At 33.9% G+C, this 144179-nt stretch overlaps 1 protein-coding gene across 1 annotated transcript; it reads right to left on the bottom strand.

Annotated features, from left to right (window-relative positions):
• Positions 1-57334: 57334 nt before the first annotated feature.
• LOC111044439 (beta-1-syntrophin) lies at positions 57335-137814 on the bottom strand. Its single transcript, XM_039429445.1, has 8 exons — positions 137739-137814; positions 121226-121567; positions 99752-99966; positions 93947-94104; positions 91724-91902; positions 62683-62882; positions 59901-59979; positions 57335-57923 (listed from the first exon to the last, which is right to left on the bottom strand). The coding sequence occupies exons 1-8, from the start codon at positions 137812-137814 to the stop codon at positions 57862-57864; spliced, it is 1311 nt and encodes a 436-aa protein (XP_039285379.1). The 3' UTR covers positions 57335-57861.
• Positions 137815-144179: the final 6365 nt, after the last annotated feature.

The following is a 144179-nucleotide window of genomic DNA, read 5'->3' as shown; positions in this document are numbered from 1 at the left end:
TAAATAACTGAATTAGGAATGATTGAATCTGAGAAGTAATTTAATTGATTTGGAAACAATTGAAACTAGAAAAGATAACCTTAAATTATTCAATCAAAATATCTAAAACTGCTTTGACTTAATGAAGTAAGTTATTGAAGCTTATTAAGCTTAAGTATCACCAAAGGATGTTACAAAATGAGTCAAATACAAGTTATGTATTAATATACAAATGCCAGTGAAAATAAGTAGTCTAAATAATAAAAATCATTTAAAATGACTGGCAAAAATCTCTAGGCCAGCTATTAGAATAGTTCAAATGCAATGTAATAAATTTGTAGTAGGTCTGAGCAGGTAATTTCAAAATGGCTGGCAAATCTCCAGGCCAGCTATGAGAATAACTATTATTCAAATTGGTAATAGAATTGTAGTAAATATAATTAGGTAAATAAGTTGATAAAAGGTACAGATACCACCTTTCAAGTGTGCTGCCGTCCAATCTCAATGTCCAGAGAAATTTGAATATCAGGAACCAGAGTTGAATAAGGAGATTCAATGAGACTTGAAATTCAGGAACCAGGGTTTCAGCAAAGATGATGTACCATGGAGAGAATAATGTAGTTTTTAAAGATGAATAATTGTTCAAAGTTGGAATGTCTCAAAATTTGTAGGCACTGATTACATGAAAAATCGTGATGCACAATGTATGTCAATGCAGGCTAGGCTAGTCTTGCAAAAATTGAGTCCTAGTATTGTAAGTCCTGATGAAGTGAACCAAATCAATAATTTGTATGTCTTGTTGAATAAAGATATGTAAAGCTCTCAAAATAATTGATAGTAAATATTGCTAGTTCGAATTTCAACGTGTTTGAAATCTGTAATAGGTCAGAGTTCTGAATAAGAATACTTTACCAAACGATGTTGTAGAAATTGGCAAGTAATTGTTGGAAATCACTGAGAAATAAGACGCCGCTCATGAATTTCAGCTTGAATACGTAGGTAATTGTTCAAAAAGATTAGATGAATTAGTATCAGTTTTGCAGTCACTGAAGTTCTGAATGAGAATGTGTCACCAAATGATGTTGTAGAAATTGAGAAGTAATTGTTGGAAATCACTGAGAAATGAGATGCCGCTCATGAATTTCGACTTGAATACATAGGTAATTGTTCGAAAAGATTAGATGAATTATTATCAGTTTTGCAGTCACTGAAAAAGATGTATCAGGAACAACCAGGAAAAGGTTCTGTAGAGCGTAGAACAACTGTGTTAGAACAAACAAGGAGCCATTGCGAAAAAGCGGCAAGAAAGACACTGCCATACAAATCTGAATTCAAATTCAGAATTAAAATTACAATCAACAAATCAATGCCAAATGGAGAGAAACTAAAATACTCAATAATACAAAATCAGACAAGAAATTCAACTACAGAATACAATAATGACAAAATCGAGAATATTTGATGACAATGGCTGTTGGGTTGACAACAGACGGAGTGGGAAGGCGCTAAATTCAAAATTACTGAAGAATTTGCTGTGAGTTTCAACACATACATTTGGTAAAGATTCCAATATTCTCGTACTATCATTTTGCATTGAATCATATTTTTTCAAAGCAATATGGAAAAGTAATAGCATATTCACACAACATATCTTCATTGCACAACTTCTCCCTTCAAGTGTTGTAAGCATACTGATAAAAATAGTATTAGAATGTCCTATTCCACCCTCTAGGTTTCCTAATAATTGCAAAGTATTGCTACGACGCAGACTAGCTACAGCTGGGTATGGGTCGGGGTCGGTGCCCGTACTGACTGGTGGGGATACCGGACCTACACTTCTCCCCCTATCCTGATTCTTCACCCTCTGTCTTTGGCGGGAGGTATTTAACTTGAAGGGAAGAGTGTGTGCCCGTGCCGTTGTTGGCTGATTCGGCCTTCGGCTCTTGGAATTCAGGTTGGGTGTTAGGGAGAATTGAGGTAACCTTAACCAAGGATACGGATCCGGATATCAGATCCCCACAAATAATTATATTTGTAAAGGTAGTATGCAATCTGAACCAACTGCGAGTTGATGGCGAGCAAAGCTGTACCTGCAAGCCCGGAATAAAGGTTGTAGGTGGAGGAATTCGGGATGGAGTCCAACAAGCAATGATATAGAATTTTGTTATTGTTTTCACAATTTGTGACTGTGGGCTGTCGGTGTGCAGACTGAACCTGTGCACCCGGTATTAGATTGATATAATCGGAGAGGCGTAAGTGGTATAAGGTACAGGATATGTTATACCAAGTTTGAGGTATAGGGAATATTTTATCGGGCCTGGGGAATGGAGATTCGTTAATAGGATTGTTCCTTCCTGTAACTAATGGGGTTTAGTTCAATAACTCGCAATCTGTGAATCGCGATATAGTTCTCAGCAAGCTGAACCTGCTAGCTAAAGATAGTATATCTATTTGAATTTTATGATCATTAAAATTCAGAGGATGAGGTTTTGGGTGTCGGATTTCTGAATTGCAAGCCTGCAGCTGCGAAAGGATTTTCAGCAATTCTGAAACTGCTGAACAGGATTTCCGCGCTAATCTGATGACTGCGCGCCGGTTATTAAGGGCCAATCTGTGATGCCCTGAAGGGTATGGGAATCACTCTCAATTGTCCGAAACTCTTTTAAATTAGTAGTCAGTATGTTGACTATTGTGAGAGGATGGGGAAAGGTTTACAAGGATTCTCCTAAGCTTCTCACTGGTCTGAGGACCGCGACTGGGTCGATCTCTAATCTGTGACTGAGATCCTGCTCTGCACAAGGTTTCCTACACCTCTCGCTGGTCTGAGGACCGCGACAGGGATGATCTCTAGTCTGGAACTGGGATCTCGCGCTAAACAGGGTGGGAAAAATTAGGAGGAAGAAAGAGAGAGGATGCCACAGTCAAGGAACTTTGGCAAGGGAGTCCTCAAGCTGTACCTGAGAGCTAGAAGGATTATAGAATAGAGAAAGTTAAGAGAGAGACAGAGAAAGGATGCCGCAGTCTGGGGACTTTGACAAGGACGTTCTCAAGCTGTACCTGAGAGCAGGAAGCATTGCAGTCTGTGACTTCAACAAGGACATTCTCAAGCTGTACCTGAGAGCAGGAAGCATTGCAGTCTGTGACTTCAACAAGGACGTTCTCAAGCTGTACCTGAGAGCAGGAAGCATCGCAGTCTGGGAACTTCGACAAGGACGTTCTCAAGTTGTACCTAAGAGCAGGAAGCGTTGCAGTCTGTGACTCCAACAAGGACGTTCTCAAGCTGTACCTGAGAGCAGGAAGCATTGCAGTCTGTGACTTCAACAAGGACGTTCTCAAGCTGTACCTGAGAGCAGGAAGCGTTGCAGTCTGTGACTTCAACAAGGACGTTCTCAAGCTGTACCTGAGAGCAGGAAGCGTTGCAGTCTGTGACTTCAACAAGGACGTTCTCAAGCTGTACCTGAGAGCAGGAAGCGTCATAGTCTAGGAACTTCGACAAGGACATTCTCAAGCTGTACCTGAGAGCAGGAAGTGTTGCAGTCTGTGACTTCAACAAGGACGTTCTCAAGCTGTACCTGAGAGCTAGAAGGATTATAGAATAGGGAAAGTTAAGAGAGAGAAAGAGAAAGGATGCCGCAGTCTAGAAACTTTGGCAAGGAAGTCCTCAAGCTGTACCTGAGAGCTAAAAGGATTATAGAATAGGGAAAGTTAAGGGAGAGAAAGAGAAAGGATGTTGCAGTCTAGAAACTTCGACAAGGACAAGCTCAAGCTGCACCTAAGTTCTCTAGGAAAAGGATTGGGCTTTTCCTACTTGGAATTACAGCAAGTCTGAATTTGCTAAATAAGTTAAAATACAGGGCCACCTAATGATTTGATAATTAAATAAGGAAAATACACCCCTTATAACTGAAATTACCTTATTACAGAAGAGGAAATGCACACATGTGACCAGTCCCAACATAAAGTTACCTGAATCACTGCAGAACCAAATATGGAGAATAGCGAACAAATTCCCTCACTAAACTTAAACATCATGAAGCAACAGAATCGAGACTTAAGAATTAAGCCCTCAAAAATAATCTGCTATAAGAGCCTAGCTAAATTTCCCACTCAACTATTTGTAGCACAAACTTGAGATCCCTTACAGGTTTCAAATCAAGGATAACACGTTCACCCCCAGTGATATGAATTTAGGAAAAATAGCTGACAAGAAAGAAAAACCCACAAGGGGGTTCTAACTCCAAGTTGTCCGGAACTCGTCCTACAATATTCTATGTTAACACAAAATAGAATAATAATTAGTATCAAGAACGTCATAAGGAGAGGAGATTCGCGACCCGATCTCACGCTCAACCACCGAACAACTGCCTCTCTCCCAGGTCTTCTTGAAGCATCACCGGGTCGCTGAAAGTTAGGAGGCCAGGGGAAAAGAGAATGCCGACCAATGGGAGTCTGAAAAGACGATCACTGGTCATGTGACAGGGTTTGACTCAGCTACTCCTGATGTTAAGGGTGCAGCTAATGATGACAATGACTCCAATTACTACACTAAATTAGGCCGGTAAACAATCTTTCTATTCCAGAAGTTTCATGAAGAATGATACCAACCCGACTCGGTAGCCGCTTATCGTTTTGATGATACGGGTGCTGCTAATGTAATACAAGATACGAGAACACTCAGAGTGGCAAACAAGATCTGGAAATTTCTGGTTATGATGAATCTGTTGCTGATGATTTATAGGGGTCGATGGCGATGGTGATAATGCATATACACAACTACAAATCTAACAAAATATATCCAGCAGTCAATCCTATTCCTATTCTAAAATAGAATAATTTCGCTAATTTTACGCTGGACGACGGCTCTCCATCTGTCACAAAAATTCACTTTGTGACAATAGATTGCAATATCTAAAGTGAGTGTATAGCACTAACAGATGAGAGAGAATGCCGCAACAAGGTTGAGACCAACATGTGGTGCATGCACGTGCGCACAGCAGCAACTATAGAATAGCTTCTCTTGTGACTGTACACTCATTGACTGCATAGTTACAAGAGCATCTATTCTTTCATGAACAGTGTACTATTCTACATCTTCTACATTCATTGGGTGCTCAGTTAGAAGAGGATCTATTCTTGCATGAACAGTGTACTATTCTACATCTTCTTCTTCTTTGACACAACATACAGGTGACATTGAAGGAGGTTGCTCCTACCATATTGGAGATTGCTAGGTTGAAGCGTGAAATCAAAAGGAGGCAGAAGGAAATCATGCTGGGTAGACGGATTGCAGAAGAGAAACATGTGGAACACTTCAAACCTCTAGCTGAGCCACAAGTCAACCTAGTCTAAACTCTCCAACAGATGCCAGTTCAACAACCACAACTACCTCCATCAAGAGCATCCAAGAAGCGTCCCAGGTATCTGAAGCCTAGAATAAAAATGCGCTCCAGGCATGTGAAGGGTAGGCAGAGACAATCCAAGCCAGAGTTGTTATCATCAGAACACTGTCCTTTCTCAGCAGCATCAACACACCACATATATCCTACTCCACCAACAATACCATTTGTTAAACATGCCACATATACAAGGTGTGGACTTACTGGTGCAAGTAAAGCAAAACATAAGCTCCAACTCTCCAGCATTGATAAAGAGTCACCAACATTTGAATCATATGGAACTGGAGAAGTTTCAAGTCCAATGGCAGGCACCTCAGGAGTTGGACGGCAACTATGGAAAGCAGGCATTTGAAGGGGATGAGGGTGAAGAGTATAATATGAGTAGAGGATATGATGATAGCAGTGATGAGGAGCTGTCTGGAGATGGACAGGATGATGATAAGAATGTTGAACAATTATTGAATGGAAGTCATGGTACAACAGTTCAGAATATCCTTGATCAAACTGATCTAGCTGGAAAACAGGTAGCTGATTACATTAGAGGATCATTGAGCAAGGACAATGACAATTTTGATGACACTTTTGGGCCAAGAGTAAGAGACAATGCTTACTACCTGGGCAATAAGTATTTAACTTTTGGAGAGAATGGTGATGAAATTGTGCTGACTGACCCTGTAGATCAGGAAGAAAAGACCTTCACAGCTACATTGGGACTTTGTGAGTTGATTTTCAAGAAGAATCCAAATCGTGCATTAGTTGAATCCGCTGACAGACAGGCCTATGGAGAAATATTGAACTGGACCAGTGTGCACAGACAGAACAATGATCCAAGAGGTGAGATTGTTAACTACAACAAAGCCAAGTATAAGAATACAATCAAACGCCTTTTGGATGATAGCAGAGATGGTGGTCAAAGACATTCTGAGAGACAAGTGACTGGGAGAGGATCTATTGCTCCAAGGCATGATTTTAGTAAGGAGAAAAGTCAGAAGATCTATAGAGGAAGAGGTGTTCTGTCAGCTATCAAGGGAGCTGCTGGTACAATAGTTAATAAGGCAATCGACATTCTACCAGTTGAACTTCATATCCCTGGCTATCAATACTGTGGAACAGGAACAAAACTTCAGAAGCGATTAGCGCAAGGTGATCCAGGAATCAACAAACTTGATCAGGCTTGCAAGGAGCATGATATTGCCTATTCCAAGAGTGGTGATACAGCAAGCAGAGCAGTAGCAGACAGCATCTTGGCAGAGAGAGCCTGGGACAGAGTGAGATCTGAAGATGCAGGGGTGTTAGAAAAAGCTGCAGCACTAGCAGTCACCAACATCATGAAGGCTAAGGCAAAATTTGGGGGAGGTATGAAAAGATCACTGAAGGAAGTCAGCAGGGTGGCTGAGAAGGGGAAGAAACAAAAGATTCAACCATCAAAGAAAAAATCAGTGAAAGGAGGTCGAGGTCTTTACTTGAGACATCAGAAACCAAACGTTGGTACAGGTCTTTACTTGAGACAGCAGAGATCAAAGGTCGGTGAAGGTCTTTACTTGAGAAAGCAGAGAACAGCAACACCTTAGACACTAGGTAATATATTGAGGTACAATCAAAATCATAATGCTGTACAAATATGGCTATATATTGGATACATAGCAGATTAGATTCATTGTGCTGGAATCATCTGTGGAGAACAGACATTTTGTGGATCTGCTTGCTGTGCTCTGCTTGCTGTGTATCTGGAACAATAGAGAAGATGGAACTCCTATTCTTGAAGTGGGGTGACTATGGTGAGACAAATTCACTATCAATCTCCCCATTTGATCTGATGAAGGATGAGGATCATATAGAAGATGAGGAAGAGGAAACTGATATGGAGGAGAACAATGAGGTAGAGGTGGAAGAGGAAGAGGATGAGGAGGAGAAAGAGGAAGAGGAGGAGGAAGAGAAAGAGGAGGAGGAGGATGATGTAGTGGTGAGAAATACTACTACACCTATACTTTTGACTCAAAGGAGCATCAATTACCTGAAGGGAAGAGGTTGTGAGGTGATTCAACAACAATGACAGGGTATTGTCTCTATCTGAAACAGTGTTCTAGAGGTATCACTGAATATCATCCGAAGACTATCAGACATCAACATAGAGGACTTGCCAAGGACTAGTGCTGGAAAAGGAGTCTCAGTTAAAGAACATTTCGCTCACTTGAATATAATGACAGTTTACAGTCTTTACATCTTTGAGACAATAATGAGTGTGAAAGAAAATCTTGGAAATATTTTGAAGTTAGGACATAATCATAGGTACAGCACTAGAAACAGAGATAAACTTTTACATTTGCAAAGCCATAGACTTGAGTTCTACAAGAAGAAGCCCACATACATAGGAGCCAAGTTCTATAACAAGCTTCTGACGCGAATCCAACAAGAGCTGAATTCCAATAAATTCAAATTGGAATTAAAGAGATATTTAACTGGGAGAGCTCTTTATAATATAAATGAATATTTGAATGAATGAGATCAGCTCCTATGAGTTGAATCGTATTGTATGTTTGTATGTTTGTATTGTTGTTTTCTGTAGATGTTTTATTTGTTATGCATTTTATTTTTAATTGTATCTAATCAAAGATATATATTTATGACACTATTCATTGTATACACTGTACAAATTTATGAATAAAGAAATTATGATATGATGATATGATACTACCTGGGACATCACCTGCTTGACATGGACCAAGGAGAAACATCATGGATACATCACTCTTCTGCACACTCAATATGATAAACAACTTGGATTTTGGAACAGAGATATACCTGCTTGTAGTAAACTTTTCAATTAAATGGATGTTGAATTGATCAATAAAGAGCTAATTGTATTCCAAACTGTTTACTTATTACCTACCATCTCCTTAGATATAGTTTAGCTATAAGTACATTCTGAGTGCCACTGACTGAACAGTGACTGAAAAGTTAAACAGTGACTGAACAGTGACTGATCAGTAAATGAACAGTGAATGAACAGTGACTGAACAGTGACTGATCAGTAATTGAACAGTGACTGAACAGTAATTGAACAGTGACTGAACAGTGACTGAAAAGTGACTGATCAGTAATTGAACTGACTGACTGATCAGTAATTGAACTGACTGACAGACCACTGAGTGGATGACCCCGCTGTCCCACCACAGACATGCTGAACACTGGTGAGCATGGTCTGTGTGACAGGAGGAGCTAGGGTCATTGAGAATGCCCATGCTAAATGTCCTAACATGGAGGAGGCGAAGTGGGAGTCGCTGAAAATATCCATCTTCAATGCCACCCTGATCCAGAGCAGCATGGCCATGCTGATCCAGAGCCTCCCATGGACATCCCGATCCAGCATGTCCACCATGGACACATTAATCTGGTGTGATAGAGGTCTCCATGACCATGCAGAGTGACAGGTCCTGCATGACCATCCCGAGCCATACTCCCCTATATATGAAGGGCCACTGCCAAATTGAAGCCATCTTGGCCTCAGCCGGTGGGACAATTGCCAGCCGCAGCGGGTCGACTGTTGGTGGCGGGATGGCAGCCGTTGGTGCGGCGACCGGTGGTGGTGGGGCGACTGGCAGTGGTGGCCGGATGACTGGCGGCGGTGGGGCGACCGGCGGCGGCTGGACGACCGGCGGCGGGGTGACTGGCAGTGGTGGGGCGACCAGAGGGCTGTTCAGGAGACCCTGCTCTACTAATATCTATCTACAGTGCTGCTTTTCGGGATACTGTACAAACTGATGGAGTATGCAGCATTTCAGAATGAGAGGAAAGGTCAGCAGAGGTCTATCAGGAGACCACAAAATATAGAAGAGGATTTTCAATGACTAATATATATATTCTGTTTTATAATGGAAAATAAATGTATATGGGAAGAATAGAAATATGGTTTTCTTTTCTCTACCCACTACATACAAAAAAATATATCCTCTGGCTCTGTTGATACTGACCTTTAATACTCACCTTTACCGCCTTGGATTCGAACCTAGAACCTCCAACTTGGGAAGCTGACTTGCTAACCACTAAACCATAGAGGATCTATGTTTGAGGACTTAAATTATATAGAATATGATACTTCTTCATACTAATGATAACGAAGAATTGAGAAGTGAGTCATGATGGGGTGGCATTGTCATAGACCTGTTGACAAGTAAGGTTATCCCCACCACCACCACCACTTTTCTCTGTTTGGTATAAGACGGCTTGTCAGCACTGAGAGGTATTCCATCTATGGCGACATGTTGTCAAACAGTGAGCTATGTCTACGGGATGCAGTGATTGAGCTTGAGGAGGAGGAACTACATAATCATGGTATTATCTCGTTGACAGACATTTTCAACGATGCAGGACATTTGAGTTCAGAGTTTGGGGTCCAGAGTCCAGAAGTCCAGAGTTCAGAGCCCCAAGTCCAGAGTCCAGAAGTCCAGAGTTCAGAGCCTGAGTCCAGAGTCCAGAGTTCAGAGCCCCGAGTTCAGAGCCCCAAGTTCAGAGTTCAGAGCCCCGAGTTCAGAGTTCAGAGCCCCGAGTTCAGAGTTCAGAGCCCCGAGTTCAGAGTTCAGAGCCCCAAGTTCAGAGTTCAGAGCCCCGAGTTCAGAGTTCAGAGCCCCAAGTTCAGAGTTCAGAGTTCATTTTATTTTTATTTTTTTTTATTTTTTTAAATTTTTTGATTTATTTTCCATTTATTCCTGATTTTATGTGTGTTTTTTTTTTTTTTTTTTTTTTTTTTTTTTTTTTTTTTTTGACTTGGATGACCTTGAGGTTAGGTTTGATTGACTTGGGTGACCTTGAAGTTAGGTTTGGTCAACTTGGGTGACCTTGAGGTTAGGTTTGGTTGACTTGGGTGACCTTGAGGTTAGGTTTGGTAGACCTGGGTGACCTTGAGGTTAGGTTTGGTAGACCTGGGTGACCTTGAGGAAAAGGCGGGTTCTGGGACACTTGTGTCCCAGAACCCGCCTTTTTATACTACTATAGATTATCAACACATTCTCTACAGAATCTCAAAGTGTGTAATAACTGATATTGAAATGATTTAAATAAATAATATTTCATGCTTCATATTGCAGAATCCAATAGTGATGCATCAAATGCATACATCAAATTAATAAGCAAGCTCTTCAATGTACATTGCAACAAAAAACTATCAACTGAATCAGTAATTTTCTTAACACATCACTTCAATTATATTCTACTATTTTATAGCAAAAATAGTATGCATGCATGATTAGTACAAATAATTTCATAGCATAATTCAAATAATATGTATGATCAGTGCAATGTAAGCATCATAATAATGATTGTGGAATCAAAATATTCATCTTATTCAATTTTTGACTGAAGTCTAATCAATTCAACTAGTATGCTTGATCAGTTCAATTTCAAAAAGTAATCATTATAATATTCATGAATTCAAAATATACACATCTTATTCAATTCTTAACTGAACTCTAATCATTTAATATCACATTGTGAATGCATGTAATATGAAGAGATCTATTGGAAATTAGTTTTTCTCAGTAAAGTGAGAAATTTATTAGATAGTAGCATGCATTCAACCTAATCACTTCAAATAATTATATTTCTTGATTTCATAAAACAACATAGAAGTTGCTCAATTGAAATGAACATATCAATTTCAATGTAATCATCATATTCATGAACTCAAATATACATCTTATTAAATTTTTAACTGAACTCTAAAGTTAAATAGTTTCATTTCCTATATTACAATTTGTTATCAAGAAATAATTCTTGTTTGAAATTGTCTTTCGAATCTAATCAGATTCATCAATTTCTCACAATAAATTGAACTCTAATCATTTAATATCACAATGTGAATGCATGTAATGTGAACAGATCTATTGGAAATTAGTTTTTCTCAGTAAAGTAAGAAATTTATCAGATAGTAGCAAGCTTTCAACAAATTAATGACAACATATAATAGTTTTATAAAGATTTAAAATTATCTGTTCACATTACAAATCAATAATATCTCGATTCTGATTAGGAATTACTTCTACAACAGAGTGCATATTGTACAATATCCAGCTTGTTTTCCCACAACTTTTTCTTCAACATTTGTCTTTTCTTTTCCATTATAGCTCATCTTTTTATAAATACAAAACGGAACATGTATCACTTTTTCATAAGGATTTTCAATAATATATTTGCAATATACACATTGCAGATATGATTTCTCGTGTAAAAAATACCCATTTATTGCAAAATAGTCTGCTCTATTTATAAATACTGAGAGCTTGAATGGTTCTGGATGATAAAGTTAAAACTTGTTCTTCATATTGTCGTAGAATATTATTATCAAAATTCTCCTCTTCGCATGAAATATTATCTTGTTTGCACCATCCACAATTTGGACTGCATCGCTCATGTTCCTTACTAGGATCGTTTGTTGACAACCAATTTTCTAAATATACTGAAAAAAACACACATTGAACAACGTCAGGTGCTTGCACAAATTTAAAACCCTGTTTAGCCATATTTTGAGGTGACAACAGACTCGATTCTAATTTCCAACGATTATCAAATATTAATAACCTCAATCATTCATACATGAAAATCTGATCCTGAGATAACATTTTTGCACTGTACTTGCAGCTTGTCAAATCACAACTGATTTTTAGATCAATGTTTACTTGTTTTTATATCTAATTCTATGTCATTGTAATATATTCTTTGTTTGTTTTCAGCACCCCGCTAGTAGCAGAGATGGAGCATACCAGAGAACACAGGGTCAGAGGTGTGAGTTCGCGCGCAATTCGCCATCGCATTTCCTTCGAAAACGTAGCACCTGACATTGAAAATGTACTTGAAAACTCAAAAGCTCGTGTTCTTGAGATAATAAGAGAACATGCTGCACGTTTCAAGGGAAATGTGAAATGGTTCTTAGTATTAAATGTATTATTGTATAAGATGGTAGTTTTAGAATCAGAGGAATCCGAAGCTGTTTCATCCATTGTGAATCTGCATAGCTACTCGGCCATAGGCTTGAACATCTTGGAGAGCTATGAGGAATTGAACAAACATTTTATGTTAGCGGTTAGGAAAATTTTAAGTTTGTTCGATAACTTTGTTCGATTTGGTAGTGGGTGGGTGTTGAAGAAGATTGACTCGCTTGATGTAAATGTGATTAGATATAATCCAATATATACAAGCAGTTATATTCAAACAACCCAGTTCTTCAAAGCTAAGAAATGTGTTATCAATGTCAAAAATCTTTCTGATAAAAAGTGTTTTCTGTGGAGTGTTCTAACCTATTTTCACCAGAAACCAACAAATAACACAAGCTTAACCATGAAATATTTGAGCAAATTTGCTCACAGGCTGAACACTTGCAGAGTTAATTTCCCAACCACCGATTGCGACATGAAGAAATTTGAAATTCTTAATACAGACATCGCAATTCATGTTATCGCATATGACAACAAAAAGTTTTTCCCCTATCAAACAAGCATATTCCATACACGTAAATACCAAATTAATCTTTTAATTAGGGATGGGATCGAGACATCGATGTTTATAAACATCGATGTTTCAGCATCAAACATCGATGTTTCAGCATCAAACATCGATGTTTTTAACATCGATGTTTACTGTTCGATGTTTTTCACTTATCGATGGTTTTACCTAGACATCGGTCATCCAATGTTTTTCCCAACTAAAAAGTAAAAACAATTCTATTTTTTTAATTTGATACGAGTTTTTTTTTTTTTTTTTTGTTTGAAGAGGATTATCTTGAGAGCAATAAGCAATAGTAACAGAATTACAATCATTAACTCTATCATATTTAGTGTAGTATTCTGTTTAGTGTTTTTTGTGAATATAGATTACTCTTGTGAAAGATCTGGCATAAGTGTTGATTTCCTGAAGATTGCCATTTTTATTTCCTGAAATATCTATCAGGTATTGAATGAATACGATATGAGTATCCATGATTGCTAAAATTAGCTTAGGGTGAAATTTCAAGACCAAATCCTCAAGGATATCCCGAGAGGTTTCAGACCAAACCATGAAGATGACAAATCTTGTGAACTAGAGTTGATGTATCTTTCTAGTCACAACCTGACTTCAATTATTCGAAAGACTGTTACTTGAATACCACAAGTCCAGAATTGCTGTGTTTCCAGTTAGTAACTGTTGAAATATTGGAACAATAGCTCCAGATAAAATTGTAGTCACTTTAGAAGCTCTTTTTGTGCTCTACAATCTGAGATCAGGTATAGCGATCTATCTCATATTCCAGGTACACCTGACAACAATGCTCCTTGTATTGTGAAAAACACCCAACTTTCAGCTTCAAGCATCATCACCAACTACATTGTCCTCACATTGATATTTCGCACAACAACATAAGTTCTTGAGATTATGTTCTATGAGAATCACCCGTAAGATACACTTCATTTCAGTATTTCCTAGTGTAGAGGCGGGCTTAAGGACACCTCAAGGATCAAAATTTCAAACACATAACTTTTGACACAATGCTCAGATTTCATCGTACTACACTTCATCCTTCTCAGTTCATCACAGCGGTTCAAAATCATGCATAATAAGTCAAATTTGGTCGAAAAATGGAAAATTTATTGTTGAGTGTACTTAAGCCCATATTCCAATACACAGAAAATGACCAATTTCTATATTTAAAGTTGCATGTATTGTGAAATACTTCTGATAAAATTTCCAAATCTAGTGAGAATGTGAAAATTGTCCCCCTCCACCCACTACAATAAATAATACTTTCGATTCCAAAATAATTTGGAAGTTAAGATTTTAATAATGGCGATTTCAGTTTTTACATTTTTTTCGTAATTTTACTGTTGATCAAGAGTTTCTAAAACGAGTCTGATACATCATAGAAACTCACGATTGATCACAAATTGTAGATAAATTCATCCTCTTCGAGCTCAGTTGCCTAAAATCCATCTTGAATCACTTTTCGCTATCATAGAACTGCCAAAACCGTTAATATGAGAAAAATATCTACAATTTCCGGATTTTTTTCAACAATCAAATCTCACTTTACAAACATATTTTTTCATGAATTGTTTCACCAGATGAAATAGAAAATTCTATTGTACATTTCAAGATCATGTAATAATTTTTATAATAAGGGGTTACCGAGATACATAGCTTTGAATATAGAAATTGGCCATTTCTTATATATTGAATATGAATAAGTAGTACCTACACTCAACAATAAATTTTCTATTATTTGACCGAATTTGACTGTTGATGCATGATTTTGAACCGCCTTGGCAAGCCGAGAAAAATGAAGTGTAGTACGATGAAATCTTAGCATTGTGTCAAAAGTAAATTATAAGTGTTTGAAATTTTGATCTTTGAGGTGTCCTTAAGCGTGCCTCTACTAGAAAATACTGAAATTGAGTGCATCTAATGGGTGATTCTTACCCATGAACTTATGTCATTGTGCAAAATATCAATGTGAGGACAAAGTAGATGGTGATGATGGTTGAAGCTGAAATTCAGGTGTTTTCCACAATACAAGGAGCATTGTTGTCAGGTGTACCTGGAAATCTATATGACATAGAGCGCTCTACCTGATCTCAGATTGTATAGCACAAAAATACGCCTAGAGGGATTTTGGAATATACATCTAAATTGTAACAACTGGAAGATATTGTTGATTAAAAACTAAAATTCATCAAAATTGATTCTTTCTTCAAATTTTACTCATTTTTGGTAAATTATAACAAAGTACTCTTTGGAGATAGAGAGCTCCAAGTGACCTCATTTTTTTCAGAATTATATAATCTGGGAGAGATTTGGCAGAAATAGCTGAAAACTGGAAAAAGAGCCGAAAATATGAGGTTTTTGGGCTATCTTGTATCTAGCACAAGGAAATCTTGCATGAAGAAATTGGTACTGGACTTCTCTTATGTACCCAAATAATATATTAAAAAATCAGAACTACAATATAAATTGCAAGCACACCCCCTTTTTACTTTCCTTGCCCTACTACCATAGGTAAGGAAAGTATTGCTTTCCAAAAAAAATTAAGGTACCCCAATTTCAAGTTTTCTATACGTTTCAAGGTCCCCTGAGTCCAAAAACATGATTTTTGGGTATTGGTATGTGTGTGTGTATGTGTGTATGTGTGTGTGTGTGTGTGTGTGTGTGTGTATGTGTGTGTGTGTGTGTGTATGTGTGTGTGTGTGTGTATGTCTGTGAACACAATAACTCCATTCCTAATTAACCAATCGACTTGAAATTTTAAACTTAAGGTCCCTATACCATGAGGACCCGACAACAAGAAATTCAATAAAATTCAATTCAAGATGGCAGAAAAAATGGCGGATAATTACTAAAAAACCATGTTTTTCACGTTTTTCTCGAAAATGGCTCTAACGATTTTCTTCAAATTCATATCATGGATAGCTATTTATGAGCCCTATCAACTAGCATAAGTCTCATTTCTGGGAAAATTTCAGGAGCTCAGTAATATTCTTGAGAAAAATGGTGGAAAATGACTAAAAAACCATGTTTTTCACGGTTTTTTCGAAAACGGCTCCAACAATTTTCTTCAAATTTATACCATGGATAGCTATTTTTAAGCCCTATCAACTGGCATAAGTTTTATTTCTGGGAAAATTTCAGGAGCTCCGTAATATTCTTGAGAAAAATGGCGGATAATGACTAAAAATCCATGTTTTTCAGCGTTTTCTCGAAAACTGCTCTAACGATTTACTTCAAATTCATACCATTGATAGATATTCATAAGCACTATCAACTGGCATGAGTCTCATTTCTGGGAAAATTCCATGAGCTCCGTAATATTCTTGAGAAAAATGGCGGATAATGACCAAAAACCAGGTTTTTCATGGTTTTCTCGAAAACGGCTCTAATGATTCCCTTCAAATTCAAGCCATGGGTAGCTATTCATAAGTCCTATCAAATGACATGAGTTTTTTCCTTGGAGAATTGCAGGAGCTTCGTAATATTCTTGAGAAAAATGGCGGATAATTACTAAAAAACCATGTTTTTCACGATTTTTTCAAAATAACTTGACCGATTTTTTTCAAATTCATACTCTGTAGAGTTATTTATCAGCTCTATTAACTGGCATGAGTCTCCTTTCTGGGAAACTAATGGGGGGTCAACCCCATCCTTGAGAAATGGACTTTGTAACCTCCTTCTCGTGCATGAGGTAGGTAGGTAGAGCAGTTCATAAAAAGAACACATAGTCGAGATATTTCATCTGTAGAACAGCTGTTTTGACGACTTTAAAAAAATGATGACTAAAAAAATCATTGAATTTCACAATTTACACAAAGGAAAAAGTACTCTGAAAACAATTATATATACACATATACAAAAGTCTGATCGTAGTTTCGAATATGAGCAAGGAAAGTTGTGTGAGTGTACCACACCAGATTTTTTTATGTCTATATTGACTGGAGTAATAGTATCATCCATAAAAACATAGGGCAATAAACGATGTTTACTGTTCGATGTTTTTCACTTATCGATGTTAGGATGAAAAAAACATTGATGTTCAAAACATTGATGTTTTGTCTTTCAATATCCATCCCTACTTTTAATGTTGAAAGGCGATGCAGGAAAAACACATTTTTGTTCAATTAACACCACAAATGGTAAAAACGGATTGTCACCTCTTCTTTCTCACCTTTCGAAAAATGCTCATCAAGTAGATGTTTGTAATTTCTGTTTTCACAGATTTACAACAAACAAATCTAAAAATTGTGATGGGAAAGCAAATTTTATGAGACATCTAGAGCTTTGTTCAAAGTTCCAGTCTCAGAGAACTTCGTACCCAAAATGAGGTGAGTCAATCAAATTTAAAAAACTCAGTTCGACTTTGAAGAAGAAGTATACAATCTATGTGGATTTGGAAACATTTGTTGTGAATTTGCATGGTAATGAATCTGATTGTGATGATGTACCTATCACCAAAAGTTACACCAAGAAAACAGTGCATCATATTTCATGTGGGTATTGTTTCATCATAATTGATGTGAATGGAGATATCGCGTACATCCCAGTACTCTATAGATCAAGTAATATCAATGAAAAGATCATGGAGAAATTTCTCAAGGAAATAATCAAACTGGGTGATTTATTGAGTGCGGATATAAAATGCGAAATTCCAATGAAGCATTTAAGTGAGCATCAGCAACGCGAATTTCAAAATGCTGATAAGTGCGGCCTTTGTGATGAAGTTTTTACTGAAACAGACACAAAGGTACACCATCATGCACATGAAAATGGAATGTTTTTGTGTGCTGCACATGTGTCGTGTAATTTGAATACTCAAACTGATGATACGATTAGCTGTTACTTCCATAATTTTAGCAGATTTGACAGCAATTTTATTCTAAAAGCTCTTGGAAAATGTAAAAAAGAAATTTCCTGTATTGCCAATACATCAGAAAGATTTTTGACATTGACAGTGGGAAAAATTAAGTTTTTAGATTCATATAAATTAATGAATGATTCCTTGGAAGTATTAGTGCGCAACTTGGTAGATAGTACAGATATGGAATCGAAGTTCAAATGCCTGCTTCCAGTATTTAATGACCCCGATCTCGAACATAGGCAACTCTTGTTAAAAAAAGGAGTATATCCCTATTTGTACATATCTTGCCCTGAAAAATTCGCAGAGACATCTCTCCCTCTGATAGAATGTTTTTATAACGATCTTAACGATAGACCCCTCTCCAGCAAAGAATATGAGCATGTACAAAGAGTGTTCTCAACATTCAAGTTGAAATCTCTCGGCAAGTATCATGAAAAAACATCGTGAACGCATTTTAGAATCACTAAACTCTGCATTTAATAGACGATTCAAATTAAAAGTGTTGAAACCAAAATATTAGCTAGGTGATATTGTGAGAATTTCTAAAAAGAAACAGATATTTGATAAAAAATATCTAATGAATTGGTCACCCGAATATTTCTGAATTGAATTAAATACATTGCTATCCACGTTTAGCGAAACTTATGTATTGAAAAATGATCTGAGTAGTGAAATGCAAGCATTTATTAAGAAAGATAAATAAATTACAAGCTACAGTCAAATCAATTTGTGAGGGAATAGCATCTTCAATTAAAAATACTGAGAATGATGAAGTGACAAGATTACAATGTTCACCTGCATTCATCAATTATCTCACTTTATTTGTACATAGAATAGCCTACCAAATAGTTCGGAACTACGTGAAGGTTAGTTTTCATATGAATTGGATTGAGGCAAAACAGCATAATTTGACAGAAGATCAAGTAGGTGAATTGATCACCGATAAAATGGGTCTTAGTATCTACGGGAATGTTCAAAAACCCTCAAGTTAGAATCACATCAATCTTTAACTGATTTCACTATGCAAATTGCTTGGGAGAAATTGCATGAGGAATAGATAGCTACATTCTATTTCAACGTGAGAGAGTGTTCTCTACTCCACAACCATTTTTTTGAAGGTGAAACAAGATTATGCACAAAACGTGCTAATGGTTGAATTTGAGATGAATCAGAGCAGAGATGCATTCGTCCTTGTAAGCTCTGTGAAGTAGAATTGCAAACGTGCTAATGGTCGAGTATTGAATTAGGCAGGAACCACATTCATCCTTGTAAGGTCTCTGAACTGAAATTTTGAAATGTGTTAATGTTCAAGCTAGAGGAGAATTGGTGTGTAATGATAACGTCCAAGGTTGTCTCACAGGAAGCTTGTATATGATTGTAATTAGTATATCCTTATCTATGAACGTTGCTACATTGTGCTGTGAGATGAGTGACAACTGCAACAAAGAAATGACACACTTTGATATGTCAATTTTCAATGAACTTTCATTGGAGATATATCCCATTAAAGCATTACATAATGTTTTTCAGTTTGATTGGTTCTATGTTAAGAATGTAAGATTTGGTGAGAATGATTTAATTTATATCAATATAGATTCAGAAGACAACTTTGAATTCACTATTATTCTTCCAAAAGAATATTCAACTGTGCTGAATACACACAACATAAAGGGGCGATTGCTGAGATCGGGATTATCTCTTGCGCTCGGCTAAAAACCGGTTTTTGCGCCACAGATCAAAAATCGGTTTGCTGAGTTCGGGATTAACCACGCTCGAGCGCAAAAGTTGGCCAACCAGCAATTATCGCAGGGAAAAACCTGCGGTCTAAAAATTGGTTTGCTGAGTTCCAGTCTAGGCTAAAAATTAATCTCGGTGGATTGCTGAGTTCAAGCGTAGATCAACTCGGGTTTAAAAGATAATCTCGGTGGATTGCTGAGATCGGGATCAGGCTAAAATGTGATAATCTCGGGAGCAAAAATGATGATTTTAGACTCCAACTTAGACCTGCTAGGAGGCAGGTTTAAGTTCGGGATTAAGCTATTAACTTGCTATTGTTTCGATTTTATCAAAAACCAGTGTCAAATTGGGGTTTGTCTTTGAATTCTGAACAATTTCATTACCCATAAAGTCATATATTTGAAATGTTTTTCTACTGATTTTTAAAATATTATAACATAAGAGAGTGAAAATGAAAATACCTTCAAACAACAAGAAAATTCTTTACCTCTCACGAGAAGGGGGTCCGAGGGGCCTCCCCCGGAAAATTTTAGAAAAATACCCTCAATTTAGTATGATTTCAAGCAATTTCTACTAGAAAATCTACATCCTAATAATGAAGTTCCTTTATGTTCAGTGGGCTTATTATTATTCAATTTTTCATAGAAAATAATATATCATAGGCCTATGATATTTCAGTTCATATAACAACTGACATGAAACATCCATTTTTTGTTTTGATTTTTTTAATATTTAAAATTTCATATTCTTTATTAATTTCTAACTCTTTTATTTTTTTAGTTATCTTAATTTTTCCATAATTATTGAATTGTTTTATTAATGAAGACATTTTTATATTTCTATTTATATGGAAAAAATTTTAAGATATTTTATATTTTTATAAATCATTATATTGATACTTGAATCTATTATAATATTCATTATTTATTGAAGATATATGTTTGAAAAGTTCAGTCCATCTATCTGTATCAAGAATAATTTTATCATTTCCATTTTGTAAAACTATTTCAGTTTTTTCTCTAACTCCTTTTATAAATACTTGAAATGATTCTGTTAAATTGAATGTTTTAATTTGTTCCATTTATTAAAAAATTATTTAATAAAAAACATACATCCATCATCTTAAAAATTATAAAGTAATTTTTCAAGATGATGGATGTATTTTTCTTATTAAATAAATGGATGAGCTTATTCATTGTCATAAATGTAAAAAGAAAACTAAAAATAAGAATTCAGAAATAGTTCAAACTAGTAATGGATTATATAGAATAGCAGCTAAATGTTTAGTATGTAAAACTAATAAAAGTAAATTCATAAAATCACCAGTAACAAAAGAAATTATTGAAAATAATTTAACTAAGGAAGAAGAAAAAATTGAAGCTATTGAAATACATAAACCAATTATAAAAAAATTTAAAAGAAGAAAAATTTTAACATTAGGGATTGATGATTTATGGGCTATAGATCTTATGATATTTGATAAGTATCATGAACAAAATGATGGATATAAATAAAATATTCTAAATGTTATTGATACATTTTCAAAATTTGTATGGGTTCAACCATTAAAAAAGAAGAATGGATTTGAAGTAACTAAAGCATTTGAAAAAATTCTCAAAAATACCAAAAAAGTCAATCATAAGTCTCCAAATCTTATACATTCTGATAAAGGTCTTGAATTTAGAAATAAAGAATTTAATCAATTATTAAAAAAATATAAAATAAAATTATATCATACTGAAAATGAAGAAAAAAGTGCAATAATTGAAAGATTTAATAGAACATTAAATAATAAATTGAAAATTATTTTTGAAATAAATAAAAATTTTAGATGGATTGATGAATTACAAAACATTATTGAAAAATATAATAATACTAAACATAGTACTATAAAAATTAATCCCATGGATGTAGATGAGAATATATTATTGAATACTGTTTATAATTTCAAAACTTCAAATAATATTATTAAACCAAAATTTGAAATAGATGATAGAGTTAGAATTCCATCATTTAAAAAATCATTTGAGAATGAATATAAAAATAATTGGACTAGAGAAATTTTTATTATTACTAAAATTATCTATACAGATCCTATAACATATAAATTGAAAGATTTAAATAATGAAGATATAATTGGTAGTTTTTATGAAGATGAATTGAAGAAAACATTATTATAAAATATATAATTTTTTTATATATAAATGGAAAATAAAAATCATATATGTTCAAGATGTAAAATAAATAATGAATACATGAAAACATGTTCAAAATGTGCAATAGATAAAACTCATGATAATTTTTATAAAAGTAAAACTTGTAAAAATAATATATTAAGTTGGTGTAAAGAATGTGATATTAAAAAAGTTAGAAATTACTATTATAAAAAAAAGATAAAATTTTAGAAAAAGTTAGATGTGATGTATGTGATAAATTCATTACTAAAACATATATGAAAAAACATCAAGAAATGGAAAGTCATATTTCAAATCTAAAAAAATAATTTAAGTTTTATTTAAAAGTGAATTTATATGTTCAATTTTATATTCAAAATCTTTTAATTTATCATTTATTTCATTTTTAAGATTATTATATGTATCCTGATTTCTATCTATACTACTTTTATCAAGTTTTTCAAATAAGATATGAATAGCTTTATTAAGTTTTCCATCTAAATTTTTCATAAAATTTTTAAAATAATCCATTGTTATAAACTCTTCATTAAGTTTTTCATCTATATTTTTTATAGAATTTTTAAAATAATCCAATGTTATAGACTCTTTCATTATATTATCAATTTTATGTTTACATTCTTTTATAATATTTTGTAATACATCAATTTCAAATTTTTGTTCTGATTTTATATCATCACCAAATTGATTAAATATCAATGAATGATAAGAAACCATATTTATTATTAAAAATTTTTGTGAAATTATTTTTAAATTACATCCTTCTGAAAATAATTTCAAAGCATATAAACAAAGATGTCCACATATTGGTGGATCATAATCGTTTTGTATTTCATCTGTTGAAATAAAAATTTTATTATTCAATAAATATTTTTGTAATTCTAATGGTGGATTAGCATTTCCATAACTATCAAAATAAAGTACATTATTATTTTTTTTCATATAACAAGTCCAATGTGTTCCTGTAGAAAACATACTATCTAAATTAATAATTCCACATTCAATATCATATGGTTCATTCATAGGAATATTATCACGCATGAAAATTCCTTTAAAATATTTTAATTTTCTTGAATAATTTTCCAAATCACTAATAGATAATGGAGTTATTTTTTGTTTTTTTTTAAGTAAATTAGAATAAATTGAATCAATTTTTTTATTTATAAAAGATTTAAGTCCTTTACCTGTTTGATCATTTTTTATAATATCATCAAGTTCTTTATCAATTAAATTATGTAACCAAGGAACAAGTTTTTCTTTAATTAGAGGAGCCAAATCATTTCTTAAATAAGGTGTTACAGTTTTAACTAGAGGTATATTATTTTCAGCTTTTGTTATTAAATCATTTAATAGACCATTACCAATTTGATTATATAATAAGGATAATCTTATACCTTTTTTATTTTTTAAAGCTTTATTTAAATTTTTATATTGTACATTAGTTAATAAAATTTCATTTTCACCTGATGATAATTGATCATATTTTAATCCTATTGTTATAGTTTTATGTTTCTTTTGTGCTATTCTGAAATTATTTTTTTGTCTTTCTGATAAATTAACTTTATGTTTTATAAAATCCATTTATTACTAAAAAATTTTAATAAAACAATTTAAATCAAATTAATACTATTTCTATTAATATCATATAAGCTAGGAAGTGCATTTCAGAAAAAACAATAACATATGCAATTGTACCATTATTAGCATTTGGAGCTGTTACAGGATTTGAAAAATCAAGTTCTATTAATATATCACTTTTTATTTGTCCTAAATTTGTAGGGTGTAAATGTGTATCAGTTACAACAATAGGATATTTGTTTATAAAATCATCATAATTTAAATATACTTCATCATCTCTAAACATTACTCTTCTAAAGTTCTGATACATATCATATAAAATAGCTGTTTTTTTATTAGTAAAATCAAAATTTTCTAATTCATAAGGATATCTTTCACCATTAATTTTTACAATAGCATTTTTTAATTGAACATTATCAAAAGTTGAAGGATCTTTCTTTTGATCATTTAATTTATCAGTTTGTAAACATATAACTATGAATTTTGGATTATAGATATTTCTAAATGAAGTTGTAATATCAAAACTAAATGTTGATCCAAATACACCTTTTTTATCTATACACTGCCATTGGAAGTAATCATATTTCAATTTTTATCATCACTTATTGATTTTAATTTATTTATCATTTGAATTTTAGCTATATTAGTGAATTCTACTATTGGTACTCTTAAATTAAATGTTTCAATTATAATCTTTCCTTCTTGTGGTTCAATTGCTCCTTGTGTTGTATCTTTCCATCTAAAGATAGCATCATTATCTTCAGATCTGGTAAATATTATTTCAAATCCTCCTTTGAACATTGGATATCTAAGATGATCAAAAAATCCTAAACCTAATTGACTTAATGTACATAATATTTCAAATTTTCCACTAGTAAATTTAGAAACAAATCCTGTATTACTAATTGTTTGTTTTTGAGAATTATGATAACTTACTAATCCTTTAACAGTACTTGTAATTCCTGGAAAATCAACAAAATCAATTAATGTATTATGTTTTTTCAATTCAATTCTTGAAAATAGATATGGTAAAAAATTATCAATCAATTTAATTGTTGAATTATCTTCATAATCACCTCCTCCAACTTTTTTAATTAATTTACCAGTTACATGAATTTGAAATTTAGAATTATAAAATGAGTCTCCATGATCTATTTTAAAAATTGTATAATTATTTGGTGAATTAAAATTTAATTCACTAACAGGATTTATAGTCCTGTATTCACTTTTAATTATATCACCAAAAAACTCATCAAATATCTTATTCATTTATTATAAAAAAATTTTATATATTTTATTTTTTAAGACCTAAATAAATAATATTATTTACATCAGGATTTACTATTAAATTATTATTTTGATCAGTAATTGAAATTACTATTTCTTGAATTTTATGTAAATTTTTTTCAATGGAACAAATATTTTATGATTTGGTTGAATTGAAATTTTAGATCCACGAATTGTATTATGAAAAAATTGATATAGTAACTCTTTCTCATTATGTTTATGTGAATGATTTTCATGATTACTAAGACTCTTTTCTACTAAATTACAATGTATTTCAATTACATCAACTGATTTTAAATTTTGAATTTTTTCATTATAGAATGTATCACAATAAATTATATCATTTTTTGTTAATCCTAATAAATTTTTCATTGATTCTGAAAATCCAAATAGATAATGAGATGTAATAAATTGAATTTTATTATCATCTCTACTAATAATAACATTATAATCTTCATTTTCCATATGAATATTTATGAGTGTTTGTATTCTTTCTAAAGTATAGTAATTTTTTGGAAAATTAATAGTTTATAATTTTTTTCTTTCTTTTCTTTATAATATATTTGACCATCTTCTCTTAAATTATAAATATTGTTATCAGAATAAAATCCTAATAATGTTAATTTATAATTATCTTCTTCATTGATATATATTGGATGCTCCAGATGCAATCTCAATTTAGAATTTGATCCACTTAGTTTTAATAATTTCATTTATAATAAAATAATTTTGAAATAAATAATGGATATAACAAATTTTTATGAAGAAAAAATTAATAATTCATTATTACCACATCCATTGAGAGCTATTATTATTGGTAGTTCTGGTAGTGGAAAAACTAATTTATTATTAAATTTAATTTATAAAAAAGAAAGTGGCTTAAAATTTATATATCTTTATGTTTTTAGTAAATCATTAGAACAAAGATCATATACAGATTTACAAAAACATTATCAAAAAATTGAAAATAAAATTAATAATAAAATAGCTTTTTTCTATAATTCTTGTGATGATTTAATTTCAATAGATGAATGTTATGAAAATTCATCAATTGTATTTGATGATTGTTTAATGGAAGAACAAACAAAAATTAAAGAATATTTTATAAGAGGAAGACATAAAAATATTTCATGTATCTATCTAAGTCAAAGTTATTGTCATCTGGATTTAAGAGTAATTAGAAATAATGTAAATTTATTATTTATTTTTAGACAAAATAAATATTATACTAAACGAATTTATGATGATCATGTAGGATCAGAAATGATTTTTAATGAATTTCAAATTTTATGTAAAAAATGTTGGGATGAGCCTAATGGTTTTATCACAATAGATATGACTAGAAAATCAAATGATGGAAAATATAAACTAATGTTGAAAAATGATATATTAAATAAAAAACGTACATTTAACGTTATAAAAAATTAACGTTCAAAAACATACATTTAACGTTATAAAAAATTAACGTTCAAAAACATACATTTAACGTTTAAAAAATTAACGTTCAAAAACATACATTTAACGTTATAAAAAATTAACATTCAAAAACATACATTTAACGTTATAAAAAATTAACGTTCAAAAACATACATTTAAAGTTATAAAAAATTAACGTTCAAAAACATACATTTAACGTTATAAAAAATTAACGTTCAAAAACATACATTTAACATTATAAAAAATTAACGTTTAAAAAAGTTTAAAAACGTTTATTTAACTTTTTTTTAAATAATAATAAATTTTTTATTTATAAATGAAGGATCTAAAAAATGAAGATTTGAAAAAGTTAAATCAAATTGAAAAAGATTTATTACAAAGATTCAAAGAAGGTGAAAAAGAACAAATAAAAGAAAGAGATAAAATTGAACAAAAGAGTAAACTTATTAAAAAAGATCCATATAATGGACCAGAATTTGATGAATTATTATTAAATCCAAAAAATGATGAAATATCATTATCTAAAGCTAAATATGTTTATGATTTAGAAAAAAAACTTAAAGATGAGTTTAAATCTAATCATATTCGTGAAGGACTAGAATTAAAAGAAAGAGAAAAGAAATATGAACCTATTATTAATGCTTTAAAAGAAAATAGAATTAATGATGATGATAGAAAAGTTGAAAATTCAAAAGATATTCAAATTTTTAATCCAAACATAGTTAGTACTCCATTTCGAAAATTCAATTTGAAGATGAAGATGAAAATGATTTTCATTATAATGAATCTACATCTACAATTGAAGATCCAATAACACCTGAAAAAGAAACTTTTAAAACTAATAAATCTTTGAAAAAAATTATGGAATCATCTATTATTAATATTGGATCAATTGCTTCAAAATTTTTACCAAGAGCACATGATAAACAATTTGGTATTTGGTATGATGAAGATATTGAAGAATGGAAAATTGGTAATTATCCTATGACTGTTGATATAGATGATATTATAATAAAATATAATGAAAATGAAGAAAAATATAAAGGTACAGAAGGTTTATGGAGACTTTTAACTAGAAATGATTATTTAGCACGTGAAATGTTTACAAATGATGATTGGAATAAAAACTTTTTCTCTATCTCAAAATAATGATCCAAAAAGTAGAAAACCAAAATCAAGTAAAGGTAGAAAATGGAAATTAGTTAAAACTATTTGGGAAGAACTTATTAATCAGAAAGGATCTGGAGTATTAGAATTTAATCATCAACCAATTGAATATAGATATGTAAATAATTTAAATGAATTAGTTAAAAGACTTAATTATATTTCAGCTCAAGAAAATGCTGGAAATGATAGTTTTCATAATGAAAAAATGTCTTTAGTTAAATTTATGAATGATAGACTTACAGAAATAATAGATACACCAAATAGTACTAAATATTTAATTAGATGTATGTCTTTATTACCTGAAAATGTTATAGGATCTGGTTAAGTTAATGATATTATAAATAATTTACCTTTAGAGTTCCATTATCCAGGTGCAAATTTCTGTGGTCCAAGAACAAAACTTAAAGAAAAATTAGAAAGAGGTGATAAAGGAATTAATCCAACTGATGAATTTTGTAAGGAACATGATATATTTTATTCAAATAATAGAACTCCAGAACAAAGATGGATAGCTGATAAAAAAATTAGAAGGTCAAGCTTTAAATCGTTTATTTTCAAAAGATGCTATTTTAAATGAAAGAGCTATGGATTTAGTTATTGCTTCTACAATGTGGGCTAAAAGAAAATTAGGATTTGGTTTAAATAGCTCTTCATTAATATATTCCGATGAATGAAATATTAAATTTTTTGAAAAAAATCATTTTATTAAAAAAATATTTTTTAGAAATTTATTCCTCCAAATTTTTTTAAAAATTATTTATTATTTTATATTTTTATGACACCATGGTAAAGTATTCATTTTATCTTTTAATATGTATCTTTTTTCATCTTTTGAACTTAAAGCTAATTTATTCAAACTTATTGTGTATAATTCATGTTTATAACTTCTGATACAATTCATTTCTCTATACTCTTCTTTATCTTCAAATAAACATTTCTTAAAATTTTCCATTTTTATGTATCTATTTTTAGTATTTTCATCTAATTCATCTAATTTTATATTTTTGTTCATTAATAAACATTTTTTAATACCTTTACATTTTACTTCATTTTTATTATTTGAAAACATATAACTATAGCATTTAGATCTTAATCCACAAAACTCTTCTAAAGTTATACCATTCAATTCATCTTTAAATTTTCCAATTACTTTCTTATTTTTATCATTATAACATTCATGATTCTTATCATAATCACTTGTATCAAATTCTTTTTGGTTATTTTTTATTATTTCATAAGGATCTTTACTTATTTCTAAAAAGAAACTATCTGTATCCATGTATAATAAATTAGCATCTGGATCATATTTTTTAATTTTATCATAATAAAATTGATACATTAATAATTTAGATAAATCTAAAACTGAAAATCCAATATAAATTGGTTTATCAAATTTAACCTTTTGTTTATGAAATTGTGTAGCAATACAATCATCATCAAATATTTTGAATCCTTTAAAATTAGATTTTTTAGAAAATTTGTATGACGATTCTTCATCACCTAATTTTATTTCTAATCTATTTCTTACATTCTCCATTGTCTTTCCAAATACACTGTTACACATAAGTTTATAAAAGTCCTTTTCAAAATAACTTTTACTTTTAGCTCTCATATTTGTATTAAAATTTATATATTCTTCCATAAAATTACTTTGTTTAAATTCTATAACTCTATTAATATTTTCTAAAATCATACCTTTCTCTAAATAATATTTTAAATTTCTAATGTGAACAACATAATTATTTTTATCATAAAGAGTTGTACATAATCTTTTATTATAATGTTCAGGAGCTAAAGGTAAATCTTTATGATTATCATGCAATTCTTCTAGATATTTTAAATCTACTTCAAAAATATATCCAACATCATCATTTTCATCATAATTTTTAATTATATCTTCCCATTCATCCAAATTTCTAATATCTGAATTTATAAATTGTAAATCTTTATATGGTAATTTTTGTGATAAGGCCCAACCATATAAATTGTTCGCATCGATATAAAATAAATAATTTTGTTTTTTATTTGGATTATAATTTTTTATATATTTATTATTTGCTTTAGAATATCTAGTTATACATTGTGAAATACCACCTCTAATTCCTTTTTCAATCATTAAATACATGTTATAATCATGTATTAAATCTAGTTCTATTTTTGTAAGTTTTAACATTGCATCCCATGCTAATGATGGAGCTGTTAGATAATGAGCAGGATCTAATTTATAATTATTTATACAACAATCTCTAAATTTTCAAATATATCAGCTAATAATAATACATCTTGTATATTATATAAATCAGGATAATTTCCTAAATTTTTATTTTTTAATTTATTCCATACCATTTTATAATGTAAATAATCTTTTGTATTTATACCTTCATGATTTAAACAGCTATAAAACTTATCTTGTTCTAAAATGTTATTATATTCTAATTTTTCAAAATCATCAATAAACTCATATGGAAATATTCCTTTACCACTTAACATATTAAAAATTTGATCTTCATCATTATCTTCTCTTTTAATAATCTCATTTAAAACTTTTCCATTTTTTATAAAATTATTTATATGCTTACAATCTTCTTTTTTTTGATTTTTCTTTTTTCAATTGATAAATCTTTTTTTTTTTTGATTTTTCTTTTTTCAATTGATAAATCTGAATGTATCAACAAATGAAAATTTTATATTTTTTCTTGGTTTATTATTAATAATTATTAATAATTTAGGGGAATAACCTAATGATGATTGACGGCAACATATTTGCAACTACGATCAGACTACTGTATATGTGTATATACAATTGTTTTCAGAGTACTTTTTCCTTTATGTAAATTGTGAAATTCGATGATTTTTTTTTTAAATTCGTCAAAACAGCTGTTCTACAGATGAAATATCTTGACTATGACTGTGTTCTTTTTATAAACTGCTCTACCTACCCACGGTATATGGAAGAAGAAAAAGTAAAAACTGTGTACCAACCTACCTCATGCACGAGAAGGAGGTTACAAAGTCCATTTTTCAAGGATTGGGTGGACCCCTCATTAGTACCCCAGGAAAAAGACTCATGTCAGTTGATAGAGCTAATAAACAACTATACAGGGTATGGATTTCAAAAAATTCGTCAGAGCCGTTTTTGAGAAAATCGTGAAAAAATTGGTTTTTTAGTAACTGTCATTTTTCTCAAGAATATTACGGAGCTCCTGCAATTTTCTCATAAATAAGACTCATGTCAGTTGATAGGGCTTATAAATCCATGGTATAAATTTGGAAAAAATCATTGGAGCCGTTTTCGAGAAAACCATGAAAAACATGGCTTTTTAGTCATTATCCGCCATTTTTCTCAAGGATATTACGGAACTCCTGAAATTTTCCCAGAAATGAGACTCATGCCAGTTGATAAGGCTTATGAATAGCTATCCATGGTATAAATTTGAAGAAAATCGTTGTAGCCGTTTTCGAGAAAAACGTGAAAAACATGGCTTTTTAGTCATTATCCGCCATTTTTCTCAAGGATATTACGGAACTCCTGAAATTTTCCCAGAAATGAGACTCATGCCAGTTGATAGGGCTTATGAATAGCTATCCATGGTATAAATTTGAAGAAAATCGTTGGAGCCGTTTTCGAGAAAAACGTGAAAAACATGGCTTTTTAGTCATTATCCGCCATTTTTCTCAAGAATATTACGGAGCTCCTGAAATTTTCCCTGAAATGAGACTTATGCCAGTTGATAGGGCTTATAAATAGCTATCCATGGTATAAATTTGAAGAAAATCGTTAGAGCCATTTTCGAGAAAAACGTGAAAAACATGGTTTTTTAGTAATTATCCGCCATTTTTTCCGCCATCTTGAATTGAATTTTATTGAATTTCTTATTGTTGGGTCCTCAGGGTATAAGGACCTTAAGTTTAAAATTTCAAGTCAATCGGTTTATTAGGAATGGAGTTATCGTGTTCACAGACATACACACACACACACATACACACACACACACACACACATACACACACACACAGACCAATACCCAAAAATCATGTTTTTGGACTCAGGGGACCTTGAAACGTATAGAAAACTTGAAATTGGGGTACCTTAATTTTTTTTGGAAAGCAATACTTTCCTTACCTATGGTAGTAGGGCAAGGAAAGTAAAAAATGACCAAATTGAAAAGCTTAGAATAGATTTTCCCTATAGAGAGGCGGTAGGTAGTTTGCTATACTTAACTAACAAAACAAGACCTGACATGTCTTTTGCAGTCAACTATGAAAGCCGGTACTTAGATAACCCTAGTGCTAAAGATGTACAAAATGTTAAGAGAAACCCTAAGTAATATCTAAATGGATCAAAAGATGTTGGTTTATTTTTTCCCAGTTATAAGTCAAATGTATTGAAAGTTGAAGCATATTGTGATTCAGATTATGCTGGTGATCTAAATGATAGAAAAAGCACAAGTGGGTATGTTATATTGTTGGGAGGAGCACCAATTATTTGGAGCTCTAGAAAGCAACCAATTATTGCCTCATCCACAGCAGAAGCTGAGTATATTTCTGCTGCAGAGTGTTGTAAAGAATTAAAATATTTGAAGACTATTCTTTCAGAATTGACTAACAAAACTATAAATACAGTACTTAATGTGGACAATCAAAGTGCTATCAAGCTAATTAAATCAGGTCAAATGAACAGGAAAAGTAAACACATTGGTGTCAGGTACCATTTTGTAAGCAAACAATTTCATAATGGCATGTTTGAAATAAAATATTGTTGTTCAGAAAAACAGCTAGCTGACATATTTACTAAACCATTATTGAGTAACAAATTTTCGAAGTTTAAATATATGTTGGTGACTATGTAAAACAAGTAATACAAGTGATGACTTTCTAACAAGTAATTCTGATTAAAATCTTTATTATCATTTAAGAAATAACAATTTAGATGTAAACTGATTTTTTGTTAAAACATTTTGACATTAAGGAGGAGTGTTGGAATATAATAATTCATGTAAAACTATATTTTGTATTATTTCTATTGCAATGTCAAAATTATTTATGTGTTTGAACAACTATGGTGGCAGCACTGTCATGGTGATTAAAATGCAGTCGGTATGTAAAATTGTTTTCTTTGTGGGTTTCCTTCGTCAACTCTTTATTCTTTAAAAGTAAAACTAAAACTTTATCAGGCATCACACAGGATTCCTAATCAGAACATTGTGCCAGGGAATACCCTTTCATCATGTGATTCACTGTCATCATCTTGTAAGTAAGCAACTTAAAACAACCTTTGGTGACTTTGTGCTTTGATTTTTTCAAAATCATTTTTTTGTTCATTGGTTCATTTGTTTCAACAAAGCCATTTTGCTCACAAAAGTCAGTCAAGTTTACTTGAGATTGCATTGCATATACCTTTTTAATTTTCAATTGAAAGTTGAAGTCATCAATTTGACTCAAAGCAGCATTCATTTTGTTTACATTGTTCCTAACCTCTACAGAAACCTGTCTCATGTAAACATTCACTTTGTTTACTGTTTTCCTAACCTTCAATTTGGCAATACTACTTTCTTTACTGTTCACTTTCAATGAAGACAACTCCCTACCTACTACTTTACTCAATTCTACTATCTCACTAGGATTGACTTTTTCAACAATAGTAACTAGGCCTACATTATCTGAAACTTTAATGAATTGATCTTGTATCTCAACACTACTATTATCATGCTTCAATTTGCTTTCATCTTTATGATTTTTAATCAATGTTTCATGTGTATCTTTTAATAAAAATTTATACTAACCTGCTCTTGTCTTATGTTAGCAAATTCTTGCTTCATATCATCAAACCTAACATTTTGATCTTGTTTCAGATTGTCAATCTTAGCATTTTGTTCATCAAACCTGGCATCTTGTCTGTCAAACTTAGCATTTAGCTCCACAAACTTTTGTGTTAAAAACGCTATAAGATTCAGATAATTTTTAATGTTTGCCATTTTGTTAATATGCACAAATATCCATTCATTAGGATTTGATTGCTCTTGAACTGACCCCACACTCAGTCTGCATTTCACCATTCATGACACATCAAGATATCAGCCTACACATAATTTCTATAACCAGGGATTTCATGGTGTACTATTTGGGACATATTTATCTTTTTTTTCGGTCCTTGGAACAAATGTGGTGATTCAGTCCCACCAGGGGTACTTGGGATACAAATTTATCCAATTGGTTTGATAGCTTTCACCCATCACCCAAGGAAAGTTATCGGTTCCAAATATGCTAATATCTTGATAAATCATGAATGGATCTAATGCCTATAAATAAGAAATTCTTTTTAGAGCAAATTAAATTATAATTTTCAAAAATGATTCACAAATTTCAGTTTACACCAGAGCAAATAATCATACATAGATCGAACATAGATTGAACATGATTGAGGTTACAAATATGTTTGATATGTTCATCAAAATGGATTCAAAAGCTTTCACAAAAACTCAGAAATTATTGTTTCAAGTCAAGATCAAAATACACAACTTATAAATTAACTTTACTTATCCTTAGTTTACAGGTTTCAAGGCAGGCTAAAGGCTTTCAACATTAAACGAAAAATTCAACACAAAATGAAAAGAAAAATTGAAATCTACATTTCACATATGTTCAATAACATCAATAAGCTTTATAAAAACATTTAGATTACAAATAAAACATCTTAAATTTCAATTATTTAGAAAAAATTTCAACAGCAGACAAACACTCCTAACATTATAGCCAGCCTTTAACCATTTTGATAGAAACGCCTGAGCGAAGTACCTGAAGTAAATGCCTAGAGCTTCAAAGCAAGACATGTCATCGATTGCCAACTAATAAAGAATACAAGTTTACAAACATTATATCTATTGTTTTCAATAAAACTTTATTTTTAAAGTTATTTTAAATTTATTCAACCTTTATGTTGTTTAGAATTATCTGTTAATTCAGAAATAGAACTTTGTCAAAGTGAGTTGTTCAACATTTCAGTAGCTGATCAATTTCCGGTGAAAAGTTAAGTCCACATATCAATTACACCGATATTTGCTATCAAGTTTTTTTAATATTTTGAATATCGAATTGAAGATTCCATTTTAATCGAGAAAATGTAATATTACACTCTCCATCCGAGAGTTTCCTGTAATCCGAGAGTTTAAAAATGTGCTGGCATATTGATAAGCCGTGATTTTATTCTTTCGAATAATTAATTCCATGTCAATGGTAGAGCAAGTTGCTAATCCATCTCGACGAAAATCAAACTCGACACATTTGGATTATATCTGTTCACCATCTGGCCAACTACCACCCAAAGTAGTCCGGATTTGATTTCCGTGTTTTTATTCCCAAGCTAATTTGTTGTCAGAGAATTTCTTTCATCTCGGATTACCTACCCAATACTTGCGAAATTCCCATAAGCTTGGATTGGCATGTTCAAAATGATATTTACTTATTATTACTCTTATTGGAAAATATAATTTTACCTACTTTCCTATATTGAGAGTAGTGATTGATGTAGACTACCTACTCTAAGAAAATCGAACTATAAACTTTTTAAAGGAAATGTGAAAAGTATATTTTATTCATTTATGATTTTTTGCGAAGAATACACAACTTAAAAATTAACTTTACTTATCCTTAGTTTACAGGTTTCAAGGCAGGCTAAAGGCTTTCAACATTAAACGAAAAATTCAACACAAAATGAAAAGAAAAATTGAAATCTACATTTCACATATGTTCAATAACATCAATAAGCTTTATAAAAACATTTAGATTACAAATAAAACATCTTAAATTTCAATTATTTAGAAAAAATTTCAACAGCAGACAAACACTCCTAACATTAGCCAGCCTTTAACCATTTTGATAGAAACGCCTGAGCGAAGTACCTGAAGTAAATGCCTAGAGCTTCAAAGCAAGACATGTCATCGATTGCCAACTAATAAAGAATACAAGTTTACAAACATTATATCTATTGTTTTCAATAAAACTTTATTTTTAAAGTTATTTTAAATTTATTCAACCTTTATGTTGTTTAGAATTATCTGTTAATTCAGAAATAGAACTTTGTCAAAGTGAGTTGTTCAACATTTGAGTAGCTGATCAATTTCCGGTGAAAAGTTAAGTCCACATATCAATTACACCGATATTTGCTATCAAGTTTTTTTAATATTTTGAATATCGAATTGAAGATTCCATTTTAATCGAGAAATGTAATATTACACTCTCCATCCGAGAGTTTCCTGTAATCCGAGAGTTTAAAAATGTGCTGGCATATTGATAAGCCGTGATTTTATTCTTTCGAATAATTAATTCCATGTCAATGGTAGAGCAAGTTGCTAATCCATCTCGACGAAAATCAAACTCGACACATTTGGATTATATCTGTTCACCATCTAGGCCAACTACCACCCAAAGTAGTCCGGATTTGATTTCCGTGTTTTTATTCCCAAGCTAATTTGTTGTCAGAGAATTTCTTTCATCTCGGATTACCTACCCAATACTTGCGAAATTCCCATAAGCTTGGATTGGCATGTTCAAAATGATATTTACTTATTATTACTCTTATTGGAAAATATAATTTTACCTACTTTCCTATATTGAGAGTAGTGATTGATGTAGACTACCTACTCTAAGAAAATCGAACTATAAACTTTTTAAAGGAAATGTGAAAAGTATATTTTATTCATTTATGATTTTTTGCGAAGAATAAACCACCATTTGAAGTCATGACTGTGTACTCATTTGTTCTGATGACATCACAGCAAAGCGAAGATCACAGTGTAAAAGAAAATAACTTACACTAAATAAAACTTGATGTCATCCAGTGAACATTCACAGTATTCTTAGTTCTTACTAAGTTGACAGAATTCCTTTTCTTAGTGTTGCCAAGTAGTTTTAGTGACTACGAATTGTGACCAAAAGAACAAACCCCGATCAAGCCTTGTGAATACCACTACGGTAGGCTTACGAATAGTATAACAGCGACGAAAGCAGGAGAATTTTCAAGCTGTTTGAAACCGTCGCTGTCATACGATTCGCAGTGGAGTTCGCAAGGCTTGAAACAAATTCCTCGTTGTGATACCAATGAACGTACCGTACTAGAACGTGACAAAGTAATATGAGCGAGAAACCAGTTATCAAGAATAACAACAAATTGAAAATGGATTATAAAATAATAAACAACATTTATTATTACTTGAAAGATTTTATTTATCAACTTATTGCTGTGAAAGTACGTAACACACTGGCTAGGATTTAGTTACATATAATTACATAAATCATTTGTAGATTACAGTATTACTTTACAACTTATTTTACTTAGTTTACAATTTACATGATTATAATGTGAATAAATTATAACAATAGAATATTCAATTAAATTCAATTTTATAGCATCATTTACTCATGTATAAACCTCGAAAATATAATGTTCATGTCTACACGACATTTCAATAATAATAATTACCCCTATTAGAATAGTATTGAACTCACATCATACATTATCCTCACTATAATAGTCCTATTGTAGACGTAACAACATTTAGACTGAAAATTGAGCCTCCCTGGTAACATCCTATATCCTATATCCATTCTAAACTTGTACAATCAAGTACTCAACAAAGCGATACAAAGTAGCTTGTTAACACACAGATGTTTTGATGTTTAAATAAGACATATGTATATTATTGTATGTGCGTTTTTGTTTCTTGAAAACTATCAATTGTGCTAACAACAGACCTTGATAAATTTTTCTGATTAGAGTAAAGTACAAAATGCTTCAATTAGAAATTTTGACAGATATAGAGAAAATAAGAAGTATTGAATTGATTGGTGTTTTCAACATCAATATTGGAGTTTACTCAGATAATACTCATTTATCGCTGAAAAGACATCACTTTTCTATCAATGTGCAAAATATACAGTGCTTGGAACTCAAAATTTTTATTAATTCACTATTGGAGTTGTTCCTGATCATGAACATACTGAGAAATGACCTTTTATACTGAAAAAATGGCAAACATTAGAGGAGAAAAACACCAAATTGTTGTTAAATAAAAATGATAGACGAAAGGTTCCAATAAAATTAAAGATAAAAAAAACAAAATTTGGACAGATCTAATGGCAGAATTAGTTGCACTTGCAATGGAGAAAGGTTGAAAATGAACGGTGATAAAAACGGCCCATTAGCCGAATCTATAGAATAACTCCATTCGTTGTAACTATGTATCTACATCAATCATCAAACTTTAGTTATCTATACAACACATATTTGTGTTGCAGAATCTCTTCACAATTTCAATTTCCTCAAAAATACCTGTTGAAGTTTGTCAAAGGAATAGAAACAATGATAAATAAGACATGTAAACCTCCTGACTATTACAATTTATTTATTTTTGAAAACTCAAATCTTTAAATCATTGTCCAATCAACTTTGATTTTAAAAAGATAGCCTAATCACACTACTTACAATGAATGAATGATATTGCAATGAAGAGATAAGATTACCAAATAACAATTCTATAATGAGCCAGTATAATCAAAATAAATTGTCGTGACAAGCTCCCAATGTCATATCTATCCATTCAGCATTCTAAGATCAGGGGCTTGTTTCATAAAACTTGTTTATGGTTCAGTGAAAAGCTGCCTGATGTAGATAAAACAGCTTCTATCTTTCTAATAAATTTTAGCTGCTAGTCTGTGGGAAACTCTATACAGAAAATAGTTTTGAAGAAAAGCTGAATTTTTAAACATGCCTTATTAACAAAAATTTGAACAATAACATCCCACCAAAAGATATGATAGTTCATACTTTTACAATTTCCTAAAACAATGTTACAGTCCCATTGCATTTCATATTATACAATTCAATGCTCATCAACTTTAGAACATCATAATAAATATTGCAATATCAACTAAATATGACTGTTTTATATCCTCGACATACAGGTGGGTGAAATGTCCGAGAATGGCTTAATATTTCATACACAATGGTAATTTGACGGTGGGTGTGATTGGATATCCTACTCAAATTGAAAATACTACTATACTATGACTTTAAAAAAATGTGGTCCGCCATTTTGAATGTAACTTTATTTTTTCAAATAGGAAGGTTGTCATGCGATACATGATTTCGTGTTCCAAGAAAAATCTATCATTTTCCAAGAAAAAACGAATGGCGAAAACCGCACAACGACCTTTACCTTTATATTACCTTTGCGTATGGGACATTAAGCCGTTCTCGGACATTTCGCCCTCCCTGTATAGAGTGACTTACAGGAGACTGATGTTTTTCAAATGAGCAGTACAAAATCAATCTACGTGTAGAGTAATTATTCTTGTGCTACACAGAGATCATTTCATATAATTTCATGAACATGTAGAAAGGAAAATTCCTGGAATGAGTCGTAGTTTACTCACACACATTTTTAGAAACATTTTTAACATGTAGTTTCACTACCTACGTAAGGAATGAATAAAAATATTGGAAAATTACAATAGTGACAACAAAGATGATGAAACAACTAGACGGAATGTACAGTTTCTAATAAATAATACATCTTAATGAGATTGTATGATAAGAAAAAATTTAAATTGATTTGTGTCTAATAAAACAACTGAAAGTTGACACAATCTTTAATAAATAATTCATCACATACTTTTTAAAATAATACATCTTGCCTGCTAATACTCTCGTCTGAAAAATTAATGAATCATGAGAAAGACAAAGTTTTGAATACCAAACTCATTCCTAGATTCTGATTTCACTAGTCAAAATGGCTGAATGAAAAATGAAATTAATGCACAATCGTACAAGAAGAGGCAGGTGTATGAAAGTTGTTGTATCAACAAATTTAATAGTAACCATTCATTTTTGAAGATTTCAGATATTCAACAAAAATAATAGTGGATTTTTAAATTCCATTGATCACCATTTGCATTATGCAATGCAAAGCTCAAATAATGAAAATTTGCTCCCTTCTACAAAGATACTATATTGCTACATGGTTGAATCGGTATATCAGTAAAATTTTTATAAAAAAAATACAATATAAAAACATTAAGTACCCTTTTATTTAAAACAATTTAAAGTTCAAAAATGGCAAAAGGCTGAAACTAGTTGTTTGAAATGTTTTAAATAGAAGGATACTTCATGGTTTTATATTGTGTTCTTTAATCATTTTTCAAAAAGTAGCCCATACAAGTGAAATGATTTTAGTAATTGAATGAAAAAGACTAAGAAATTGTCAAAAAACCACTGATTTATTGATAATTAGAAAGACCGGTTTCGTTTATTACACCATTGTCAATTTCTGATAAGCTAAAACTAAATACAAGAGCAGCAGAATTTATACTAGTAGGCGAGTACTGCTATTGGTCGAGGGCATGAACGCCTGCCATTGGCCTAGCTAGACAGTCTTCTCCCACTCAACGGTGTGACAAAATGGCGGCTTAAGCAACAGAATCGCCATGATAATAAAATTTACTTTCAGTACAAAATAAGAACCAAGAAAACAAGTGTGAAAGATAATAAAACAAATATGTAAATGGAAAAACTATTGACTAATATATGCTTACAATTTTATGATAAAACTAAATTTTTAGTGTTGTATTGGTTGAAATGAATCTGGTCATTTAAACTATACTGGGAATTTTCCTTAATTACTCTTCTTATTTCTAAAGCCTCTAGAATATTCAAAGATCTGCCTTTGTTATTAACATGCAGAAACTCAACATTCTCCTTAACTGTGAACTTGTGATTATTTGTTATCAAGTTAGATTCCCCATTTTGTTTATTCCAATCTCTGATGTGTTCTTTAATTCTACTTTTGAAACTTCTACCAGTCTGACCCACATAACAAGCATTACAATCATCACATTTAAGTTTGTACACCCCGCTTTTATCCCAACTATCAATTTTGTCTTTACTCCAGCTAAATAGACTATTTAAAATCGGTTTGGTCTTGAAAGCAACATGAAATCCATTCCTCTTCAATTCCCTACCTATCTTATCAGATACAAGGCCTAAATATGGGATTGTTATCCAAGTCTTCTCCTCACAGTTTGAGCCTACAAAGCTAGAATTGATTGAAATTTGTCTATTAATTTTACTCAATAATCTGTCCACCATACTTTCTTCATACCCATTTGTGACAACTATCTGTTTAATTTTAGTGATCTCAATATCAAAATCATGATGGCTCATAGGTATTGTTAGTGCTCTATAGACCATGCAATTGAAAGCAGCAAGTTTGTGAGAAATAGGATGACAAGAATGAAGAGGAATGATAACATCGGTATGGGTTGGTTTTATGAAAATAGAAAACTTGTGAAAACCAGTGCTATGATCTATTCTTAAATCTAGAAAATGCAATACACAATCCTGTTCTACCTCTACAGTGAATTTTATACTCTGATGTAATCCATTCAGATAGGAAATAAAATTGTCCAGTTGTCTGTTACTTCCTTTCCATAAGCAAATAATATCATCAACATATCGAAACCAGTAAACAATTTTATCTTTGAAATGACTATTTTCAATGATTCTACTTTCTAACTTATCCATAAATAATTCAGCTAGGAGTGGTGAGAGGGGTGACCCCATTGCCAACCCTTCTCTTTGTTCAAAAAATCTATTGTTAAATTTGAAATAATTATGCTGAGTGCATAGTTAAAAGTTATGCACTCAGCATAATTATTTAAAATTTAACAATAGATTTTTTGAACAAAGAGAGGGGTTGGCTATAGGGTCTATTTCAATCAATTCTAGCTTTGTAGGCTCAAACTGTGAGGAGAAGACTTGGATAACAATCCCATATTTAGGCCTTGTATCTGATAAGACAGGTAGGGAATTGAAGAGGAATGGATTTCATGTTGCTTTCAAGACCAAACCGATTTTAAATAGTCTAGCTGGAGTAAAGACAAAATTGATAGTTGGGATAAAAGCGGGGTGTACAAACTTAAATGTGATGAGGTTTTAGAAATAACAAGAGTAATTAAGGAAAATTCCCAGTATAGTTTAAATGACCAGATTCATTTCAACCAATACAACACTAAAAATTTAGTTTTATCATAAATTGTAAGCATATATTAGTCAATAGTTTTTCCATTTACATATTTGTTTTATTATCTTTCACACTTGTTTTCTTGGTTCTTATTTTGTACTGAAAGTAAATTTTATCATCATGGCGATTCTGTTGCTTAAGCCGCCATTTTGTCACACCGTTGAGTGGGAGGAGACTGTCTAGCTAGGCCAATGGCAGGCGTTCATGCCCTCGACCAATAGCTTACTAGTATAAATTCTGCTGCTCTTGTATTTAGTTTTAGTTTATCAGAAATTGACAATGGTGTAATAACCGAAATCTGTCTTTCTAATTATCAATGAATCAATGGTTTTTTGACAATTTCTTAGTCTTTTTCATTCAATATGAATAATTACCACAATATCAACTTCTCAAAAAGTGATTTTAGTAAAATTATTCATCGACTAATCATAACTGTATTCTTTATTCTTTATTTATTCATACAATAAGTATATCATAAGGAGAGAAAAAATAAAACAAACAATAAACTACAATAAAACATTAGCATAAATGCATAAAGAAATTTGAACCCATAGAAAATCGAATTCTATTACATATCATACACGGCGAGAATACACAAACACTGAATAACCATTGATCATTGGAGAATACGAGTTGAACACAATATTGCCAGTTGTAATGAATGAATATTTTACGAATCAATAGAATTTCAGATTGATATTATATAATGACCATGTTTAGATGTACTGCTCAAGTTTTACTGTCTTTCAAGTCCTGAGTTACATTTGGTAACCCCCTTTATAATGCTGATGTAGCTATGCATTGTTATTTACTAGCCATTAGTTTAGTTGCTTTTTCGAGTCAGTCTGTTGCCAGACCTCATAGCAGAGATTGCTATCATGAAAACTTTTCAACATGAGTATCCCCTTGACTTTCTTGACAGACTAAACGAAAAGCGAACCAGGGTAGTTACTCGCTACAAATTAGACGGTGTATCCGGTGACTTACTCAGAAACCTTCTTGAACAACTTGACATGACACTTGTAAGGACACTTATTCACGGTGTTAATCCAACACTCGGAGCTCATCTCCAAGTCTACAAGCTTATGAACTTGGACGAAGCCCGTGACACTCTTCGTAGTGATTGCAGTATTGTGCTAAATCAATTGAAACTTACGGAATCTGTGTCTGATAGTGCAGTTATCAATCCTCAGATTTGGCAGCGTAACTTCTTTCAACCGCGTTCAGTGTTTCCCCAATTCAGGCAGTATTCACCTCGCAGTTTTCATCAACAGCCCTTCAAGCAAAATTTTGCTCCTCTTAACCAACATAGGTTTCAACACAACCAATTCCAACAACCTCCACAAATCCAATCTCAACAGTCTCAACAGAATCTAGTACCATTTAACGCAAGATTTCAGCAGTCTCAATTTCAAAATGTCCAACCGAAATCCTTCAACAGTAACTTTCGTAATTTCCAAGGCGGTGCACACAATGTTCGATAGTCTCCAAATTGGAATTCTCAAAATACTGTCTCAATGCGTACTGTTTCAACCAATCGTAGTAACAACTCTGCACGGAACAATTCGTTCCACGATGTTCATTATCTGGAAGGTAATTGCATTGACGAATCTAACGTAAATGTCACTCCACTTGATGAAACTAATTTCGTTCAATCTATGCAAACTCAAATCGATTCTCTCACTTCCGCTGTGAATGAATTGTCAGACCGTTTTTTAGGATTAGGCCCAGCTCCTTCGGAGGACCCGCCAATGAGTTCGAATTGAAGATTATCAACAAATCCCTCCCGTACTTTGTCGATGATTCTAATCTAAAATGGCTTGTTGACACTGGATCAGTGAAGAACTATATAAATCCCGCTATTGTACCACCTGATGTGACTAGATTTAAGGAAGAATTTATCGTGAAGACACCTTCTGGTCAAAAGAAAATTAGAATGGTAATCGATTACAGAAAACTCAATGAAAAAACTATAGCTGACAAATATCCTCTACCAAATATTGAAGATCTATTTGGAAAAATCGGACGAGCTACGTATTTCTCGACGATATATTTATATTCTGGTTTCCATCAGATTGAAATGGACCCAGAGTCTGTTCCAAAATCAGCCTTTTCAACAGAAGACGGCCACTTCGAATTTTTAAGGCTTCCCTTTGGATTGAAAAATGCACCCCCATTTTTTCAGCGTAATATGAACATACTATTTGCTAGAATGCCGAATGTTTTAGTGTATATGGACGACATCATTGTATTCTCTGACAATTTAAAGGAACATTTGAAACATTTGAGATCCGTTTTCAAAAAATTGAAAGAACACAATCTTAAAATACAGCTCGATAAAACTGAATTTTTCAAACGAGAATTGTTGTACCTAGGACATGTAATCTCAGAAGAAGGAATTCAACCAAATCCCGCCAAATTGAAAGCAATCAAGGACTTCCCGATTCCCAAAACCGAGATACAAATAAAACAATTTTTAGGATTAACTGGTTACTACAGAAAAATGATAAAGAACTATGCAAAAATCGCTAAGCCTCTGTCTGACTCAAGCTTCGAAAAAATATGTCAAGGTTGACATTTCCAATAAGGAGTACGTTAATGCATTCAAAAAACTGAAAACAATGCTCCAAACAGTCCAATATTGCAATTACCCGATTTTTCTAAACAATTCATAGTACTACTGACGCTAGCAATTTTGCTATTGGAGGAGTGCTTTCACAGATTTTCAATGGTAAAGATCTACCTGTTGCCTATGCTTCAAGGACATTGAACAAAAATGAGATCAATCTTTCAACAATAGAAAAAGAACTATTGGCTATTGTGTGGTGTTGTAAATTTTTTAGGCCCTACTTATATGGACGTAACTTTCTAATTCAGACTGATCACAAACCTCTCCAGTGGCTTCATAGTATCAAAGAACCAAATTCCAAATTGATAAGATGGAACCTTTTGTTAGAAGAATTCGATTTTGACATTACCTACATAAAAGGGAAAACCAACTTTGTAGCGGATGCTTTGTCCCGTCCTTATGAAGTTACTATGATGGAAAATGAAGAGAATGGTTATCGAGGTTTCGAGGATGGTTTTCGAGGTTTTGCGAATGATTTTCAAGGTTTGGAAAATACTAGTGATGACCCCCACGAATTTGATGATGTAAATATAGACGATTTGATAAGGTTCAATACTAACACTGACGTACCCTCGATAGATAGTAGTACTTACGAAGATTTTTTTCAACGAATAGGTACATTAGGCGAGCGGAATGATAATACTGGTAATGATAACTTAGTAACTAATGCTAATCAAGGAAACTTTGTAAATAATAATGCTTATGATGACATTGATCGTGAGATTATCGTGAGTAATGATAATAATGATGATGACGAACAAGAAGCCGAGAACGATAATCGCTGCTTAGCTACGATACACTCGCAAGAAAGCTCGAATGAACAGGTAGTTATAGCTGATGATGATAAGTTGCTTAATATTGAGCATAACCAACTTATTCTTGAAAGAAGTGACCAAGCCCCTCAATTGAGAACAATTTTTGGTAAAAGACGATTGACCATTTATTTTAGAAACGCTAATGATTATGATGACATGAAAAATAAATGTATTGAGTTTTTGAAACCAAAAACGGTATATGGAGTTTTCTGTTCGCGAGAAGGTGTTTTGTATGATGAGTACGAGCAAATTTTCAACAATTTTAAAAATGTGTCATTAGAAACGTTTGATTCCATGAAACTGAAAAGGTATAAGACAATGAATTTAGATATAGTGGATACTGATGAACAAAAACAGATAATTTCAAATCACCATGAAGGAAAGACATACCACAGAGGTATCAATGAAACGTATAATCAGATAAGGAGAAGATATTACTGGCCATCAATGCTAAGAGACGTAACAGATTACATTAACAAATGTGCTGTATGCCTGAAAGTAAAGTATGATAGACAACCTGTTAGAGTCGCATATAAAGTCACTCCTACTCCACATAAACCATTTGAAAAACTACAAATTGACTGTTTCCAATACGATAAAATAAAGTTTTTGACAATGATTGAAAACAATGGATTGTTTTTCCAAACGATTAACGGTCCATCCCCTAAAAAGTTTGAACCATATCGATATTCAAGAACGCCTGAATGATTATTTTTCATCTTTTCCCCTACCCAAAATTATACAAATGGACAACGTCCGTGAGTTTGACAATGCAGGTTTACGCGACTTGTACGGTGTTGAAGCATACTATGTCACTCCTGGACACCCAGACTCTCAGGGCTTAATTGAAAGAGCTCATTCTACGCTTATCGAAATCTTAAATGCAATTCAATTGGAAAAGAAAAACAATAACACAGAAACACACATGAAACTAGCAGTTATAGCATTTAATAATACGCTCAACTCAACTCTGAAAATGACTCCCATGGAAATAACTTATGGCATGAGAAACAATCCTTTTGTTAACGGAGTTATGGAAAGATTGGTGACAGAACAACAGTCTCACCAATATTTAGAACGGATGAATTTAGTTCACAAGTTGATAAAGAATAAAATTGAATCCGAAAAACAAACACGCACTGAGCAACTGAATGTCACTCGTGAAAAGGATTTAGAAATTGAAAAAGCACCTCACATTAAAACGACTTTTAACAAAAAAAAACTAAACCGAAATTCTTTAAAGTAAACTACAGTAAAGACGATCAACTAGCTACAAACGCTCGAGCAATTCAGAAGCGCCCATTTAAAGTACACCCCAATAGAATGAAAGCCCCAAAACTGGTGAAACGAAAGAACTTATGTGTTACAAGACACGATGATACCAATCCTACTTCTCCTGTTGCTGGCCCCAGCGACACCTTACGAAATGATTGACCTGAGCAAATCCTCCGGTGTTGCTCCCATTAAAATTCAGAACTCCTTTATTGTTAACACGACATACACATATGTTCATAAAATAAGTACTAGCTATTTAAGATTAGAATTAAGTAATATAGAGACATTTATTGATTTTTTTAGCTAATAAGGATATTGATAAGAGTCGTTTAAGCATCATGAAATTGAATTTAAAGTATACGAAGAGTAAATTAAATCAAATCCAATCAATTAATTATAGACAAAAACGAGGCCTTTTTAATAGTGTAGGATCTGCACTTTCATGGCTCACTGGTAATATGGACGCTAACGATAAGGAACGATATGATAAAATTTTACAAACTGTACAATCAAACGAATACCATCTTAGTAATAATGTAGAAAAACAATTTGCTGTTAATAATAAATTAATGGAGGAAATCAACAATGAAATGAAAACAATACGATCAAATAATATGAAAATCAGTAATTACTTTAATTCATTGTATAACGAATCAAACAGATCGAACTTAATCAGCAATCCTCATTGTTATTTGACTCTCTCTTGCTTTTAAATAATAAAATTTCCGATATTGTAACAAGCTTAGAATTTTGTAAATTGAATGTACTCCACTCGACTATTATTTCTCAGGATGAACTTTTTCTCATGCACCGAAATTCGAATTTTAGCTTCATTTCAAACGATGTCAGTGTAATATGGAAACTCATCGAAGTCCATTGTGCAATGTTAAAAGACCACATTTCTTATTTCATTGAAGTACCACTACAGTCGGCAATTTATGAAACATTTTTCCTATTATCATATCCTGTCATTCAACAATTGTACATCCTTCTTTTGTACTCCGTAATGATAAATTATTTTTTGGAACTTGCGAACTTATCAATGATAATTATTATAAACTTATAGAAAATAAGAAGATTTCCAATTTTAGTTTTGATTAAGTACATACTGCAAATATACAATTTCAACAACTTGATATTATTGATGAATTGCCTGTACGAGACAATAGAATTATCTATATTGATGTATTTACTATATTATTTATTTTGATTGTAATTTTATTGATATTCATTTGTATTAAAATAATTTGGCAAAAACTGTCCATTTCTAAATCAAAAAATTGTAATTCTGGCGTAGATAACGATATTATTAATACAGATTCCCAACAAATGTATCCAAGATTGCCATGTAACTAATACTTAATTTTTGAACATGTACTTAATACTATTTTATTATTGAAGCTGAGGGCAGCTTCACACTTGGGGGGAGGAGTTACAATTGGTAACCCCCTTTATAATGCTGACGTAGCTATGCATTGTTATTTACTAGCCATTAGTTTAGTTGCTTTTTCGAGTCAGTCTGTTGCCAGAGCTCGTAGAGCGTACATCGCTCATAACCATGTATTAGATGTATCAGTATATTGAAATAAATAATTCTTTTTAAAAAGCCGGTTGGTTATTCCAGTTCCTTAACTGGCGCCCGAACCACCCTCGCGCAGTTTTCCAATGTTGTTCGTTTGACAATATTAGTTTTCCGATTCGTCTCGCGATCGCTTATTTCGACTTTGAAAATATTCCGCCTTCGGAACGAGGGCGGAGCGTGCGCGGAGCGTGTTGGAGGCGTGTATATTTGTACGCACCTTCAGATGTTTGTAGCCTTGCAGCTATTTGCAGATTAGGAAAATCTCTCCTTGAATTCATAGATTAATTTAACACAGAAATATGTTTCCATGTACCATTATCTCCCACACATACAAGTATGTGCAACCAAGCTGCTCAACCTGACATTTTGGACTATGCATTGTCAGTGGGACTTACAAAGACCTCCCTGGTTGAGGTGATCAAGGACCTGTCTTCAGATCACCTGCGAGTGTTGTTAGTTCTTGTGAATCCCAACTACATTGCAAGACCACCTCCACGTCGCCTTACAGTGAAGTGGAGGATTTATAATGAAGGTGTGTCAAATTTTATTCCCATCCTACCAAGCACACATTCGAACCCTGTCGACTTCGAAGCTCATACAGCAACTATCATGGAATTAATGGAAACAGCACTAGCTCATAGCACTTCCTCAGCCCCACCCCAACGACACTCACTGCTTCCAACTGAAATTGAAGTGGCTATCAGTGAACGTCGTAGCACTCACAAATGTTGGCAGATAACATGAGCTCCTGCTGACAAATATGCATTCAATAGAGCATCTCACAAATGCTCTCAGCTTCTCAAACTACATCGCCTCCAATCCTAGAAGAATAGCTCACCTCTTTGCCATCCAACCCAGCCTGGCAAGCTACCCGAAAACTTCTCAGGAAACAACCCCCAAACACTCCACTTGAGGGTCCAACCGGCTAACTTCTCAGAACAAGAGAAAGTGGATGAGTTTGCCTCTCACCTCTAAATTCACTTCTCAAATCCACCCATCCCTGATAGTCAAGAGCTCGGCTCCCACTGTAGTAAAATAGTCGACATTGTATTAGAAACAGTGCAAGATCACACCCCAAATAATCTCTCATCCTTTACAATGGGAGATATAACAAATGCACTTAAAAATACCAATCCAAAAAAAGCCCCAGGTCTTGATGGTATTTCTGGGGAGGCCAGCTTAAATGTGCCCCCACAGCTAGCCCAACACCTGCTTGTAATTTTCAATTCCATCCTGAACACCCAACACTTCCCCTCAGAATGGAAAAAGACCAAACTATTCCTGCTCCTAAAGCCAGGAAAACGTTCTACCTTACAATCCAGCTACACGCCTATCTCTATGCCCTGCTTTTTCTCGAAGCTCTTTAAGAGAATGTTTCTGGCCAAACATATAAGAAATACACTAGATTGTGTGATACACTACATTGTAGGCCAGAGGAGTTTGTTCAACAACACTGCATCTAATGAAATTCTGCTCTCAGTTATCAGAATCCTTCAACAATAAAGAGCATGTGGCTGCAGTCTTTATTGACTTCAAAGCCGCCTTCAATACTGTGTGGCTGGATGTTTACACTATAAACTTTCATCTGTCTTTCCACCTCCAACAGTAAGACTCTTCAAGTCATACCTTATTAACAGGTATTTTGGAGTTCACACCCATACCCAATCTTCAGTAAACTCTTCAGCGCTCACCCCATCAATAGCAGGTGTCCCCCAGGGATCTGTGCTTGGACCTATCCTCTACTCCTTCTTCATCAACGACATGTCATCCCTACCTTCAGTCTAAACAAGCTTATTTGCTGAAGATACCACCTTCCACTCAAGCAGCATGAATCTAAATAGGGCGGCCAGGAATGATCAAGATCAGTTAAACAAGCTTACATCCTGGTTTTCCTCAAGAAAGGTGGAAATCAATGCAACTAAATGTGTGGCTGAAGCTTTTCCCCGAAAAGTTAAACTTCCTCCCACTCTCAAAATCCATGACCACGCCCAACCATGGTCCCAAATCATCAAGTACCTGGGTTTAAATAGGTGTAACTCTGGACAGAACACTCACTTTCAAACAGCACATTGATGTGAAATTACTGCACTGTCGTGTGCTGTTTGTACAATTATACCCCCTTCTTATCACCTGCTCTCTCCCCCTGAAATTCCGACTGCTCATATTCACAGCCATTATCATGGCATATATCACCTATGCTGCCCCAGTCTGGTTTCCATACCTATCAAAGACCAATAGAAAACGTTTAATTGTCCTTAAAGACAGACTCATAAGAACCATCTACACATTGAATAACAGGATACTATCAAAATAATATATAATTGGAAAAAAATTGCCAAATTCTTTGTGGACTCAAATATCAAGAGCCCCAATTTCAGCACTCTTATTGCGCTACATAGCTCAAGAAACTGCCGAATCAGGGTGCAAAAGACTCATCCTAATAATTATGTTCCACTCGTGAAATACAGTTCAGTTCAACCCAAGCTTCCGCTCAGTTTACACACTATGCTAACAGTATCACCACAGTATACATACAGTATGGAAACTTGGCTAGTACCCTGACGCTAAAATCCGCCATCTTGTTAGGAAGCGCCGCATTGTAATAGTATTGATGGTAGGTTCTGATCACTTTAATGATCCGGATCAATTGATCTCATTCACTGCCACGATCCAATCAGAAGACCAGGATTGGAACTTCCCAAGGTCACGTGACGTGTTCCATTCTGTACCTATTCTGTGGTGTCACAGTCACCCCTCACAGCCGAGCCACGCTGCCTATTCTTCTAAAGCCATCTGTGTTGTTATTCGACTGATGCCTAAACACCGAGCTGGATGCTACAGACAGAGATTATGTCTCCGGCGCTGCCGCCAGTCCGAACTAGAGGAGTTCAGACACGAGCTCGCCACGGAGGAGCAGCCAGCTGGTTATTCCGGCAACGTGACACTCACCCAATCTTTGGGTCGCCGTTCACATGGCACGGGACTCAGTGGTGGGTTGGCTGCTTATTGTATGGGTAATTCCACTACTGTTCCCCCACACAGACCGACTCGCTCGGCCTCTACTGTGAACAGCGGACTGCAGGGGCTCTTCGCCCACATCAACCAATCACTACATGGTGGATGGGAGTTGACACCCTTTCAACTACCCACCTACCAGCCAGCCATCGCACCAGAGGAAGCGACCCAGCGACCCAGGAAGGCAGAAGTATGGAGCTCAGGCCTGATCACTCATAGCTCAACTAGACAGGAGACTGGAGACAACGCAAACAAGGATGTTAAGAAGAATTCTTGGTCTGCGCCTGTACCAGAGAATCAGGAACACCGAAATTTTGAGACAGGTCAAGGTGAAGTACCTGCAAAAAGAAGCGCACCTCATCAAATGAAGATGGGCCGGCCACGTGTCACGAATGTTAGCAGAGTGGTGGGCGAAGATCTGCACTGAGTGGATACCGCGTGACTGTACCAGAGGAAGGTCACGTCCAGCTTATCGACGATGGAGGGACGAGATGGCACAGCGTGTGGGAAACATGTGGCTCACCGTAGCCAGAGATAGAGAAAGATGGAAGAAGATAATCGACAAGTTAAAACAACCTTTATATAAATGAATTTTGTATTTTGTAATTTTGCCATTTTTTAATTTTTAAAAGAATAATGATGCCATTACTGGGACAAATTTGGCAACATTACTAGGGATGAGTATTGAACTACAAAACATAGATTAATTTATATACCGATTGTTCGCTACTGAAAACATCAATTAATTGGTTAACGAACATCAATCAATTCAGCCTTTCAAAATAGAAAAAGACAGGCAAAAACAAAAATCTCCATCACAAATATCATAAGTGTGCCTGAAACAATAATTATTGACATATTCACGTGCCTAAATCCTATAAAATTACATAACCAGAGAAATCCCACTTATCGATTAATTGTTATGAAATAATCGATGACGTAATCAATCTAAGGTGTTAAATATCGATTAAAAAATAACCAATTAATCGATCCCATCACACGCCAACGCCATTACGTTGCTTGTTGCTTTGCTAGAAAGAAAACATAGGAGACCAGCACAAACAAACCTCGACATCATTGTTCATTCGAAACTTCGAATTGAGAATATTAAGGTAAGTATTTACATTTTTTTACATTTGCACACATAATAGGCTAAATGAAACTCTAGATAATCTATGTTTTCGTTGAACACAGTGCCAAAGAAAGTAGTGTTGCAGTTGATGTTAGGGGTTGCCTTGCCTTACCGATCCTCAACCTACCTAACTTATGACAACTTGAACAAACCTCGACATATTCGAAACTTCGAATTGAGAATATTTAGGTAAGTGTATCCTCTGTTTTACATTTGCAATTTGCACAAATAATAAATGAAACTGGATAATCCATGTTTTCGTTGAACACAGTGCCAAAGAAAGTAGTTTTAGAGTTGAGGATAAGGGTTGACTTGCCTTACTGTTCCTAACTTATGGCAACTTGATAATATGACAACAAACCTCAACATCATTGTTCATTATTCTATGATACAGTTTGCATATTATAGAAAAATGCAACATTTTCTCGCAAAAAAAAAGATATATTGGTTTAGTTTGAAGTGTTATAATAGAAATTAACTGAATCTAACATATTTTAAACCAATAAAAATTCGACCAAAAAATCTAACTAAAGAGATTTTAATTTTAATTGAAGAGACCTTCAAGTTTTATCTTGTTTCAGACGGAATAGGCATTTCAGATAGAGTATGAAGTTTTGTGTAACTTTGTTCCTTTGTATCTTAGAGCAGAAAGAGAGAGTAGTCCATTCCAAAGAACTACAAAGATTAATGGATACATTTTTAAAGTTCATATACCTTACACATAATGTGTGATTTGTCATTTTACTAAGAGTTTTCAAGAATAATTAAAGAAAAGAGAGGTTTCCCGTGACCTGGAAGCATTAGTAACCTAGACTGAAGACCCAAGAACCACAATTTTACAAAAATGGATGATGATGATGATGGAAGTATAATAAATAATATAAACTGTGCTTAAATACTATGAAGTTTTTGTAACATATTATTTGTTTTATTTTCAGGGACTTTGACCCTCCACGCCGGAAAATTCAATTACGAAAATGTGGAGTTTTTTCCAGTCTCAACTCTATGGAAAACATCAAAGAACTTGAATTAAAATTGCAGACAAAGAATTTTTTAGTGCTTGTGTAAGTTTTGCCTTTTATTATTATGTCCTTTTGTACATCATGACTATCATGTAGATAATTTAGTTAGCTGTTCATTTTATTTATAACTTACTAGCTGATGTACCGATTCTTTGCACGGGTTAGCAAAAGTGCTTGTTTGTTTTCAAGATGAGCTTCAAATATGAATAAATTCACATGAGATATTAGTAAATATCTTTAATCAATAGTGATAACTATTCTACATAAAAAATGGCTAAATAATGCTTTACCAAACTCTTTGAGTTTATAATTTATTATACTTGTGAAATTGTATCATGTGTGTGTATAATTCAATAAAATTCTTCTAATTTTTATTCTGTGAATCAGCTATTAACATCCACACTGCTATGATTTGAATGAGCAATCGCCCAGGCAAAACATTTCCGGTTGGCACTGTTGAAAATGATCGCGAGACGATTGAAAGTAATACAGTCAGTAAGTAAAATATTTCGATTATTTACTTAAATATTTGACTGCATGTCCTGTGAAATTATATAGAAAAAGTGTGTTAAAACATCGCAGCTCAGAAAGGACCAAGAAACCATCACCGTTGACTCACATAAGACTGCTGCTGATCAAAACAACTTCCTATTCAAATATCTTCTCAATCAAGAGGCTAAGCAACCTAGGCCTATAGAAACAAGACAAATCAACGTTCTCAGCTTGGGTTTCTTACTAAACTATGTGCAGACTTCCAGAGCATTTAATAGTATTCAGCATTACTTTCCAATCAGGAGAAATAGATATATGCCTCCTGAAAGAGTATTTGGACGTTTTGGAAAAATATTTAGAAGAGAAACCATAGTTGAACCAGAGGAGTACTACGAAGTGTTTGCATCTTCAACTACAATTGAAGTTTTAGGAAAAGACTAGAAACTTTTTGATTCCATTGATGCTGCAAAACGAGTTCTATTAAAGAAGCTCCCTTTTTTTAATGCATGAACAAAGAATTTTCTCATTTACAAATAAAAACAATAAATAGGTACATTAAAACTAAAAATATTTACTGTGGTGATTCTAATACTTTTAAAGTTGTAAAAAAGGATGAAATTTGCTAGGAGTGTACAGTACAGTGAAGTCCATGCCATTAGTGAATCATGTCAGTGAAATGTAGAAGAAAGATGTGGAAAAACCATCTTGAATTCATTCCATTATCTGAAAGTTCGAAAGACGTTTATAATACAGCACTTACCAATGTGCAAAATGGTGCAAACAATAATAATATTGTAAATGTGCTTTTGTGATTATTAACACGTCATCACATTCAGAGTTTACATTCGTGAACAAGATGAAAATAAAATACATCATTTTGGTAGGTTCATCACAAAAACAAAAAAAAAAGATATTGTGATGTGATTGAAGAAAAAGAGTGAATGATTATTATTTAATTTTGCTTGTGATTTTACCCAATACATTTGTTTACAGAAAACTATGAAATAAATTAAGTACTGTATGAATTTCAGTTTCAACATTTCCATAAAAGCTGTATTAGTTGTTGATCTCAAAAAAATTATTAATGCATAGAATCATTGCAAAAGTTCTTTGTGACTAACATCAATAGGTAGTTAGTCTATATATCTTCTTATAAAATCTTTTCCATCTTATTGGATACATTTTAATTTTATTTTCTATTTTTGATTAGACGATGCTACCCTATCTTGCTTTCTACTTTACCATTATTCCGTCTATCAGCTCCGTATTGAAACACAGTTAATATAATTTAAATTCGTGAATTTGATCTTTTACTAATATTATGTGATACAACACACTAATTGAACTGTTAAATAAATAGACTCGACCTCAAAGTGTCAGTAAATAATAGAATCATCGTGAGCTCATGACGCTAACCTGAATCGACAAGACTATTCTTGGTGAGATCTTTGCATGCTTACTAATTTGAATTATTCAAGATAAAATTTGATTCCAAAATTGCTTACCTATCTAAAATTTAATATCGCGGCTACTTTAAGCGATTCAATTACATGATAAATTGGCTTAGAAGTTTGTTGTCTGTGAAATTTTAAAACTGAGACATGGCCTACATTCGATGACTACCAAACGGTTAGGTAACTGCATGAACTTTTTAACATTTTGTGAATAATTCTTCACTGATATTAGTCTCAGTCAACATGGTTTCAGAGAATTTAAATGAGACAAACAATAGAAAAATGAACGAAAACGAAGATAAAACAAACTCGAATATGAGTAAATGCCCTATATAATACTGATATAAAGAACAATGACAAAGCATTAGTATGGGACTGTGACGTAGACAAATAGTACCATATTAATTGTATGTGTTAGTGGAAGGTGAGAAAGATGAAGTAGGCAACTATAGAACTGTGGCAATACAGAGCGTATTTTCTAAAATTTATGAAATTCGCATTTTTGAGAAGACTAATACCATACCTGGAAAAAAGAAATATATTAAACGATTACCAATTTGGCTTCAGAAAACCAGTAACACTACGGATGCTATTTTTGATCTGATAGTTCAACTCTATGAGAATCTAGATGAAATAGGTGAGCAATTATGCATTTTTTACGATATGACTAAAGCATTCAACCTTCTCTCACACGAAATACTCTTAAAAGTTATTTAACATTGAGCATAAAAGGAAAGGAAAGCCATGGAGGTGGATTGCTACTTATTCAAAGGATAGGACACAGATTGTCAGTGTGAAGCACTTAGGACAGGAAGGATTAAACCGCTGCTGTAACTCAAGTGTATATCACCACCAACTAACACCGGCGTCCCGCAAGGTTCAAACTTGGGTCCGGTGCTTTTCTTATTACACGTGAATGACCCACCTGATGCCATTCCAACGGGCAAGGTAGGGCTTCTTGGAGATGACGTTAGCCACTTGATGAACGACACAAATAAGCAGTATTTGAACCACAGCACAGATAGGTCTGAACCAGATAAGTGACTGGTGCAAGGTAAATAAGCTGGTAGTCTGGTACTAAAAGGGGCAAGACAAGGTTATTGCAGTTTCATAATAGAAAAAAGCAGGAGTGGGGAAAACGACAACTATTTTTAAGATTGCCATCATGGATATTCTCTTTCTACACATGATAACGAAGAGATTGATACCATTTCCAAGTCTGTACCTTCAAGGATTATTGAGATGCACGGTTTCCTAATTGTCAGGTTTAGCATAGGCCTAATATGGAGGGAAAAACGTGATTTTGGCTACAAACCATACTTTTCTCACTTTTTCCAATGACGCTACAGAAGTCAAAAATGGACTAACAGCCCTCAACTAGATGTCATTTTAAAGCTTTGGGAATATTCTACAACACAGTCTCAGTAATAGTAAGTTATATTCACTGTGAATAGATTTACATAGTGGAAAGTGAAATTTCGTCCCCGAAGATTGAATGTTCCAAGTTTTTTGAAACTGAATGAATCATGGAAAGAGTAATTAAAATGAGATTGATATCTAGAACATTATTTTTTGAGTAGTTATGAACACCTAGTGGTAGAATCGATCCGGTATCCCTCACTATAACTGAATAGAAATCGTTATAAAATAATTTATCAGTTTTGACCGCCATCTTGAATTTATCAATTATGAAAAATATATTCGTTGCTTTCTCATCAATATTCTTATTTGTATGGTTATAACGGAGAGATTGAGACCATTTCCAAGACTTTATCATGAAGTAGTTGTGAAAAAATCGATTTTATAGTTCAGTTTTAATGATAGGTAATTGGCTCCTGGGCTAGAATGACATCATAAAAATAAAAAATCAGAACAAAAGGTGAGAAAGGCTTGAAACAAACGGGATTAGATCATAAATTCTACTTCAAAGAAGTTTTGTTTTGCACTTTATCCAAAAATTGTCATTGAAAGTAGTTATTCCGAAAAAATACTCCTGAAAAATTAAAATGTTTTTGAAAAAATGTATTTTTGTAGGTTGAAATCAAGTTTTAGGTGGAAATGTGTAATAACAAACTTGGTAGAATAATTGTGATTCGATTCGCGTTTACTAGAGGTCTCTATCATGGACAGTAACCATTCTATGACCGTTTTAATTAATGCTGGATCCGCCATTTTGAATCAACCATTTCGCGGCCCAGTCGCGACCGCCGATTGCGCATCAAGTGGTTCGGATACCCTGAGGTACCCTAGAATCATAATATTTGGGTCAGTTTCCATCTTCACGAAGTGCCCACGAAACCCCATTTTTGTGCCATAAGAAGCCGGACTGATAAGCCGTGGACCATCAATGCCCAAATTCGACATTACTCAAGCCATCAATGACATTCAGCTCGATTAATGTGCCAGTTTAATGGAAAATGGACTTCTCGGAAACAACCTTTTTATTTTGTCGATAAGAAAAAAAACAGGTGATTTTCAGTTAGAGAAATGCTTTATATGCAGTGGTTCCGCCTAGCTAAAAATAAACTTTACGCTTTCTTTAATACTCATAATAAGAAATTCGACATTTCTGTAGTTGATTTGAGAAGATCTAGGATCGATCACTCATCAAAAATCAAATATTTGAAAAGACTGTACACAAAACCATTAGCTATAGAAACAGCCAATTACAGAAATTTGTAATCCTGGAGTAATGAGGAAGTCAATTTGAATTAATTTCTTACTCTTTTTGTCAAAGAAGAAGAACTTGAAAAGGTTAGAGAACTGAAGGCTTGCATCATCAATCATGATGTTCCCATCCAATAAAATTGAATTTAAGAATTTAAAGTTACATTAGTTATGAAACAAGTATCCACTGAAGCGAATGTTTGTGACAATATTGCATTCAACTCATTTGAAAAAATACAAAATCTTCTGCATAAAAATCACATCTTTGAGGAATGTTGGGAAGATACATACATGTTTTTTAAAAGCAACAGTTATTTGAACTTCAATGAGTCAGATTGTAAAGTATCTTACATGGTATATCTTACATAGGAATGAATTCAAAATACAAAATGTATAATCACTTATCGTACTTTTGAACGGAAGAACACCTTCATCGTACTATAACCTGATAATCTGCTAGTAGTCTCCTGGTGATTGGCTACCAGAATGAGGTGGCGCTGCTAGTAGCCACCTAGTAATTGACTTGAGGCGGAGGCGGAGGCGTCGATCGGCATCTCAACACGTCACAGCTGTGAACTGCTTTTGTTCACGTTCGTTATTTCCGACGCACAACATATTTGTGACTCTGCAATAAATACCATATAGTTATTAACAAAGACATATTCATGGATAGATCATTTCTCAAGCAGCAACCATGGATTCATCAGGCTGGGTGAATAATTCAATAACTGTAGGCGTGTATTAGGCTATAAAATACGAGATTCTAATGATAGAACAGCATTCAACGCATTCTCTTGGGAACTAATTTTGATCAATATCATCCCCAGGATGTTTTGAACAGAGTTGCACAGTTATAGATCCCGAGTTACAAAGAACTCAGTACCATAGTAATGTCATAAATAAAATGGTCAAGGTAGTTATAAAGATTCAAATACTCATCTGCAAAATTAAAAAATGTTGTTCCAAGATCTTTAATACAAAACGTTTAGAAATATCTTACGTAAAACACAGAAATTGACTGTTTCGTGTTTGAAAACAGGATTACTCAGGGTGGCCACTAACGACAGGACAAGTGTGTTGAACATGTGTGCAAACACATACTAGTCATGGATGTTGTTCTTCGAACGAAAACAGCTGCTTGACAGCGGCTTCTAACATAAAATAGATTACCAATACACAGTGGCGAGGCGTCCAATCATCGTTTGATGCGGCGATGAGTATAGGAATTGGACTAAAAATATTTAAATAATCTCAACTCTTAAATGTACTTTTGTAGGCATCAAACCCCGAAATTATGTTCAAAAACTCCGAAAATTTGAAAAATAAAACGATAAGAATATGAAAAGTATGACGCTCAATATGAATATAAAGCGCAGAAGGCTTGCGGATCACTCCAGTCATTGGCTAGAGCCCCCAGCCTACAGGTTTCAGATCATTCAAATAATGCTCGAAATACATCGCAATGCGATGTATTCAGGCTTTCGTGTTCTCGGCTACTGTCGCGGTTTTCAGTAGCTGCGTTCTCCCTCCTTCCCACGTCCCACCGTCTCTACAGCTTCAACGAAAATTTTTGCATTTGACAATTATTGTTTTAAAAGTGAGGTTATTCTTATTCGTGTGAGTTAGTAATTGTTCTTTTACAGTGTTTCATGTGCATGTGTTGGTAGTGAGGATACACTGAAAATTATACAAGAGTTGAAATTGGAGAGATTTCTTCTCAGTTCTCTGCCTTTTGTATGTAAGTTCAGGAAAGTCTTCAGGTACTCCAAAAGCTTCAAAAGTCAACAATTTGCTAGCGTTTCTATCTAGAAGGTGGCACTTGGACCCACTTGGGTTGGTGGGAGGGGGGACCCCTGTGATGACCAGTAGAGCATTCCTTGCTTTGCCACTGACAATAAAAATATAAAAAAAACACTGGAAAATGACAAATTGTGATACAAAAATAATTCAACCTCGAATAGAGCAGCAAAGGAAAAATAAACAACAAAAAATCGAAGATATCCTGACCACAAAAAAATTTGTTGGAAGCCTTTCGCTGATGACACAAAATATATGACAAACATGTTCAACACACACTTGTCCTATCGTTAGAGGCCACCCTTACATAAATTGTGTGTATTTTCGACAATCAAGCTTTCAGACTTTTTCTATTTGTTTTTGTATTATTTCATCTTTTACATGAATTCACAATAAGTGTATTATTGTATTCAGGTCATCTATTTGCTAATGAAACTTTAAATAAGTTGAGATATTTTTGCCCATGAGGGAAGTCTCCAGTTTATATACTTCAAATGTTCAGTTTTATACATTTATTGTTTTATGTTGAATTGAATAGTTGATATTGTTTCAAAGTAAATTACTCACAATTGAACTATTAATGAAAATTAGATTCTTTCGAGGAGTATCTCACGATGGGAAGCACAGGAAATTATGCAGTTGTAAATTGTGAGAGAAAAGTGCTAGCCAAACGTTGAATGTGTCTTAATTTTAGTCTTCTCATTCCTCTCGTTCAATCAAATAGATTTTTTATAAATCAAAATAATACAACAAAATTGATGACACTGGGTTAAAGTTAATTAACGATTCTTTGATTAATACAAACCTAATCTATGAATCTTTGCAGAAAGGAAATTATGAAGAATGAAAACTATGGGTTTTGGGCAGCATTCCATATCCAGTTCCTGAAAAATTCAAAAAGTTGAAATTAATATAAAACTTTTTCTCGTTAGGTGAAAGTAATTAATATAATAGTTCTGAACATGTAACGAAAGTTTCAGCGATTTATCTAGTATTATTTTATGAAATTGGCTGCATTTTAAACTCACTTATAAATTATACATGGGGAAATAGATTCCATTATCTTTTAGTTAAGACCTTGGCCCATCTGCACCATCTCTGTTCAAACTGAGAAAGATCAGCTGCAGGTTTGAACCAGAAATGAAACAAATTATAATAAATTCAACCACGCCTTCATGTAATCATAGATTAGTGTTAAAAGTAGTTGGTCCAAACCAACTAGAGATGAGCGGAAAAAATATTTCACTATTGCTATTGCACGGCTTATCAGAAAATGAATAAAATCAGCATAAAATAATATTCAAAATCAAGTCTAAATGGATCATAAAGAATTCCATTTCTTGCAAATCGCGTCAGATGAATATTGGATGAAATTAGATACAGTTAAGAAGAGGATCCAAAAAAAGCATAAAGGACGCCTTTAACAATGTAATTTTACAAACTTATTTAGATCATTTGAATTAAGAAACCGCTTTGAAAAAGCTTTTCACTACTTGTGTGTTTCAATTGCTGTCAGAGCTTGAACTTATTATTACTTACATTTTATTAAAATTTCATTATTACAGAATTTACATTTTTCATATGTCATTTAATTGTCAAAAAACATATATTGCATCTGCTCCGACTTGAATATCAGTAAATCTGTATAAACTCCAGCTTACAAACAAGATAGCATTAAATTGGTTGAAATTGTTGTGTTTTAAATACAAGATGGTGCAAAGGAAACGCATGTTTTTCGAACCAATATTACTCGGCGTTGAGAGGGGGTATTGACCTTGAACGAATGTTGGCAGACGGCTCATACTATGCCGTTTCAGTCGCTATGGAGCGTTGGAACGTACAACATCGTGTGTTCCCAGTCGAGCAGTTTTTCAGAAACAATGAATCTGCAGTCACAGTGCAACGCTATTCCGTCAATATTTTAGATTTGGACGTCTAGGTGCAGTACCTGATCGAAATACTGTACTCCGATGGGTTGCAGCGTTTAGAAGTACTGGTTCTGTGATGAGAAAGAAACCACCTGGTCTTCCCAGTTTAGTTAGTACCCAGGAAAATGTAGACTGAGTCAGAACGTCAGTTGTTACTGGACCTAGACGATCGACTACACGAAATGGTCTCAGGACTAGACGATACTAACTCGATCTACATTTTCGAACTGAGCCATTCGTTCAAGAGCAATATACCCCCTTCCGTTGCCAAGTACTAGCGGTTCGAAAAACATACGTATCCTCTACACCACTCTGTAGTAAATAGTTGAATAGTGAATAGATACATAGTTGAATAATAGTTGATAAGAATAGAACCAACTCGACTTTGAATATTCTTCATCATTTGGTAAATCATTGAATTCATTGTATTTTTTAAACTATCAAAACTGTTATAGCACTGAAATAACAGTGTTATGCTCAGACTCAATTAGCAGTCATGACAATATGCTCAAAATTAGATCAAAGTGGCCACATTCTGCTTCCCCAAGCAAGTTCACTTTTGATATTTTCACTATAAATATGATATAACAGAATATGAAATATGAAATAGTTGTTCATTGCAGTATTCAAAAATGAACATGATAGAATACAATATAATTAAATTGAACGTTATATGGAATAATAAAAAATAATTATACAAGCCCTTCCAGAAAAGCCTCAAGCTTGAGCTCTGGAAATAAATTAAAATAATACCTATTATAGATACAATCTATAGAAATATCTGTATGACAAGAAAACGGGCCACACAGAAAACATAATACAGATTATATAAACGTGTAGATGAAGAAATAAAAACAATAATTTTAGAGCAAAATCCATTAATGATATTATAGCAATTACTTAAAAATTTCAAGCTTTGAATGCACCTTCTCGTATATCCAGTTTTTCACCATATATATCTAACTCTTTGTGATTTTATTATCAATGAGTTTTTCTAGTAATCTATTTACCAAGTTATGGCAGTGGAATAGAAGTTGGTGTTTGCAAGTCTGGAGAATATGACGTTATAAGACACATTACCTATTAGACACATTTGTTCGTAATTCTGGACCTTAATATGGTGGAATATAGGGTTTTAAATTTACGTTTTTATTATTAATATGTAAAATTGTCACGTCTCAGTGTCGTGATCGACTTCTTTGAATATTAGTCTACTCGAGTACATTCATGGCCTACCCAGTGCTGCTCTGATAATGTGTTTTTGTAGAACAAAAAGTTGATGAAGTGTCTGTCGTAGTATGCTTCCCCCCCCCACCACTATGCTTCAATACTATACAAAAATAAATAGTGTGCATAAACGTTATGAATATTTCCAATGATAGCAGGATGTTTGATTTTGTAAAATATATTGAATCAGGTAATATATTAAATATTTGTCAATATTTTGAGTCAGGTACTGTACTTCAATTTTGAGCAAAGGTAGAGTAAGTGTGATTTCAATTTCAAGTTTTGGTCTATTATTCCTAAAAATTCAATTGATTAGACATCTTAAATTTTTCTACAAGAGCAATTTACAACAATAATCTGATATTTGTATATTTAGTATAAATCATAATAATTTGATATTTGTTAAGCATTGTTGCGGTTGGTTATACTCACAATATCACTTTCGTCTCCTCCAAAATCAAGCCACAACAAGCGTTGGCCGTCATCAGCCGACGTTTTCAGCCTTTCAAAGGGAAAACTCCACAGCTTTTTCGATTCATTGCGACTCATTCCACTTGGCGCCGCTTCATACAATGTGAATCCATCCTCATAATTTAATACTAGTTGACATGGTTGGCCTTTCCATGAACATCCTACAACAAGTAAAAAGGAATGTAGGACATAAAGTAGCTACTTTTGGTGAAATAATTTCAACTTTTATGGCAGTTTACAACGCAAGCCATTGGCCCAAAAGATTTATAACTCCAAATTACAACGAAGCATTACTAACTCTAGGTAATTTGGATTAAAGTTGAACCTACAAAACGGTTGATCCCTGAAAGATATAAGTTAACAAATCTCAACATTATATCAGGTTTTCTGGTTTAATCACGACACTTGAATCAGGTTTAAAACAGTTATACACATGTGAATTGAGGTGCGAAGTACAGATGAATAGTTGAATCTTGGTTACTGTAACATATAACACCTAGTAGCTACATCAAATGACCAAAATGAGTAATTGTCGTATATACCGGGTATCCCACGAAGAGGTTTACACATTTGATTTTAAATTACGTGCCCATTTATGCACCGAACTTAATTTTTTAATTTTACACAGTTTACAAAGTAGGTTCTAAAAATATTCTGGGAGAATTTCAACCCCCTAACCTTTGTAGAAACAAAATGGCGGCATGTTGAAAAACATTAAAAAGGTGTTTTTGGTTTTAAAAAATATTTTTATTGTTGCACTTTAGGGCAATATAACTTTTAAATAAAACAACTAGAACAAGGCCTAATAAAAAACCTTAAAAGTCCAAAATTATTAAAATTTAAACACATCTACAGCAACACACTGATAACAGCGCTTAAGAAATGATTCGTAAGCTCTCACAAAGAAACTCCGCGGTATCCGGAGAAGTTCCTCTTCTATTGATCGTTTTACTTCCACATCATTATCGAATTCATGGATATAAACTTTCTCCTTTAAGTAACCCCATAACTAGTAGTTCTGCGAACAGTAGACCTCGCTCATGAATAGCCTACAACTTTCAAACTAATGAGAAGGGTCATTAAGAAAGTACAGCACATTTTAGAGCGGCACAATTAATATTCAATTTATATTAAAACAGGAGGTCTTATCAAAAATCCTTACACATACGTTTCAGGGCCTTGTTTCAAAGAACTTGTATACCAAATCTCATCCAAATCGGACAATAACTGCGACTGTAACTGCGGTACAAACAAACAGACAAAAGCCGATCGAGTCGAAACTAAGACCTCAGCTTCGCTTCGGTCGAAAAGAAGTCACAAACAGTGAAATCTGGTGATCGGGGTGGCCAATCTAGAAAATCAATTCCACGACCAATCCAATGGCCATGAAGTTTGTCATTTTGTAATTGCTTAATATGATTTGCGAAATGAGGTGGAGCACCATCTTGTTGGAAGATTGCTTGATCCATTTCTGGTACCATCAAATGAGGCAATACTACTGCAACGTAGTAAACAAATAAGATAATAACTCATGGAAGTAGTAAGCGAATTGGTAAAATTTTCAATATGCCGCCATTTTGTTTTTACGAATGTTAGGGAACTGAAATCTTCCCAGATTATTTTCAGAACCTAATTTGTAAACTGTATAAATTATTTTTAGGTATAATATTGTAGTGTATGCAAAGGTTGTAACCAAGGTACCTAGAATAGAAGGTACTGGCCACGCGCATCTCGATCTTTTAATGATCAGAGTCAGATGATCGGTGTTACTTCATTGGTGTTCTAAATAATATCTATTCTTCCTATCTTTTCAATGTTAAAATGAGCAACTTTGTAAGTCTTTTTCTCAAAAAGTACATAGCTTTCAAGTCCCATCGACATCTCCTACGATTCATACAATATTTATCTTCAATTTTTCTAGAAATTTAATACTTTTCGACGGCTGGATCTTTCAGAATGAACGATTTTGTAAGAGCCTGCACATCGAATACCTGTTGCTCTCTTATTGAAAATTAACATGCTTTCCCTGGCTCTTTTGTAATATTGATTTATTAATAATGAATTTGATAAATCGATCATTGAATAAGGAATTAAAAACGTGAAAACATTGATTGTACTATAATATTATTTCTCTCACAATCCTTTATCTTGTCTATGTACTGTATATTATATGTAGAATCAATAGAACATTTTGCCTAATCACTCAGGAGGATCTCTTTTTCAGGAAAATTATGGCTTTCACATACTTGATCAGGAAATAGGTTTTTGTTTGAATCTCACTAATTAGAAACTACACCAAAATATAAGGGCGAATATACAGAGTGTGTCATATGTATGGGAACCCTTCAATAAGTTGGAGACTGTTGTAGAAATAATACTATAACTTCCAGGATAAGTTATTGGTCAAATACTCCACCTTTTGACATACAACTGAATTTCAACCCCTCATAAGGGGGTGACTTAGGGGTTGTAACTCGAATATTTGAAATGTAAACACCCATTGTATGATACGTCATTTTAAAGGCCTTTTCAGAACAAGAAATATGACATCAATAAAAATGTTCTACGATACTTTTATCTAAAATGGCGGCTGATTGAACTTTATCAATTATTTCATTATAAACTAAAACTTCAATCAGCCGCCATTTTTGATAAAAGTATCTTAGAACATTTTTATTGATGTCATCTTTCTTGTTTTAGAGGGGCCTTAAAAATGATGTACCACACAATGGGTGTTAAAATTTAAAATATTTGAATTACAACCCCTCATTCCTTCAAAAACTAAAACTTCAATCAGCCATTATTTTGATAGAAGTATCATAGAACATTTTTATCGATGCCATCTTTCTTGTTTTAAAAAGGCCTTCAAAATTATGTACCACACAATGGGTGTTTACATTTAAACTATTCGAGTTACAACCCCTTAGTCACCCCCTTATGAGAGGTTGAAATTCAGTTGTACGTCAAAAGGTAGAGTACTTGACCAATAACTTATCCTGAAGGTAACAGTATTATATCTACAACAGTCTCCAATTTATTGATGTGTTCCCATACATATGACTCACTCTGTTTATTAAAGCATGCATACCGCGTGGGGAATTCTCCATAATTGAGAATTGTATTGAATACTTGCTTTCGTATTGTGAAACACATATTTCGAATTTATTATTTGTAAGAGGAACTCTCAATTGATACTTGTTCTCTTATTGTAAAACTCTCATTCTTTATTTATTTGTGAAAGGGAAAATCAACTCTTCATGATCCAATAATAATGAATCATACATTGAAAAGTAGACGTATGAATATGAATTCATACTATAAGTATCCTACAATATATTCCTTCTAATAAACTTGATAATTCTATGAGACAAGTGATAGGTTGAATGCCTGTTTGAAAGACTACGAAAGGATGACAATCTCTTCAACCAACTCGGAGGGCATTTCTATTCTAGAAATTAAACTCTCATACACTAAAAACAGGATAATGTGTGGTGAATTCCAATTCTTATCAATCTCCACATTATTATCCTATAACCGGAGAGATAATAGTTGGGCATATTTTAAGATATTTTTCCAAATTGCAATTTATTCAGTTTATAATGCATTTATGATGTGGGTGTTATACTATCACCCCATACTCTCTTCTGTTCCATATTGGGGCTTTCTACCAAATAGAGTGTGAGTGATGTATATGTGATAAAAATTATGTTTCTAGATTGTGCCTTGGTCACTGAGTAGAAATAATTTTGAATCCGAAGTTCTTTATCGAAAATTCAATTGAAATTTGATTGTTGATCAATCCAATTGATTGTTTATAACAAACAAAAACATCAAATATCATTATATCATTTCCAGGAAGGAAAGTGGTGCGCTTACCATCTTCATCCATTGATCATCCACATTCTCCTTCCAAATCACTGATGGAATACCCTGCACTAACAACCTTTATTCTCTGCAACCGCTCTTGATTCCACTTTTATCAAATTAATATTAGCTTTTCCTTTATATGTCTTCTGCATTGAGATTGGTATTAGAATCAATTTTGAAAGGATAGATATTGGTTGAGTTTGCAGAAGAATATCACAATGAACAAAGGAAACAGCTCGAATACAACGTAATAAATAACGAGAAAGCTCAAGATAACTATTAAAGTATTCAAGCCAAGCCTAATTATTATGATGATAAAACAGTAATTGAAAAAATATAGGCCTCTATTATATCATTCAAAGTATTACTAGGAGAAATAGGCTACATTCAGTACCTTTTATTAACTTTATAATTGTTGAGATATTAAAACTTTGAATAAAAAACCTCCAGTAGAAAACCTTTGAAGCCATTACTATTTTCAAATGTTGCCAAATTAAATCTATTCATTCCTTCTACGAGAGTATCCCTTCTTGTAGTATCAAATGAGAGTTCTCTATCTTTAAACCTGTATGCCCTTACATTATCGAACATTCTGGAAGATCTAGGAGTTCAAAAGTGATGAGTTTCTAAAAAAAATTGAAGATAAATATTGTATAAATCATAGGAGATGTCGAAGGGACTTGAAAGTTATGTACTTTTTTATAAAAAGACTTATAAAGCTCTCGAGAAAAATAAAGATAAATATTGTAGGTATATGACCGTAACATACAACTATCACCTGGTTAAAGTATGTGGATATGTGTATATCATCTTTTCCTGAATTAAGAGTGCACTGCTAAAGGATTAAAGATGTTGAACCAGCAAGATGTTCTACTGATTCTATGTGATATACAGTAGGCTACACATACATGATATCAAGGATTTTGAGGAGAAATAATATTATAGTATACAATCAATGTTTTCACGTTTTTAATTCCTTATTCAATGATCGATTTATCAAATTCATTAGCATTGAGTAATTGAATATTACAAAAGAGCCAGGGAAAGCATTTTAATTTCTTTTTGAGGAAAAGACTTACAAAGTTGCTCAATTTAACATTGAAAAGATAGGAAGAATAGAATTTTAGAGTACCAATGACGTCACACCGACCAGCTGGTTTGGATTTGTTACTGCGCATCTTTTCGTGGCCACTACCTTGTATTCTAGGTACATTGGTTGTAACCATCTTTCAAACGAATTGTACGATATTTAGGACTAGTATTTGTAACTCAAGTAAGAGTTGAACCGTTAGACCCTACATCTACCTCTTGGTTTGAAAGCTCTCATAATATCATAGTTTCCACCCCATTCACCAACAAAACAAAACACAATGGATAATATTCACCAGGCATCTGGAAGGTTTGTTTCCAAACGGCTATACTCGCAAATTTCAAATAAACAGTCTAGGAACTATGCTAGAATTACATAATTATAAATAGTTATATAGTAATAATAATAGTTTTATAATATCAATTTAAACAGGAAACACACGACATAGATAGATTAAAAACACAGACCACTCTCTACACGGTCGACAAAGATCACAGCCATCGAAAATTTCCGAAAATAATGTAGGTTTCCAAGTGTTTTTAATCTATCTATGTGATTCCTGTTTTGATTAATATTATAAAACTGTAAAGTGTTTGCTGTGATAATAATAGTTATATAGTACTATTATTACTATTAATAGTTATATGTACGCTCAGGAACCGAAGTGTAACTATTTCTCCCAGAGGAAAACGTTTGTCGATGGTTGACTGTGCGACAATTTCCTCGAGGGAGAATAATTGCGCTTTGGAGCAGTGTTTCATACAAAACAGTTCTCTAATAAAATTTATTAGAACATATAATTCAACTTTTTACTACTGAAGTGCTTTGAACTGGGTCATGATGCTTCTGCAACACTTCTAGACTTATGTAAGGCTTTTGATATTGTGGACCACACTATTCTACTTGAAAAGATAAAATACTATGGAGTGAGAGATATTGAATACAATCTATTGAAGTCTTACTTGAGTAACAGGTTGCAAACCACCAAAATAGGGAATAACATGTCTGGGCTAGTTGGTATTAGAAATGGGGCCCCGCAGGGCTCGGTTCTCGGACCGTTCCTTTTTCGGTCTATATAAATGACCTTCCTGATTATGCAAGTGAGGGTAGAGGCATATTATACGCAGATGATACAACATCTTCTCTATACTTATAAAAGGCTAAGCCCCGACAGACTGAAATCACACCACAGCCCAAACTACTGAGCCTAAAAACTTGAAATTTGGCACGATTGTTTATGGTAGCCTGAAAACATCCACTAAGAAAGGATTTTCAGAAATTTGTCCCCCTGAGGGAGCTGGGGCCCCCCAAAAATTTTGTACTTTTTAACCGCTCATTGCACAGCAAAGTCATGAGTAACTTTTTTGTTCAGCTAAGAAAAAAAATTAAATCTATGCAGAAAAATTTCGATCAGGAGCACAGGGGGGTGTCCAGGAGAGGGCATTTTTCGAAAATTTTGATGTAAAATCACACTAAAGCTCAAACTAATTGTCCTACAGACTTGAAACTTTGCACAAATATTCTTCAAACATGCTAGACGCGCACTAAGAACGGATTTTGAGATATTTTGCCTCTAAGGGTTTCAAAGGATGAAAAAGGATCCTATTAAGTAAGGTTATGAACATGGTAAGGTGAGTGCCATATGGAAATGAGATAATTTATTTATTGACATGTGATATTCTAACATATGTTGTAATCATTGGAAAAACAAAATAATTTATGATAGAAATTAAAAAAAGAACATTTGTTCTATTATTGCTTTCTACCTGATTCTACCTAACCTCAATAATATTGTTCTGATAATTGATAAATATGTTAATAATATTATTATTATTGATATAATAAAAGTATTGTTTTGATAATCAATTATTATCATTAATATAATAATAGTATTGTTTTGGTAATCAATAAATATTTTTATTTTCACAAACTCTGCATAATTTATAATGGTGAATGTGAAACAGCTGCATCAAAGAAATTATCTCAAAAACATATGTTTAGGAAAACCATAGTTTTGAACTTCGTTTTCCTGATGCAATGTATAAGCCTACACGTGGCATGTATGATTAATTTTTCAGCTAGAACAGTTTTTTGAGACTGCTAAATAAACGTCTACAGTTTTATCAATGCTGTATCGGCAATATGAAAACGCATGCAGTTAATATGTCTTTAAATAAAGGTGTTGATATCTACATGATAATTATTCTCTACCATTTTTATTTAATTAAAATTTCAAAATTATTCAAGCCTTGATAGAATGATTGATTCACTGTACAGTCAGTCGAAAATTTTAATATTGAAATGAGGGGTATTTTGGCAAGCTGAACAAAAAAGTAAGGTCCTATGCACCTTTTTGATATTATTTCTTCAAATGAAAAATGAGTTTTGTGGGTTGTCAAAACTCCCTCTGAAAGAGAACTATTCATTTTATCCTATCTTTTAGTAAAATAAAAATGGTTTTTGCATTGAATAACATCTATCTTGCCAACAAGAATCGAACTCTTTGTGAATTTAGATATGACCTACACTTTAGATTTATACAATTCTATTAATAAATTCATGGAAATTGAAGTACTATTTTCAGTTAGTTGATGATTAGTTGATGAAATTTATATATTAGAAATTTTATTTTAAACACATGTTGTTTATATGAATATTCCATCTCAGATATGGATCTAACAGTATTCCCAGGTATTTTACTCGGTCCTTTTTTCGAATTTCAGGACAAAAGCAGTGATTTGTTGATTGTTGACAATTGCAGTTTACTTGGTGTATTTTAATACTTTCTATTTCATGAGGTTGTGTTTGGGCATTGGATGAGAAAGTCATGAATACGCTTTTAGAAGCATTTAAAGTAAGCAGATGTTCATCTAGCCAAGATTGTGCTACTCTTAGACCATTTTCTGCGCTAAGGCGCACGTCCTCCCAGGAATTGCCAGTGAAAGTGAGAGCGGTATCATCAGCAAAGGATACGATTGAGCAGTTCCCAATGTCAACTTTAAGAAAATCATTAATATAAATTTGGAAAAGTATTGGTGATAAAACAGTGCCTTGAGGCAGACCATATTCAGTAAGTTTTTTATTACTTGATAAAGTATTCAGCGTAAGTAGTTGATACCGTTCAGTTAGATAACTATTGAATAGTTTGAGAGGTGAGCCTCTGATTCCAAGGTGTTCCATCTTCTCTAATAATCTTGACTGGGATACAGTGTCAAAAGCCTTTGCCAAGTCTAAGAAAGTTGTTAAAGTTTTCTTTTTACTGTTGAAGTTTTCAATTATTCTTTCCAAAAAGTCGGATATTGCATCTTCTGTTGATATGCCACTCTTAAATCCATACTGATTTCTGTTGATAATTCTATGTTTATTCAAATAACTTACTAGTCTCTTCTTTATAATTTTCTCCATTATTTTAGCTAAATTATTTATTAAACTTATTGGGCGATAATTTGAGGGGTTTGATTTATCACCTGATTTATAAAGAGGAACAACTTTAGCAACTTTAAATAGTTTAGGAAAATAACCTACCAAAAAACATTTATTTATTATCATTTTAAGAGGCTCTACAATATAGGAAGCTATTTTTTTCAGACAGGCAGAATTCAAATTGTCTACTCCTGGAGAAGAGTTACTTCTGAGAGAATTGATTGTGTCTATTATTTCATCATTGTTTGTATCAGCCAAATAAAATGAATTGAATGAGGGGATTGACGAATCGGCATGAGTACGTTGTCTAGGGCTGTTATTTATTATTTTATTAGCATATAATTGACCTACATGCGTGAAATGGGGTTTAGAACTTCGGGATCTATATTGGGTATTTTTTTATCTCGTTTTATATTCAATAGATCATTGATACACTCCCATGTCTTTTTCGAATTGCCTCTGCTTAGGAGTAGTATATTATTATAGTAGTCATACTTCGATTTTTTTATCATGTTGTTTAATGTGTTTCTGTATTTTTTATATAGTGATTTGAGAAAGTTGTTTTGAGGCTGTTTTTTTAATTTCTGATGCATTTTATCTCGTTTTCTTATTGACGTTATTAATCCTGCAGTTATCCAAGGCTTGAGAGGCTTTAGTTTGTGTGGTACAATTTTTATTTGGGTTGCATTTCCAATCTCAGTGGATAATGCATCAACGAATAATTCAACAGCATTTTCAATATTCAAATCAAGTTGTGATGCAACCTCGGACCAATTGTACTTCTTAAGATTATTTATCAAATCATGGTAGTTTATAGATTTTCTAGTGTTAACACTTGGTTCAGTTCTACCAGTATTCCAGTATTCCAGTATTTCATTTGAATTAGAAAATATTTATAAGCTCCTATCAATTTATCATTCGTAACAATGAATTCTTCAAAACATGAATTTAATCAAATAAAAAATTGCCCATACTTCTGTATTCATGTTCGCATGTTTTCCACTTGTGATGGATAGCCAAAATATTGTGGAGCGAGCTGCACGGCGAATTGTGATCGAGGACTCTGATTGGCTGGAAAGTTCAGCGTTCGGAGTGAGGTGAGGCGAGCAGTTAGAACAGAGGCAAGCGGCACGGCGAATGGTTCGGAGTGCGGTACGGCGAATGATTAACAGCTGATTTTTAACATTATGAAACATATGCTCATGTTCGTTGAAAGGCAAGATGTTCGGAGGAATGCACGGTTTGCTGCGCGGTTCGAGGTTCGGTTCGGCATGTGTGGACGCACCTTTAGTTGTTACAGGACATTTATACAGATCACAGGCCAAAGCAACATAATAATCTATCTTCTTCTTTTTTTCTTCTTCTTCTTCTTCTTTTCTTCTTCTTCTTCTTCTTCTTCTTCTTCTTCTTCTTCTTCTTCTTCTTCTTCTTCTTCTTCTTCTTCTTCTCCTTCTTCTTCTACCCATATCTAAAAGGCTAAGCACCGACAAACTGAAATCACACCACAGCCCAAACTACTAAGCCTAAAAACTTGAAATTTCGCACAATTGTTTATTCTAGCCTCAAAATATCCACTACAAAAGGATTTTCAGAAATCTGCCCCCCCCCCTGAGGGAGCTGGGCCCCCCAAAATTTTCACTTTTTAACCGTTCATTGCACAGCAAAGTCATGAGGAACTTTTTCGTTCAGGTACGAAAAAAATCAGATCTATGCAGAAAAATTCCAATCAGGAGCACAGGGGGGTTCAGGAGAGGGCACTTTTCGAAAATGTTGATGTAAAATCACACTACAGCTCAAACTAATTGGCCTACAGACTTAAAACTTTGCACAAATATTCTTCAAACATGCTAGATGCACACTAAGAACGGATTTTGAGATATTTTGCCTCTAAGGATTTCAAAGGATGAAAAGGGATCCTATTAAGTAAGCTGAACTCCATATGGAACTGAGATAATTGACACATGATATTCTAACATATGTTGTAATCATTGGAAAGCTTAAAACAATTTCATCAATTAGCTGATCGAATTGATTTTGCGTTGATTGAGAGCGCGAGCTTACCACGTGTTTGTTCCATCGTTGTTGTATGCTTGGTCAGTTCGGTTTGCGCCTTCTATCAGCTGTATATGGAGTCTCATACACTCCGATTAGAACAGAGCACAAAGGTTTTCTTTGGTTAGGAGTTTGTTGATAATTCTTTTTTCAAATTCTAATTTTTATTGCCATCAAAAATCACATTGAAAGCTTTCTTAATAGACAACAAGATTACAGAAACAAAATGTCAAACATATACCTACATTTATTTGTAGCACGGCCAGAAAAAGACAAACTTGAGAACTAGCCGTGAGTTTATTAAATAAAACTTTATATATATATATATATATATATATATATTATATATATATAATATATATATATATATATTGTTAATATTTTTTTAATAAAAATTACGAGTTGATGAGAGATGCGAGTAATTCCTTATATTTGATCCGAATGGTTATTCATAATACAGTAGTCAGGGTCACTGCAATCAAAAATTTTTTATTCTGTACGGTAGATAATAAATTTCATACGTATTGATTGTCCATAATGTATCCAGTGCCCATAATGGAAGTAATTGAACTACTCAAAATTAATGGCTTACTGGTCCCTCATAGATTTATAGTATTCCTGGTGATTGAGCCTGTATTTTTCAGTGTTGTTTATTAATAATAAAGCTTAATTTACAACTAGCTTACAATGTATCTGCCAATGTATCTCATGTCACACTTGACTTTATTTGGTGAATCATGAAATTTATCTGACAATCAACATGTTCATTCACATCTCAATACGGACTTCCTATGTGCTTAGTCATGCAGCATTCATTATTCCGAAAACATATTATTATTCTTTTCAATCAATTGGTAGTAATATCTATCAGTAAAGTTTCCAATTAAAAAAAAAGGTTATATCAGTGTTTCAAAGAAAAATATTCAATGTTTTCATAGCTGTAGATTGTCGATATATGGTGTGAATTATTTTTTTCAACATTTTCCAGTTTCTCAATGATAGGGGAGTGATAATAGGCGATGTAAGTGATGACGTAAGCCGTTGCTACGCCGCCATTTTGGTTTCTAAACAAACCGTTGCTATGGAGAGAGAACATGTATTTCAAATGGGACTAAAACATCACCTTACATTTACGAGTATATCAATGAAATAATAGATTTCTAAGAGTTGAGAATATTTTTTTCAAGTTCTACACACTCAAATCATCAACTCTCAGTATTTATTCGATCAAATAATTTTTTTGGGACAGCCAAAGCAGAAAGTCTCACGAGTAGAGCTTATAGTACCATGTCTGTAGTCTGCTATGGAAAACCTACCTGTAGAGAAAGTTGAAGTGCAATTTGAATTATTACCTAGAATTTCATTAGATTGTTATAAAGTTGTAATTTAAAAATTCATATGAAATATTTTCTGGATCTGGAATGATTCAACTGCCCAAGGAGAGCTTTTGACTACAAAGAAGCCTGGAGATCAAAATGGATAAGTAGCAACACCAATCGCTTCAACATTGATTTCTCACCAAACAACTCCTGGTATGAAGCTTCCCGAAAAACATGGTGCCTGCTGAATCGTGTTAGGAGGGTGCAAAAACAAGATCCACAATGCACAGATGGGGCAGTGCTGATAGTCCTGGTTGTGATTGTGGGGCTGCAGAGCAGACCCTAAGGCATATTGTCGAGGAGTGCCCGAAGAGAAAGTTTGCTGGGGGATGGGAAGATTTTGTGCAGGCAAGCCCAAATGCTATTGCTTGGCTGGATGGACTGGACCTTGAGCTGTAGTCGCAGGACAGCACGCTTACCAAGTGTTTTCCTTTTTTATTTTTATTGTATTTATTTCTATTGTTATGACTTCGTTTTTTGACTTTGTGTGCCATTGCCAATACGTAATAAAATAAATAAATAAATATATTCTGTTTTCCTATTGTTTAGTGTACTGTTAGAGTAGACTAAAGCTTAAATATATAGGTTAGGTGTTTTGGTTTAGCCTAGGTACTTACTTATAAGTTTGGTGTTGAGGTTTTCTGAAGTATATAATTGTTTTCAATTTACGTGAAATAGTTAGATATTGAATGAACTCAACACAATAAAAAAATGTTTGTTTGCTTCAAACCATTTTCATTTGTCATCGAAATCAGACTGTATACATTCTCAAATAAACATTTCTATAATGTGAAACAGCAGACTGTAAAACTTCCAGCATATGCTGTGAAAGTAAACTTATATTGAAAACAAAATAATAATTGAAAATTTCATGTAAGAATTCATGTGGCACTTTAACTTTCTCTTCAACAAGGCTTACCATAGCAGCCTACATACATAGTACTAAGCACTACTTCCTGAGACTTTCTGCTTTGGCTGTCCCAAAAAAATTTATTCGATCTGAATAAATACTTGAAATTGATGATTTGAGTGTGTAGAACATGAAAAAAATATTCTCAACTCTTAGAAATCTATTATTTCATTGATATACTCGTAAATGTAAGGTGATGTTTTAGTCCCATTTGAATAAAATGCTCTCTCTCCATAGCAACGGTTTGTTTAGAGACTAAGATGGCGTCGTAGCAACGGCTTACGTCACACTTACATCGCCTATTATTTGTATAGGTCTTCTAAGGAACCATTATCAACAGCTGGTACCAATCAACTACACTTCAACTCCAAACTACCGTTTTAATACCAGTACACAATAATTATTTATCACAGGGTGATATGTTTATTACAGCTGGTAACTTTAGATGCTAAATCATATTATCAGAATAATATGATCTTGAATCATGATCATCTCTTCGTTCTTCAGTAGCCGCTCGGCCGAAAATTTCGAAAACATATGTCTGTAAAATGGATTAATAAATAATTATTAGCCCCCCTATTAAAATTTCTGTTCAGAAACCATCCCCAATATTCACACAACATATTCCCAAAGTTTCATGCCGTTATGTCAAGTAGTTTTCAGTCTACAGGGAACAAACAAACATACAAACAAACACACAAACAGACATTCATTTTTTATAAATAGATTCCATTCGGCTCAAACAAAAGCCTCTCTAAATGAAGGTAGAATGATAAGGATTCAGTTCTGTTGTTTTAACATTTTTTTCAAATCACTTTCAAAAAGTTCATGTAGTACCTACTATTGTGTTTGAGACACTTCTGACGCTATCATAGTTTCACCACTATTCTGTTCCACAGTCCTATGTTTGACATTTTGTTTCTGTAATCTTGTTGTCTATTAAGAAAGCTTTCAATGTGATTTTTGATGGCAATAAAAATTTGAATTTGAAAAAGAATTATCAACAAACTCCTAACCAAAGAAAACCTTTGTGCTCTGTTCTAATCGGAGTGTATGAGACTCCATATACAGCTGATAGAAGGCGCAAACCGAACTGACCAAGCATACAACAACGATGGAACAAACACGTGGTAAGCTCGCGCTCTCAATCAACGCAAAATCAATTCGATCAGCTAATTGATGAAATTGTTTTAAGCTTTCCAATGATTACAACATATGTTAGAATATCATGTGTCAATTATCTCAGTTCCATATGGAGTTCAGCTTACTTAATAGGATCCTTTTTCATCCTTTGAAATCCTTAGAGGCAAAATATCTCAAAATCCGTTCTTAGTATGTTTCCGTAATCTAGCATGTTTGAAGAATATTTGTGCAAAGTTTTAAGTCTGTAGGCCAATTAGTTTGAGCTGTAGTGTGATTTTACATCAACATTTTCGAAAAGTGCCCTCTCCTGAACCCCCCTGTGCTCCTGATTGGAATTTTTCTGCATAGATCTGATTTTTTCGTACCTGAACGAAAAAGTTCCTCATGACTTTGCTGTGCAATGAACGGTTAAAAAGTGAAAATTTTGGGGGGCCCAGCTCCCTCAGGGGGGGGGGCAGATTTCTGAAAATCCTTTTGTAGTGGATGTTTTGAGGCTAGAATAAACAATTGTGCGAAATTTCAAGTTTTTAGGCTTAGTAGTTTGGGCTGTGGTGTGATTTCAGTTTGTTGGTGCTTAGCCTTTTAGATATGGGTAGAAGAAGAAGGAGAAGAAGAAGAAGAAGAAGAAGAAGAAGAAGAAAAAGAAGAAGAAGAAGAAGAAAAAGAAGAAGAAGAAGAAGAAGAAGAAGAAGAAGAAAAAGAAGAAGACGAAGAAGAAGAAGAAGAAGAAGAAGAAGAAGAAGAAAAAAAAGAAGAAGATAGATTATTATGTTGCTTTGGCCTGTGATCTGTATAAATGTCCTGTAACAACTAAAGGTGCGTCCACACATGCCGAACCGAACCTCGAACTGCGCAGCAAACCGTGCATTCCTCCGAACATCTTGCCTTTCAACGAACATGAGCATATGTTTCATAATGTTAAAAATCAGCTGTTAATCATTCGCCGTACCGCACTCCGAACCATTCGCCGTGCCGCTTGCCTCTGTTCTAACTGCTCGCCTCACCTCACTCCGAACGCTGAACTTTCCAGCCAATCAGAGTCCTCGATCACAATTCGCCGTGCAGCTCGCTCCACAATATTTTGGCTATCCATCACAAGTGGAAAACATGCGAACATGAATACAGAAGTATGGGCAATTTTTTATTTGATTAAATTCATGTTTTGAAGAATTCATTGTTACGAATGATAAATTGATAGGAGCTTATAAATATTTTCTAATTCAAATGAAATAACTTCTGAAAAAAATAATGATTGGATAAATACCAATATTGAATTATTGTTGACCAATAACTCAGTACATCGACAATTCATTTAACTAATTCTGTATTGATAAAATTATAATCATTTTCTCTATTGATAATCAATTTCATCAACTAATCATCAACTAACTGAAAATAGTACTTCAATTTCCATGAATTTATTAATAGAATTGTATAAATCTAAAGTGTAGGTCATATCACAGAATTACAACAGAAGGCCAGCAGAATAGGACATACTGTTCATGCGTAATCGAGGTAGTTCCTTTGCCAGATTGTAGATAGCGCACAAAACCCTACTCCAGTCTCGCTCTCCCCCCTTCTGCACTCCGTCTTCACAACAACTCTATCACCCACTCCACTGACAGGTAGTCGCCCCTCACTCCTACAACACTATACACACACACACACACACACACACACACACACACACACACACACACACACCACACAGACACGCACCCATACAGTCAACTCAGCAACAGACACCTGTCAACATGTGAAGCAATTATAGCAATTATGGGACTATAATTGTGATAATAATATTATTCAACCACCTTCTGTTTTCTTTGCATTTCATCCCAACATTCTCCTGATGTTTGGGAAACTCACAGCTGAAAAAATATTAAGTTTTCAGTTAATCATCTTCTAAATATTTATTATTTTTTATCACTATTGTATAGTATATCTCCATCTACCTTTTCCTCTCCTCCTCCTTCATGATCCATTAATTCTTATATCTCTGACATGCTACTCCTTCTTCTTCTTTTTCTCTTCCTCCTCCTATGAGGAGAAAAAGAAGAAGAAGAGGAGAAGAAGAAGAAGAAGAGAAGAAGAAGAAGAAGAAGAAGAAGAAGAAGAGGAAGAAGAAGGAGAAGAAGGAAAAATATGAAGTTTTTAGTTCATCATCTTATAAATATTTATTATTCTTTATCACTATTGTATATTATATATTCATCTTCCTTAACCTCTTCTCCTCCTTCATGATCCATTAATTCTTATATCTCTGACATGCTACTCCTTCTTCTTCTTTTTCTCTTCCTCCTCCTAGAAGAAGAAGAAGAAGAAGAGAAGAAGAAGAAGAAGAAGAAGAAGAGAAGAAGAAGAAGACAAAGAAAAAGAAGAAGAAAAAATATGAAGTTTTCAGTTCATCATCTTCTAAATATTTATAATTTTTTATCACTATAGTTTAGTATATCTCCATCTTCCTTATCCTCTTCTTCTCCTTCATGATCCACTAATTCTTATTTCTCTCATATGCTACTCCTTCTTCTTCTTTTTCTCTTCCTCCTCCTAGAAGAAGAAGAAGAAAAAAAGAAGAAGATTTCTTCCTTCTTCTTCCACTATCTAATCTTCTTCATGTTCCACCACTTATTATTTCTATCTTGCTACTCCTTCCCATTCTTCTCTTTCTTCAATGAGGAGAAGAAAAAATAAAAAGAAGAAGGAGAAGAAGAGGAAGAAGATAGAATGATGAAGAAGAGGAGAAGAGAAAGAAGAAGATGAGTAGATGATAAGAACAAAATGACGATTTTGAGTAGAAGAAGAAGAATAAATAATAGAACATGATGACAAAAAGAGAATATTAAGAAGCAGAAGTAGGAGAAAAAGAAGGGCTACAACATGATTTTTTTTGTTATTTCTATCAAAACTAGTCAATAGGACTAACCATTAATTTTGTTCTGTTATTTCTTATCCTAAATTAATTTTTATTGCTAAAGTCTTCCAGTGGAGCCTACAGTTCCAATCTATAATTTCACCACTTTAAATTATTTCACTACACTTTTATTCAATATACTTTAATCACTCCACTAGCACTACACCAACTCGAAGGGCTTTGTTCTCTTCAACCTCCTAGTGAGTTCAGTGTTGTCTAGTAGTTGGATGACTTCGGTGTTGTCGTGTTAATGAAGACGTGACTCATGATGGGCTGCCAATCGTCTTATCTCACAGGTCACATAGGGGATGTGCAGATCTCGGTGCAAATCGCTGTTCCTTAGGGCTTAATGTACCAGGGCGCATTCACCATGTTCCGCAGTACTTTGTTTTGGAAAGTTTGAATCTGACTGATGTTAGAAGTTCTAGAGCAGCCCCAAAGCTGAATTCCATACGTCCAGACAGGTTTTAGAATTTGTTTGTAAATCAATAACTTGTTGTACAATGAGAGTTGTGTGATTGACGGCCCAACAGGCAATAGATTTTACTGTATTTGAGTCCTAGCTCGCTCCTTTTCATCTTGATATGCTCTTTCCATTTCAACTTGGCGTCAATAGTCATTCCAAGGTATTTTGCTGTGTTGCTGTGTGGTACTACATTCCCATTCAGGTTTATTCGAATCGGGTCATTGATAATTTTGTTTGTGAAGTTGATATGAATAGACTTCATCTCATTTAATCGAATTCTCCATTTTTTGGTCCAGTCACTGAATCTGTTGCTAGCATTCTGTAGTTTTGTGGCTGCTTCTTGTACTGTTTCCCCTTCTGCCAGTATTGCAGTATCATCAGCAAAAGTAGCTATTGTCAGTGCATCCAATTCAGGAAGATCGCTTGTGTACAGCACATAAAGAACTGGTCCAAGAACACTACCCTGTGGGACTCCACACTTTATTTCCTTCAATTCGGAGACGTCGTCACCTTGTTTTACTCTGAATAATCTGTTGTTGATGTATGATTTTAAAAGTTTTACAAGTTGGGTGGGGAGAATTTTATGAAGTTTAATGATCAGTCCTTCATGCCACAGTCGTGGTAGTCGTGAGTCTTGAACCCCAATCCTTATGCTTGGCATTAAAATCTCCACCCACTATGAATCTATCTCCAAGCTGATGAAGAATATTTGTATAATCATTTTTCTTTAAATTATAACGTGGTGGAAAATATGCAGCTCCAACAAGTATTTTCTGGTTGATGGACTCTATTCCAACTACAGTTAGCTGTATTCCATTACTTTGAATACTGAAGTCAATGATGATGAAGAAAAATAAGTTTGGAGATGAAGAAAAATAAGTAGGAGATGAAGAGAATAAGATAACATGAGAAAAGAAGAAGAAGCTGATGTATTACTATTATTACATTCATTTAAACTACATAAGTCACCCTATCCATAATATTGGTGAAGCTGAATTTTTGCAGGATGTTAGTATACATAGTTAATAGCCTGGAATCACAATATACTCATATATACTCCATTTATATGTATGAGAAATGATTAATTATTATATGAATTGTAATATATGTATATACGTAACACAGCCGCAAGCCGGTCCCTAGCCCGGGCCCAATCTTTGCGGTTGGGGAATGTGGAGGGGTTGTAGTTTTATTTATGGAATTCAACTTTCGATATTTTGATGTGATTCAGTTCATGTACAGATTTAGAATATAATTTGAAATTACTAGACTGCATAAACCTGTGGCACTAAGAGAATGGTTACCATGATTTCATTTTATAACTTCAAATCTCACATCAAAAACTCTATTAATCTAATATTTTGGTGAGAATTTTTTTCGCTGGGGATGTTGCCCACGTCATGGTTTGTATAAGAGTGAAGAGACTGATGATGATGATAATGATGAGAGACGTGACCTGATATGTGTGAACATTCTTATGTTCTCCTGGGTCCCCAAAAACAAATAGAGACTTTTTCAGAGATTCGACCGTATTTCATAACAAAGCTTACCAGACCTTTTTATGAACAAAAACAACTTTTGGATAGAACATGTTTTTTTTCAAAAGAGGACTGGTTGTCTGTCCAGTCTGAAACCTGGAAGAAATTGTTAGTTTAACTTCAACAATAAGAATATAACAATAGTTAACACTCACACTTCCTCCTACTCCATCATCTCCTTCTTCCCTTTCTTCTTCTTCTCCTTCTCCTCCTCTTCCTTCAGCTCCTTCTCCTCCATTTTTATCTTCATTTTATTCATCTACATCTTATTCTTCTTCTGCTATTTCTTCGTGTCTTCTTATTCTTCTTTTTCTTCTAGGAGGAGGAAGAAGAGGAAGAGAAAAAGAAGAAACAAAGAAATAGCAGAAGAAGAATAAGGAGAAGAAGAAAATGAAGATGAGAATGGAGGAGGAAGAGGAAGAGAACGTGAAGAAGATGAAGAGCTGAGAATAATAGTGGAAGAAGAAGTGAGAAGAAGGATAATAATTATGAGAGGGAAAGAAAATGATCAGAAGTTCTTCTTTTTCTTCTCTTACTTCTCCTTATCTGTCATATCCCATCATCACTCCTCCTTCTCTTATCATTATTATCATCATTATCATCATCTCATCCTACTCTTTTCTACTCATGATCATCAAATGATATTTTCTTCTTATTTTTCTCATTATTCTTATCATCCTCCTTTTCTTCTCCTTATCATATTAAAGAACTTCTCATATCAACAGATTATAGAAAAATAGAAATTATTTATATTCATAATTCAGCTCTAGAGTTGTCAGAGCAGAAAGCTACATGTCACAAAGGAATGAAATTGTTTGTCTTTTATAATAGGCCACTAACTGGCCTTTGGTTGTGCTTGCAATATTATTGTTGAGGCTTCCTCAGAAATGAGTTGAAAGCCTGGCAGGCTGCCAGATGCAGCTATAAAAAACCGGATCAAAAGACTGACACTCTCCTTCCTTATTCCCATGCCAGCCCACTTTTCTCCTTCCACTCATTACAAGCCGTTACAAGCGACTGTTGACATGCTTATGCGATCTGGTGGGACAATGCAGAACTAACTTATGCGTGATAATTATAAATGCACTACGTTGTTATTCTCATTATAGGAGTTTTCTCTGGTCATATCTAAATTCACAAAGAGTTCGATTCTTGTTGGCAAGATAGATGTTATTCAATGCAAAAACCATTTTTATTTTACTAAAAGATAGGATAAAATGAATAGTTCTCTTTCAGAGGGAGTTTTGACAACCCACAAAACTCATTTTTCATTTGAAGAAATAATATCAAAAAGGTGCATAGGACCTTACTTTTTTGTTCAGCTTGCCAAAATACCCCTCATTTCAATATTAAAATTTTCGACTGACTGTACAGTGAATCAATCATTCTATCAAGGCTTGAATAATTTTGAAATTTTAATTAAATAAAAATGGTAGAGAATAATTATCATGTAGATATCAACACCTTTATTTAAAGACATATTAACTGCATGCGTTTTCATATTGCCGATACAGCATTGATAAAACTGTAGACGTTTATTTAGCAGTCTCAAAAAACTGTTCTAGCTGAAAAATTAATCATACATGCCACGTGTAGGCTTATACATTGCATCAGGAAAACAAAGTTCAAAACTATGGTTTTCCTAAACATATGTTTTTGAGATAATTTCTTTGATGCAGCTGTTTCACATTCACCATTATAAATTATGCAGAGTTTGTGAAAATAAAAATATTTATTGATTACCAAAACAATACTATTATTATATTAATGATAATAATTGATTATCAAAACAATACTTTTATTATATCAATAATAATAATATTATTAAACATATTTATCAATTATCAGAACAATATTATTGAGGTTAGGTAGAATCAGGTAGAAAGCAATAATAGAACAGATGTTCTTTTTTTAATTTCTATCATAAATTATTTTGTTTTTCCAATGATTACAACATTATGTTAGAATATCACATGTCAATAAATAAATTATCTCATTTCCATATGGCACTCACCTTACCATGTTCATAACCTTACTTGATAGGATCCTTTTTCATCCTTTGAAACCCTTAGAGGCAAAATATCTCAAAATCCGTTCTTAGTGCGCGTCTAGCATGTTTGAAGAATATTTGTGCAAAGTTTCAAGTCTGTAGGACAATTAGTTTGAGCTTTAGTGTGATTTTACATCAAAATTTTCGAAAAATGCCCTCTCCTGGACACCCCCCTGTGCTCCTGATCGAAATTTTTCTGCATAGATTTAATTTTTTTTCTTAGCTGAACAAAAAAGTTACTCATGACTTTGCTGTGCAATGAGCGGTTAAAAAGTACAAAATTTTTGGGGGGCCCCAGCTCCCTCAGGGGGACAAATTTCTGAAAATCCTTTCTTAGTGGATGTTTTCAGGCTACCATAAACAATCGTGCCAAATTTCAAGTTTTTAGGCTCAGTAGTTTGGGCTGTGGTGTGATTTAAGTCTGTCGGGGCTTAGCCTTTTATAAGTATAGAGAGAGAAGAAGAGAAGATAAGCCAGTATTTATATTGTAATCTACATCAATAAAGTACTCAATCAATCAATCTCTCTCTGAATGAACAATGAAAAGTATAATAATTTTTGTTCCGAAACAGCTGATCATCAAATCATAAGTTGGAAAATGAAAATTTTCACCTCACTGATCCCTATGTTAAAGCAATGGCATGAATAAACTTTGATCGTTCATTCCTTATGTCCAGGATGCCTATTTTCAAAATGTATGGAGGAGTTGTCATTACATAATAAAATGTTAGCCTATTTAAATTCTTCCTCTTCATCTTCTTCTTCCACTTCTTTTTCTTCTTCGTCATCTTATTTCCTTCTTCTTCATCTTCTTTTTCGTTCCCTTTTTACTTTCCTTGCCCTACTACCATAGGTAAGGAAAGTATTGCTTTCAAAAAAAAATTAAGGTACCCCAATTTCAAGTTTTCTATACGTTTCAAGGTCCCCTGAGTCCAAAAACATGATTTTTGGGTGTTGGTCTGTGTGTGTGTATATGTGTGTATGTCTGTGAACACGATAACTCCATTCCTAATTAATTAACCGACTGACTGGAAATTTTAAACTTAAGGTCCTTATAACATGAGGACCCGACTTTAAGAAATTCAATAAAATTCGATTCAAGATGGCGGAAAAATGGCGGATAATTACTAAAAAACCATGTTTTCACGATTTTCTCAAAAACGGCTTAAACGATTTTCTTCAAATTTATACCATGGATAAGTCCTATCAACTGACATGAATCTCATTTCTGGGAAAATTGCAGGAGCTCCGTAATATTTTTGAGAAAAATGGCGGACAATTACTAAAAAAAAACATGTTTTTCACGGTTTTCTCGAAAACGGCTCTAACGATTTTCTTCAAATTTATACCATGGATAGCTATTTTTAAGCCCTATCAACTGACATGAGTCTCATTTCTGGGAAAATTGCAGTGCAGTAGCTCCATAATATTCTTGAGAAAAATGGCGGATAATTACTAAAAAACCATGTTTTTCACGATTTTCTCAAAAATGACTTTACTGATTTATTTCAAATTCATACCCTGTATAGTTATTTATCAGCTCTATCAACTGGCATGATTCTTTTTCCTTGGAAACTAATGGGGTCCACCCCATCCTTGAGAAATGGACTTTGTAAACTCCTTCTCATGCATGAGGTAGGTAGGTAGAGCAGTTTATAAAAATAACACATAGTCGAGATTTTCAACTGTAGAACAGTTGTTTTGACGACTTTAAAAAAAACATCGAATTTCACAATTTACACGAAGGAAAATGTACTCTGAAAACAATAATTATATATACACACTAGCTGTACCCTGCCACACTTCGCAGTGGCACATTGTGATTGAATGTTTATTTTTTTTTTCTGTGGCCCCCACTATATATAAAATATGTGTTGGGAAACCACAAATATTATGCTTGTTAAATAAATTATGAACATCTGTGTTATGTGTAATATATTATTGTAAATATATATGTAAAAATATTATTGTATAACACGATTATTTGCACTGAAACACGAATTTATTATCGAAAAAAAAGCATTGGTATGCTTTCTTTGTTCTGAATTGCGAAAGTAATTGAAATCCAATAATTGTACCGGAAAACATACGGTAATCAAGAGTGTAGTTTACCGGTACTCTATATCTCACGAACCTGTTGAAGCTGCGTTTTGAAACATGCGCGCTATCTAGCGGTCAGATTTTGCACTTTGATTGCAGCAGCGCTCAGCTCAAATCTGGCCAAAAATGGCCAAAGTTTCACCCCCTCCCCCCGGGCCACCCTGCGAGCCCGGTCAATTTTTTTTTTTTTTAATCGACTTATTTTCGCGAGCTGACCCCGAATGGGAAGTCAAAAATCGGAAAAATCCATAAACAAAAAAGTTAAAAATTTTCGGGCGAGCGTAGCGCCCCTGAAAATTGTAAAAAGTAGATAAAAACCATCCTTGATGCGGATTTTATATCATGTTAAAATTTCAACTCAATCGGTCCAGTACTTTTGGAGTTTTTGCATTACACACAAACCAACATAACATTTTTATATATATAGTTGCTTTCAAAAAAAAATTAAGGTACCCCAATTTCAAGTTTTCTATACGTTTCAAGGTCCCCTGAGTCCAAAAACATGATTTTTGGGTGTTGGTCTGTGTGTGTGTATATGTGTATAATTTGTCTGTGAACACGATAACTCCATTCCTAATTAATTAACCGACTGACTGGAAATTTTAAACTTAAGGTCCTTATAACATGAGGACCCGACTTTAAGAAATTCAATAAAATTCGATTCAAGATGGCGGAAAAATGGCGGATAATTACTAAAAAACCATGTTTTTCACGATTTTCTCAAAAACGGCTTAAACGATTTTCTTCAAATTTATACCATGGATAAGTCCTATCAACTGACATGAATCTCATTTCTGGGAAAATTGCAGGAGCTCCGTAATAATTTTTGAGAAAAATGGCGGACAATTACTAAAAAAAAACATGTTTTTCACGGTTTTCTCGAAAACGGCTCTAACGATTTTCTTCAAATTTATACCATGGATAGCTATTTTTAAGCCCTATCAACTGACATGAGTCTCATTTCTGGGAAAATTGCAGTGCAGTAGCTCCATAATATTCTTGAGAAAAATGGCGGATAATTACTAAAAAACCATGTTTTTCACGATTTTCTCAAAAATGACTTTACTGATTTATTTCAAATTCATACCCTGTATAGTTATTTATCAGCTCTATCAACTGGCATGATTCTTTTTCCTTGGAAACTAATGGGGTCCACCCCATCCTTGAGAAATGGACTTTGTAAACTCCTTCTCATGCATGAGGTAGGTAGGTAGAGCAGTTTATAAAAATAACACATAGTCGAGATTTTCAACTGTAGAACAGTTGTTTTGACGACTTTAAAAAAAAACATCGAATTTCACAATTTACACGAAGGAAAATGTACTCTGAAAACAATTATATATACACACTAGCTGTACCCTGCCACACTTCGCAGTGGCACATTGTGATTGAATGTTTATTTTTTTTTCTGTGGCCCCCACTATATATAAAATATGTGTTGGGAAACCACAAATATTATGCTTGTTAAATAAATTATGAACATCTGTGTTATGTGTAATATATTATTGTAAATATATATGTAAAAATATTATTGTATAACATGATTATTTGCACTGAAACACGAATTTATTATCAAAAAAAAAGCATTGGTATGCTTTCTTTGTTCTGAATTGCGAAAGTAATTGAAATCCAATAATTGTACCGGAAAACATACGGTAATCAAGAGTGTAGTTTACCGGTACTCTATATCTCACGAACCTGTTGAAGCTGCGTTTTGAAACATGCGCACTATCTAGCGGTCAGATTTTGCACTTTGATTGCAGCAGCGCTCAGCTCAAATCTGGCCAAAAATGGCCAAAGTTTCACCCCCTCCCCCCGGGCCACCATGCGAGCCCGGTCAATTTTTTTTTTTTTAATAGACTTATTTTCGCGAGCTGACCCCGAATGGGAAGTCAAAAATCGGAAAAATCCATAAACAAAAAGTTAAAAATTTTCGGGCGAGCGTAGCGCCCCTGAAAATTGTAAAAAGTAGATAAAAACCATCCTTGATGCAGATTTTATATCATGTTAAAATTTCAACTCAATCGGTCCAGTACTTTTGGAGTTTTTGCATTACACACAAACCAACATAACATTTTTATATATATATATTGCTTTCAAAAAAAAATTAAGGTACCCCAATTTCAAGTTTTCTATACGTTTCAAGGTCCCCTGAGTCCAAAAACATGATTTTTGGGTGTTGGTCTGTGTGTGTGTATATGTGTATAATTTGTCTGTGAACACGATAACTCCATTCCTAATTAATTAACGACTGACTGGAAATTTTAAACTTAAGGTCCTTATAACATGAGGACCCGACTTTAAGAAATTCAATAAAATTCGATTCAAGATGGCGGAAAAATGGCGGATAATTACTAAAAAACCATGTTTTCACGATTTTCTCAAAAACGGCTTAAACGATTTTCTTCAAATTTATACCATGGATAAGTCCTATCAACTGACATGAATCTCATTTCTGGGAAAATTGCAGGAGCTCCGTAATATTTTTGAGAAAAATGGCGGACAATTACTAAAAAAAAACATGTTTTTCACGGTTTTCTTGAAAACGGCTCTAACGATTTTCTTCAAATTTATACCATGGATAGCTATTTTTAAGCCCTATCAACTGACATGAGTCTCATTTCTGGGAAAATTGCAGTGCAGTAGCTCCATAATATTCTTGAGAAAAATGGCGGATAATTACTAAAAAACCATGTTTTCACGATTTTCTCAAAAATGACTTTACTGATTTATTTCAAATTCATACCCTGTATAGTTATTTATCAGCTCTATCAACTGGCATGATTCTTTTTCCTTGGAAACTAATGGGGTCCACCCCATCCTTGAGAATGGACTTTGTAAACTCCTTCTCATGCATGAGGTAGGTAGGTAGAGCAGTTTATAAAAATAACACATAGTCGAGATTTTCAACTGTAGAACAGTTGTTTTGACGACTTTAAAAAAAAACATCGAATTTCACAATTTACACGAAGGAAAATGTACTCTGAAAACAATTATATACACACTAGCTGTACCCTGCCACACTTCGCAGTGGCACATTGTGATTGAATGTTTTTTTTTTTCTGTGGCCCCCACTATATATAAAATATGTGTTGGGAAACCACAAATATTATGCTTGTTAAATAAATTATGAACATCTGTGTTATGTGTAATATATTATTGTAAATATATATGTAAAAATATTATTGTATAACACGATTATTTGCACTGAAACACGAATTTATTATCGAAAAAAAAGCATTGGTATGCTTTCTTTGTTCTGAATTGCGAAAGTAATTGAAATCCAATAATTGTACCGGAAAACATACAGTAATCAAGAGTGTAGTTTACCGGTACTCTATATCTCACGAACCTGTTGAAGCTGCGTTTTGAAACATGCGCGCTATCTAGCGGTCAGATTTTGCACTTTGATTGCAGCAGCGCTCAGCTCAAATCTGGCCAAAAATGGCCAAAGTTTCACCCCCTCCCCCCGGGCCACCCTGCGAGCCCGGTCAATTTTTTTTTTTTTTAATCGACTTATTTTCGCGAGCTGACCCCGAATGGGAAGTCAAAAATCGGAAAAATCCATAAACAAAAAAGTTAAAAATTTTCGGGCGAGCGTAGCGCCCCTGAAAATTGTAAAAAGTAGATAAAAACCATCCTTGATGCGGATTTTATATCATGTTAAAATTTCAACTCAATCGGTCCAGTACTTTTGGAGTTTTTGCATTACACACAAACCAACATAACATTTTTATATATATATATTGCTTTCAAAAAAAAATTAAGGTACCCCAATTTCAAGTTTTCTATACGTTTCAAGGTCCCCTGAGTCCAAAAACATGATTTTTGGGTGTTGGTCTGTGTGTGTGTATATGTGTATAATTTGTCTGTGAACACGATAACTCCATTCCTAATTAATTAACCGACTGACTGGAAATTTTAAACTTAAGGTCCTTATAACATGAGGACCCGACTTTAAGAAATTCAATAAAATTCGATTCAAGATGGCGGAAAAATGGCGGATAATTACTAAAAAACCATGTTTTCACGATTTTCTCAAAAACGGCTTAAACGATTTTCTTCAAATTTATACCATGGATAAGTCCTATCAACTGACATGAATCTCATTTCTGGGAAAATTGCAGGAGCTCCGTAATATTTTTGAGAAAAATGGCGGACAATTACTAAAAAAAAACATGTTTTTCACGGTTTTCTCGAAAACGGCTCTAACGATTTTCTTCAAATTTATACCATGGATAGCTATTTTTAAGCCCTATCAACTGACATGAGTCTCATTTCTGGGAAAATTGCAGTGCAGTAGCTCCATAATATTCTTGAGAAAAATGGCGGATAATTACTAAAAAACCATGTTTTTCACGATTTTCTCAAAAATGACTTTACTGATTTATTTCAAATTCATACCCTGTATAGTTATTTATCAGCTCTATCAACTGGCATGATTCTTTTTCCTTGGAAACTAATGGGGTCCACCCCATCCTTGAGAAATGGACTTTGTAAACTCCTTCTCATGCATGAGGTAGGTAGGTAGAGCAGTTTATAAAAATAACACATAGTCGAGATTTTCAACTGTAGAACAGTTGTTTTGACGACTTTAAAAAAAAACATCGAATTTCACAATTTACACGAAGGAAAATGTACTCTGAAAACAATTATATATACACACTAGCTGTACCCTGCCACACTTCGCAGTGGCACATTGTGATTGAATGTTTATTTTTTTTTTCTGTGGCCCCCACTATATATAAAATATGTGTTGGGAAACCACAAATATTATGCTTGTTAAATAAATTATGAACATCTGTGTTATGTGTAATATATTATTGTAAATATATATGTAAAAATATTATTGTATAACACGATTATTTGCACTGAAACACGAATTTATTATCGAAAAAAAAGCATTGGTATGCTTTCTTTGTTCTGAATTGCGAAAGTAATTGAAATCCAATAATTGTACCGGAAAACATACGGTAATCAAGAGTGTAGTTTACCGGTACTCTATATCTCACGAACCTGTTGAAGCTGCGTTTTGAAACATGCGCGCTATCTAGCGGTCAGATTTTGCACTTTGATTGCAGCAGCGCTCAGCTCAAATCTGGCCAAAAATGGCCAAAGTTTCACCCCCTCCCCCCGGGCCACCCTGCGAGCCGGTCATTTTTTTTTTTTTTTAATCGACTTATTTTCGCGAGCTGACCCCGAATGGGAAGTCAAAAATCGGAAAAATCCATAAACAAAAAAGTTAAAAATTTTCGGGCGAGCGTAGCGCCCCTGAAAATTGTAAAAAGTAGATAAAAACCATCCTTGATGCGGATTTTATATCATGTTAAAATTTCAACTCAATCGGTCCAGTACTTTTGGAGTTTTTGCATTACACACAAACCAACATAACATTTTTATATATATAAGATATACAGTAGTCTGATCGTAGTATCAAATATGTTGCCGCCAATCGTCATTATGTTATTCCTCTAAATATTATTCTCGTTTAAGAATGAGACTCGCAGTTCAATGAGCAAGGAAAGTTGTGTGAGTGTACCACACCAGATTTTTATCCTTATTCCCTTTCTTCTTCTTTTTTGTCCCCTTTTTCTTTTTTCCCTTTCTTCTTTTTTTTCTTCTTTTCTTTTTTTCTTCTTTTCCTTTTTTTCTTCTTCTTCTTCTTTGCCCTGCTTCATATAATATGGTAGGCCAAGCAAATTTTCAAATTTTACATGATCAGAAATAGATATGCATGATCAGCTGTTTGAAATTGATGGAATTTGACAATGACGTTACAGCCAAGTTTAAGTTAGGTGTATGAAATGGAAAATTATTAAGTAATAATTGGATCTTAGAAAAAACATACATTTTAATGCATTTCTGCAAAATTATTCATCATCCTCTTCAAGTTGACGTATTAAACTTAAAGATTGGTTCAGTGGTTACTGAGACCTCAGGGTTGAACTGTACATTGAATATATAGATAGATAAAGAATTCTATTCTATTCTAATATCATCATGATCCTGGATATTGGATTTCTTGTAAGCTTCTTATTGTTATGATGGAGAATGTAATTTGTGGACTCACTACAGGCGAGTTGCTGTTGCAGCTGCACGCTGTTGTGACATCCTTGCACGAGCATGCGTGCCCAGTTGGCAAGGTCTCGGTGCGTCTCGGCTCGCAGCTGGTGCGTGACCACACCCTCGCCCGTCCCGCAACGCACGCTGAACACAATCACGTCCGTCTGCCGGCTCGAGCTCACCAGTCTGCCACACACAAACACATTACAATCTTCACCAATTTACATTAACGATTCTCTATCAAATCAATTCAATATACTTACTAAAACAATCCCTCAAATACCCTCAGAACAGAGTTTCAACTAGAATCATTGGAATCAAGTTATAGGATCCCTTATTTTCATCCACAATATATTTGATAGTAAAATATATTCTCGATATTTGCTTTCTAATTGAAATCAAGACGATATATTGGATCCTTTATTTTCCTTCATACTAAATAAATAATAAACAGGTTTTCCATTTTTGCTTTCTAATTCCAATATATACAACTCAACCGTAGTTCGTCGTTCCTCTATTTGTTTTCTCGTGTCCCGATCCAGAGCAGGTGAGTCACTACCAATTTACCAATAAATAGAATTCAATGACTTTTCAATCAAAATAAAATACAATTATTAGAATCAAGATGAGATATTAGATCCCTTACTTTCCTTCATAGTTTATTGAATACTAAAATAGATTCTCGATATTTGCTTTCTAATTGAAATCAAGACGATATAATTATTAGATCCCTTATTGTATTCATAGTAAATAGTAAAGCAGATTCTCCATATTTACTTTCTAATTCTAATATTTACAACTCAACCATAGCTCGTCGTTCCACTATTTGTTTTCTCGTGCCCCGAACCAGTAACACTACTTTGAATCACAATTCACCAATAAATAGAATTCAAGAACTTTTAAATGAAATCAAGAACACTTCTCTGAGCACCTAGACATCTGGTTTCATATAGTAGAGTTCATATGGTGTTGAGCAATCTGTTTTTGAGTTATCTTTGTTAATGGAAATATTATCTTGTACTGTGTTTTAATAATAAGTTTAAAGCTTGTTTACTTAACATTTTTAGCACTGATTTGTTTCTAATGTATTTTGATTTGAATCCTTTGACATTCATTGGTCAAAATTCTAACAAAACTGTATAACATTTTTCAAATATTTTCTTTCCTTTTTCAATGTTCTACTTGTATGATTGTTACACTTTTTAGACTGTGTCTTTCTATATATTCTCTTTTCAATTTTTTGAATTCAAATTAATATGTCTGATGTATTTTTGGATACAAATGGAGTTGCCTGTTGTCTCTATAAGTAAATAAATATAATCAAATTGGAAAAAGTCTACAACTATATACATGTATACAGCCATCCTCTAAGTTATTTGTATGTTGTAAGCTATACTTTGTTTCATCTTTTCTTGAACCTTTTTAAAAATTATTTTATTTGAAATTATATCGTGTATTTTTAATCCAACCTATTTGAATTGGATGTGTTCCATAATGAAATATAAACTTGATATGCCACTAATACAATTACGACTGATTCAGGAAAATTGTATAATATTATCCAAGCTATTTCTTGACTATTTACATAGGGCCAAGACTATCTATGGCCAGATACTGTGCAGGCAGGTAACCGAAATTTCAAATTGAAATTGAATGGCTCCATCGTGTTATCGAATGAGCACGTTGAATTGTCGGTCTCGGCATAACAGTCGTAAAGCTCATTGAAAGCTTGCATTATACATTCAGGTTTGGTATGACCCTTCCATGAAGGGACTCCCCGCCAACGAAAATCAAACTAATTCATAGATGGACATAAATTGGAAATTGCATTCGTTCAAATCCTAATTAAAGAATAAGTATTATTAAACGAAAATCACAATTAAATGCTGTTAATCACCCCCGAAGACTTCTGCTACTGCAAATATTGACAACAGGGTAAACAACTAGATGGAAATTCAATGAGCGCTACTAAACAAAAATCCCGGGCTGACAAATAACTTTTGTATAGTAGTGCTCATCGAATTTACATCTAGCTGTTTACCCTGTTGTCAATAGTTGCAGTAGCAGAAGTCTTCGGGTGATTTACAGCATTTAATTGTAATTTTCGTTCAATAATAATTATTCATAGTAATTCACTTTTTTTTCTTTCTGACAATTATTTTCAAGTTGTTTAGTGGGAGGTTATTGGCTTATTTAGTAAGGTTATTGGCTGGTCTAGGGGCCAACATACCTGGTTGAGATGAGGGGACAGACTTCGAGAGGCGTGGTCCAGGCCTCGGGACTCCAGGGCGCCGACTCGTACAGCCTGAGTTCGCGCTGCGTGATGGCTCCAAACACCGGCTGCCACCTCTCCAACTCCTCGCTGCTCTCCGAACTCGCTCTGCCATTCTGACCAAAAATAAAAACCATGTAGGCCTAATCATGAAAGTTCAATTTCAATCATGAAAATTTGCCGTAAGATGAATAAATATATCCGCATAACAGTACAGGCATTATAAATGAACTCATTCCCCACATACTGACTTCGGTCTTTGTAGGGAATATTCAACATTGAATGATTTTGTATGTGCTGTGCTGTACGTATAAATATGGGCCTTTCTGATTTTTGTAAACAAACCACTATTTGATTTGAGCAGAGATTAGATTCCTCCGCAACGGCTGAGACTGAACAGGCCAGGCCACATCACGAGTCTATAATTTATAGGAAACAAACGTAATGTATTCATCTTGGAAGAGGAAAAGATTCTTTCAAGTTGAAAGAATGTCAGACGAAAGATTCCCATTTAAGATTTCAAATTATTAGGACAAAGACGAAAAAGATGTAAACCGACCTCTTCGAGAAGGCAATAATGCATTTCAATCATTATCCTAGTCATAATTATTACATAGTGTATAGTGAGTGACTCGATACAGGCCAAAGCCTAATCTTATTCACAAGAATCAATAATCATTAATAGATTTAATCAATAATATTAGATATAGCGGTAGCGGTATGAGTTCAATTAGAGCTGTCTACTATAGAAGGCGGTGGAAAAAGAAAAGACTATGCTTTTCTATGAAATCATGTCAAGGTGTAATCCTTCAAAGGCATTTACATTAGTCGAATTTACTTGAATTCAAGTTTTGTATAAAATGAATGTATTTTGCAAACTTAGTCAAACAGAAACTTGAATCCACTATACCAATGTAGACCCATCTTCAAGTTTTGTAGATGTTGTGACTTTTGGATTGTACTTCAATCTTGAAGGTACAGACTTGAATTAAACTGAACTTTACTAATGTCAAGTCTTGCTATAGCGACGACTCAAGCCGCGCAGCTGGAGCAGCTCGAGCTAGACTTGCGGTTAGAGTTGCGTGGCTAGAGCACGACTAAGGCATAACCTATAAATTCATTACATTCGATTATTCATCAGATTTTTTGTTGTATGAACGTTATGGCGGCAGATGAATTGGAAGTGATGGCTACTATATTGCTTTTGATTCATATCCAATACATCATCAAATCTAATGAATTTGTAGGTAGCCTAATGTGCTACAGACGCAACGACTCTAGCCACGCGGCTCGAGTCGTCGCTAAGGAATTGCATCTTTAGGTTAACAATGAGTAAGTTTGGAGATGTTGTGATCATTGATATATATAGTTAGATGACTAAGCTATACCTTCAAGCGTTTGGAAGCATGATATTTTTATTGGATGGCAAATAATAATAAATTAACTGTTATCACAATATTTCGTGAAACTGTTTCCATTCGTTTTGCAACTTAAGTATAGGTACCTAACTATACTCTATACTCCTATATTTAATATAAGATAATAAATAACTACATATTATAAGAACGGGAAAAATAAAACAAAAATTATAGATCGCTAATATTACCGTATATTCTATTCGATGGCAAATAATAATAAATTAACCGTTATCACAATATTTCGTGAAACTGTTTCTCATTCGTTTTGCAACTCAAGTATAGGTACCTAACTATACTCTATACTCCTATATTTAATATAAGATAATATATAACTACATATTATAAGAACGGGAAAAATAAAACAATAGCAATGATGAAGAATTTATAGACAATTTTAGCAAATTTTTTTTTATAATACAAATTTAGCATACAATATTTTCATAGTTCACAAAATATTACAATATAAGACAAATTGATGGAATGGAATGGAATATGGATACCTATATTGGATCTATGGAAATAAATAATATTTATTATAATATTACCGAAACTTATATTTTATTACTTGGCAAATAATGATAATGAATCAACCTAAGCACAATATTTCTTGAAACGATCATTTGGCACTAGGCTTAGCCTGCATGAAACATGACCGATGAAAATATAAAAATACTTATGTATGAAAAGAAATATTTTTATCTGGCGCATGCAGATTCGTACATCCATAAGCACTGCATGAAACTACCATACTTTGAATATTTTTTATTGCTTCAATAAAAAAATATTATCATTTGAAAAAGGCTCTTTTTCTACACAGCGAATACAAATACCCGACTTCTTGCCCGAAATTTCTGGTAGCTACACTAGCGCAGTGGCATCATAGCGGACTTCGCTCTTCTTAATCTTATTCTCTTTATCAATGGTTGTGAGACTCTAGTGCCAATAATGCATTGCGCATGCGTACGACCGTAGTTGACTTTTTCTTTTAATCAGTTCCGTTCTTCAATACTCATTGCCTAACCCTAACCTATAGGTGTAATTAACCTATGGGGGGGGGACAAACTACGTGCACCTTGACCCCCTCTTAAAAGTGCAAAAACTAATAATGAAGATCATCAAGCAGAGGCCACCTCGTTATCCGTCAGACCAGCTCTTCAATGAGTTCGGTGTGATGGACATAAGACACCTCTACTCCTTGGAAATAATTTGCAGACTACACAAAAAACCGGATAGCTTTCAATAAAGGAACCACAGTCGTAACACAAGAAACAGAAACCTTCTTATTACGAACGTAGCTAGGAAGGCAATATATCAACAACACTTCAACCACCTAGCAGCAAAACTCCACAATCTACTTCCTGCACAAATCAAGTCAATAGAAAACCCAAGTAGTTTCAAAACTGCCGCTAAGAACTGGATTATTTCAACTGGAAGACATCATATAGAAAACATAATCTCAAACAATATGTGAGCTCACATACCCAACGTATTTGCAGTTTGCACCCCACCCAGAATCTATTACTACTGCTAACACCTACTTTAGTACATGGGTTTCCCATAGTTGAGTAGGTTAATTTCCAATAGAATTAAATTCCATATTAGTTCATAAGCCTATTGTATTGAAGATATTTTGTACTTTTTATGTTTTAATTGCTTGATTGTATTTTTAAAGGAAAAAAAATATTTATTATTATTATTTTATCCTGTTTGAGGTTTTGCTTGACCACTCTTCCCCTGGGCTCCGACCCCCAAAGGAGAGTGAAAAGCGATTTTATTATTATTATTTACACTGATGTGGATCCATTCTTTTCAACTATCAATTTGAAAAACTCTTTTAAAGTGAAAACACTTTTTAGCAGTGACGACATTTGTCATGAAACTGTTGAGCCTGTTTTCTCAGTGTGAAGGTGACCCAAGCCGAAGGTGAACAAGCCGAATCGACGTAGGCCTAACTGCTAAAATCTAAGTGTTTCCACCCCAATAGGGTGTTTTTAAATTCAAAGCCTAACCTACTATTCAATAACCGAGCTTTCAAAAACATTAAACACTAATTACTATCATATAGTCATTTGTTTTAATAGAAATGTTGTGTTATTATACAATGGGTCTTGCAATACCTGGCAATACATTGTAATTTGTAATTAAGAATCAAGAGTCTATGGCACTCCCGTACCATTCTTCACATTGGACTTGAACTAAATAAGTTCGGGATTCATAAAAGCCAGTCAAAATACACAGAGCCAGTGATTACACAGTCTTTCCACAGCATGCCATGCTTCCAAACCCTCAAGATTCTTTTGCTTTTTTGTAGCTCATGATTACAATCTCCATCGGAACAATAGAGGAGAACTTGCATATGAAGCAATAATTTGGATTATCCAATGTATCCTGAACTTTAATTTATTAGTAATTTCAAACGATCATATAAGCGAGCTGAACAAACAATCTCAGAGTTGGTTTAACGAGTAGTTTATCTTAGACGTCAAACTATGTGGTTTCCTCTAAGCTCATATATGAACTTAGTCTCAATGTGAAGCGTGAGGGTACTTGGCTAATATTTCTCAAAGTGCCAACTTGAATTTGTTCCTCTTCAACAGAGCTTTATTAGAGCTTTCTCGAATCTCCCTCTTCTCTTGATAGTCTCTCCAGACTTATCATGACCAAGTTTATAATGTGGCAAACTCAATTACAAGTTTTCCGTCAACTCAAAATTAATTTGAACTTCACATTAAATCAACTCATTTTCAACTAATCTTGTTATTTCTTTGACGTTTCACAATATCAATTATTACATACAAATAGAATATGAACAGATTGGATCGATTAAGTTTATTACAATTTATCATTAATTTCTACGTGGTCATTTTTTTACAAATGAATTCTGACGGTAGGAAATGACTGTCTATCCACTGGAAACGCTTATATAATGAAAAAATGGTTTCTCATTAATATGGATAATCTCATAAGAGAATGGATTCCCATTACTAAGAATAGTCGTAGACTTGTTGATACCTAGATTGAGTTGTGTGTGTGTGTGTGTGTGTGTGTGTGTGTGTGTGTGTGTGTGTGTGTGTGTGTGTGTGTAGGCTTTTTTCTCCTCTTACATTCCGATTAAACCTCAACTCCTGTTCACGGACAAGTGCTTCATGAAGCACTTTGTGAGCAGTTATTGTTCACATTAATATTATATTATATATTATTAATTACAATCTATTATTAAATTTTTGATGGATTATTGTTGTATTTGTCAAGCTAGACTCTATTTGGTTTCTGTATATGTATTTATGAGTGTGAATAAATTTGAATTTAAATTTTGAATTTGAATTTGTAAGCTTATAATAAATAAAAAGGGGTTATAAATAAATCACTTGATTGGATTTCAACGCACAATTCCAACGGCCGCATTATAAAGGTATACATCGCTACAACGAAATGAGCTATCGGTCGACAATTGACTAATCTATTAAATATTGTTGACAATTTGCATTGCAATTCCATTGTTCTCTTGCTGCAATTGTTAAATGTGAACTCTTGTATCTAGGGTTAGCCAGTGACCAGGACGATTTAAATAAGTAACCAATTATTCAAAAAAAGTAATTTCATTTTTTAATGGTTATAAATAAGAAGAAAACATGTATCCATTTACTGTACAATAAGTAAAAAAATATTTTTAGAATATAGCATATACCATATGTCTTCCATTGGAATATATGCACTGCTGCAGCCACGCCTGGAAGTTTCTCATGACATTTTGCAGCATATTGACTAGTATTCGTTCGATTTCGTCCCGAATTCGTTGTTTCTAGGCTAAAACTTGCCCCATCTTGTTGGAACATTGTGGCCGTGAAAAACGGCCGAGTTGTGGCAGAAGTACATTCTGGATCATTGCAACGTAACGCATAGAATTAACAGTCACAGCACTTCCACTAATATGAAAATGAAAAATGAAAATGTTTTATTGGCAGAAATATAAAATTACCACATCTTAGAAATACATAATAAAAACAATACAAATTTTACAACATGAGAAAATACTATTACAAAATAAAATGCAATGCCAATTGAGTATTTGCATCTCGAGGTACTAAGCCTGTTTGAGATGGTGATATAAAATTGATTACAAAACTATAGCGCTAAAATGTAGTTACTGTCCTCAAAGAATTGCTGCAGCAGTGTATAGATTCCAATGGAGGACATTTAGAAAATGTTATATTAAAAAGTTAATTTTTTCACTTATTGTAGAGTAAATGTCTACATTTTTTCAACATAACCATTATATATTAAAATAATTTTTCTTAAAGAAATCTTGCCGTTTCACTGGCTAACTCTATAGAAATACTAGTACCTCGATGTGTGGCCGCCGGGCCAGCCAGCCAATGTGCTGGAGTTGGCCGAGGAGCGCGGCGAGCAGGCGATTGGCGTGCAGGAGTGCGCGTGCAGCAAGTGCATGCAGCGCAGAGTGCAGTGTGTTGAACCAGACGCCCGCCTCTGTCGGGTCAGCTGCTCGCAGCACGCAACTGTGCACGCCGTCCGGAGAGTGCAGCTCTATCGTTCGGTTCTCTGCAAACGCAACCATCTCAATTGTTTAATTATTACCATAGGAAAAACACAGAATATGTAGTACCATAGAGAAAAGATAACTAATGGCGTGGGGCTTTTATGTTCCAAATTACAAACTATAAAAATATTTACAAACAAAATATAATAAATAATCATGAACTACATGTTTTTACTACATTCTCACTACATGTTCTCACTACTACCATAGACGAAATATATCATATGAAGATATCCCGTGGTATAAGTAGTTTATGTTAATAGTTTCAAGCCGATTTTTATCTCAAGCTGATAGTCCTGGTGGTTCTTTTCCGTAAAGTGACGCTGGTAGTCTCTCATACTGTGCCGCTCTTAGATTCTCATCTGGCCAAAACAGTACTAATAGACAGAAGTCGACAATAACCAGCTTCAATTAACAAAAAACGGCTTGAAATTAGAGACAAAAACTACCTATAGCAAGGGTGTACCATAGTAGCAAATAATAATAATGAAAATAAGTCCAGTTACACACACATCGATTCTTGGAATTATGATTTTTGCCGTTCTTATAAATTTTACCAGATTGAATGGAACTTGGCCAACATGAAGACATATGATGACATCGTATTATGATGTAATTATGTTTGACAAGTTATGTTCTATCCAATGTACCTATTTATGTATTCTGGGTACAGAATTTAAAAGAACGGCAAAAAATCGTACGTCCAAAAATCGATGTGTGAGTAGCTTGGCTAACTAGACTTACTAAATGGGAAATCAGGAAGTTCAAGTGGGATTGAAAATTTCTAGACATACAAATTTAATAAATAAAAAGTTCAAAAGAGCAAATTATATTAATATTATTGGAAATGTCTTCCTCTTTCCAACCATATCCTTAGAATTAGATTTCCACTAATAGTTTCCTAGTTATTAAAGTTTTAATAGCAATAAGTAGGCCTATTTCAAAAATATCGAAAAATTGATAGATTTCGAAAACTGAGTTCGGTATAAGAAAATTTTACTTGACATTTTTTGTTGCAAATTTAATATAGAATCTATGATCTTCGGCTGTTACACCTTTCGTGGGAGACTCTGTTTAAACTATATACTTGAGTGTATTTTTATGGGAAGTGTTTGAATATTTTGGAGAGACAGAACATCCGACAGGATCTCTCTGCAAATAAAAGCCATAAGAATAAATAAAAAAGTAAAAATAACTGGAAATAAGTGATGAATAATTCGATAATCATTCTAAAAAGAACCTAACATAAGTGGTAATACTTTGATTATCCTAAAATGAACTAAAATGGCGGTAAATAGTCGATAAGCTGAATTGTGGTTATAGTTGGACCAAATTTAGGAACAGAATTTTTGGACTAGCTAAAATCATAAACACTACAGCTACTTTTTTAGTTTTAGTAATCAACAAAGTTTCATGTTATTGGATTTAGATGTGATCTCTACATCAATTGCAGAGTGGTTGCTGGAATGAATTAAATTAGTTGAATTGTGTTGTGAACTGACAAGCAGAGCTGGAACTACACAGAGTGGAGCAAAAATTCAAACAAGAACTATCTTGAAGTAATCCAGTCAGGAGCCACAATGTCTCCTTGATAAAGGATGCCACAGAGCTCCAGGCGAAAGAAGATCAGCAACTTTGCGGATAAAAGCCAGTAAACCGAACAATGGATAGCTTTGTCTCCTACACTAAATTATTATTATTATTGTTGTCATAAACCAACATTGGTAATTGACAAAGTCACACAGTTAACATAATATAGAACACAAAATACTTTCATTCAGGTACTATCAAAAAATTCGTTCAAACAATAAAACGGTCTAACAAGCCAATTAAATAGTAATTTCTTGAAATGAACAATGTTAGCACATTTGATCTCTGTAGGTAACTTATTATAGATTCTTAGTCCTATGTTGTCATAATGCTTCATGCTTGTGGAGAGACGTTGATATGGCATATCAATTTGATGTTTATACCTTGTATCATGAGCATGAATTTTACCATCTTGTCTTCAAATTAGGTAAGTTATTCATTATCCTGACAAAACTCTGACTTTTTTTGCAATAATAATACTTTGTTCATGTGGCTGCTGTTCCCATATATTAAAATACCATAGACAATTATGCTTTGAAAAAAGGCAAAGTATGAGTTCCTGAGATATTGTTCTGGAACTAAAGTTTTCAATTGTCTCAGTAAATAAATAACTCTAGCTAACCTACCAGTAATGAAATTTATGTGGGGTTCCCAAGTCAACTTGGGGTCAAACATTAATCCAAGGAACTTTATATTGCTGTTGTTTAGTGTGTGATCTCTCTGGCTAAATGTTAGAAACTGAGTTTTGTCTTCATTTAATTTGAAGCCATTCGCCCTGAACCATTTGGAAGCTTCTATTAACGTATCAGCTGTCATATTCTTTAGTGTGTGTGCATCTGAGTGAGAATGAAGAAAAGTGGTATCATCAGCGTACAACACAGTCTTACTATTGAGTGAGAATGAAGAAAAGTGGTATCATCAGCGTACAACACAGTCTTACTATTGATTGAGAATGAAGAAAAGTGGTATCATCAGCATACAACACAGTCTTACTATTGAGTGAGAATGAAGAAAAGTGGTATCATCAGCGTACAACACAGTCTTACTATTGAGTGAGAATGAAGAAAAGTGGTAACATCAGCATACAACACAGTCTTACTATTGAGTGAGAAATTGATCCCCCAAAATTGATCCTTGGGGGACACCATACTTCACTCCAGCAAGATCTGATTTATTATTGCCCACACATATAACCTGTTTGCGTTCACTAAGGTAGGATCTAAAAAGACTGAGACTCTTCCCAGTGATTCCATAAAATGCCAATTTATCCAGAAGGATATTGTGTTCCACGCAGTCGAATGCTTTGCTCAGGTCACAGAGTGTGGCCTGAGCAAAACACTTACTCTCAAATGATTCAATCACAAATTTTATCAGGGAATCAAAGGCGTCAGTGGTAGATCTTCCCTTCACAAAACCAAATTGATGTTCTGATAACACTCTAATGTTTATCAAATATTCGTATACTTGTATGTACATGACAATCTCCAGTACTTTTGAAAACACAGGCACTAACTGAATAGGACTAAAGCTAGACGGTTCTTCTTTAGAACCTTTCTTATAAACCGGATCGACTTTGGACACTTTTAACACATTAGGAAAAATACCTTTTGAAATGCAGATGCTTATACATCGAGTTAGTGCTGGTACCACTGCACCTGCAATACTTTTAAGAAGGCAACTGGGTAGGCCATGGAAATCCTCGCTTTTAGATGGCATTAGATTATGAACCACTATAGAGATAACATCTTGACTGACCTCATAAAAACTAAAAGTGGCATTATGCTCTTTATCAACACTTCCATTTAGCATTTCGATGGCTGATATGGATGGCTTCACTATCTTTTCATGGACATCATCAACTGATCGTATGAAATATTCATTCAAAATATTTGGCATTGGAGTGGTGAAACCTTGAAAACTTTTACTTGAAGATATCGTTTTGATTAGTTGCCATGCTTTCCTGCAACTGTTATTCGAGGACTCAATAATTGAAACAATAGGCTCTCTCTTGGCCTCATCCAATGACTTTTTGTACAGTGCTCTACATCTTTGATAAACAGTTTTAGCAGTTTCGGTATTTACTTTTTTAAAGTTTTCATGAGAGATAGTCAATAAAATCTTAATCCTTCTAAGCTCAGGTGTGTACCAGTCAGCCTTACGTATGGTTCTCTTTCTATTCTTAACTAATGATTTATTTTTCCTGCAGGTCATTTTGGGAATAGTCAGATTGAAATAGTACAAAACTACATTCAGAAAGGATTCTAACATGACACTGGCATCTGGCTTTGTTACGTAAATACTGGTTCTTTAAACTTAAATATTTCAAACTACAAGTTTCAAATGCTTTGAAGTGGACTGTATAAAACGAATCAAATCTTTGAGTTGAATAATATATCCATTCAGGAAAACCACATACAAAGAACATAGAAAATCAGAAGATGTACTCACCAAATCCCAAATCCAACATGTCGCGAATCGAATTGCTTGCCTACTTATATTTGAGGTGCAAGGTGGACAGTTGGATAGGATAGATGAGAGGAAAAGATAGGTGAAATAATGCAAACCGATTTATCCGAAATGCAATTGTTAAAGTTGGTTCCTTGCTGTTTTCCCGTTCTGAGATGAAATTTACTGTCTGGATATATAGCACTATGACTTGACTACGGTATTGATAAAAACAAAACTGAAATTTGAGTTCTGGCATTCACTTTTCACTAATACGAAACGTGAATAACTTTTCACGTAGAACGAACAATATTTATGTACACGAATAAATGTATAGGCCGAATTTCCTATAATATTAAACAACACGAATATTTAGGCAGATTCAGGACGAATTTCCTGAATCTTGAAAAGCCTCGAGAGTGAGTACATAGCTGTACGAAAGCTAAATTCACACTGACTGGCAAACTTTCCAGTGCCTCGAACGATAAATTGATAAAAATTATAGAAACTCGAACGATAAATTGATAAAAAATATAGAAACTCTCCTGCCATCTGGCAGTCAATAAGCGAATGAATACAATTTCAAATGGCCTCAACAGGCTTATCCAAGACAGCCTTCCAGTTTACCAAAGTCAGAGCCTGGTTAAATTGTAACATCTCATCTATAGTGACAGGTCTTGAAGTAATTTGTTAATACTGGTCTTAATAGAACAATCTGGTACACATATCATCACACAGTCATGATCTGAATATGGGAATTCCTTGACACTTGAAATTGTATCAGGATGAGTATTTGAAAAAACGTTATCAAGACATGCTTGATCTCTTGTAGGCAGAGTATTGAAAAGTCTAAGATTGAATTGTCTCAATAATTTTTTTAAATTATATAAATGACGAGTTTCTTAATTTATATCAAAAGCAGAATTTAAGTCACCTCCAAATACAAGAGTATAGCCATTACAGCAACTTCTTGACATGTATACAGGGTGATTCCTAATTATGGTAAAATAATTTAATACGTGATAGTAGAGGTAAAAATAAGAAAAAAAGTTTTTATAAACATATATCAATAAACGCTTCATTAGCGAGCTATACAGAGTGGAAGATTTCGCCCAGAATTCAGTTCCTCTGGTGAAATGCACCGATGATGAATTGTTTGGGGACTAGTTTTTGAAAAACTTATGCTGGATTCATATGGAAAAATATCTGAAAAATTGAATGAAACTAGTCTGGAAGCTGTAGTATGAGTAGTTTTTGAGAAAAAAGTTGAAATATGCAAAAAAATCTAAGTAGAAAAATACAGACTTCTACATTTGATGCCCAATAACTTTCTTTAATGACCAGTAAACAAATAATTTTCGCAATAAAAATTGTATAGAATTTAATTCTGAAAAGAATCATGTAAGCTGTGTAAACAAAATTTAAATAAAAGTTGAATAAAATTAATTCTTATGTAGTACATACACCAAAAAAATTTGCTGTTTTATGAGGAGAGAACTAATAACTCATAAGTTGTAGCTGATTGCAAATAAAATAAGTTATTCTGTTCTTATGAAAAGTCTTATTTTTATTTGAAAGTAACATATCTAAATGATCAAACTTTACCAAAAGACTAAAGATGATGTTCAAAGTGACCTCCGTTGTTCTGAATGCATATGTTCAGACGTCTTCTCATCGATTTTCGGACCTGTTCAAATATTCCAGGAGTCTGCTTCATGATTTCTATTACGTTCAAAATCCTTAATCGGAGTTCTTCAATGGTATCAATCGGAGTATTGTATACTAAGGTTTTCAAGTGTCCCCAAAGATAAAAATTCAAAGGATTTAAGTCTGGTGACCTAGCTGGCCATGGTACTGGCCCACCTCGGCCTATCCATTGATTTGGAACCGCGTCAAACGTAGTAACACAACCCGAATTAGGCTCTGATTGGAATGGAAGGTTCCTTGGTGTGTCAACAAGAAGCACAGAAGAAGCGGATTCCAGTGTTGTGGGAACGTGGGCTGCATCCACTCGCACCTGATCTCCATTCTTTGAAGCCCCGATTATGTCGTCTGTTCTCGGAGACAGCTTACCAAGATGAACCAGATGATTTGCAAGAATCACTTTCCCTTTCCGGTTGAGGTGTCATGTCTGGTAAAGTGTGATTTTGTGAGAAAATTGTTTACATCTTCGTAGCAAAGTCTAAGCTCTCCGTTATAATCACTTATCGCCTTGGACAGTATACAGTTGGAATGAAAGACACTATCATTAAGTTCTATATCGTCATAACAGTAAGGTGTACTGCACACTGTAATTTGGGCCTTTGAGTTTAGTTCGAAAATTGATAGTATTCCTTGTAATGTTGTCAGTTGATAGGGTTCATTACGGTGACAATCATTTCCTCCAGCAAATAGAATAATGTGGTCTTCCTCGTTGAAATCTCTAACAAAATCGAGACCATCTCTAACTATGTATTTGATTTTGGCCCCGGGCTTTGCATACACAAAAATCTCGAACACATCCTCTAGATCTCTTAAGATATCTGCTGAGTTCCCTTCCCTGAATAGATGAGAGTACTGTCAGCCTTCTTCTACCAATTGTTGATCTAGTAGTTTTGTGTTTCAGTTTCTGAGTCATCTTTGTATGTTTCGCAGAACAGTGTTGGGTACCTGATACAGATTGGATGACCTCTGTTTCCATTTGGTACTCATCTTCATTGTTTGTGGAAAGCAACGTGAATCTGTTACTGACTGGAATAGCATAGTCATCTCTCAGGTTTAGGCTTAGCTACATTTTTTGGTGTGATATAGACATTCTCCTGAGTATTTCTACTACGATTTTCACTCTTTCTCTCTATTAAATTTATTTTTTCAGCTTGAATTATGTCGATTATGGCACTTTTATCGAGCAGGTCTTCTTTTAATATCTTATTATCGGCCTCTAGAACATCAATTCGAGACTTCAATAGTCTAATTTCCACCTCGGCCCCTTCCTCATAGACCAGAGAATCTGCATAATTTTCATCTCTTCTGTTTTTCGCCTCTTCCAACAGCTTGGTGACTGTAAGATTTTCTTCCGAATAATTCAGATAGCGTTTTTCTCAAATCAGCATTGTCAGATATAAACCTCAACAACATGAGGAATTACGTCGGCTATGGCATCGTCTGAAGATTTGTCGGCAACAATTGCGAGTGACGTTCCGAAATCTATAGCGAGCTCTATTACTAGATTTTCTATTACTGCTCGAGACAAACACCGATTCATCTCAACTATTTTCAAGCATCCAATAGAAATACTTACTTACTGCATTATGAATCTGTAAAAACTGTTCCATGCCATATAAGGGTAGAAATGGAAACTCAACATCACAGGGTTCTGAACAATACATTATAATTCTAATTTCTCGACAAAAATGCAGTATTCGTTCTAATCAGTTTTGAAAGTTTAGAAATTATGTTTTATGATGTACATAATTCATTTATTGCGGGGAAAAAAATGAATTGTCATTTATCTAATTATTTCAATCCAGTAATTGAACATTATACTAAGAAAATTTATGACATTAATGAAATCCTCAACATTTACTTCTATATTATTTATTCTCAAAATAATGTGAGCATTTCGAACAATTAGGATGGATATTATAATCAATGCATGTGATTTCTTTACATTACTTATTCAATTTAGTGGAACAAATCATTTTCATATCCAATTAATTTCTTTACTGATACATGCCTTATTTTCCAAAGTACATAGAACATAATGGACGCTTTCACGGGCTACTGGATAAGGTGGCTGAATAAGATTTATCAAACGAGTTTTGATGGTGAGTATATCACTTGAGGGTAAAGTCTATAAGAACGGTGTTTGGGCAACAGCCTCGCCCACGTTAAGCTTCGCCTGAAACCGCCGGCCGCCACTGATGTGCCAAACTGCCAAACCTCAGTCCACTGCTTTTTGAGAGTCGATTGGCTGATCTAACAACACATCACCGATTGTCACCCTCTACATTACACTGCCCCACATCTGCACTGCGACTCGCATGTGTTCAGTAAAGTACTTGATGTTCCATCATGGTCAGTAATACTGCCAACACATTAGAATCGGATGTGAAAGCATTTCGATCAAATTTTGACACGACATATTCTTCATCAAAACTAATAAATTGATATTTTGTATAGTTGAAGTGTAAAAAATTCAGCTTCCAAGATTTTTTCATTATTTCTCAACCTCTAGTAAAGTTAATTTAGCCAATTCTGACTTTGGATGAGTTTTCAAACTTTGAGAGAACATTTAGAGCTGACTTCGCAGACCATGGACGAGGAGATAAAATCCACACAAACACTGGAAATATTTTCCCAACATTTTTTTAGGCCGATTCATGAAAATTGAATTACGTGCTTTCCACTGCTGTCAATTTGAACCTCACAAATACGCTATGAAAAATAGATTCCAATCTAGTTCACCGGAACATGATGAGCATTATAAAATACAGAGCTATAAAATCTTGATTCATTAGTTATTTATTCATCTTAGGGTACGAACAGAACGGTTACGTCGATGTTTAGCTTTCAGTGTAGGTCTCGCTCACGATCGACGTTCATGTAACTCAAACACATTGTAAAGCATAGGAGTGAACAGTACGGTTGTCTCTATTGCGGTCAAGCACGAAAGCTACACCGCCACCCATTCGTTGTTTCGTTCTGTTCCAAACTTTACTCTTTGAAAAACGAGCAATGGTGTTTTACGAATCAATCTTCAATTTTTCAATTTTAGAAGAGTCTAAAGAGGTTGTGTTTGCAACTCTGATAGGTATAGAGCTCTTGTCAAACAGTCACTTTGAATAATATGAATTTTTAACACGACTTTAAAGTCTGTAAAGTCTAGTCTTCAAGTCTATCTTTGATATTTTTGTGAATTTTACGACTCAGAACGGTAAGGAGGAGCATGATCATCCCTTCATCTTACAACAGTATTTCAATAGATGAGTAACAGAACTGAATCACAGCTATATTGTTCAGATATGAAAATTTGAGATGAACAAGTAGTCAAGCGAAAAAATCATTATGCTAATGGATGATAAAACTGAAACAAGGTTAGCAGCACGCAAGGGAAGTTCTAAGGCCTACGCAGGTATAATTTTCTTCCAATAAGAAAATGACTGATGAGACAAGGAAGCTAATTCAACAGAAAGCACCGTGAGTTATTGTTGCTTCCTGAACAGAGACAAGATTACACTAAAAAGTTGTCATATGTTCCAAACTAGCAAGAGTTTCCTGACAATAGAATGGTTTTTCCAGGTAAGGAAATACCTTTTTCAATGGATAATGAAGGAGTAGTTATAGGGAACAGGGCAGCTACTTCGGGTGAAAACATGAGTCAACTTTATTTTGAATTCAGAGATTTGAAACATTTGGAGAGAAGATAAGTAAAACATTAAAAGAATTTCTGTATTAAATATATACATTTTTATTTTATATGAGAGGAACAATAGAACTCTTCAGAGTCCTGCCCAATCGGTCAAGTTAGTAAGAATGAATGCATGTGTACTTGTGTCTATGTGAAGAAAGCGTGGAAGATTGATTTCGAGAAGAGATGAATATGAGGTTCGGAACAGGCAGAGATGCCTAAACCCTAAAAGGTAGAAGAAGAGGAAGATGAGTACGGTAAGTTTTGTATGAATGAGCTATCAGTAAGACAATCTACAAAAAATAATAAGTCACAAATCTAGTGTGTAGGCACTATCTTAGTTACACAGATGGGCGATAAGTGTGAGAAGTCGCGGGTATTACATGACGACAAGTGATGATCATTACAAGATATTGGAATTCCGGTTTGCAGGCGTGTGTGAGTGAGGCGATCATGGAGAAATATTCGTGCTATCAGTGATGTCCGGAAGCGCTTTGTTCCGGCTACGCTCGGTTATTCTCCGGTTTTGGAAGAGAAGGAGAATGAAGAAGTGACAGAACAAGAGGATGAGGAAGAGACGGAGGGAATAATGAAGGAGAATGGAGGAGGAGGAGGAGGAGGAGAAGAGGGAGAAGGAGGAAGACAGACACCCACCCACCACCACGGCACGCGATCGACTTCAATCGTGGAAGCAGACGGTCGATGAAAGACAAACTAGAAGAGAAACGGAGAAATAATACTAAAAAGGATGAGAACAACTTGAGAAACAACATATGGGAAGATTTGGAACGAGGAGACAAAATGATGATGGGGAAGCATAAGGGGTTTGGAGAGAAAGAGGTAGAAAACACGATTACTGCTGTTTTAAGGTGAGCAAAATTACAAAAATGATGGGGTCAAGTTGAGGGAGGAAAATATGATATTATGAACAGATTAGCATTACTTTTTCCATTAGAATTCGTAATCAAATTTTGGACGGATTTCAGGAAATTTTTGTAATTGAACAGAAAATAATTATTGGTAATTAATCATTGTCGGAGCTAGCGATGTATTCCTCTGAAAGGCTAATGAGAGATACCTTGTTTCAGAGAAATTCAGAAGCCTTATAAGAACAGGAAAAAATGATTACATTGGAATTACATATCCCGATATGCTATAAATCAAATCCTTACGTCTATTGAAAACAGATATATTCATCAATAACAAGAAAAATATAATTTTCATTCAACAAGAATTAGGAATAGCCTAAATTTAATCCCACTAAAAGTCAAATATATACTGTATCTTTATCTTTATAATAAGAGAGAGTAGGGTTGTGTTTGTTCATGTGTTCGTTTGTTCGAATCAAAACTTGTGGATTGCATACCGGAAAAACGGGAATGATTTAAATCTCCAAATTTTGAACATAGATTCTAAAAATATCAATCTCGTGCACCTGGAAGCCCAAATTTCAATTTTCCTTCTAGATTTTTCAGAATAAATTAATGTTCAAATTCCATCAATGGTACATACGATTTCATAAAAAATCACCAAATCATATGGTCGAAATTAAAAAAGGAACATCTGTTTCTATTATTGCTTTCTACCTGATACCACTTAACCTCAATAATATTGTTTTGATAATTGATAAATATTTCTAATAATAACGATAATATTTTTATTTTAAAAATAATAATAATATTATTGTTTTGATAATTAATGAATATTTTCATTTTCACAAACTCTGTATAATAATATGCTGAATGTGATACAGCTGCATCAAATTTACATCAAAAACATCTGTTTAGAAAAAACTTTCCCCCAGTTGCACGTACATCGGTTAACGTTTAATCGCGATAAAATGCTATACTTCAATTGAAATTAACGCTAACTGATGCATTTTGGTTGCACAAAAAAGAAATTTCAAGTGATAACGCCAAATCGACGTGAAAAAATTTTAACAGGCCATTATTCATGGGGAATTAAATCCAACTAACACCGATTAGTTACCTACTGATAGCTGTCTTCCAAAATTAGTTTTTGGTAAAAAAAACTACAGAATTCAAAGTATGAGCTAAATATATGAATGAATTTCATCTATTAATAAAATAGAAAAGAGTATTTAGCTGATATTAGCATTCAAAATTAGATTCTAATTTTTGAGGTTAGTTTTCAATCTTCTTCGTTTGCAGATAGCACGACACTGGCGACAGACAGAACATTTTTATGGCGCATGCGTAATGAATAGTCACCACTTCAATAACATAACCTCACTTTTTTGCCATTTGTTTAGAATAATAATTTTAATAATATCACTGTCGGATAAATTACAGTGTTTCCGGATTGTGAAACCGTTAAAATCTTGGTTAGTTAACCGGAGAACTTAATCGGAATTAAAAACTAACCGATCTTTGTGGAACGGAAATGAATCCGTAAAACTAACACTGATTTGTTAATTGGCGTTAATGTCCATATTTAACAGACGTATGAGCGTGCAACTGGCCCATAGTTTTGAAACTTTGTTTTCCTGATGAAATGTTTAGGCCAACACGTGGCATGCATTATTAATTTTTCAGCTAGAACAGCTTTTTGAGACAAAGTGCTAAATAAACGTCTACAGTTTCATAAATGCTCTATCAACAGTATGAAAACGCTTGCAGTTAATGTCTTTGAATAAAGGTGTTGATATTTACAGAGAGAAATTATTCTCTTTCATTCTTATTTAATTAAAATTTCAAAATTATTCGAGCCCTAATAGAATGACTGACTCACTGTACAGTCAGCAGTCGAAAATTTTAATATTGGAATGAGGGGTATTTTGGCAAGCTCAGCAAATAAATAAGGTCATATGCACCTTTTTATTATATCTTCAAATGAAAAATGAGTTTTGTGGGTTGTCAAAACTCCCTCTGAAGGGGAAACTATTCAACCTATTCTATCTTTTAGTAGAATAACAATATTATCATCCATCCATCTATTATCTTCTATACTATAATAAAGGAAAGAGCTGGATAACAGGTGTTATACTTTACAGGTGTAAAGTATAGGAAAATTATGTTTGACGCATCATCACGTCTGAACTACTGGACTGATTAACTTGAAATTTTTCAAATAGATTCTTGCTCAACCGAGGATGTTTATAAACCTATTTCAAATTCTTCAATATTTGATTACATCAAGTTTTCAATTATTTGTCATGCTTTCAGTTGTTGTAAGGAAGCAGCAGAAAATTTCTCTTAAAAGGGAAATTAGAAGATAGGTATGATTGGGGATCCTTTTCGAATGATAAAAACAGGTTTTCCGTCACACACAATTTTTTTCCGCCATTTTGGAACCGCCATTTTGAATCCAACTTCTTTTTTTAATTGAAAGGTGGTCATATGATACATGTTTCCGATACAGGATTTCCAGAGAAAAGGTATGGTGAAAACAGCACATTGATATCTCAAACCTTTCAAAATTTATTCTCATTCATTTATTTTATTGTAGTATAGAAGATGATAGATAGATGGATGATATATCAATCTATCTATCATCTTCTATACTATAAAAGAGGAAAGAACTGGCTTAAACACATATACACGTGTAGAGGATGGGATAATTATGTTTCACGCATCATCACGTCTGAACTACTGGGCTGATTTACTTGAAATTGTGCTTATAAATTCTTAACCGAGGATTCTTATAGGCCTATTTTCAATTCTTCTGGATTTCATTACGTCAAGTTTTAAAATAGACCCTAGCGAAGCACGGGTTACCTGCTAGTATCTAATAAGAAAGAATGAATTGAGACACATCTCTCTTTATAAATATCATCAAGAGTTAAGTATTCATTATCAAATATCCTGTAATGTTGAGTATTTTGAAAAATGCCATCCACTCATTCTATAATGAATCTTGGGAGTGAGTTTAGACTACAGTGACAATTATTATTAAATTCTGTAATAATAGAGCTGACTATTGAATTGGTTCCGACATTTTTTAAATTTTTCTAGTAACAAGAGATGACATCACGAGGCCTAATGATATTGCACGTCGCAGATTTGAAAATTGATTTATCAGTTTGCTTGAGTGGAGGATAGAAGCTGTTTTGACGCGGAGGCTGGCTCTGGCTAACGTCCAAGAGTGCTCCAATGCCTGCACCCTGCATCCATTCCTGAATACAATCCAAATCTGATAACAAGTAATATGCACATTGTAAACAAAAGACCACATTGTTGGTTGCTAGCTCTTATCTATCCATATAGATAGAAGATAATCTCTTATCTCACAATCAAGTTAAAGCCCCAACTGTCACTTTTGAGCGTAAAATAGATGAGCAGTTAATGATAGGAACGAGCTTAGGGAGTTCCTACTATTGACTGGAGGCTCAAGTTGTTGTCCGTCTGTAAATTTGTGGGTTTAGTTGATAAAAACCAACAATAAAGCACAATTGCAATAATAATGTAGACAAAATCTATAGACAAAATCACACTAAACAGCATTTCAAAACGATTTTTTAATGTTTTGTGAATATTCCTTATATAAACTGATGAAATCGAGAAAAATCAATAAAGACTCTGTTTTGAACTTTTGAAAAATTCAAATTCATGTATTTGAATCATTATTCAAGATTTATGGAATGTATTGAATAATACAAGTAACGAAAAGAAGACACTTCTCCCGTGATATTCCCAGGAATAGCTGAGTCTTTATAGGTAGGGTTTCATTAGTCTCTGCGATAATTTCTTGTGAATACTTCCAATACAAGATACAGAAAAATTATCATAATAAATATGCATTAAGGAAAATGAAGCCTTAGAGCATAAACTTCCACTTTTAATGACTCTTAATTCAAATTTCTACTTTCATTTGGGAATTATATAAGAACTACAAGAAGGTTTCTAAGAAGACAAGGGAAACGATGCCGATAAAAGCATCAGGATTTTCCAAGAAAGAGCCCAGCAGATTTTCTTAGAAACTAATCAATCTGTGAGAAATTCGTTTTAATAAAACATATTTCCTACTAGAACAGGCAGAACATACTTCTAGCTCCATGTTTCTGTGATGTGATTTCGAGTGACAAGAGTACGGGTCAGTAATTTAACTATTGAATAAGATTTTTCTCAAGAAATAATTCAACACCACACACCTTTGTTGTAATGTATTAAGATTTCTTATTTATAGGATAAAGGGAAAAAGGAACAAATTGGTTAAAACCTGTAAATTTCTTATTAATTATCAAGCGAGGTCTTAGTAGGCTCTATTGTCTGAATTGAACTATTGGGTTACACATTTAAAAACAGATCAATTATAATAACCATATTCGACAAATACAAGGACAGCATTTGAAAGGCAGATTAAAGCAATGTTTTAATTGTAGTAGTCTCTTAAAGACGAGAATAGCTCTCATTTCTTCTAATAGCTAGTGGAAGAGACCACTCATCATCAAGGTATGTTGAGGAAAAGTACCGGCATGACAAAGGATGAGTGAAAGCAGTTTGCAAAAAGAGATGGATTGCAGACGCAAGAGATGAGTTCTGAATAGTCAGCAAGAAAAGAACAACGTTGTATTCAGTTGGAATTTTCAGGTGATAATTCTCTAAGGCTTAGAAAATAATGAGTGGAGAAAAAAGAAATGGGAAATTTTGAGGCGGATGAAGTTCTAAATAGCAGCAGACAAATGAGTGAGGAAAAATAGCTTTGTTCAGAGGTAGAAGCTGTGCTGCTTCTGCTTCACTTCTCCCGGTTTTACACTCTGAGCAAGGATTCCTACCAACATGAATAATTATTATGTATTTACAAAATCAAGAATATTATAAAGATCCAGTAGTTTGAATCAAACTACTTTGTTATGTTATTATGATAGCCAATGTTTATATTTATTTATTTCAGTCAGATGGTCCGATTTTAGAGACTATGAGGTTCGGAACAGGCAATGATGCCTTAAGAAGAAGAAGAAGAAGATTCAGTAATGTAGATTTATTACACTTATGTGAGAAGGCACAACAGGCTTATGCCCAAAACTGTCCCTTCTCAAGTTTATAGTACAGTCCAAAAATCCAATATTAAGATAAAACTCATGGAACTGGTGAATCGCATTGCAGATGATGCAATTCAAATCCAAATCTAATATTGGAATAAATTGAATTTAATATAATTTATGAAATACATAATACAAGAACAATTCTCTTAACAATGTTCACGTAAGTAATAATGATTGAGAATATATTAGTATTAAACCAAAATCCCAATAATAATAATAATTATTATTATTAACGACACGTATTATTATTATTATTATTATTATTATTATTATTATTATTATTATTATTATTATAATTCATTAATTAGAATTTGAACAAATGCAACTTCCAATTTATTTCTATCTGTACAATGATATAAAAATTGAATTGATAGTATCGTTTCTAATTGTATTGTTTCAAGTATTAATAATTGAAATAAGATTTTCTAGAATAATCATTATCCATTGAGATTAATCGAAGAAGGTCGATTAAATGGAATTTTCGTTCTAGAAGCTATCAACTTCTGTTCAAGTTTGAGTTGACTGATATGGATCTCATAGTGATCTAGATTATGGATATGGTCCCATGGTGTACTAGATCTAGTACACAAGAGATACATAAATCACCAAGTATTTTTTCAAGCATGGAAGTGAGTTTAGCAAGGGAGGCAGATAGGATTTGAAATGTGAGAGAAAATCTAATCAATACTGTTTGTACGCAGTTTCTAACTTATGAAAATATTGCTTGGAGCAAAAGTCGAGAGATAAACAAAGTTAAACGCTGTTGTACCATCACAAGCATGATCGAAGCAGCAAACTTGATTAAATATTAATCTGGGAGTCAAATAAAACCAGTAGACTGGAAACAGCGCCATATACTTTATATTATACTGAGAGTTGAATGTGACAATGCCTCAACTTTTAATTTTTGCCCTCAATGTATTTTAAAAGTTCTCTCCTCTAAACTGATGCATTGCAAGGGCAGTGGAGTTTTAGTTTTTGAATCAATATTATGTACAGTATTACAGTTTTCTTAAATTATTACTGCTATGTGGAATCCTGAGAAAGGTTTCTGTGTGCTCAATCCCTAATTTCAGATTAAATTTTAACATTCAAGGACTGTTGATTGGATATGTTTGAAACAATGGAATTAGTGAGAAACGAAATTGCTTCATTAGAAGACTAATTGAGAATATGACTTGGTCATCACCACTACGGTTGCATGCTCACAAAAGTTATCAATTTTGAGTCGTACAGCAAGTGAGAGGTCAAAGATGAGAGGAAGCTATTCACATTTTGATTCCATTTTTTTGTAACTTCGACCTTAATCCTGACATTTGAAAAAGGTTGTCTGCATTCAGCCAGTGGCAAGAACACAAAAACGGACATTCATTCTGTTTGATTTATGACCTCCAAAGCACTGCTTTCGGAAAACATTCTTGGCGAGAAAATGTCGGAGAAAATCTCTTATGAATTTTAGGCATGAATTGAAGAATGAGATCTCAATTCATAACCAATATTGATATATATATATATATATATATATATATATATATATATATATATATATATATATATATAGCACTTAACAGAAAACACTTTAAAGTTTTATAAACAGGATACACACGACACGTTATAATTTAGTTATAAAAATAAATTTAATTCCAATTCAATTCTATAATTCCATTTTCTAATTTTATTCTACTTCATTTCGGGTTTCTAATTTTAAATCTCCTCTTTTCTATCAATTCATAATCTACACCTTTCCGTATCCATAGACCACTCAAATTTGAAACCTCCCGCTTGAAATAACCCATCATGGCCCACCAACTAATCCCATAATGCTCCTTCCATCAGTGCGCCTCCGTTAGTCTGTGCTCTATGGTCTACACAGCATCTCTACCGCGTCTCTGTGGTCACGACCGTTAGAATATTAAAAATATCCTCCCCACTAACTATCTACCAAAACGTTAATTTCATTATTTAAACTAAGGATTTATTTATTAATGGAAATATTGTAAAAGTTTTAATCAATATGAATATTTAAGAGAAAAAAAACAGAAAATTGATAAAGTAAAATAATTATATAGGTAGATAAGATCAAATAATTGATTAATGAAATGAAGTAGGCTGAAAGTAGATTAGGGTTATCAACTTTCAGTAATATACAGCAGTATGCAGTGGATAATTGAAGTAACATGAGTTTATAATATAAAACAGGTTTAAAGGTTCTATAACAGGTTTAAAGGTTTATATTGGTGGAATGGGTGAGGGATGGTTGTCATGTGATCGCTCTGGGGCCGGACGTTTCAGTCATTTGTTCCAAAAGATGTTTTTTTTTAAAGTCAGGATGAAGCTCGCTCGGCTCTCGATAGACAGGAAGTGCATTCCATGCACGACAAGCACTGACTAAGAAGGATTTTGTGAAAATAGTAGTTCGATGATTGGGTATCCTTAAAGTACTTAAAGTATTGACAAAGGGGCCCAGCTCTCGAAAATTCTTGTTTAAATGTAAGTTTTCAAGTGTTTTTAATGTATCCGTGTCGTGTGTATCCTGTTTATCTATATATATATATATATATATATATATATATATATATATATATATCTATATATATATATATATATATATATATATATATCTATATATATATATATTCAAGAGATACATCAAGAGGTTAACTATTCTTGATCTATGCTAGCTTTTTGATAAATAAAGGAAAGAACAAAGAAATGATCGTATGAAACACAATATAAACAGCCTACAGATACACCATCAAATTCCGCCTACTATCAATATACATTTTGGCCAACCAACAATATATTTCTGAACTCTGCAGGCGGGGTAGATATAGATGGCAACACCTAGTTACCGATTATGCAGATCGTCTTTTTTATGTGGAAGACAACATTGCATAGTGTCCTACCCTTATTCAGACGTATGAGAAAGTTTCATTCTTTCCGGAATTTGCATTCAAAAATACAATATTGTAATTGACAACAAAGGTGGGACTATGATGTCAAGCTTTCAAATTTAACAAGACTTTTTCCAATACTGCAAATGAACTGTCATGTTTCTTATCTAGTGAAATACATACTGATTCTCATGAATTCTGGAATTACTTTCAAAAAGCATTCAATTTCAATAATTAAGTTTCTGGTTGGATAAGCAACAAAATCGCCTGTTCAGTATGATAACATTTTATTGAGAGGTCTATTTGGTCGAGCTGGTCATTCAATGAGGGGTTTCCCATATGATAGGAAAATAGCTGAGTGGAGTGTGAGTCCGTGAAGGGAGAGGCAACATAGTTGATAAATGGTTTCCTGTCTTTGACGCCGCCGGGTGTCAATATATTTAGTTAGCTGGCAACACCTGGTTTTGCTACCCGATATCTCTTACTTAGCGAAAATTCTAATGTTCTGAAAGTTCAGATCGAAGTTCGCCATCAGAAATATTGCCTCAAAAATACATCACAGTGACAAATAGATTTATTGCTATAGTAAGCAACATACTTTATTCGGACCATTTGAATTGATACAAGTGATACAAATAAATGCCGAACGAAATAAGAATCAAAAACATGGCCGGAGTAGCAATAGTAGACTGTAGTCACATAGACTGAAGAGATCCAGATCAAAAGGCTGTGGCCAGCTAACAAAAGAATTTCCACTACCTATATTGATAGATTTAAAAGTATTTTCGGTTTGTGAAGGTACTCCAAATAGTGGAAATTTTATATACCTTTGTACTTCCATACTCTTGAATAGTTCAGAAATTGATTATGTTCACTTGCATTACAAGTGCGACAAAGTGTGAAAATCAATGTTTTCAAGTCAGTGGTAATGCATTGTTGATTTTAAATAAGCATTTTACATATTTAGAAGAGAAAAAACAGAAAATCCTTTCTACTCTAGATGGAACTTTGCAACTATTTTTTCTATGTGTGTGATACCCTAATTCAACATGAATCTGAGTGCAGTGCAGAACACGTGTTCCTGGTATATTCTATCAACAATAAGTATGAAAACTTCGTGCTTGACCAATCATGGCCATCTTTAGTTGCCATTATAGTTCTTCTATATAACTTCTAGAAGAAGTATAGAATGGCCATGGCTCACAAACTGAAGAACAAAGAAAAAACAAGTTTCGCACAACAAATTAGGGAAAGCTGAATTTTCGCAGGGTGTAAGTATACATGGTACATAGCCTAGAACTGTCGCCATCGTTCCCTAGCTTGTTTCCCCACCAGGGAAACACCACAAGAAGTTTCAAACTGCTATGGATTCAAAAAAAAAAAAAAAAATATATATATATATCTCGGCTCCAAATCAAGATATCGAGCTGACTGATGTCATCCTTTTAGATCTAAAAAACATTTTATCGTATATCCTATTATATTAAGCGAGCAATTTCTGTATGTATTTATTTATGTATGTCCAATGTCTCGAAAACGGCTTCAACGATTTTGATGAAATTTGCAATATGGAGGTTCTTGATATAAAATTTTGATTTCACATGGTCTCATTCCTGGGAAAACTCGCTGAAGGACATAAGAAGGATAATAATTGTTCATCCTTGGAAAAACAGCTGATAATTTCGTCGTCTGTCGATGATGGAAGATGCGAGTGCCTGTGTGGGAGCGAGACAGAATTATGTTCAGCTGTTGAACTATTGTAATCAATCAGCTATCTCACGAGAAGTATTATCTGGCAAGAAATTAATCGACTTGATCAACATACCTGATTTGTTGACATGACCAACGATATGATTTTATTAAAGATACATTGTTTTTTTATTTATATTAACAAATATTGTAGCAAACAAAGTATATCATTCTAACTTAAAATACCTATATCAAAATTTTGAAAATTAATCATTATTTTACAGGTTTAAGTGATTAGTGAATGTTATTTTGTTATTCAATTTGGTTTGTAAAAAATCTAAATCCGAACTTTTCTGTTTTCAATTGTTTGGACTGAAAATTAGACTTAAATTCAAAAGTGTATGAAGCATAACCTACTTTTTGGACTATTGTATTTATTGTGTAGGCTATACATAAAAATTCGGGGAAGTTTTTGGCTGTGCCTGTTGCTTTTATGCTTCTATGCTTTTGTACTCCAGAGCGAAGCTCGGTGCCCCGATAATCTATTGTTCGGGATGTTATTACTACACAAAGCCAGAAAATTAGGAAATTTCCGCATCAAAATTTTATATTTTGTCTAATAAAATTTTACGCTTCCGTCCACCTACCAAAAATCTACTATTTCTAGAATGCACTCGAACTTGAGAATCCATAAGCAGCTTAAAAACTGATAATGAACAGACGAAAAATACTGGCATCCAGTACTTTACATTATTTCAGTTTCCATCAATGTTCATGTACGGTACCAAACATCTGTTTGGTCATTGAATGGAATTTGATAGGAAGAGACGTTAAGACAAGCACTACCGCTACCATTCCTTCTCCTAATACCCTGTATGCCTAGTCTATCAAATTAGCCTAGCCTACTCACATACCATAATTCTTTTTTTTTAATTCTATATCTATAATTCATAATCAAGACAAGCGCTGCCAATACCTTCCATTCTTCAAATACCCTAATATGTATGCCTAATTTACACACTCACATACCCATGATTCAATTTAATCTAGCCTAATCTTCTTAAAACCGCTCAATATTATCTTACTCAAGTTGTGAGCATTTATGATCATTGTATCTACTGTGGATTGAAATGTATGAATTGTTTTTGAAAAGTGGAAGTGACAAAACCTACATTTTGATTCGGACAGTATAGTATAAATTGGAAATGGGCAAGCGCCTGATGTACACAATGTGATAAGTGAGCACTGACCAGGATCGAGATGAGCGAGATTCCTGGCCAGGTGACAGAGCTGCAGCGGCAGATAGCGCGTGTCGGCGCGTGGCGGACTAGGGCCCGGACTGGGGGGTGCCTGCGACAGGAATCCGCGCTGCAGCTCCCAGCCCACCTCCGAGATGATCGACGCCTTCCGGAAGTAGGGTCGCACTTCGCGCAGGTACTTGACTGTAACATACAACCACGTCACCACTACCCCGTCAGTGGCACAGACCAGCACATGCAACAGACAACAGGAACAGGCCACTACAACTACAAAAACATTACAAAAACATACACAACATAAAAGTGCTATAATAATATTACTAATAGTAAATGCTCAAAAAGTAAACAAGAAAATATTGAAGTGCTAAATCAACTTAATACATTCAATGAAATAAGATGTAACAAAGAAGAGTTCTCATTCGTACATGTGCTAAATAATTAATGAAATTGGTTGACTCAACTTGATGTTCACTGGAAAATGCATGCGCAATAAATGAGATTGAAAAGTACTACTTTTGAAATATTGCCTTTTTACTTTTGAAAAACTACTTTTTACACTTCAAAGGTATACTAATTTCACTTTTGAAATATTGAAAGTTATATAGAATGTGGAGATGTGACAAATAAGCAATTTGAATGCAGGTACCTGTAACTTTTCAGGTTTCCGACTTTGATGTCATTATTGATTCAATTATCAGTACCTATTACAAAAACTACCTTCAACTCATCACCTTAATGATAAAGCAATTTCAAGAATTTCAAAAAACCGTGAAGCTTTACTTTAGTAGAACAATGTCAAGAATTCAAAAAACCGTGCAAGTTTCATTTTTCAAGAAATTTATTGTTTTCATGCCTAGTTCTATATTTTTTGACAAAAACCCCTTCATTAATAGTAAACAACCCTTCATTACTGGCAATGAGCCAGACCAGCTAGACCAGTGTCATAAGTCATGAATAAAAAGTTTAATATTTTAATCACCATTCAACAGATTGTAAGATATTCTCAAAATAGAATATATGAAGTATCTATTATTTATCCTATTATATTAAGCGAGCAATTTTTGTATATATTTTTATATCTGGTTATTTTTATAACTGGTTATCTGGCTATTTATATGGTTATTTATGTTCAACGGATCTCGGAAACGGCTCTAACGATTTTCACGAAATTTGGAACATAGTAGGTTTATAATTCCATTGCACTAGGTCTCATCCCTGGAAAAACTCGCTGAAGGACATGAAAAGGATAATTCATCCTTGGAAAAAACAGATGATAATTTCGTCGTCTGTCGATAACAGAAGATGCATGTCCCTGTGTGGGAGATAAGCTGTATAATCAATCAGCTTACCGTATCTCACGAGAAATATGATCTAGAAATTTTAATAGACTTGATCAAAATAATCTGATTTGTTGACATGATATGGTAGGTATATCATTCTAAATTAGAATATATCATAATTTCCAAAGTTGATCATTATTTTACAGTTTTAAGTGTTTAGTGAGTGTTATTTTGTTATTCAATTTGGCTAACAATATAGGTAAATTAGAACTTTTCTGTTTTCAAAAATGTTTGGACTGAAAATTTGACCTGAATTCAAGTGTATGGAACATAACCTACTTTTTGGAATATTTAGTGCACTAGCTGGCCCGGCGAACTTCGTACCGCCGAATAGTTAATCTCATCTCATGACAAACTTTAGCTGGATGCACACCTGGGGAGGCGCGATGCGGCATTTTGCATCCAGGTGGTTCTTGCTTATTGGTTTGAATGGAAGAACTCACACACACTGAATCAGACATGGCGTGGAACGGTGTGATGAGGCAATCTCCATAAGATCAACACTTTGTATCACCAAGCCGCGCCTTCTCAGGTATGCTTAGCTTAATCTGATGTCACTAAATTTTTATGAAAATCATCCAACAATCAGTATTGTTGGCGCACTCACACAACTTTCCTTGCCGTTATGAAAATTGATCACCTGACGCTAGTGTTTCCGCGCATCTCACGTCTACTGTTCAAAGATTTGATCCAGCTGGTGACAGGGCAATAACGCTGGAGACCCACGAGGTCTGCAATCTCTTCATAGTGAATGATTTAATAGAATCAACAGTGGCCAACAGTTTGCAATTGGATAATCACATTTTCTCGAATATCGAGCTTATTTTTAATTTTAGGTGAAAATGTTACTGAACGTTAATTGTAGAGATTCTTATGCTCAATCTTTTCCACTCAAATTTTTTTGTTTAAATTGTATCTCAAGCCTGATAATTGAGAATCTAAAATCCAACTTTGCATAGATGGGGCGGAGCTCCTGAAATTTTTACAGATATGGGACTTGTGGCAGTTGATAGAGATAATTGATGACTATTTCAGGTATAACTTTAATCATAATCGTTGGAGCCGTTTTCGAGAAAATCGCGAAAAAACCTGTTTTTGACAAAATTTTGGTCATTTTAGCCGCAATCTTGAATAGCATTTGATCGAAATTGTTCGTGTCGGATCCTTATATTGTAAGGACCTTACGTTCCAAATTTCAAGTCATTCCGTTGATTGGGAGATGAGATATCGTGTACACAGACGCACATACACTCATATACACACACACACACACACACACACACACACACACACACATACAGACCAATACCCAAAAACCACTTTTTCGGACTCAGGGGACCTTGAAACGTATAGAAATGTAGAAATTGGGGTACCTTAATTTTTTCGGAAAGCAATCTTGAAATTTGGAACTTAAAGTCCTTACAATATAAGGATCCGACACGAATAATTTCGATCAAATGCTATTCAAGATGGCGGCTAAAATGACAAAAATGTTGTCAAAAACAGGGTTTTTCGCGATTTTCTCGAAAACGGCTCCAACGATTTCGATTAAATTCATGCCTGGAATAGTCATTGATGAGCTCCTACAATTATTGCCACAAGTCCCATATCTGTAAAAATTTCAGGAGCTCCGCCCCATCTATGCAAAGTTGGATTTCAGATTCCCAATTATTAGGCTTCAGATACAATTGAAACAAAAAAATTCGAGTGGAGAAGATTGAGCATAAAAATCTCTACAAATTATGTTGAGTAACATTTTCACCTAAAATTGATATTAAGCTCGAAATTCGAGAAAATGTGATTATCCAATATTGCAAACTGTTAGCAACTGTTGATTCTATTAAATCATTCACTATGAAGAGATATCAGACCTCGTATATCTCCAGCGTTATTGTACTGTCACCAGCGGGCTTAGATCTTTGTTTATAAGTAGTAGACTTGTGATGCGCGTGAACACTAGCGTCAGGTGATCAATTCTAATAACGGCAAGGAAAGTTGTGTGAGTGCGCCACACCAGATTTTTATTTTTTCGGAAAGAAATTATACTTTCCTTACCTATGGTAATAGGGCAAGGAAAGTAAAAACAGATCTACCGACGGCTGTTGGATGACGCAATGATTATAACAGCTGATTTTTATTTCTGTGTGTGGCCAGCTCACAAATCTTTTCCCATAAGGATTACATGCAAACTTTGAAGGACCGTAGGAGAGTCCTGAAGTCGGATTATAAATTTGATAGGCCATAAACCTGGTCTGGTGTGGTGAACACAAATAAAAAAATTTAATTGAATGTCAAAATTCAAGGCACGATTTTTATTTATATAGAAGAAGATATAGATAAATCGAGATTCGGGGAAGAATCAGTTTTGGGCTGTGCCTGTTGGTCCTTCCCCAATCATTTTGAAGAATTGAGTTCTATTTATCAATAAATAACGAGCGAAGCTCGATGCCCCGATATTATTCTTTGTAAATTAAGTATATTTGAAGAAATGATGATGAAACACGAAGTGTATTTAATTGAATCAAACAAACTTATTTGGTAGATACAGAACGTTCACATAATATTTTTCAAACATGTGATAGGAACAAAGAATAGAATGTGCATCTATATCTATAAAAGCGAAATGGCACTCACTCACTCACTGACTGACTGACTCACTCACTCACTCACTCGCAGAACTAAAAATCTACTGGACCAAAAACGTTCAAATTTGGTAGGTATGTTCAGTTGACCCTTTAGAGGCGCACTAAGAACGGATTTGGAAAAAATTCCAAAGATACGCCCAAAATCTGCGTTTTTCCAGCGTTTTCTCAGCTTTATCGAGAACAAATGAATAGAAAATGTTCAAATTTAGTACAGACGCTCAGCTAGGGTGTAATAATGTTGTGTTAGAAGGAATTTGCAATAACGTCAAAGATACGCCCAAATTTAGCGTTTTTCCAGCGTTTTTTTTTTTTTTTTTTGCTTTTTCTCAGATTTATCGAGAACAAATGAGCAGAAATTGTTCGAATTTAGTACAGCAGCTGAGCTAGGGTGTAATAATGTTGTGTTAGAAGGAATTTGCAATAACGCCAAATATACGCCCAAAATAAGCGTTTTTTGCTTTTTCTCAGATCTATCGAGAACAAATAAACAGAAATTGCTCAAATTTAGAACAGAGCTAGGGTGTAGTAGAAGGGTAGGGCTAGGGCTGAGCTAGGTGTAGTAGGGTGTAGTATCAATGTTCCGGTAGAAGGAATTTGCAATAACGCCAAAGATACGCCAAAATCTTCGTTTTTTCAGCGTTTTTTTTTTTTTTTTTTTGCTTTTTCTCAGATTTATCTAGAATAAATGAACAGAAAATGTACAAATTTGGTACAGAGGTTTAGCTAGGGTCTAAAAATTTTGTGATGAGGTGACTTTGATATTTCATCAAAGATACGCCCAAAATCAGCGTTTTCCAACGTTTTTTCAGCTTTTCTGCGTTTTCTCAGTACTTTGACTTTCTGATGGAATGAAGCATGCTCAAATGAAAAATGCAGGCGAGCGAAGAGAGATCGCTGATCTCATTTTTGGACGATCCAGTCGGGGGTCCAGGGGGCTCCGCCCCCTAGACGTATATGGCGAGCGAAGCGAGCCTGACGGCTAGTAAGAAATAAAGCTTATCTTCAACATGCATGCTGTAATGTCAAGACATTCTCTGATGAGAAAAGACTACGAGTTTTTCATGCAAACAAATCAAGTAATCACATCAATTGAAATTTATTGCTCACAAATTTATTTATCAAGCAACTAATTACAGTACTTATCTCACTAACTTGATTAATAAATTCTTGTAATTTAAATTGCTTGTAAGTACGCCCAGTTATGAACATATTATAATAGTGGACTAATGAAGTTGGTAAACACACTCATAACAAAATACAGATTCTCATAAAGTTGACTAAGTAGTTTCAAGGAAGATAAAAGGCTATTTGAATACAAACATAGTAATTAAATAATAAGAGCTCTCGATGTCAGATTACAATATTAAGGGAAGTTCAGATTCAGATGGAAATAAATTGGAAATTGCATTTGTTCAAATGCTAATCAATAATTTACAGCATTTAATCGGGATTTTCGTTAAATAATAAAAGTTCAGACTCGTTCACCTCATCTTTATCTTTGCTTTCTCTAAAACCAAGTTTGTCATTCTTTCGGTAAGATTTATTTATTTAACAACAATGACAAAACAACTTAATCATAAAATGATTGAAAACGAAAAAACAGGCTTATAGCCCTTACTATTCCATTCCCGAATTTTGATAATATGCTTATTAGTCCAAAAGAGGTTATGATTCTTCAGCAGTTTTAAACACATACATTTTGATCCCAAAAGCTTACCGTATTTCATGAAATTTACAACTTCAGAATTAAAAATTATTTTTAAATATACACATTTCATATGCCCCGGGATCAGCCAGATGAATGCAGTTATGATAATACCGAAGCTCCAAAATTTTAGGTGGAAAATGCTAGGAATAATGTACAGTATTCGGTGAATTCCCAACTGATTTTGAAGAACATAACTGAGTGATATAGATCCCAGAAATAGGAATAATACCCATTAACTCGATGACTTTCAAGTGACGTTTAAAATAAACACTGAAATTCAGTGTCAAAGGGAATAAAATTTGAAAATAGAAATGAAAATTAATTTGAATAGAGAAAACTGTATTTTCATACCACAGCTACGGATTTCTAGATGAATGATGGAAGCTCGATGGGGAAAAATGATGGAACAGCTTGGGAAAGATGAACAAAAAAGTACTGAACAGAAAATGGAGAGAGTGAGAGAGAGAGTTAGTTTGTGTGTATGAGTGAGAGAGAGGTAATCTCTGTCAAGCGTTGGTCGGCGTGCCTTGCTGAAGCGACAAATCCGTTCTATCGGTTATTCTATTGGAAGTTGTGTCGCAGTCTCACAGGCTGTCCTGTCTGTCGTATGTGTGGACATCAAAGCAAATGCAAACGGATATCGATAAAAGTCGGCTGCCATGAGATGAGAGAAGTACGTGGTAGGAGGTAGGAGGAGGAATGCTGTGGCTACACCATTATTCTGCCTACTGTATAGTGGAGCAGCCTCTGCCTCTGGTCATCTATAATCCTACCACTAGTGTTCTCTCTACAGTCTCTCACTGCTATCATAATCTTAATAATCATTATTCCGTGACAAAAGCATTTCATTCTTCTTCCCAAAGTATATTTTGGTTAGTTAATGTCACTTGGTATGTGAATCTAACTTGATTATTGAATCCAAGTCTAAAATTCATTAATATAACAACATCAACTGAAAAGTTATTGATCTGCTACATAAATCACAATATTATTCATCGATACTTGAAAATTGAATAATGGAGACCTCACTTGAACACATTGCTCAGTGGCTCATACGGTTCAATAGAACCGTATTAGGACAATATTATGGTAATTCTATCATGTATTTCTGGGGAAGATTACATTATTATAACCACAAGTAACAACAAATTATAAATCAATTTTATTCCAATCCATTATGTTCAAAGCTTCGGAAATACGGATTTGATCTGACTGGATTCTGATACATTTCGAATTTGAAACATATTCAACTACAGGAGTTGGAAATGTTCGAGTCTAATCCAAACATCACAAAAGTCATCTAGATGTGAGCTCAGTTCTCAACTATATTCTACCAAAATTTGTTAAATTTCTATCACAGACACCATCTGACTATCGATAAATAAGAATGTGTAGATGTTGATGCCAAGAGCTACGTTGAAAACCAACTGCTTCAATTGCACTGCTTCTACAACTGTGTGGGCAGTACTCCAATATTCGAATATTGCAGCGATAAGGTCAAATTAGCATGGAGCTCGCTGACAGGACAATCAACTCAGTTGAGGCTTTCATTTCGAATAAGAGGGAGGCCTACAGTGTGTGGGAGAGCTCACAATTTGTCCGAGAATGGGGGAAATTCTACAATAGTTTGAATTCATGCCAAACATTGGGGAAAACAGTATCTAATTGCTATCATAAAATACAGTTCATCCAACATGCAATTTTGTTTCATAAAAAGTTCTAAAAATAACATTTCAAAGGTGAAGTTCTTGTTGAAATTACATTGGAGAACAATACGCTAAGGGCAGTTTTGGGAATAAATTGACACGACGGTACTTTAAAAAAAAGCCAGGCTGGCCTACCAGAAGCAACCGATAAGTTTGAAGCTCAGCTCCATCGTGCAGCGAGTGTTCAAGGGTCGGCTCCCTTCACAGAACAACTAATTAAGAGCCCGAAATTAACAGCCGCCAAAAGTTCATTTTTATTCTTTTTCTCTTCTGTGTTGCCTCGGTATCGTGATTGACTCGACGCCATCTCTATTCAATGGACAACGTTAAATTGTAAACGTGTTTCGCCCAGAAACGAGTCAGTTCTGTAGCATTTACATTCTCCTCATTGGGACCACTGCTTCGTAACTGAACGTGAGCTTTGCAGCTGAAACATTACTCTAAATTAGCGCTGACCAATGGACAAAAAAATACTCTATTTTTCAACATGAATGATGACATATTCATGCTTTATATATTCCTAACAGTAGACAACATAAAATTATATTGAACTCTTTCGTCAAATAATTATCATATTTTAATGCGTTGTTGATAAACATATGAGCTCTAAGGCCATTTTAGAAGCAGGGAATCATTTGAAACATCTTCAACATTGATAATGTGCAGGCATTCTAACTTTAAAGTTCCTTGGAGACCAAAATACGATCTTCCGACTACTTTTGACAATTGAAAAAATAATTTCAATTATTTCTGAGAAACTTTCTTGCTTTCGCCACTTACTTATCTTTCAAATCAAAAAAGTTACCAGCATGTCGAAAATTTCATGTTTTCTGCTCGAAATGTCTCTACATTGACGAACATAATCATTAATTAAAAAATAACTATGTGTCGGATAAAAATGATCCAGACACTAATAGAAAGGAGACATTCTCCCCGTAATTTGATATAAAATTATCACGCATTAAGACGCCCCATGATTCTGAGAGAAGTGATATTCAAAAGAAAAACAAATCTTCGCGATGTTTCCAATTTTATCATAAAAGTTTAATTTCCTTTTAATCCTTCAACCCTGAAACTTTTAGCACTACTAGAATATCGGGGATGATATTCTACATACCATTCTGACGTTGAATTGGAAATTTGAGAAAGTTGCAATTTTACACGAATTGGCAACCTTGTAATTTCTTCGGATGGAGGGCCAAGTCTCAACATAATTATTTTACACAGACTATAATGTGAAAAATAAATAGTCGAATAGTCTTCATAGTATCTATCATCCATAAAAACGTAGGGCGATAGACCGATGTTCAAAAATATCGATGTTTACTGTTCGATGTTTTTCACTTATCGATGTGAAGGTGAAAAAAAACATCGATGTTTTGTCTGTCGATACCCATCCCTAATTTAAAACAATATATAGACTGCACCAAGCAATAAGTTGGACTTTAATTTAAGAAGTATGTGGAAGTACATGGAGTATGCGACTCCCAATCTTCCAATTAATTTCAATTTAGAGACCATTCATCATCCTCTGTCTCAATCACGATTCATTTCAACGTTTCTAAAACTAACATTTATGAAATCATCCTTAGAGCCAATTTCTATTGAATTTATGAAATCTTTATTCATGGAGTGGAATGAATATATTTAATATTAGTTGAGTATCGAATTAAACAGTATGTTTTCCTCGACAGGGTTTGAATAGTTTGAATATAGACTATAATTGCGTGTGACACTGCACTTTTATAGGTCTTATAGTAGATGATCTAGTAATCTAGTTTATATATGTGGTTAATTTATCAACGTTAGAGTAGTTAAGAATGAAAATTATGTTGATTGTGAATTTTTTATAAATTTGAGAATCTTGTGCCTGATATAGTAATAGAGTTTTCATTTATCTTAATCTAATAATGGGGATTTGAAATTGGGAGTTATAAAGCTGTGCATCATAAATAACAAACAGAGGTCTCTGACCTCTACAAATCAAACATTGCCTCTTGAAGAGTTTAAATCTTTCAAAGATGGGAGTTCATGCAATGGGCGAAGAAGATTGGAAAAGGAAAGACGCTAGCTCTTGTGAAGGAGCCTAATGAATAAATCATTTTATCATGGATTAGGCAGGCCACAGTGGTGAATTTCTATGTAAAGCGGCTTGCCAGCAAGAAAAACGCAGTGATCCGATTAACACAAGCTGGAATTCACCAGTTACATCTTACAAGAACCAATTGAAAGGAGGGTGCTAAAGAAGGGACAGGCTATGATTTAATGATAATACTCACGAAAGCATTAAATCAAAGGGGGTGAGTTGGCATTTCTTTTGGTTTTACCTGAAAATTGCAAAGCGTTTCCAGCGTTTTTCTGCGTTTTCTCAGCTTTCTCAACAACTAATTGACAAAAGATATTCAAACTTGGTACATAGGCACCAAACAAATTCATATTTAATAGTATTAGAGATATGAATGTTTGTCAAGTTCTCTATATCATTCCTGTTTCAAATTTTAAAGAATTATTAGACTGAAATACAATAATATCTCATAATATCCTAACCAAATCTCTAATTGAGAAATTACTGAATAGCCTCAATTCTGATAAAAACATAATGTATTTGCAACCCTGGACTACATAATTCAAAGAAAACTGGTGATTGAATCCAGCCTGAAAGTCTCTATTGACTTTTTGACGGAAGGAAGAAAGCACAAATGAAAAATGTAGACGAGCGAAGCGAGCCTGCTGATCCTATTTCTGCATGATCCAGCCGTGGGTCCAGGGGACGGAGCCACCTGGCTAGACGGATAAGGCGAGTGAAACGAGTACAAAGATATTTTAAGAAAATTATTTCATTTGCATCGTTCATACGTCATACTCAAACGAATTGCAATAATCTACATTTTAAATCGCTTCCATCCATTTGCGTTCTAAATTGCAATAATTTTACATCTACACCACGAAAATGATTTCAACATAATATCTAAAGTATCAATAGCTTGGATAATACTGAAACTGCTGAATGAATTACCCACAATGTAAAATCATTAGTAGGCATTACTGAAGATAGATAAGAATGCAAAATTAAGAAGTTGCTCACTTGGAAAATTGCGACGGTACTCATACCACTGCACTGCAATTTGTTTTACACCGGTGAGACTCTAATAATGAAACGACTTTATGGGCCAGGAGCAGAAGGAAGTTCAGAGCAGAAGAAATAATAGACGCTTTCTGCAAATGCCCTCATCACACACACGCACGCTCTCTAACTCTCGTACTTTAAAACTGCACACCCTTTCAGCATTAATGAAATGTGCAAGCCATGCAGCTGTTGAATACGAAGCAATATACAGTACTTCTGATAACTTCAACTAACTTAAACTCAACTCCCTTAACCAATAGAGATGATCAAATGCAATCTTTTTCCGCGAATTTAATGTGTATTTTTTCTGTTACACATGTCAAGCAAATAAATCGCTTCCATCCAATTGCGTCAAAAATTAATACCGTAATCAATTTTAATTCTATCAATAGCAAGGAAGGAGAAGTTGGATACAGGTTCAACCAATTTGTATCTAATCCCTGATTCTAATTATCTAGATTGTGGAATATAGGCCGTCAGTTCAGAATCTTACGGTATGGTGCTTTTTTGTGAGTGATGCCTACATGAGCTCTTAGCTTATGCGTCAGTAATGGAACGGATGATCAAGATGAATGAGTGGACCTACTGTATTTCTGCATATAGCTATTGCATAAATTTTATAATCTTTGCTGACGCTAATTACTAATTCCTGATAGTATCTGGTTGACTTATAGATAGTCATAATTCAAAAGACTGAATAAGATTGTGTATTACAGAAGAAAATGTTTAGATAAAAATCATTAAAATTCTTGGAATATGGTCAATCTCTAGTTGAAGTCAGAAAACAAAAATTATCTACAGAACAGATGAAGAGATCAACAACATCGGCTATAAAAAGACACATAATACTGATTTCTTTGCCGGAATCATTTTTCATGTTGTATCACAAGAGTCCAATTTTAACAACGTCATCCACCAAAGCTCATGATATTTCAGGAGTGCACACATTTCATGTGAAATGAGCTTTTCGAGATTTTTTAATTTAATGAAATTCGACCCACAATTTACAGAATTACTACTCGCAAGCAGGGAAAAAGCTCATGGCATGCAATGAGCCATTTGAAAAAAGAGATAGAGTGAGATGGCACAGTTGATGGAAAAAGTTACGCTTAGGTGTGTGGTGCAAAATGGTTACAACGAAATTGTCTTTTTCCAGTTATGTCCTCATCTCTTCATCACGTTCCTTCACTATGCTCACTATTTCTCTTTTTTTTCTCGACGCTACACTTTACTCAAACTAAGATCCTCTACTTATCTTTCTTCTGTCTCGGTCACATACAAATTCTTTCTTCATCCCCTCCACGTTTCAGCCCCTAACAGCAAACTCGTCTGTAGTCGGGGGAGGTTAGTCGATATATATTAGATAAGTTTCTCCTTTATAACTTGGGAAAGCTCATCCCGTAAGCCGTCTAGCTCTCCAACTCCTCCTTCTAGCACACCATCGACCTCCTCTCCTCTAAGCTCGGTTCAACCACTTGGCTGTTTCAGAACTTCCAAACTGTTGATCTAATGAAGAAGAATGATCCATTGTCGAGAATCGTTCGAATTCAATACATGCAGGCCGCACACACACACACACACACACACACACACACACACACACACACTCACACACTCACAAACAATTACATTAATATCAACCTCATGAAATCTAATAAGCAACTGACAACTGGCCCTTGTTATTATCATAATGAATACAGTGCCATAAGATATGTAGAAACAGTCAAAAACGCATTTTTTGCAACACATCACGTCTACAATTTACATCCGATCTTGAGAAAATTTTCATTATATGGAGTATATAATGTAGCAGGGCAATTGCTATTTTCATTGTATGAAGTATGTAATGTAGCAGAGGGAATGCTATCTCAAATTTTAAATATTCCTTCCGAAAATATTTCAAAATTAGATAATTAGTTTATTTTTGTTTTAAATATTGAATTATTTTCAAATTGAAAAATTAAAACGCAATTGTCATAAAGAATCTTATCCAAGAATATCATTTTTATCTTTCCAAAAAGATCAAGTCGACTGCTACCGCGCGCTCATGAGGCTTGTCGCAAATTAAGACGCGACGTGACATGTTGCAATGTGCGTCTGCTACATGAGTTGATATATACATAATATGATAGTATTATGATGTTCACATTACCAAGTGTGAACATTATAGAATGATCATATGAAATGAACATATCTAGCAGACACGTCACGTTGCAATTTGCGACAAGCTATAGCCTAGGGTGATGTGATACAGAAACTGACAGTTCAAGTTCAAGAGTGATTTCTATCATCTTGACCACCCCAAGCAGATATCCTTCCAATGGTACAACGAGAGCTCGATATTTTTTGTAGTAGAACGACACATTGCAAACAATTGATCTAATCACTTTTCATACCAAGAGATGCTGTCATTATACAAGCTACTTCTAGTGCGATATGATCTAGTATCATACTTTTGCAGCTATAGATCGCGCCATTGCGTACTGGATTAGTTGCTGATATTAGTAGCTTTCATAACGTTTGCATAGCTCAGTTATGAGTGATCTATGACAAATATGGATCGGGGTTGCCTGTGATACAATACGATAAATTGTTTTAATTCTATTCTAGAAACATTTTCTTCAAAACTACTACTGTAGTAACTGTAGAAACTACTCTACTGTAGTTACTGTAGTAACTACTCTCAACACAAAATTAAAAATTTTAAATCTGTTTTCATTGAAAACCATCACATAGTATCAGCTCTGTCAAGTCTAGATCAAGAAATATTTGAGTGATTTGTAACTTTCTAATACAGCACCGTGTTGATAATCCAAAGTTCTGTGTAATCGTCTTGGGATTACCTTGGTTGTTCTTAATTATCCAACCTTCAACTCATTACACTTGTTCTATTGTGCCTGGAATCAAGAAACGCGCTATTGGAGTAGTAGAAGAGCAATGTCAAGTGCTTGCTGTTGAGCCTCTCCTCTCCAGGGAGCAGTTGAGAGGAGAGTTGAGGATTAAAGTGGTGAGGGGGAGAGAAGGTTGAGACTAGATGAGAGTATCATACGTCACACGGAAGCTTTGCATCCTCACACCCAGGGAAGGAAGCAGAGCAAACAACGCAAAAGAAGAAAGAAGAAGATCCATTGAATTTAACGAGGTAAGTGTCTTCTTCTGCGCTACTAATTTCAACTCCTGTTGGTGATGCCCTCACGGGACAAATGCAGCGGAAGGGGGGGGGTTCCTTCGAAATGGCGATAAACGAGGGTAGCAGGGGGCAGAGAAGAGTCGCAGTCGTTTCAGCGCCGTTATAGGTCATTACTACTCTACTGCGCCCCCACCCCCCTCTTAGGACCACCATCACCACCGCCCCTTCCCAACGTGGTGGTCCACCACAGCGCAGCGCACCAGCGAAAAAAGCAAAGTGCCCGAGTGCTTTGAACGTGACGAAAATTCACAGCACCCTACACTACCCCTCTCAACAAGTAAAATTCACTGCCTAACTGGATCACACAATATTTGGCTCTTTTACAGGGCAAATTTGTAATAACCAATAGCGTACTTGTATTTCAATTCAACTTGAGCTTGCCAGCTTGTCAGCTTACCACAGATTTTGAATCATGAATATAGCATGAACTAACTAAGTAGGAAACTATTTCTAATTATTGTTCCCTGGGATAAGTTGGTGCTACCTTTGATCGAGCTTCAGATTCACAAATTTTAAACATGAATGTAGAGTATAATAAATCTAGAATAAATAATGAGCTAATGTTAGCTAACTCTTTCATCATGTTGTTACTGTTGGCGTCATTTTTTCATCGGTTACGTCCGATGAGCGATTTTGGGGGTTAGCAGTCCACTGAGCGATCTATTGTTCAGAATAAGGATAGGCAGACGCAATGAATGGGAGGACTTGGGTGTCATTAATCATCAGGGACAGTGACGGAGGAAGGCCACAAGCGATAAATTGGTAGTGTCATGTTGATGATGATGATGATGATTGAATCAGTATCTACCTCCACCCATAAAAAGGAATCAGTTGGCCAAATCAGCAAAGATCGAACAGCTTTCAGCTTTGAACAGTTCAAATTCATCTCCATTATAGCCTATAAATAATATCTATATAATAAGAGAGAGTATATTTGTGTTTGTTCGCATACCGGAACAACGGGAATGATTTAGATCTCCAAATTTTGAACATAGATTCTAAAAATATAAATCTCGTGCACCTGGAAGCCCAAATTTCAATTTTCCTTCTAGATTTTTCAGAATTAATGTTCAAACTTCATTAATAGTACATACGATTTCATAAAAAAATCACCAAATCATATGGTCGGAATTAAAAAATATTATTATATTAAAGAACTGGATTATACGTGTATACAGGATGGTGTAAAGTCAAAGACCTTAAAGATGCATAGACTCACATGCAGCGCTAGTGTCGTACTTGGAATTGAAATCCGCCATTGAGGGGGCAACCCATAAGATTATTACATACCAATGCCACCAATGCCTTTGCGATCTATAGTATTACAAATATATAGATATAATATCTCGTGCTAAAATACCCCAATGGCGGCCTTCAATTTCAAGTAATAGCTATCATTGGGAAGGCATAGGCATTATGGGTCTATATCTTTTTAAGGTCTTTGTGTAAAGTAGTATAGGAAAATTATGTTTGACGCATCATCACGTCTGAACTACTGGACTGATTAACTTGAAATTTTGCATAAAGATTCTTGCTTAACCGAGGATGGTTATAAACCTATTTTTCCTCCACCTACTGTCAAAAGTACTTACTTTACTCCCTGAAACATGATACTAAAGTGTCACTTTTTCGCTCCCGGTACTAAAAAACAGAAAAACTCCCTAGGGAGTAAAAGTGACTCCATTTAAATAACATGGGAAGCATCTCTATTTTAAAAACGTACATTTGGAATAGGTCAGAAGGTCAGCTCAGATGAGGAAGCATATAGAGTAGTCATTAAACCAACTAAACTCAATACCTCAACCAGACATTTGATCGATGTATAAAATTTATGTTTGTATGCTGAAATTATTATTACAAACTTCATATCACTATACTAGAAAAAAATTATATTTTTTTCTTTTAATCCATGTTATTCAAAATACCAGCCAACGAATATTACTTATTAACTAATCAAATTTGAAACGGGAACTTCATCATAGCTGTAGTTGTGGCTGTCATTGTTGTTACAACTTTAGCCGACAGATAGTGCTGTCGGAGGAGAACTGTGATTACAAGCCAGCTGTTTCTGTTTACTTACTTTTTAGATTATGTTGTAACACATTGTTTGGTCACATACGTTTTAAAAAAAATATTTTATTTGCAGTTTTTATAAAAATGTAGGTGGAAGAAAAATGTTGTGTATATCACGAGTGAAAAATGTTTTTTCTCCCTCAGGAAAATTGTTGCCCTCGGCTTCGCCTCGGGCTTCAAACTTTTCCCTCAGGGAGAAAAAACAGCACTTTTCACTCTAGATATACAAATAACTATTAAATTCTTCAATATTTGATCACATCAAGTTTTCATCATTACTAGTGAAATATCCAAGTTGTATAGGGTGAAATTGGTGAGTTTGCATAATTTTGAAAAATCCTTGAAAAATACCCTTTTTTTGAAAATTTGTATCATAGCTCCGGAACCAAAAACGGTAGAGTCCTGCGCGACCACTCAATTTATTGGAAATTCTATTTTCTTTAATTTTGTCGAGAATGATTTTTCTTGAGAAACTCAAGGTTTTCGAGATTGAATGAGAAATTAAAAAAAAAGTCCGAAATTTTGGGGGTGAAGCCGCCCTCTGGCGTGCAGCAAATTTTGGATTTGAATTCAGCGCCCCAAAATACATATAGAACCGTCGAGAAAAATTCTTTCAGGGCTGTTTCCTCAAAAACGACCATTTGACTGGACTAATCTCCATTATTGGACGATTTAGATTTTGGATTTTGGTGGAGAGGATAGCCTTGATAAGTACCGCAGGTGTAGGGCCCTTTATCATTATTCTGAACAGTGGATCGCTCATCGGACGACACCTTTTCAACTAGTTTCATGCCTATAGGATTACAATCATTACCCAGGTTTAGAACTCTCAAAATAGTGAAGGCGTTTTTAATTCGCGGGAGACAATAAATCTCAAGAAGTGAATCGAAAGTAACGTGGTTGATTTTTAGTTACTGTACATGGTTTTTAGTTAAACAGATATAGTTATCCATGCCTTGTTTCCCCCTTCGTTTTTCCCCGACTTCAATAGACTATCCATAGTACTATGGATATTCAGACTACCAATAGAAGAACTAACATTCTTTTGTCTCGGTAGCTTTCCCCCCTCCAGAAAGAAAAAAATCAGTCACATCAAAACTGTTACTGATTCATTTAAGAATTTCAATATTTTTTCCAAATTACTATTTGGACAAAACTGTTTGTGGAAGAGGTATATCAAAGTATTGGCTATCGGGCTGGATACACTTGCAATCATTGTGAGAATAACGATCACACGAACTATTCGTTGAACAAACTATTGTTGACCTATTCACTCAATTGTCTCTTAAGAATAAACAAACTATTTAATGACGGTGGATTTTTGACAACATTTCAAGTCTCTTGAATTAAACAAACTATTGTTAAACTATTCTCTCAATTTGTCTCTTGAAGAACAGTAATATAGAATGCAGTAATATATATGGAATGCAGTGATACAGTAACTCAAAAACTTGAAATTCTCTTCAGTAAGGAGCAGTGATGATTTCTCTGTAACATTTGAGTGAAGGAATAAATAAATAGCCGGAGAGCATTCACATGTAGCGTGCTTATTAAAAAACAACATTTTACACAGACATTGAAGCAGTGGTTCTGTACCCCGCCGGTGAATGCCTGAGGACTGTGAAATATTCAGGGAGAAGCGGCCTGAGGCATCAATTAGCCGGGCCTTGATTTCGATTGTGAATAATGAATGTCTGCGAGCAGCATGGCATGGCATGGCACGCATCTTGGAGATGAGAGAGCCATGAGTCAGAGTGCAGCCGTTTGCGGTTTGTGCCGGCAAATATTTCTCCGTGCTTCAGCGTCCCTTGTGGTACCGCAAGCACTTAATCCTTTCTTACTTCCTCTACCAATTAACCCTCAGTTTGTACTGTACATCCTTTCTGTCCTACTTATTCAGCTGCACTACTCTATTCCCATCCCTCTCTCCATAACTTACCACTCCAGTTCCATCCATCTAAGAGTTCCTACTTGGAGTGCACCTTGGAAAACACTTACCTATCCAAATCAGACTAACCCAGTTTGCTAACAAGTATTTGCCTACAATAGTCATTGCATAAGACAGCTCATGTTTATTCTGCAAAGGGCAGAGCTAATAATATTGTTCAAATACATAGCTGGACAATAAGATGAAACAATGTTCGTTAAAAAGAGAACAACTTTTTTATGTTGTGATTTCATATGTTGTTTTTAGAGTTAACCCTCTCATCCGCAAAATCTCGTGATCATTTGAAAGTCCACGATTAGTTCTAAAATCATGCCAATAAGGAGCCGAGTCTAGTACGCTGTTTGGACTATTAAGGAGAATCATCCAATACCATTGTATTTCAAAGCATGTCAATTTTCGCACATAGAATGTTGGAGGCCAGTGATTCTAGAAAATGTAGAAGAAAACTTTAAATTCTGTTTAGATGGTTCGTGTAATGTATTTAGAAATCATATGTTTAATCGAAATGTTACCATGGGATTTAGAAATAATTGACCGAAGCGAAGCTGAGGTCTTAGTTTCGACTCGATCGGCTTTTGTCTGTTTGTTTGTACCGCAGTTACAGTTGCAGTTATTGTCCGATTTGGATGAAATTTGATATGCAAGTTCTTTGAAACAAGGCGCAGAAACGTATGTGTAACGATTTTTGATAAGACCTCTGGTTTTTTTGTAATTTAAAAAAACCTTAAACTAACCTCAATCCAGAAAGGATGTGTCTTTGAAGATACAGCAATTCATGTTCATACTTTTTCGCATCTATTGTTACGAGCACATGGTGACCAAGTTGGTTAGACCGTGGCTTCTCATAATTTTGAAAAATCCTTGAAAAATACCCTTTTTTTGAAAATTTGTATCATAGCTCCGGAACCAAAAACGGTAGAGTCCTGCGCGACCACTCAATTTATTGGAAATTCTATTTTCTTTAATTTTGTCGAGAATGATTTTTCTTGAGAAACTCAAGGTTTTCGAGATTGAATGAGAAATTAAAAAAAAAAGTCCGAAATTTTGGGGGTGAAGCCGCCCTCTGGCGTGCAGCAAATTTTGGATTTGAATTCAGCGCCCCAAAATACATATAGAACCGTCGAGAAAAATTCTTTCAGGGCTGTTTCCTCAAAAACGACCATTTGACTGGACTAATCTCCATTATTGGACGATTTAGATTTTGGATTTTGGTGGAGAGGATAGCCTTGATAAGTACCGCAGGTGTAGGGCCCTTTATCATTATTCTGAACAGTGGATCGCTCATCGGACGACACCTTTTCAACTAGTTTCATGCCTATAGGATTACAATCATTACCCAGGTTTAGAACTCTCAAAATAGTGAAGGCGTTTTTAATTCGCGGGAGACAATAAATCTCAAGAAGTGAATCGAAAGTAACGTGGTTGATTTTTAGTTACTGTACATGGTTTTTAGTTAAACAGATATAGTTATCCATGCCTTGTTTCCCCCTTCGTTTTTCCCCGACTTCAATAGACTATCCATAGTACTATGGATATTCAGACTACCAATAGAAGAACTAACATTCTTTTGTCTCGGTAGCTTTCCCCCCTCCAGAAAGAAAAAAATCAGTCACATCAAAACTGTTACTGATTCATTTAAGAATTTCAATATTTTTCCAAATTACTATTTGGACAAAACTGTTTGTGGAAGAGGTATATCAAAGTATTGGCTATCGGGCTGGATACACTTGCAATCATTGTGAGAATAACGATCACACGAACTATTCGTTGAACAAACTATTGTTGACCTATTCACTCAATTGTCTCTTAAGAATAAACAAACTATTTAATGACGGTGGATTTTTGACAACATTTCAAGTCTCTTGAATTAAACAAACTATTGTTAAACTATTCTCTCAATTTGTCTCTTGAAGAACAGTAATATAGAATGCAGTAATATATATGGAATGCAGTGATACAGTAACTCAAAAACTTGAAATTCTCTTCAGTAAGGAGCAGTGATGATTTCTCTGTAACATTTGAGTGAAGGAATAAATAAATAGCCGGAGAGCATTCACATGTAGCGTGCTTATTAAAAAACAACATTTTACACAGACATTGAAGCAGTGGTTCTGTACCCCGCCGGTGAATGCCTGAGGACTGTGAAATATTCAGGGAGAAGCGGCCTGAGGCATCAATTAGCCGGGCCTTGATTTCGATTGTGAATAATGAATGTCTGCGAGCAGCATGGCATGGCATGGCACGCATCTTGGAGATGAGAGAGCCATGAGTCAGAGTGCAGCCGTTTGCGGTTTGTGCCGGCAAATATTTCTCCGTGCTTCAGCGTCCCTTGTGGTACCGCAAGCACTTAATCCTTTCTTACTTCCTCTACCAATTAACCCTCAGTTTGTACTGTACATCCTTTCTGTCCTACTTATTCAGCTGCACTACTCTATTTCCCATCCCTCTCTCCATAACTTACCACTCCAGTTCCATCCATCTAAGAGTTCCTACTTGGAGTGCACCTTGGAAAACACTTACCTATCCAAATCAGACTAACCCAGTTTGCTAACAAGTATTTGCCTACAATAGTCATTGCATAAGACAGCTCATGTTTATTCTGCAAAGGGCAGAGCTAATAATATTGTTCAAATACATAGCTGGACAATAAGATGAAACAATGTTCGTTAAAAAGAGAACAACTTTTTTATGTTGTGATTTCATATGTTGTTTTTAGAGTTAACCCTCTCATCCGCAAAATCTCGTGATCATTTGAAAGTCCACGATTAGTTCTAAAATCATGCCAATAAGGAGCCGAGTCTAGTACGCTGTTTGGACTATTAAGGAGAATCATCCAATACCATTGTATTTCAAAGCATGTCAATTTTCGCACATAGAATGTTGGAGGCCAGTGATTCTAGAAAATGTAGAAGAAAACTTTAAATTCTGTTTAGATGGTTCGTGTAATGTATTTAGAAATCATATGTTTAATCGAAATGTTACCATGGGATTTAGAAATAATTGACCGAAGCGAAGCTGAGGTCTTAGTTTCGACTCGATCGGCTTTTGTCTGTTTGTTTGTACCGCAGTTACAGTTGCAGTTATTGTCCGATTTGGATGAAATTTGATATGCAAGTTCTTTGAAACAAGGCGCAGAAACGTATGTGTAACGATTTTTTATAAGACCTCTGGTTTTTTTGTAATTTAAAAAAACCTTAAACTAACCTCAATCCAGAAAGGATGTGTCTTTGAAGATACAGCAATTCATCTTCATACTTTTTCGCATCTATTTTTACGAGTACATGGTGACCAAGTTGGTTAGACCGTGGCTTCTCACACTGTGGAACCCAAGTTGAAATCTCGCTCCTACCATTATTTTTTTTTTGCAGATGATACTAATTGTTTTATCTTATTCTAATAATATATCATTATTAAATAAATTATTATGATTAGTTAGAATTATTAAATTGAATCATCTTATTATAATTATTGAATTGATTTATCAAATTAATTGGATAAATTATTTAAAAAAAAATCTTTTTGGTATTGGAATCCAATACTGCAGTTGTAGAAAGAAATTTGTATATAAAGGTATAAAGGTTAATTTTGTTTTTCTTGTTGAGAAGTTGATATTGTGGTAATTATTCATATTGAATGAAGAAGACTGAGAAATTGTCAAAAAACAACATATTTATTGATACTTAGAAAGATCGGTTTCGGCGATTACACCATTGTCAATCTCTGATAAAGACCGAAACCGGTCTTTCTAAGTATCAATGAATCTGTGGTTTTTTGACAATTTCTTAGTCTTTTTCATTTTTTAAAAGGTAAAATTTGTATGTATTTGATATAAGAGAACCTCCTTGATAAGTCCAGTGTCCCTTCAAACAGTGTCTCTAGCACTTTCAATGGAGAAAATAATAGATTACATGGCTAAATCTTCACAATATTCTGTACTTATTGTACTGGTCCTTCTCATTAGATTGAAAGTTTTATTCATGAGCGAGGTCTACTGTTTGCAGAACTACTAGTAGTTAGTACTTGATCTGGCCTAATGGCATCAAGTTTACTCAAGTTAACGTTGTATTTTGTTGTCCAAGCGAAGTGAGGTCTAAGATTCAAGTCGATGTTTTTGGTATTTCTCTTAATGTTTGAATGTTTAAATGTTACGCATTTATGGCGAAACGCGGTAATAGATTTTCATGAAATTTGTCAGGTATGTTCCTTTTTTAATTGTGCATCGACATATATACAAGGTTTTTGAAAATTTTGCAGTTCAAGGTGTAACATTATTTTCTCTATAACCTGTGCCCCTTCTTGGTCGCAGTCGATAGAGCAAAGATTTTGAATATATAAAGTATTTTTTGTGATTCCTGAAAGAGCAATAGTTACAATTTCTTACCAGCTCTCCTAGGAGCTCAAACAGTTCTTTGCTTTTGCAGGCTGCAAACGTCTGCGCTTAAACAGTTCACAGTACTTGAGACTGATTTGGTGTACTCCACAAATATAGATGCAGTAGAGAAAGACAGATATAAGGGCTCTGATTATCGTACTAGACAATGCGGTACCGCCACTAATGCCACCCGCCACCATTTGCCAAAGTGGTCAGCAATGAAAAATGATACCGAGTGGAATCAAAGGCAATACTCTATCAGAATACCTTATAAATTCTATTAATTTATGTTGCTGCAACTTAATACTATGACCTTTGAGTTTCTTCAAATCAGATGTGATGGTACTGGATAATTTAAATAAATCTTGGGAACTTATTATTTCCAAAGATTTAATAATCAATGCTGTATATCGCTGATTTATCCAACTTATTTTGTGAAGAATATAGTTGGTTATTATGATAATAAAATAGAATATAACAAGATTGGTCATGCATGGAAATAGGATGATAAATAAAGGGTACACCATTCAATAAACATAAAAATATAATTACATGAAATATCAACGAGCAATAATAAAAAATAAAGCAACAAATATAAAAATAACTGGAGAACAAATATATATTGAAAAATATCACAGACTGCTCACTAATGATTGACTTTGCTTTTCAGCACGAAAGATTACCATGTGCTTCATTAATCAGCTAACATATACTTTTAAATTATACAGCTCAGTTATCGACTTACTACTGCTGGTCGAATAAAATTTATAAATCTTAATTCCAAAAATATGAAAATATAAATATCATAAAATATCTCAGGGCTAGGGTTCGGCCTC

Source organism: Nilaparvata lugens, chromosome 5 (genome assembly GCF_014356525.2).
Source record: "Nilaparvata lugens isolate BPH chromosome 5, ASM1435652v1, whole genome shotgun sequence".
NCBI lineage: Eukaryota > Metazoa > Arthropoda > Insecta > Hemiptera > Delphacidae > Nilaparvata > Nilaparvata lugens.
This window is presented reverse-complemented; position numbering and strand designations above follow the sequence as displayed.

Coding starts and splice junctions, on each gene's coding strand:
- LOC111044439 (XM_039429445.1), bottom strand. CDS start 137,814: ATGAAACTAGTTGAAAAGGTGTCGTCCGATGAGCGATCCACTGTTCAG. Junction 99,967..121,225: donor TCTCGCTCATCTCGATCCTG/GTCAGTGCTCAC, acceptor TTGCGTTTGCAG/AGAACCGAACGATAGAGCTG. Junction 62,883..91,723: donor GCAACAGCAACTCGCCTGTA/GTGAGTCCACAA, acceptor TACTTGTTGTAG/GATGTTCATGGAAAGGCCAA.